Raw genomic sequence first — 144,179 nt, 5'->3', positions numbered from 1 at the left:
CAGTGCCTGGTGACTGAACAGAAAATCATAAGCTGATGATGATTTAGGAGTAAGAGTTTAGAAGGAAGTTAGAATGGTAGGCATCAAATATATTATAGTTGCCTTTCCTGAACACTGGAAGGAAAATCCCACTAGGTAAGAATGAGAACAACCATGATGTCATATGACCAGCAGATTGCTGAATTAGCATTTTTTACTTCTTTTCCCTCCTCTTAAAGGAGGAAGAGCTATGAAGAAAGTGTATCATAAGGGCAATAACTTTCAGCACTAAAGACCTCTTAACATTTAGTGTAATGGGGAATTTATAACATTTTCTGTCTGGGACACTGCTGTAATGCTAGTGGCAATATCACAGTTATATACACTAAGCAGCTGATACATATATATTTAGCTATGCATTCATGCTTTTGCTAAGCCTGTAATCCCATTTCTAAGTATGCTTGCTAGTAGCAAACAGTTAAATCTTTGCTAGGATGAATTACTAGTTATCTGTTACATGTTTTCACTACTTTTGCACAGACATATTCAGGGATTTTGGGATTACTCAGAAAATGGTAGCAAAGGTGATCAATGATACAGAAACCCCAGATCAGAAAATGCATTCCAAAACTACAACTGCATTGATCATAAACCCATGAAATTCTAAGAACCCTCTCCCACAAATTTATTGCTAGCCTTGTACCCAACAGTAGGATTAGCTTCATTCTAACCCTGGATATTAACCTAGCATCCCTTAAATGTTAATTGTGTCATTTGCTTGAGGTCATTCATACATTGGCTGTCAAGATCTGGATTAAAATATGATTTACAGTAAGAGATTTTTTTAAATAAACAAATAAAATTTATATTTCACTCGCTTGGAAACTGAGGTTTCCAACAGCTCTGATTCTGTGCATGTGAAAGGCCCTACAGCAGTGCAGGTCAATATGGAAATACCAGGGTGTTTTCAATGCCCTTTACTTTGATCTGGTTCTCACTGAGTCACTTTATGTACACCCTTCACAGGCAAACAGTGAGTTCACAGTGAGAAAGGACTAAACAGCTTTATGGAGGTCATTTAGAGCATCTCCCTAATCAAGAAGCAACGGCACACTTCATGTTCAAGTTCAGCTGGACTGTGCAGTGCAGAAACACCACAGGCCACGTGAAGAAGAAACACTGAATGCCTGTCTATAAAATGACAGGACTCTGGGATATAGGGAGCAAGTAGAGAACTGGTGCCATTGTTCTGTAACCATCTGTAACATGGTGCCATCTGTTCTTGATAACCTCTATAATCAATGCATAATACAACAATATGACAGTTAGATACAGCAGGTGAATGAGAAAACACAATTTAATTTCAGTTGGATTGCCAAAAATATAAGACCAGTACAGAAAAACACAAGTGATCCCTAACCTGTAAGGAATGACTTCTGTTTTCAACCTCTTTGTGTGCTGACTGAAAAGTTAAATCTGGATGAATGGTCAGAGTCATCTGTTAAAATAGCTCAGCAAGAAAGGAGCTAAGATACTAAAAAACTTGCATTATACAAACAAGACATATTTACAGTGTGCATAATTTAGCCCTATACTACCTAGAATACATACAAACATGTACACATGCATCTACCCACACATTTGTATCATTTTGTGCTTGAACTTTATCTTCGGAAGCTGCACAAAGGAGATAATGAAACATCTTCTCAATCCAGAATGGGGCCCCAGCTGATCTTCAGATTGCTTATGTTCCCGTTTACCAGAAACTTCCTACAAGTACTGATATTAGACATAACATGTACCAAAGCCTCTCCCTAATCTTTGATTTTGTAAGATGTGGATATGTTGTGTGTAAACCAAAGCAAGGCAAAATATTATTGACTGAATTACAGTTCTGCAGCCAGCTGACTGAATTCAAACACAAATTCAGCTCAACTTAAGTCACCACTTCCCCTTCACATTCCTTTGGTCCCCATTAGGGAATGCAAAATCCTTGTAGTATCTTTCAAGTAATTCACTTTCAGGCATAGAGATCAAACATCTGCTTTGAGTTGCAATTACCCAGATTTTAAGTTTAAAGAGCAAATGAAAAGAGTGAATACTAAACAACTGCTAAATCAACTTTCACCAAACTAAATAAAAGATAGCTTCCCATTCATGCATAATCAAGGTCATTTGTCAACATATCATATTAAAGAACATAAAGTCATAAATTATAGCACAGCTAAATATCTTATTAAAAAGAAAAATTTTCTTTACGCTTCAGGTGAGGAATCCCTGTATTTTTTATTACCCTTCAACAGATTCACAGGTAATTTTGACACAGAAAATGGCATACAGTGTAATAGCCTACTCACATAACAGTGTTTTCTGCTGAAGGTATATTGTGCTTACATCTTGGACTAACAGTCACTCTCTGTAAGTTTACTAGTGAATGTCAAGTGCTGTTTAATGTCTAAAGTTTAGAATGTTTAGCAGCGCCTCAGAAAAAAGCTGCTTCTTTCACTATTCGATTTTGCATGCCTTTCCAGAATGGTATATATATTACCTTTATGAAAACTCTATAAAACAGCAGTAAGAAAAGTTTCATTTCTTTTTGTTTGATTTCATAAAACTCTGTTAACCAATTTCTTCATAAAGTTACTTCTCATCTGCTGTCCTCGAAAAAGTCAGCCTACGTGTTTCAAATGTCACCCTTCAATCTCCTATCAAGAATCAGGTGGGTAATGAACAAAATATAACACTGAGATACTTGGCAGCCAATAAAGATGTTGCTTGATAGATTTTTTTAAAAAACAGCAGTGGTGTTTATAACTAAAATCATTATAAGCCCTAACTTAGAAGTTCAATCCCGTATTCCATTACACAAAGCACCTAATACCATCTGTTGAAACCAAAAGCTAGAAATAAGGTCTCATAAAATTCTCTTTGAAAAGAAGTTTCATATTCATCAAGGATGCACATATAGAGTATGATAACTGCAAACTCATATGACATGATAAGATCTTTCAAAGTACATATTCAGAAAGCCATTTTGGACAGAAATAAAACATCTATATTTAAAGGCTGTTTTCTGTAAGAAAAATTACTTATACCTACAATCTTTGCCCACTCCTCCTCCCACAAGTAAAAAGACCACCTGAAATAATTTGTCCAACACTAAAAAAACACAGTAAGTCACATAACAAGTTTCAGTCAAATGCATTTTCAAATGGCTGAGTTATAAACCCGTTGAAATCAAGCTTTATAATGAAATGCTGATAGACCCTTAAGTTTAATGGGTCTTCCAAGTGTTTCTGGAGCAGGCATTATTTGCAGTGTCATAAAGTGACGTTTAAAATGCTACAGAATTTTCTCAAGGCAAATAAGCAGTTGTTCAAGAGGGCAGTACTATTTCAGCCTCACTGATTTATGGACACACTGCATGAAAGACCAATAAGCTTTATGGAAGCTCACAGCAGAAACTCCAGACTTTCGTAGACACAGTACCACCATTGTCTGAAGACACAGTACAACCAATACATATTAATTTCCACGATTTAATATTTCAGCTCCTGCATTTTTGTGTGTTACCAGTAGTGAAATATATACCTTAACTGACAGAGTAGGGCTCTCTTTTACTGGTGTACTTTTCACAGAATATTGCATGCAATAAAATCCAGTGCTCAGCTACTTCATCATACATAGTGATGTGAGTCATCTGATACGAAGGCCTTTTACTCTTATTTCAGCAATGGTTCTTCTTACCTCTTCCAAAATTTGCAGTCACTGTAAATTTTTAAGCAGATTTAAAAGAAGACAACGTATCAAAATATTTCTGCCATATTAACCAACGGTCAAAATCGTCCTTCTGAAAGTTATTTAACTATCAGAAAACCAACCAATAGGTCATCAAACCAATTTCTGTAATTGATTATCATTTTCTGTTTGTTAACACACACACACAAATCAGTAAGTTCATGGCTACAGGACTCAGCCTTAATGATTTAGTAAGATAGTAATTTAGTCCAGCAAAAACTAAAACTAAACAAAGCAACAACAAAAAAAACCAAGCCAAACGCACAACCAAAAAAAAAAAAAGAAAAAACCCACAGAAAACTTCCAAACAAACAAATAAACACTTTTAGCTGTCAGTAGCAAACTTCATTACAGAAAACTGGTAGAAAAAATACATTACTCCTTAGACTTAGTTAGCACTAAAACACCTGATATCTGAGGGAAATTATTTCTGCTTTCTCTTCAGGAACAAAAGCAACCTTATATTTTTAAGATAGCACACCATAATCTCCATACTGGTGCATGTGAGAAATAAACATCAACTGAAAAGTTCAAAGAGAATAAAAAGGGAAATTATGACACCAGTTCAATTACCTGCAAAGCAAATATGACCTCCTTTTAAAATGCTAACTAAAAATCAACTTACCTGTATATTCCTATGATTCTAAGAAACTTAAAAAAGGCCACATGAGAATTGCAAACTATATGCACCAACAAACATAATATTCCTAATACACAGGACTGACTGACAGGAGAAGATGACAACATATATTTTACTCCCATTTGTCCCATTACTGATTGATTCTACCAGAAAACCTGTAGTTTACACACCAGTAGCAGAAGTAAAATGTAGACAGTAGTTACAGATGCAGCAGCTAAATTCAATACAATCAAATAATGATTCACAGATACAGTATGCAAGTTAAAATTCAGATTTCTGTCACATATCTAACACTTCTCACTGAGAAATAGTTGTGCAAAAACACAAGTAAGAACCACAGGAAGAACTTATCCAGCTAAATATTTACCCAGAACTAATCCAGATAAATGCTTTAATGAAATGCTATGCAAAGAAGAGATACATTATGACTATCACAAAACTGGAAATATTTCTTGGTATGGCTGCCATCAAGTTATGTTTTGGCATAAGGAAAGTTCAGCACTTGCAGAGGTACAATGAATCTAAGGTTCCCTGAGTAGCATTTTTATTCATAAGTACATACAGTAAAGCCAAAAACAGTCTTCAGAATAATTACAATTTTACAGTATTGAATCTTCTTTGTATACACTTGATCTTGTCTGCCATAGTGACTTGGTGACCATAAAGCAATATTCACAATTTGGGAATTAAATTCTCCTGCCCTGAACTATCTAGTGCACCTAAAGGTTATACAGAGAAATGTTTATGCTTTCTGTGCAAGGCTAAGATCCAAGATTACAATAAATGTGAGTACAGTTTGCAACAGTAAACTGCCAAGAATTAAGAAGTGAGATAGTGATTCAGTGTTACTTTTTTTCATGACTCTTTTTTTAGTTTATTGATGTGAATCCAGTCAAATTAAAGTAATGAAAGGCCATACTTGGGATTTAAAGGAAGCCCTGTTAATGAGTAGCAATTTTGATGCACTTTACTGTAAAGAATAATTTCAGATTAAATTAATGTAACACTAAAAAAAAAGTCTGTGTTTTTCATTTTGCCTGGGCCCATGTAGCTGGAAAGGCTGGAAGCCTACTCAGATCTTCCATCACAAGTAATACAATTTTTGACTGTAATATAATGGCAAGGAAGAAACCTTTGAGTAGTTTTATGTTTCACTGTGGAATTTTTCTAATTTATTTTCTTCCCAACTTCTCATTACTTTTTTCCCAGTTAGAGCTTTGCTTTCATTAGCTTCACTCCTGAAAAAAATACATTGCCTTTGGATAATTGTGAAGGATAAGAAGGGCAGGAGCAAGGACAGAAGTCCTCTTCCACTGACCTACAGAAGGGGTCACAATAATGTTAAAATTGCAGATCCTTTAAAAGGTGATCAAACAAAGCATCCAGAGCACAGAGACTTGATACCATCATGATATATTATACTGCTACTCTGCCCTTCTCTTCCTATTCTTCATGTCAGCAGGAAATAGAATTCACAAGATTGTATCCCTCTGAACACATCAGTAAGTATAGTCTTGTCCTTTTCAGTCTCCTGCTGGTTCAAATAACAGGAACCAACAGAAAGAATAGTTCAAAGATCTTATGAATTACTGCAACAAATTCAGAATCCTTGGGGTGATTGTTAGGTACTCCACACCAACAAGCTTAACATGGTTGCAGTCTCTTTCAGGTTTTTCACATCCTCAATGGAATTTAAGAACTCTTTTCCCTCTGAGTGAACAAGCAAACACTGAGGGAGAAGGAGTCTAGAATGTGGTACACAAACTTCGGTAGTATGAACTCATCCTTATCTTTGTTGTCTGCTTCTATTTCCCCCTCCCTCCAGCTTGGCACTTTGGGGTTTAAACAAGTGGTAAACAGAAACTGGTCTCCAAACTCAGAGAAAAATATTTTCATCTCCTTTTCTTCTGTAAAATTTTAGCACAAATAAGCATTTCTGTCAGGAAAATGTAAATGCTCTTGGTAGCCCTATTTACCTTTTCTAATCCCTAACTCTTCCTTCAGTTATCTATGACATATACTAAACATGCATGAGTAATCGGCAGTATTTTTTCTATTTCCATTCAGCAGATGCTATGAGGGTAGAATTGCTGCATTATACCTCAAAGAAATTGCCTTAAGAATTAATTGGAAAGATTTTCATCTTGGTTTTATTCAGCAAATGTTGGAGTGTTCTGCCAATTTTCACAGGAGATCAGCACAAACCTCTTTAGCACAGGTGTTTCCAGGACAGGGATTTGTTAAGAAAAGTAACTATTTAAAAGCTTATAACCCTTTTAAAGCCAAAAGTGTCTCAAACATTTTTCAAGATCATGTTGAAAATATCTGTACATCTCTTGCAGGGGGCTTTACCACAAATCTGATGATCTGTAAGTCAATGCAAATAATATATGTTTCTAATTCTAAAAGGACTTTATCTTGCTTATTTTCATTTGTTGGTGTCATACACACTTGACAGTCAGTTAGCATAAACTTTAATCACACCTTTCCTAAACAAATGATGTACTGAGATAGAGCTGGGCTTCTGTGAAGGGGAGCTATCCTGTTAAAAGCATAAGTCTATTAGTCTTATTCTCATTCATTTTAACACACCATTTCCACTGACTTATTCAGTAATTGCCAGTTCTAAGAGTCACTGCAGCACTGCTTAATAACAATGTGTGGTTTTTGACACTTATTTATGGTACACTAAAACCAAAGTCAGACTGGGTGGTAAGAGTTTTAGACCACCTGGGATGTCTTTAAATCTTCAGCACATGTTCAACTGCAGCAAGACCAGAAATAATACCAAATATATAGTCATCACACTATTGGCTGATTCACCATTTAAAATTATATATTCATTTCAAGGAACTATTTTTCCCAAGTGTCCTTTTAAAAAAATAAAAATGGTTTATTATATCTTCGTTGCTTAAGTGACAGAGAAATACTTGGGAAAATAAAAGTGCCTGTTAAAACTTTATTTTAAAGCAAGACATATGTGGAGAGCAAATTGATGGATTTTCCATATTTAATTTTCTTTTCTTCACTCTTTTTGCCTTGCATGAAACAAGAACTGTACATTTCTTGAACATCAGTTGTTCAGTTTTGCAAATGTTTAGTTGTAAGCTTAAAATATGCATCATGCAGTGATTGTTTTAGGGGAAAAATATGTACTTTCTTTCAAAATATTCATTTAATAAGCATTTCCTAAGTATTTGAACGATGTTTCAAATTGGCAATTAGGTGATAGAGTAAACAACACCATTTTTAGTAACCATGTTGCAAATCAATCCCCCTGCTCTTTCATCTGTAGTGTCATTTTAAGGACACGGTTTTCCCCTGTCCATCAAAGCACGCAAACATGCACAGTCTCCTTGACTTCAGGAGTGCTATTCTTCATGGACCTGACGAGAAACACGTACTCAAGTGTTGGATCAGAGTATTGCTGAGCAAGGGCAGCAAAGCAGAACCTAGCCAGAGCCTCTAGTGCTACAAATGTTGCATAGTAGTAATACAGTTTTTTTTCAGGTACAATAGTTTTTGAACTTTTTATAAATAAATTTAATTGCAAAGGGAACTGTGAAATACATCATGTTGCTATTTTAAAAAGTATAATAAAAATAAGAGGAAATTTGTAGTAACCAATGTTAAAAAGCAAAGAAACCAAAATCAGCTTGATACACAAAGGTATCAGAGCAAGACACATCCTTGATGTCAACTGGAATAGATTCAGAATACTGAAAATTTCCTAATCAATGAGGAACCACCGATTTCTACCAATCTCATACTAGTGTTAAATGTTTTTAATTTAATTTATACTGACCCTCAATTACAAGGGGTTTTCTATGCTGCCAGTAACTATGTAACTATGGAAAATTAGTGAAATTTTCACAACCCAAATATATCTGTAAATAAATAGCTGATGGTTACTGTAAACAAACTTTCATACCTTTTAAACTATAGACTAAAAAGTGCTTGAAAAACCTTTCCCTGTGAAATACTGTCAAACAACCACTCATCCCAGAGTCACATTATAGCTGAGACTTTCAAGTTAGGAGAATTTCTTCTGGTGCAAGGTAAAAGAGTGCTTGCTTGTCTTTATTAGAGGACAATAAAAGAAGGACAAGCATATTCCTTAAGACCAGCAGTACAGTAAATCTCTGGGATTTACTTTTGGTTATTTTCTTAATTTGGCTTAATTTAAGAAATACAATCACAGCAGACAATAGTGAAGGCAAACCCAGAATAACTTCAGATGTAATGTACTGTTTAAATTCATACTTTTCATGTGGGATAGTTATAATCATTGCTAGTATCAAGGAAATACAGATGATGTAAATGCATTCTTTGAGAATTGCTCCTAAAAAAATAGAAAAAACAACCGAAAAATCCCACAGACAGTTTTCCCACAACAACCTTATTTTTAATCAAACACATTTTACTCTTCAAGCAGGAAGCCAATTTGATATTACAAATTTTTTTTGCCAAGTGATGGAATGTGCAGTCATGCACCAGCAATTGAATCCTGAAATTCACTTTGTCCATGTTTGACAAGAAATAGCTTTCAGGTTCAAGCATGCACGATATTACAAGGGGAGGCATTTAAAAAAAGGGGAGGCCATGCATTTTATTCCAGAAAACTGAAATACATCTTGCAATGTGGGGCTTTGATGTTATTCATGTGCTAACAATATACCATTTCCTCCAAGTGCTTGATACATCAGAATAAAAAGACATAATTTGCTGACATTGTGCTGAACACTTCCTGTCCAGAATACTGATCAATTGTCATTAAGCTTCCAAAGCAAATACACCCAAATTAGCCCTCAACATAGCCTTTACATTAGGCTTTTAACACTTAAAAATTCCAGTTAAAATAATTTTCCATTTTACAGAATAAAATGATGAAACAAAGACCATAACTGCATTTTCACTTTGCTTCTAAAATGCAGTTCTAGTGCCCCAGGGACTTCTTTCATCTAGTGTAAATGCTGGCATATGATGTGATTGTTAACATAGCTGGCCACCAGATGAAGTAAATTATCTAAACTGCCAAGATTCCTACTTTCATTCCAATTTAAACATCAATTTAACAGAAACTGAAGGGTATTACGAAGGCTTTAGTATGAAACATTTCAGATATGAAAAAGAATAGATGGATTTCTCAAGCCACTAAAACAAACAAATATCCATTTGTAATCCATTGAATCTGAAGATGAGTTCAAAAATGTTCAGCACACAGAAGTCCATCTAATTTACCCCATTCTAGTAAATTAGTACAGTATACCCTATGCACCTTGCAAAAATGAGTCAGTCATCTGCATGAATCCACCAGGGCATTATCCAGAAGCAATTGTTATATCAGGAGGGTAAAAGGGGAGCCTATAGCCAATAGCCTGTTTCCTTTTTCTAAGGGAAAACACTTTGAAGCATATTTGGGCTGTGAAATTGCCCTATTCAAGAAGATTTTTCTCCAGTTTAAACAATTTTATTACAGATTTCTCTCTGAGAGTCTTTTAATCTCCTTTTTTCTCATTTCCTTTCTCCTCCATATAAGACTAATGCTCTTATTCCATTCAATGACATACCTACAAGGCTCTGAGCTCTTCAACAGCAGCTCTCTTTGCACAGCACAATGTAGTTAGTTTTATATAAGGTACGGAGATGTGATCATGGCAAGCTCTAGGCAATCCAGGAGACTCCTGGAAGGATATCTTCTTAGGTCATGGCGTACACAGCCCTAGGAGAAGGGATGCGTTTCTAGATCTGTTGGTCAGCACTGTAAGTGAGCTAACTGGGGACATCAAGACTGGAGACATCCTGGCCTACAGATATGACAGGTGGAATTTGCAGTCCTCAGGCTTGTAGGTCAAGCTTATATGTCCTGAACTTTAGCAAAGCAAACTCCACCTCTTCAGGGAGACAGTCAGTGGGGTACCCTGGGAGACTTGGATAGATAGTCACATCCAGAGGGTAGTAGTCAATGTCTCAGAGTCCCAGTGGACATCAGTGGCAAGCAGTGCCCTCGGGCATCTGTACTGGGACCAGAGTTATTTAAAAGCTTCATTAATGACATAGATGAAGGGATTAAGTGCACTGTCAGCAAATTTGCAGATGACACCAAGCTGAGTGGTGCAGTGATGCTCCTGAAGATGGGATGCCATCCAGAGGGACCTGGAAAATAAATTGGTCCTTGGGAATTTCATGTCATTTAACAAGGCCAAGTGCAAGGTACTGTCCTGTTGGGAAGGGCGTGGTGGTGGTGGTGGTGGTGGATGAGAGGCTGGACATGACCCAGCCATGAGCACTCACAGCCCAGAGAGCCAAACTGTCCTGGGCTGCATCCAAAGCAGTGTGGGCAGCAGGGGAGGGAGGGGATTGTGCCCCTCTGCTCTGCTCTGGTGACACCCCAGCTGGAGTGCTGTGTCAAATTCTGGGGTCCCCCAGCAGAGGAAGGACATTGACCTGTTTGAGTGACTCCAGAGGAGGGCCAAGAAGAAGATTAGACAGATGGAGCACTTCTGCTATGAGGAAAGTCTGAGTGAATTGAGATCATTCAGTCAAGAGAAGAGAAGGTTTCAAGGTGACCTAATTGTGGCCTTCTAGAAGGATATTTACAGGAAAGAAGGGGAGAGATCTTTTGCAAAGGCATATAGTGACAAGACAAGAAAGAATTATTTTAAACCATTTTTTGTTTAAATTACTTTAAATCTACTCCCAGAAGAGGCTCAAATAAGATACCACTAATAAATTCTTGACAATGAGGCTGATGGGAAATGTTCCCAGAGAAATTGTGGCTGTCCCATCCCTGGCGTGTTCAGGGCTAGGCTGGGTGGGGTTTTGAGCAACCTGGTCTAGTGCAAGGTGTCTCTTTCCATGGCAGGGAGTTTGTTACAAGATGGTCTTTACATTCCTTTCAAGCCCAACCATTCTATGATTCTATTCTGTTAGATGGAAAAAATAAAACTAGGTAGCATTAATTCTTGCAACAAGAAAATGTTCAAATCTCAAAGTATGTGAGAGAACTCTGAAATATTCTGGGTCAAATTAAGTTTTTACAGAGAGAAGGGCCCAACTCTTCTAGGACTTACGTGACTAGCTTTAAAACAGAATGATAAGTGCTTAGATGTGATTCCTTGTAGAGTGTTTAGATGTGATTCCTTGTAGATGGCCTACACAGGAGGAGAGAAATAAATTCAATCAGCAAATGTACCCTGTAATTCTAGTAGCTTGTCCTCCAGTACTATGGAGTCCTACAAGCCATGTAAAATTGAGAATAATATGCTTCTAATGAGGTTAATCATAGCGCACACAGTGGGTGTATGTGCAGTTTTGTGTAACACCCAAGTTTATTACCTACCAGCATATATCATCTTTGTCCCCTAGTGGGAAATTATCTTTCTGCATTATTCTTGAACAGAGGAGTTTATCAGTAAGCAAGACTAAGAAATGACCAAAGGGAAGGACAGCCTTTGAAGTAAATCTTATTAAAATTATTAATGTGTTCTGGCATTAACAAGACTGCAATGGATATAATTTACCTGTTTTGGTCAATATATTGCAAAAAGAATAACAATAATATTGCAAAAAACTCTCAAAATTATTAAAGAATATAAGGGGGGTTTCTACAATTAAGGGGAATGACACAGGTGACAAACTTAATGAGAATATGAAATGAGGCCAACCTGTAAAATTGACTAGATCACCAATTAAGCCAAAGTAGTTATTTTCAAGTTAAATGGCAGAGAGGAAAAAAAGCATGACACAATTCACATGAGCAGTGGCTGTATATGGAACAGAGTGCCAAATCAAATAGGTGGTGACAATCACTTTGAAGAGGATTTGACAATTTTGACAAGACAAAATTAGTCAACGTATCAGTAAATGATGTTTGTTTTGTGATTCCATAGTGCTCTCAACCAAGCAGGTACCAAAACATCAACTCTACAACATAAACAAGAAAAAAAAAAGGAAGCCATATCAGAAACAACATATATTTATATGACAAAAACACTACTGATTATTCAGATAATATGACTGTATCACCTGTAGGGACGACTTTGCAAATACTTTAGTGCAGGTCCAAACATATACATCCAAAACATGGATCTGCCAGATCATTTCCATGCAAACACCCACATTTTTCAAAGTGCCTAAGATGAGACAAAGGAGCTCAAAAAGCTAGCAGCATTTACACCTAATAACTAGATCTTAAGGCTATCCTCACGGTTTATTACTAAAATATAAACAAAAGTATTGCCAGTGGAGCTTAGATTAATATTTGTAAAGGCAAGACAGTGTTCAAGTTCCATTCTTGGCATTCATACACAAGTGTTATACAGCCTATAAATAAAGTCAGCTCTTTCACCATCCAGTTTAACTGACCTTTCCCACTTCAGGGGTCCTCATGGAGCTGGTGGAGGTGCTTGCCAAGACACTTTGAGAGGGGAGATCCAGTCAACTGGAAGTTGATGACCTCCATCTACAAGAAGAGTCAGAGCAGAAGATCTGGCCTTTCAGCCTGACCTCAGTGCTGGGGAAGATCCTGGAGCAGACACCTTGAGTGCCATTATGCATCACATACAGGACAACCAGAGGACCAGGATAAGCCAGCAGGGGTTTATGAGAGGGGGGTCATGATTGACCAAATTCATCTCCCTCTGTGTCAAGGTGACTCATTTAGTTGATGACAGAAAGGCAGTGGATGACAGGCTGTAGACTTGTGTATACTTGGGCTTTGCTGATTCCTTCGACTTCACTTCCCACAACATTCTGCAGAAACTGGCTGCTCGTGGCTTGGACAGGTGCACTGCCCACAGGGTGAAACCTGGCTGTGTGGTTTTGCCCAGAGAGTGGAGGTGAGTGGTGCCACATCCCATTGGCAGCTGGTGAATAGCTGTGTCGCCCAGTATTTGGGCTAGTCTTGTTTAATATCTTTATCCATGATTTGGATAAGAGGATGGAGTGCTCCCTCTGTCATTTTGCAGGTGACAGCAGGTTGGGATGGAATGTTGATCTGCTGGAAGGCAGAATGGCTCTTCAGAGGGATCTGGACAGGCTGGATCAATGTCTGAGGGTAAGTGGATGAGGTTCAATATGGCAAAATACCAGATCCTGCGCTTGGGTCACAACAACCCCAGCCAGTGCTCAGAGCAGCTGAAAAGTTGCCTGGTGGAAAATTATCTGGGGCCACGGGTCAACAGTGGCTAAACATGAGCCAGCTGTGCCCAGGTGGCTAGGAAGGCCAGTGGCACCCTGGCATGCATCAGGAGTAGTGTGGCAGCAGGATGAGGGCAATGACAGTCCACCTGTACTCAGCACTGGTGAGGCCACACCTCAAGTTCTCTATTCTGGGTCCCTCAACAGAAAAGACATTCTGGTATTCAAATGAATTCAGAGGGCAACAGAGCAACAGAACTGGGGAAGCTTCTGCTCTCTACAACTGCCTGAAAGGAGGTTGTAGCCAGGTGGGGGTCAGCCACATTTCCCAAACAACAGGTGAAAGGATAAGAGGAAACAACCTCAAGTTTCTACAGGGTAGGTTTAGATTGTATATTAGGAAAAATTTCTTCACTGAAAGGGTTCTCAAGCCCTTTAACAAGCTGTCTAGGGAGTCATCATCTCTGGAGGCAATTTAGAAGACATGTAAATATGCTGCTTAGGGACACAGTTTAGTGTTGGACTTGGCAGTGCTGCGTTATCCATTGGTCTCAATGATTTTGGAGGTCTTTTCCAAATTAAATGATTCTACGATTCTATAAAAGTGTTGGAAGAACAGATCTGTGCCCCGCGCTCATTTCCTAGTGAAAAAAGAGAAGACACAAGAGCAATACTTACCAGCTGAGGACAACAAACAACCTGTAAACAGCAGCAAGCTGTGAAATAAATACTTGTTGGCATAAATATTTGTCTCTGACAAGTGTAAATAGTAAGCCATCATTTTCAACTTGCAGAGTTACAGCATGGTACTTACATGGCATGGGCTTTTTTTAAGACTAGCTACAAAAGTTTGTAAATATATATTTTAAGCAAAATTATGGTGCATAAGTAGTTGTTTGGTTGTATTTATAAAATAACAGCAAAAACCAAGAAAGACACTTCAGTAATAACCTGAGAAAGGAAAGGCAGGGGGAAGTATAGCAAATGAATAGAGAGAAAAGTTTGTGCCTCTCAAAAAAAGAGATGGGATGAAGTTGGGACAAGGCACATAATTAAATGCATCATACTAGACTGTAGTTTCCATCAGAATGGATCTTTGTTGTTCCCCCATCTCTCCTTTCAGAAAACTTATAAGCACTCCAAGGCTTTTATCAATTCTTAATTGATGCATCCACAGGACATTTAGCCCCAGGAAGTGTACAAGGCATACATTGTACTGTCTTCTCATGCACTGTGTTATTTATTTTTACTACTTATTGCAAAAGGCATAAAAAAATCAGATACGGTAATTTGATACTGATGCCATTCTACATGCAAATATTGCAAAGTTCAGACCTTCTTATCAATGTGCTTATTCTTCCTACCACAATTTAAATTAAATAGTATTTTAACCTTACCTTATAAATAGATAAATTTCAACAGAGATGGAATAAAGCATTAAACACAGTCCCCATTCTTGTGCATTTTTATCCTGCTTTTTCTGAATCATAATGCATGTATGCATTACATGTATGCGTATGCATTTACATGTATTTGTGGTTTATCATTACTTTTTTAGTTCTTTCTTAAGGGAAATAGCTCATTGAAAGAGAAGCCAGACAAAACAAGCACATGTCCTGGACATGCAACATCAATACAATCAATGCTTGTAAAGCGTGGAAAGCTAGGTACAAAAAAAATATGCAATATACCCAGGATGCTTTCTCTCTAGCACTCCTTTTCAGCTTCCTGATCTTGGACATTCTGATCAAATCTCAAGCCATTTACAGTAGATCCAAAATGCTGACTTTGTTAATGCACAGACCTCAACAGGACAAGGACTGTTGAGGATGATTGATTGAAATTCATAACATGTTGCAAAATGATTTCTTTGAGATAGCCAGTAGGGAACTCTTGTTTGTTGAACTTATTATTCATTCATGTATTCATGAAACAAAATACAATAAAAGCATAATCCCTCCATAGCGCCTGAATGATCACACTGAAATGAACCCAGAGCTTTGCAGTGCTAAGCAAGGTCTTTACTTTGCAACAGAACAGTTTTATATTGCAATATCATTAACTGAGCCTAGAGTTTACATTATACTTACAAATCAGCAAGGGAAATTTAACCTGCATTGTAATCTAAGGTTATGCTGAAAATCAGATATTAAAAATACACATGCATAACAACAACTGCTTATGGGACTTTTTTATTTCCTCCTTCCTAAATGATTTAGCAATTACTGTGTTGAAATGTAACTAACACTGTGAATCTGCTTGCATTTTGACAACTAAAATATGGGTCAAAACAAACAAAAGAATAACAAATACAGTTTTGTGATTTGAAAGTTCTTAAAGTAAATCAGTAACAGGAAAATTGAGTTGTCAAACCTGTTATTTGAAAAAAATTACTGACACGGCTTGAATCAGAATTTCTTGTATTTCAAATACTGATAAAATAAAGGACTAAAATTTAAAAAGAAAATCACTGCAAAATGATCCAGCATTGAAATTGTTTACATTCACATATATGAATGTGACATTTATAAATTTGCTGTACAGAATCATATGAATTAATGCTTTACTTTCCATTGCTTACTAGACTTTCCTGTTGCTTCTCTTTCTAAACTAAATATTTGCATGTTTATATTCAGTTTGAGCTAGTTTTGTGTTCTATATTCACATCCTATCTTATCTTGAGAAGAAATATATTTACACACTGTAGACATCAGGTTTTGCATTACTAATTTCCATAATTTGTCATTCATTTTCAACCATAGTAGATGCAGAGCCATTTGGAAAGGCACTGTTACTGACCTTGCTGTTGTCAAACTGTTGTGCTAAACTAAGAGGACTTCTGGAAATCATCTTGACAAATTGTTTCCTCTTGCTTCAAAAGGAATCCTCCCTCCTCTCTGCAAAATGCTTATAACTTGTGATAGAAGGATAAGGAGTCCTTGACTTTGAAAGGTCTAGCTCAGCTTTTCATTGAATTCTAACTATTACTTTTGATCAGCTAGACCAAAAAAGTAAAAAAGCCTTGAGTTAACAAACTATATCTGGCTGCATAAATTTAATTTGATTTTGGAGGAGATAGAGAAAATAATTTGGCCCAAACATAACCTTCCAAAGTTAAAGTTAGCCAGATGGGCAGATATTCATCTCAGCTCTCAACATGAAAGTTGAAGGATCCCTGTTTATGGGACACCCAGCTGTTTGTCTTTAAAAAAAACATGTTTCTCTTGCGTTAATCTGTGTTCTTACCCCTTGAATTGGGAAAAGGGCTTTAGTCAGTAAAAGCTGTGTGAGCTTTGCTCAGCTAGCAAAGAATGACAATGGATACCAAACCCCCTGAAAAGCTTTTAGGTGCAGAAGACTACCTCTACCCTTTCCTGTGACCTAAGCATAAAAATTTTCATGATGGCATCCCAGCAAAGGGAAAAGTGTAGTTTTATCTCTGATTTGATGCACTTGCACAGCATTAGCCTGTAACCAAGATTTCAGCCTTTTTGAATAAACAGCACCCTAATACTTGAACAGAGAATATTACTTAAGTTTGACTTTAAAATAATATATCAATGAGATTTAACACCATGCCCAATCTCACTTAATGCTGCAAAGAGTTGTTGGGGTTTTTTACTTGCAAAGATTTAATATTCCCTTTTATTTACAGTTGATGTCTTGACCTGCTGTTACTCCTGGCAAACACTTTGTTGTGTTGATGCACAGAAAGATTAATTTTGATGCCTCAAAGACAACAGTGTTTCCAGATAATGGTGAAAAAACAGGGTTTTAAGGAAACTTTTCTTCAATTGGGAAACAGTGACAATTGTTATCAGCTTGTCATCACTTCACCAACTACTTCTGAAATTAATTCAGAATTCTTTTCTTCTACATGTTATTAATAGTATAAGCTATAACTCAACAGGAAATATAAAAGTATTATAAGCAACTCTACACCAGCTAACAAGACATTCTGCTAACAAGTCACCTAACAATAAGGCTTCCAAGGCATTAGGGACATCTAAAAATGTTATTTCATATGCAATACCATTACATGATGACTCTGACTAGTATCAAATTGGAAATTTTCAGAAAAGTAAATCTGGTTAACAAGCTCATAAATTGCAGAGATTAAATTAAAAGGATATTATTTCAGTGAAATAAAACTTGTAAGATTCCGGCATTTGAATTAAATGGTGAAAAAACAGGAATTAAATCAATTTTCTGAAACACATGTATAACCTCTTAGGAGTTTCTCTTAACAGAAAAGAAGGCTTTTGTATGATGGGATAGGAGAATCTTTCTTCAGCTCAATAGTTTATGTTCTCAGCCATTGTTCTCATGACAAGATCTTTTTCTCATTATCAAAGACATGCAATCTTTCATGCTGGTGCATACCAGGCAAAAGTATACTCATATACCTGACTAGTGTACCTACAAGGCAGAGAGTACTGGTAGGCAGAGAAGGTAGCTCAGTTTGTATAACTGTATTCACCCTGAGAAGAAGGATTAACTGGCTCAACAGTACTGATGAAAAACTATTGATGCAGCTATAAAGTTTTCAGGACTTTGATTAGCTCACTTATTTCTGCTTAACACCACACTGAATTGTGCGTTGTAACATCTCAATCACAAATGTGGAATACATACACACACATACACACACACACACACACACACACACACACACTCAGCAGAGCTCTTCTCCTCCAACCAAAGCTCTTACCCAGAAGGAGCATTCCTTTTGAAGGAATCAAATCTCTTCATTCTCAGGCTGCTCAATCAAGATTTGAAGTACCACTCTCTTAAAAGCTGGATCCTTCCCTCCTGTATTATAAAAGATGTCAGATACCAACCTGGTATAAGGTAGTCAGATGCCAACCTGTCATGTTCTAAACCAAGTAAGACTCCCAAAAATTAATCTTATTGTTAACATCATACTTAAGCTGTTTCATTCAATCCTTGCCTATGTAAAGCTCCATCGTAAATATTATACCTCACACCTTGGGGTTACTGTGCTTGCATTAATCTAGGCAAAGACAGCTTGATCTGATTAACCAGCAATTGCTAATCAAACATATATATTAAATGACTGCTTAATTTTTTATCCTGTTCCATCTTCAGGGGTTACCATATACCATGTCCTATATCAAATGCTGACACCAGCAAATAGGAGATCTCCTATGACAGTTGAGAAGAAGTGGTAAGTCAACATTTCAGGCAGTAATTGCCTCCTTTAGGAGCCCTCCCAAGTGCCATTTTGAAAGATTCCTGTTAGATTCTAATTGTCTTTTTTTTTGTGTACCCATTTATCAACTGATCTCTTACCTTCCTAGTCAGGTAAAATTGGGCTGAACGTCAGAAAGTGAGAAGATCTCTGAGAAGGACTATGCACCCTGTGATGGCAGCTTAGGAAAGCACTTGAAGTGCATCTTTAGCTATGGTGGAGGCTCGATAAATGGCCACCTACAGTCTCTGGGAGTCTATGGATTTCAGAAATCTTGCTCATTCATATTAGGAAAAAAAGATTTTCCCTGTTTAGCTCTCAGTTTTTACTTATTATGAACCCAAACACCAGCTCAATGCTCAATTTAGCCATTACTAAATTTCTTAACTTTTTACAAAACGATTCCAAAAACTATCTTAATCTGACCCTAGAGCAGAGATATTAAAATGTAAGTGTTTCAAAGCAGCAGTCTTTTCTGCTCATGCCCAAGTGTTTTGCACGCTGATTTTAACAGGGTGTGAAAATGCCAGTGATTAGACAAGAGTAAATCCCCATTTTCATGTGAACTTCACATTTTAAGATCAAGGCTTCAGTCAGTGTAGCCATGACAATTTTATTGTAGCACACTAATATCCAAACCGTTACCATGGAACCGAGTTACAAAGACTTGGACAATCAATTCCAATTATAATAGTTAAATGGTCATGACTTGAATCATACAAATGGCAATTTTCACACACATATTTGAATTAAATAATTATATTTATTGGGAACAGAGAGAGTTGTGCTTAGCATTGTAATACCAAGACATGTCATTCAGGATATAACGATATAATTTACCCTGATATTCACACATGCTAGTTTTCTTTTCCCTTTTTTAACCTACATTCAAGTGCCATTCAAAAAGGTAGACTCCTGCTGTCTTTAAAGATCAAAGAAGCCAAGGAAATTACATCCAATCTGATCCTGAGCAATCAAAAATTCATATGTTCGATATTTCAAAAAGCAAACACATCAGCACCAACTGGAATTGGCTTTTACAAGGTAATTTTTTATGTGCAAGTCAAATAATAGTACAATTAAATTTCCCTGTTCCTTGATTTTGGAATAAAGCAGAAGAAAAAGAATGGGTCAGGATAATCCAACGACATTTTAAAATATAGATTTGGTTATTATTTCAGAAAGAACAAGAATAAAAGGTAATTTTAACTTTTTTCTTGATTGGAAGCAAGAAGAAGAAGAAAAGAGTGAAATAGCAGACTAGGCAAAATAAGTCCCCTTGACTTAATCCTTCCTCCTAGCCTTGACAGGAGATACTGAATACTTTATTAGCAGGTAGCTAATATACTGCCAAGTGGTCAGAGAACCAAAAATTGCAGCTATTTCAAGGGTATCATTGTTTTGTGAACTCCGACGGGAAAACAAGAATAGAGAATATCTGCTTCAGCAGAGCAAGTGAAACATTCTCCACTCACAGTCAAAGATATTTTGGAGCCTAAACATTAGCTACACTTATTGCTCATTTGGACAAACAATCAAAGCATGCAGAAATCAAAACAGCGGGTTGTTTATTACGTGCCATCTGCCACCAACATGACATAAACTTGGACAGCGTGATCCATTACTGTTTATGCAACAATAGCATGGAAGTGTTTACTGGCAGCAAGCTTTTATTGAGAAAGTGAGTTTATTTTGCAATGTTCGAAGAAGATTCCAACTTGTTTCCATAATTTCTTGGGCAAATGTTGTGTCAGTTGAGTGCCTGAAGCCCTATTCACCTGGAAAATCTAATGTATGACAGTGACAGAAAAACCTATACAACAGTGTGACCATTATGCCCTTGCAAAGTAAAAAAAAAAAGCCTGCAGTAAGCATTGCCGTCAACATTTTCTTGTTTTAGGCCCTAAGGACCAACAGACTCTTACAGGGAAGCAAATCTGGGTCTTACAGACAGGCAGGGCTCCTGCTGCTGATTATTCACAGTCGGATCCCCAGAAACTTTTACCACATTTCATATTTTTCAATTTGAAAGAATCTACCACTTATATTGAAGCCTCCTTTCTCCCAGAAATTCAATCTATCAATAAAAATAAAACATCAGCACAAAAAACCCACAACCATTAAAACCCCACCAACAACAGAAAAGCAACTCTTAAGGACTGACTTTTACTTCTGACTTTCTCTTAAGTGTTCAGTATATTAATATATGACTATCCACCTGAAAAATCATTATCTACCAATACTGTCCATAACCACAAAATAATACTATTCACTGATGTGAAACTAAGTTGGAAACCACTATAAGTACCCATCTCTGCCACAGCCTCCTTTCTCTTAATTGCATATGTAGTTTGCATCTAGGATAAGCAAATGGCACAAAGGAACCAAGTTTGACAGTTAATTTATTGTCACAGTAATCAATTATTCATTTCTTTTAACTTCTTTTTCCATCTACTTGAACAGTAAAATGAAAACTAGTGCTTTAAAAGTAAATGCTATACTAACAGGAGGGGGGAAAAAAGAAAGGAATAGAGTAGAAATATCACTGGAACAGGAGAGACCTGAAAATTGAGAGATCTAGTTCAGAGACCTACTGATATTGACACACAATCTACAGTATTATGGTGAATTATCTTTATTCCCCTACTCTAAGAGCAAAGAGGACAGCACATCACACGTTTACAGTAATTTTTCTCAAGTCTAAAGAATTTGAACAGAACTTGAAAGAATGTCATTGATGTTTCTGATTTGCAACAAAAAAACCCTCAGCCAATTAAAGACTTATAACATTTCATTCCAAATTACATCATATGAAATTTCACTTCCATATCTGATATCTTCCTACTGTTCTCCTAGGCAACCAGCAATCAGATGAGTGGACACAGTCATAAGCTGCACCAAGGAAAGTTTAGGCTAGAGATCATAAACTAATTCTATACAGAAGGAGTGGTTAGGTTGGAATGGGAGGTGGTGGATTCATTGTCCCTGGAGGTGTTTGAAAAAAGACTGTACATGCCATGGTTTAGTTGATACAAGGGTTTTAGGTCAGCGGTTGGGGTTGATGATCTCCAAGGTCTTTTCCAACCTAATTGATTCTATGACTCCATCATTCCAGAAGAAGCAGCCAGAAGCTGTATCCATCTCTGATGGAGCCAATTCCAGCCTTCTCCAAGCCAAGCCCCTCAGTGACAGTGGCAGCACCTCTGCCAGATTTAAGAAGGGGAATATTTTATGGTGAAGAAGCAATTGCAGCCAGAGAAGAGCAAGAGAGCAACAGCCCTGCAGATACCAAGGTCAGTGAATCATAGAATAATAGAATTATTGAGGTTGAAAATACCTCCAAGATCATCAAATACAATTTTTGACACCATACACCTATATCCACTAAAACATATCATGAAGGGCCATAAAGAGGGAGTAGGTGGTCAAGTACCAGAGCAGAGACTCCCTGCAGCTCGTGGTACAGACCATGGTGAAGCAGCCGTGTCCCTGTAGCCATGGAGGTCCATGGGAAGCAGAGATCTACATGCAGCACAGGGAGAATGAGCTCCACTCCAGAGCAGGTGGATGCCTGACAGAAGGCTGTGATCCTATGGGAAACCCACACTGGAGCAGGCTCCTGCAGGACTTGTGAGCCATGGAGACAGGAGCCCATGTGGGGCCAGTTTGCTGACAAGACTTGTGGCCCTGCATGGATTCCATGCTGAAGCAGCCTATTCCAGAAGCACTGCGCCTTCTGGAAGGGATCTCCACACTGGAGCAGCAGAAGTGTGTGACGAGTTCTCCCCCTGAGGAGGAAAGAGCGGCAGAGACAATGTGCGATGAACTGACACAGCCCATCCCCCTGACCCCCTCCCCTGCTGGGGTGGAGGAGGTAAAGCAACACAAATTAAACTGACCTGAGGAACAAGGGAGGGGAAGCTGGTTGGAGTTTCAGCTTTACTTCTCATTATCCCATTTGAGCTGTTGGGCAATAAATTAATTTCCTCAGGTCCAGTCTCTTTTGGCCATGATAACAATGGATGAGTGATCTCTCCTTGTTCTTATCTCAACCCATAAACCTTTGGTTGTGTTTTCTCTCCCCTGTTCAGCTGAGGAGGAGTGTGATAGAGCAGCTTTGGTGGGCACTTGTCATCCAGCCAAGATCAACCCACCAAAACATACAATTAGGCATATTTAATCCTTTCTAAGTAGCTGTCCTAGTCTTGTATGTTTCAGTAGCAAGTGGACTGATTTGGTATCCATTCTGTAGCTTCAAATGCATATTCACGACCACAAAAACCTGGGAAAGCAAAGATATTCTATGGAGAAGATCCAAACAAAATTAGAAGTAAAATTGCATGACTCGTTTACTCCAGGAGATGCCAAATCCTCCTCAGCAGAGTGATTTCCAAAATCTTAATATGCTATGTTTTCTTACTCTTCACAAGGCTTTTGGCTTTATGAATAAATGTTTTCTATATCCCAAACAGATGCATTTAAGTACAAGCTTTTTCTTATGAAAGCTAAGGAAAACCATTAAAAATTAGCCTAACCAAAGAAAAGTAAGCAACAGAAAAACAAATATTTCTTTTACTACAACAGTTCAGATGCAGTGTTTGGGTCTGATCAAGTTGTTTGGTCAGAGATCTCTTACATTAAGAATAATGAAAATAAGCAATGGTCCACATATGCCATGGGTTCCTTAACTTTTTAAACTCTAAAGCCGTCATCTCTCAAAATTGCTCATTGTTTTTTAACATTAAAACACTAGAGATGTAAGGTGTTCCCTGAATGAAGATGAACTAAAGCCTGCCTTGAAGACCAGCTGCACATACATACATGATCTTGATGACCACTAGGTGGGTTTTTTATTAAAAATGCCTTCAAGAGAAGAAAATCAAGTTTAAGAAGATAGTAACCATACTCACATTATATAAAAAACATGGTTAAAGCTCAACCAAAAACAGGTTCATGTTTATATTTAATAATACTGAAATCACTGTAGGCCCGCTGTCCTATTTTTAGATTTCAAGAGCTTCCTTTAGACTACTTTAACCTTGAGAGGAAATGGGAAAAGAATATTTGGGGATTGGTATTTTGGACAATTGAATTAGTAATAAAGAAATGAACACCTTATATATAGAACTAATATCAATAAATACAAGGTATTTAATTAAGCCTTAAGTGAAATATTTATTAATAAAAAGTTCCGTTTTCCTAAAATAAAGGGTGATTTTTTCTGAAATAGAAGCATGCAAATAACATTTCAGTATACAAATGAACTTTGAATGAAGAGAGCTTAATAAGCTCTCTTCATTCAAAAACCCCAAATTATCAAAAAAAAACCACCAAATCTAGTCTGAGCCAAATTTTCATTGGAATTATTTCTACCTCAGAATGACAAAGACATTAGCAAAATATTTCAGTCAGGCCTTCCAAATCTCACTACTCTAAATTGTTCCAACTTAAACACATTTAAAACACAATAAAACCCATCAACTATAATCTAAATCATGCACCTACCAGTCTTCTTCCCACAAGCCTTGAAGTCTGAAAGTTACCATGGAAACAAATTCTACGTTTCCACAAATTGGAAGAGCCAGTTAAAAACAAAACTAAACTAAACTAAACTAAAAAACAAACAAACAAAAAAAACCCCCTCATTGCTAACTGTGCCTTATTCAACATGTTAAGAAGGCCATGGCTAACTAGCCTTTAAATAGGAATAGTGTGAGTGGCATTTTCATTAATTAATTAATTAATTAATTGGCCAGGGATCCAAAGGGAAAAGGGAAGGGGAAGGGGAAGGGGAAGGGAAAGGGAAAGGGAAAGGGAAAGGGAAAGGGAAAGGGAAAGGGAAAGGGAAAGGGAAAGGGAAAGGGAAAGGGAAAGGGAAAGGGAAAGGGAAAGGGAAAGGGAAAGGAAAAGGAAAAGGAAAAGGAAAAGGAAAAGGAAAAGGAAAAGGAAAAGGAAAAGGAAAAGGAAAAGGAAAAGGAAAAGGAAAAGGAAAAGGAAAAGGAAAAGGAAAAAGAAAAGGAACTAGCTGCAGTGTTTCATTTAAATAAGCATTTTTTACAGTGCATTTACAACATGCCATTGTATCTGTTAATATTGCCACTAAAAGACAAATTATCCTGTGACCTAGGTGGAGGCAGAACTGCTGGCTGAAGCTTTAGATTCAAGCAGTGTATACTCAAAGTGTGGCATACATCAGAGAATTACAGAGGTTTAATCTCTCACAGCTTTGGTTTCCTATCTATAAAATAGGGGTAGCGTAGCTTGTAAGAGCAGATAATGCTTGGGAAAGGGACTGCTTAATGTTTATCTGCATGTCATAAACGTCATACAATTGCCATATTGTGCTGTGCTTATATTCCACAGAGTTTATGTGTGACCTTGGCCAATACAAAGCAGCCGGAACTCCCAAGGTCATCTCTTACATCCATAGAGGTGAACAGATGCATCTCCTAATATCTATTTTATAACAAGGTCCAATACATTTCAGACTATACATGACCTAACAGTATATGAAAAATTCAAACACAAGGCCTGAAAGCCAAACAAGCACAAATGGGGATCAGCTATCCCTGCTTGACCTAAGTCCATGAAATTTCTATAGCTGGATAAATTACTCCTGGAATATTGTTACTGCAGCAGTCCTTTTCTTATCAGTAAGATGCAAAAATAATCAGAAATGGTTCTGATACAACAGTTGTTTGCAGAGTCTCCTGCTTTTGGGAGACATTATTCTTAAAATACCCAACACTGGGGTGCAACATCTTCCTGTTCAGTTTGAAATCTTTTTTCATAGAATCAGAGACTGGTCTGAGTTGGAAGGGACCTTAAAGATCATCATATAGGTTTGAACTGCCCCCTTCCACAGGCAGGGACACTTCCCACTAGACCAGGTTGCTCAAAGCCTGACCTAGTGGAATTTATCCTCTGAGTTCCCACCATTAATTTTAACCCTTTTCAATCACTATATGGATCTTACACATTGTGTCTTCTGAGAATGCCCACAATGTGACAGTCCTGATAATGGCTCACACCACGTGAATTCTTGTCAATTACAAACCAGTTTCTAAACACTTGCAACAATGAAGTACATCAGATAGTTATTGTTCCTAAAGTAACCCAAAGATAAACACACAAAATTTTTCCCCTTTATTTCAGTTGCTGTTTCTAAGAGATCTCTGAAACGTGGCAAGTCATTTACCAGGAATTTTGAACTTGTGCAGTAAAGAGTCACATCAACTGGAAAAGTTTAAGATCAGGAGTTGCCAAGGAGTCAGCAGATCTTTGGAATGCATTACAGTGCTACCCTGTCTGCACCTAAATAAATAAATAAATTAATTAATTAATTAATTAATTAATTAATTAATAAAGTAAGTGGGAAAAAAGCCATCTCATTTCTTCTTCAGTCTTTTTCTTATTATTCTTTAATTCTCACAGTTAAAAAAATTCTTATTAAAAAAATATTTTCTTCAGCCTCCATGCTAAAATAGTAAACCTATAAAAGCAATATCTGTACTTTCTTTACTCAGATATTACGGAGATTGAATTTGTATACTTTAATTGTGTCTTAGACACAGACTAACTTTTCCTAGCTTTCAAAAATAGGTATGGCTAAAATGGGAGGTCTTAAATCCTCAATGTTATTCTTCCATACTGTTTCAGTGCATACTGAAATTATTTCTACAAATCCAAACTCTTTTAAACATATTGTAAAATCCAGGGGTTTTTTTCTCCTTTGCTCCAAAAAACATTCCTCAGAGGAAAACCAAAAAGACATACTACTTTTGCTGTAAAAAATCAAATATAGAAAAATGTATTTTTGGCTTTATAAATACCAAATATAATAGCAAATTTCCTAGGACTGTTGGCACATTATAAACATTCACTTTTCTTATTTAGAAATATGATTCAATGTTTTCAGATGAGAAAAATTAGGTATTTGTGTGGCTTTAAGACATCCTTCTAGTTTCACACTAGCTACTGCCTCTGGTCATTAAAGAAAATTCACAAGAGATCTTATAAGTAAAAGATTTATCATAATAAAAGAAAAATGTATCAGATATTAAAGGAAAGGGGAGAGAAGGGTAACTGAGGATTGTGTGTTTCTCAAAAGATGCAGCACAGAGGATGTTGATCAGGTATTACCATCTAAACCAAAAACTAACTTTATTTCTTTCCCAGCTAAAAGAATACACAGTAATCATAACTATAAAAGAAAAAAAAAAGTAAAACACAAACAAAAAACCAAACACAAACAAACAAAAAACAGAGAAAAAAAAGAAAAAAACAGTCTCTGATTTAATCGTCTTAGTTGTTTAAGTCTTTAAAGCACCTCTGCATTGTTCTTCTCTAGCCCATTTTTCTTTTAAGGGTTTATCACCTGTAAAATTGTAGCCTCCCTCAGGTTAGAAGCTCAACATGTGTTTTTCCCTATGTCTTCTGTCACACAGAAAAGAAATAAAAACATCTTCCAAGATACTCACTTTTTTCAAGTGATTACCCTATAATTTGTGAAGTGTTAGTGTGTAGGAGAATTGATTATGGGACATTGGGAATGGGCTGCAGCCGAGCCTCATCTCTAACGGGGTGCGGCTGTGTAAGACAGGTGACCAACACTGAAGGAAAAGAAGCACTGAATGCTGATGTGTATTGACCAATAAGAAAAGAGAAATAGGGTATAAAAGGTTGTACTGGAGAACAATAAAGTGCTTGAAACCATTCTCAGTGTCAGTGGTGTGCCCTCTGTCATTATTGCATTTTGAAACTGTTTTTTCACACAGCAAAAGAGTGCGCACACATTTGACACACTTTAATGTGACATGCTCTAGCAATTCAAGTCATTCATATAATATTCATGTGCCTATTATCTGCACTGGCAATTGATTTACTTTCCTGAAATCAATATATTCAGAAGTTAAAAATTCTGGTTTTGCAATTTTAGAATAATCACCTAAAGTCAACATAGCTTTAACAAAAAAAAAATCTTTGCCAATTTTGGACTACAGTCCTGATGTTACCTCAAACTGATCTTCATGTGCAGTGTCATCATCAATTTACAGTTTCATAATGTTTCTAGAAAATATGCTTCACCTTTGCTTCATTTACTGCTGATCCTTGAATACTTTCTACAAATAATCCTTCTTTCCTGTATAGGAAGTAGAAAAACACCTTATACCCTAAATAATTCACATTTATCTTTAACCAGGAGTTAAAAAACAGTTTGGTTTCTCATTAATATAATAACTTGGACTAAAAGCATGTTATTTTTTGACCAGTGTTCTCATAATGTCAGAATTGCTCTTCACACAGCCCCTTGAACACTAACGTTGTTTGTAAAGTGTAGATTATTTCTTACGGATTCCACTAATACTTTTCTTATGCTTGCCCCTAGAAATATGTAGTACTCTAGCTCAAAGCATGTTGTGTTTCCCTGTTCCTCAGTTCAAGGCATGTTTTCTTATGTTCCATAATGTGGAAAAATTCTTATGTATTTTTAAGTTTTAGCCAAATTTTTACATCTTGCGTATGTAAAATACTGCACGTCTGTCATAACATTCTCACCTGTTATGAATGAAAAAACATTCAGAGAAATCTAAGGTTTTCATTTTCTGTGACATTTCTGCCACTCTCAAAATTTGGCCATGCAATATACTTTTTTACAGTCTTATGCACAGTCTGAAAACTTCACTCAAGTGAACTTCTTTAGATTTCGATCTTCTGAAATCTGGATTTTTATTTAGCCTAATTTTAAACTAACTTGCAGCCATATCCCTGATTTTTTCTTGACATAAGGAACTTTAAGCAACACATGTGAAATACCACAGACGGTAACATCTTCCAGTCTCTCAGAAACAAGACAACAGTCAAAGAGAGCATTAGCATCAAGCAACATTTTCACAGACCATGACTGACTGAACCATCACATCTCTGAACACAGCTGACAGCTTGCCCTTATTTAAAGAAGCATTAGCAATGCTTTCCAACAATAGGCCCAAGTCTGTTCCATTTCTTTTCCACAGCTATATAAAGAGATAGATCCCATATTCAGCTGGCTGTGCAGACCTTCTTAGCACATCTGAGATTGCCAATCAGGGCAAAGACAAAGATCAGTCAGGGCAGGTTCTTCAGTGTCATACTCCTGGTGTCATGCCATTAATTGCTGCAGAAACCATTCTGTCAATGTTCAGATTGTACCTACGGAGAAAACTGAAGCAGTGTCTCTTCTTCAAATCTACTTTCTGCTATCCTAATACCTACTTTAAAATTATATCCTTGCAGAAAGGCCGTCCACATTTTAATATTTTCTGCATTGGAAAAGCATCCACTGAACTTACATACATACATTTTAACCACTAAAAATATAATACAATTGGAGAAGAAATTGAGCTAAAAATTTCTGTTGGGAAAAATCAGGCCTAAAGTCTAACAAATACAAATACTATCTTGCAGTTATGACAAAACTGACTTTCTTTGCTGCTGTCCACTGAAATGTTTAACCAACTCCAGATTATTACTTTTGCCTTTTTATTAATCTTATGTCCACTGTCATGTTCCCAGACTACTACAAACATTGCATAAAGTCTTGTCTTTATGGTACATGAGCTCTATCTGGTTACCTAGGTGCAACATAAAGTATTTTCTATGAACCAAATACAAAATTAAGCATCTGAAAATGGAAACCTTAGAGAAAAAATACATCTCAGATTTGCTGCCAGAATATATCCTTTATATTTATTCATACACTCCTGTCAAATTTTCAAGCAATTATAGAAAACAATATTTAGTGTAATTTAATTTTAAATCTTATGCTAATTGTCAGTGACCTTTGAACCTTGGAAACAGTGCTACCATCCGCATGGCAAATGTAATTATGGAATCTGATTTCCTATATGTTGTAAGCAATGAAACTGCTTTAATTGACACTGATATATATTTGCAATAACTTTAGTGTAAATTAAAAATCAATGCCAATAGTAGCTCCCTGGATCCTATTTTTATCAGACTGCTTATTTCTTTAGAATTGGAGATATGCAAGAGCAGAATTTTGCTGAATACACAATACCTGTTTTAAATCCCAGTGTAGTTTTCATGCATGCCATTTATGTGAAAAGCTTGTATATCTCGCACTTATGTACACACAAATAAGGACAAATCCTGTCAGATCTAGGCTGCCTTCAGGAGATTTTGCTTCCAGCTGATTTTTGATTGATTGTCAAGCATGTCTCACCATGACTAAGTGGGATATCATTGTATTATCTGGTATCAATGCTGCAGTGTACTGTAGATTTCCAAAACAGGGTTACAAACGAAACTAAAAGTAGAATTATTCACTTCGGTTGTTTTTTTCCAATTTTTATAGAGCATTCTAGATTCTAAGCCCTTCAGTCCTGTTGTGCATTCAAAGATATTCTTGGCAAACATTGCTAACATTTCTCTCCTATTCTATAATTTTTCTTTGTCTCCATACTCTTTGTTTAAATGTTGGAAAGCAAACTATAAATACAAACATATAAAATGTACTTAAAACTTTATACCAAGAAAGGTGTCTTTGTTCAGCATCAATAAAAGACATTCTGCCATCTGGATGCATGCATTCATTAAGAATTCAGGTAAATTTCAGACTAGGCTTTGAAACAGTCACAATAGCTGCTGTGGGGAGTGGAAGGAAGGTGGTCTTTGTGGTTTGAGCCCTCAAAACCAGCACGCTGGATTGAGAAAAGTATTTTTCTACTGTCATAAAAACCACAACAATTTTTCCCAAAAAGTGAAAATGCTAACAGTACATTTTGAAACTATGGTGTTAACCATATAAGCTATGCATTAAATAAAGATGGATTGAGGAACAATGAAGAGAATAACAACACTCAAAGGTCTTGCTCTCAAACACAGCACAGGGCCACATCTGATCTCACAGTGGTTTATCCTGCTGTGACTGCACAGACTTCATTAAGCTCCATCCTTTATATAAACACAAATGAATACATAAATGGAAAGCAAAGATTGCACAGATTTTACAGTGGGGGAAAGCGGGCGGGGGGAGGTGCAGGGTCTGAATCGGGAAGCATCCAGCTACAGCTCCAGTTCTGTTCTCAAAGACTGTTTGTTCACATTGTACTCCTTAGCAAGGAAGCTAATTTACATCATAGCTGCAAAGAAACAAAAACAGTGCAGTATTATCAAATACCAGGGAAATTTTGCCTTTCAAAGAAATAACATTTTCAATATGTAATTGAAACTTAATGTGATGTATATTAGGTCTTTTTATTAGAAACCTTAAAACATACCAGCACCTTGGAATAATGTCAGCTGAAGCAGAGTTGACTCTCTTCTTTCCTGTGTCCTTTCCTAGCACTTCTAGTCAGACGTCAGGATGTGCCTGATGTACCACCAGGATTCACACTCCAGAGAAAGAATCATCACCACTCCTCTCATTCCAGGTTCTTTGCAGCAAACTGCCTTTTGGAAGAAGGAAAAATAGGGAAAGGGCAAAAAAATCAGACAGCTTCAAAAGATACTTAATTCTTTTAGAACGCAGAAAGAAGTACATTTTTGTGATCTGTGAAATGATCCGTTTTAAAAATAAAAAAAATTTAAAAAAAAAAATTCTGTAAGCTAGATTTTGTAAATGCCACAGAGTCCCAACACACACATTGTACCTGTAGTTATATTTTACTTAGAAAACAAACCATCGACCTGTAATTTGCTTCTGATGTAGCCTAAAAGCACTTTATATTATTAAAGCTTATTGATGCCTGTAAGACCCTTTTACCTACAGCTATTTCAAATGTAGTGAAATAATGCAACACTAATCACTAAGACTTTTATTCCGTAATAGATGTTTTTCTCACTAAATCAATTCAAAGGCTAATTGGGGTGGAAGGTGACTATCTCTAGTGGTTATAAATACATTTGCATTGCTATCAATCTTTTACCCGGCTGATGTTTAACGAGGCTGAACCGGAGCCCAGCCCGGCGCGGTGCCGCCGGTGCCAACGCGTAGCCAATGCTGCCATCCAGTGGCACAGCCGGCGCTGGGGGGGACAGGGATAAAGGATGCCGTGATCGGCTCCACCTTTGTCCTGCGGGGCCGAACGTCCGAGAGCCTCTTCCAGCCGGAAGGCAGCGCTGCCCAGGCTCCCTCAGCTCTGCTGGGCTCCCGAAACTCGACCCATCCTCTGCAGCCAGAGGTGAAACTGAGCAGCAGACACCCCACGACAATTTAAAACAGACCAGCCTCGCCTCAAGGAAAAGAAAAACCAGAAAAGGTTATTGATTCCTTCAGTGTGTCTTGGACCAAAGCCTATGTCTATCATATATTTCGTGTCACTAGAAACATCTGTAAGTACATTTCATCCCTTTGCCCAGCGAGAAGATTCTAGCCACTTTTTAAAATCAGCTCCCTCACACACACAATCCAAAACAAAACAAAACAAAACACAACAACAACAAAACCCCTGTACTTTTACCAGGCACATAATTTATGGTATTATTTAAAATAATTAAAATTAAATAATAATAATAATGATAATAATAATGATAATAATAATGATAATAATAATAATATTTCAAAATTATTTAAAATACAAGTTTCAGGTGTCAGAAAAATACAGAAGCTCAGTTTACTTTAAAAAAAAAAAAATCAACCCTGAATATATCTGAAACAGGTGATCCAGCTTTCCTTGGAGAAACTTAAATATTTTTGGGCTGAAGAATGTTGAAAAAAACATTCTTACAGCATTTGCCTAATGAGAAATATGGAGACACGTGACAGAAAGCATCTGGTTTTCTACCAGAGAAGTTATTGGAGGAAAAAGCTGTTTTATTTACTTGGTTTGTCTGTGAAATAGTGAGATTATCCAAGTCAGCTCAGTACTTTTCTCTGTGCATCATTTCTGTGTGGACAGCTTGCAATGAAGTGTATCTCCCCCTCCAAGACAGGAGGTTCTAAATCAAGTATTTTGCATACATCTGCAAATTTTACCCATCACCAGCCAGTCTGCTATGATCATTATCCACAGAAAGATCATACATAGTCAGTGGCAAACATATAATAAGCAAGCAGCCAATACAACATTTATGAAGCTACATTATTACTAGATGCTCTCTAGAGTTTTACAACCAGAAATGTGAAGTAGCCAGTTGCTGTTTGTTAGCAGACTGTCTTAAGTGAAGCCAGCTATTATGATTGCAGAATTTTGCTTTCATGTGCCTAATGCTGTAGTAAACAGTTCATAAACTGTAAGTTATTATATTAAGGCAGCGGGCAAAAGCCTTGTATTCTGTCTGTTATTACTGAGATTTTGTACACATAGTGTCAGAAGACAGTATTTCCTCTGAAATATTAATGCTCCAGCATGGTACTTTACACTGCAAGTAAAGACAAGACAAGCCTTTGTGTCAATGAATACACAGGCTAAAATGAGTACAGAAATAGAAGCAGAAGCCTAAGAGAAAATAGCATCACCAAATGAACAAAATAAAGTAAGAATTAACTACAAACACATATGCATAAGGGTAGTTAGCTTTCTCTAACTACAGTGAGAATTTACACTGCCGTTTAAAAGGAAATAGAGGGCATACTTGTTAGATGATAAAAAATATATTTAAAAAGCTTTCTCAAGACTAAAATCAAGAATACACATTGGGAGAAAAAAAAAAAGGTCCAGAATAAAAGTTCACTCTTGAAAGCCTGTGGCTAAACACTGAGTGAACATTACAAAAAAGATCAAGCTCTCTACAAATGTGGTGCATATGTTGTAGCATTAATATTTTTTCTTTAATGTGTTCAGAGATCACAACTGATGTCACACTGACATTTTTAATTTCTGCCTTGAGGACTTTTAAACAGAGATGCATATAATTAGAAAGCCACTGAACAGACTACATTTTCTCATTTATTAGCTGCTCAGAAATTGAGACCTTCACTGACTACTGGAAGTTCCAAAACATGACAATTTGAGACAAATCTATCTGGTTTCCACAGTGTAAGCAAAAATGAAAAATTAGAAACTATGTGCAGTCAAAATATGCAGATGTCAAAACAAGCATTCCAAGCAGGAAAAGGATAGCAATTGTCCATTTCAGATTATTTTCCTTGACACTGTGAAATATTGCAACACATTCTGAACAGCAATTAAAACTACCAACAATCACCAACAAAACACACACATAAACCAAAAAACAAAACCAACAACAACAAAAAAACACAAAGCCTAGAACCAAAAATAAACATTAAAAAGTATTCAGAACTATATTTCAGGAAAAGTTAATGTGCCACAGAAATCAAGACTACAGTCAAAACCTGTCGTCCTGAAAACTAAAGCCTTCTGATAATGTTTTCATAGTTCTAGTTACTTTCCCATGAAAGTTCTATAAACATAGGTTGTTTATCACATTCCTTCTAAGAAACAGCTTTTGATGGACGTTCTGCATGACCAGTGTGCTTGGTAAGGTGGTAACTTAATTATCCAATTATCCAATCCCTGGTCATTGCTGGGAATCTATAAATACTGGAGTCAGAGAATGAAGGTTGGTTCTTTCCTGTTCTAACACTGAAAAGTGTTCATGTGAATAATTTTCTGTCCTTTAGCGACAAAAACCTTCCAATTTAACTAATGTTGTATCTGTTTCTGAATTTCCTTACCACTGCCATGCCACAGCAATAGAGAGGACATGTGTGAAATCAGGCCCTTGGGCTAAGACCAGTTAAAGTTGTTCAGTGACAACTTACTAAAGTAATTTCCAAAACATTCTAGAAACATAAGCACAATGACAAGCACAGAGAGATGTTCTACACCCAACAAAACTAACATGATTAAAGGGTGGCATTTTATGATCCTGCATTTCTGATTGTCAGCCTCTCAAGTGCTGCAGTAATTGCACAGAATTATCAGGCATTTCCTACATTTATTTCCATTTCACTCATTTCCTACATGTGCTAAGGCACATTTTCAGAACTTAAAAATCCCAAACCAACAAAAACAAAAAGACGAAAAAAACACACAATCAAAAAGAGAAACAACAACAACAAAGAAGCCACCCCATAACATAAAAAAGCCCAAACAAAATAAAAGTTTTTTAAAAACCCCAAACAAACCAAAACTAAGTTTTGGTAAGCTCCCTTTAAGAGCTTATCCAAACATTCTTACATGTTGAGCTCATGTAGAAAGATTAACAGCAAAACTTTCTGTTCATCTGGTGTCTAAAAGAGGTATATGCCAATTCACAAAGCAATCAGGCCACTTAATCAAAGAAAAAAATAAAATTCAGTGAGGTTATTAAACTGATAAATATTGCTTATGACTGAAAAAGTTCCTGAACTATGTAATGCTGAGAGAGTTGATTAGTGGGAGAAATATTAGTATAATCTTTTCTTTTCTCACACTCTTTCTTAGGTATCTGACGGTGAACCCTGACAGTGACAGACTACTCTGCTCAATGCACATTCAGTCTGTTGCAACATGGCTGTTCTTGCTGCGTGACTTTCTAAACCTTACCCATTTTCACTCTTAATATGAATTAAGCATGTTTGGAAATGCTACATTTAAAAAAAAAACGACAAAATTTCATTAGAAATGCAATCACTTGCCTGTGATAAGGCTACTTGTGGTTTCTGATAAGCCATCTTAGTTTAAGTATATTTCATTAAAAGCTTTACCGCTGTTGATCCAGACAACCTTGTATCTCCACAGGACAGACAGACTAGAAGTGATCTGCTGAGTTTTCATGCAAACTGATTTTGCACCTTTAGCTCTGCAGCTTCATTCACAGGCTGTGATGGCTCACTGACACACTGCCCTGACATCACTTGCCAAAGGAAAGGTACAAAGCATGCTGTCAAAGGTGTCCACACATGAACATTTTAATCCTGCTAAAAGGGAATGTTTGAATTTAAATCACTAAAACACTTCAGCAACTACAAAGTTCAGTGCATGAGTATTCTAAAGTTAAAAATTTTGACAACTAATTTTTTATTTTATTTTGATCTAAGAGCAGCATTCATATTTTTAAAAAAGGTTTTCCTTGTATAGTGAGATCATCCACACGGAAACAGATGCAGTTTTTCTGCTGAATCAGATCCTAATTCCTATCACATTTATCCAGCAGAAATGCCTTAGTTTTGTCATACTATGTTACTGTCTATTGAAACAAAATTGTAATCTTTTCAGTACAACAGATTTCCTTAAAAGACTCTCATAGGCAGGTTTGATCTTTATATTACAAATTTCATTTCATTGTAAACTCTTACATTTATATTACTGCTTAACATGAACTCTCACTGGAATGTGACCTGACAATTTATATCTGTATTTATTCATGCTAAGCTTTCTGCTTCACAACTAGTGTAAGTGTAGTATATTCATTGCAGAAATAATACTTCCTGCTATTTCCAACAATGAAGGTCACACCAAGCTTCACATGAAAGGAAATGTAATGTTTCATGTTTTTCAGTTGTGGCACACCTTTTATATTCTTTGTTATAATCATATACAGTGGAGTATTTTTGCAAATTTCTTTTTTTCCCTAACTCCATTTTCTCTCTTTTAGGTCAGGAAAATAGTTTGTGTATGTGACAGAGATAGGGGAAAAATTAACAAACACGTGGATTCAAAACTTACTGAGCTACACAGTTAAAACCAAACAAACCAGGCCAAACCACTGAGGCTCAGGCCTGTCTGTGCCCGAAATTCATTCATGCATTCTTACCCCATTAGTAAAATCTTACATTTTTGGCATATGCAAAGAAAGAATCCCAAAGAGATCTATAAGCTGTTGAGTTTCATGCTCATATTAAACCAGATCAATATGAATAATTCCGCTGCTCTAGTTCCATGATGAAAGATACGGTCGATTTTTAATTCAGTTTTATCTGCACACTAGTGCCTCAGTTCCTAGCTTGTCATCAGTACACACCAACCATAACTACTCTGCTAATTTCTGAATTACACATTTGTACATTACACTTCCAAAGATATTGAAGGCTCAGAACAATAGATATTGCTGTCATGAAAAGACAGCTTCTGAAAATTTGAGTGCATTTTTCTAATATAAAAACATTGGTTATTTTTCCTTTCTGTATTTTGAAATATGCAGGTATAATTTGTGCCCTGTAAGTATGTTTCCAGTGATCTATCCTATAGAAAATGTTCTAATGTACAATTTAAAAAAATAACATCAACAGTTTGTACATAAAAAAATATTTATAGGATAGTTCTTAAATTAAAAAGGTACACTTCTCATAGACTAGGTACATGAGACATCTATTGACCATTACTAAAGTATCTACATTTACAACAGTTTAACATATTTAACACAAGATCAGAGTTGAGGATTTTGTGTGCATATTGTTTGCTTGCAGGGTTTTTTTTAAGCTAAAAAAATTTTACAACAAAATGGAGCATTTTCTGAAGTAGATATTCCTCATGATATCTCTCAATAAAGCATATTTTATTTGAAAAGAATTGTTTCTGTTCCAAAGCACATATAAAAAGAACTTCCAGATGTTCACTTTAAGTGGCAACATCACAGCACAACTGAAATTACTGAAACTGAAAAACTGAAAGTGTTTTAGCACCCATAGCAGGAAATCTGTTGGGGGAAGGGGGAGAAGGGGAAGGAAAAAAAGGGAAAGGGAAGGGGAAGAGGAAGGAAAAAAAGGAAAAGGGAAGAGGAAGGGGAAGGGGAAGGACCATTAAGAACTACTTCAGCTGCAATGTGAGTTTTGTGTCTGCACGAGTTGTAAAAACTGTACTTTTAACCCCCATCCTTCCCATCTTCCCCAGGCTCAGCTTCACTGCCAAATTCTCTACCTCCTTCAGTCTGCAATGCAAGGACAGGGAACAGGTGCTGTGGTCAGTTCACCATACATCTCTGCCACTCTTCCTCCACAGGCGGAGCACTGACCACACTCTTCCCTTGATCCATTGCAGGGATCCCTTCCAAGGGAGACCATCCTCCATTGACTTCTCTAACATGAGCCCCTCCACAGGCTGCAGTTCTTCATGAGCTTCTCCTCAGTGGGTCCCTCACAGGGTCATAAATTCTACCAGAAAACCTGTTACAGTGTGGGCTCCTCTCCTCGTGGGGCCTACTCCAGCACAGGCTTCCCACAGGGTCAAAGCCTCCTTTGGCACCTACCAGCTCCAGTGTGGGATCCACCCCAGGCTGCAAAGAGGATCTCTGCTCCACCGTGGATTTCCATGGACTGCAGAGGAACACCCTGCTCACCATGGTCTACACCAGGTGCTGCTCTGCTCTGTCATATGGAGCACCTCCTCCCCCTCCTTCTCCTCTGACCTTGCTGGCTGCAGAGATGTTTCTACCACATATTATCACTCTGTTCTTCCCTGGCTGCAACTGCTCCTGCACAAAAACTTCTTCTCCCTGTTCAATTTGTTGTCTCAGGGGTGCTACAGCTGCCACTGAGTGGCCCAGCCTCGGCCAGCAGTGTCCTGAAGCTGGCTGGCACTGGCTCTGCTGGACATGGGGGAAGCTTCTGGCAGCTTCTCACAGAAACCACCCCCACAGCCCCCTGCTACTGAAACTTTGCAGTACAACCCAAATACAGCTGTAATGTTGCTTTTTGGATTCAGCCTCAGCCTTGAACTTCCAGCAGGTGGAGATAACTTCCATCAGTGGGACATGGACACAGTCCCCTCATAGTTTTCTGGAAAAAAAAATCCCATTTACTTTTAAAATGGTAATACCTTTGAAATATGTCAACCTTCTAAGCCTAATTCCCTGGAAACTTCAAATCTGGGTAGACTTGCCCACAAGTTACTTTGAGTGAAAGCAGGGCTGCAGCCTAAGCTTGGTGGTGACGAGAGCAGGATCATCATCTGTTGCTGCTCCAGATACATCAGTGGAAAAGACTCAACTTCTCCTGTCCCTAAGGATGAGACAACCGAGCAAGCAGGACACCTTTTGATGTTTAGCATCTACAAAGGATGAAAATAATTTCCAGGCAGGCATGAAAGACAGACCAAAGCAAAAATATTTTCCCAAAACCTTCTTCTTCAGTATCTCCTCCAGCAAGTCATGGTTGCCAAAAGAACCTTATTAAAGCAAATACATCAAGCAATCTCCTCAGTGGTAGCCATAATTTTTGTACAGTTCTGGTACCACTTACTGTTTCAGTAGCTGGTACCAACCTGTCCCAGCTGTCTCCTGTTGGCTTGGCCACCCACACTTTCTCAGCACACAGACACTGCCCTTGCTTCCCAGGCTGTTGGGCTGAACAGTATTGCTGAATAACAGCACAGCCCAGCTAACTGGTAACCTGCATCACTTCCCCTGCACACAGACTCAAAATTATTCTGGCACAAGAAATTCACCTTACATAAGCCTTGGCATTGAAGGAGAGGAGGAGGGCAGGAAATGTTCAGAGGTTCAATTCTTCCTCTTTTTTCTTTCTTCTTAAGGGTGTTCACTACTCAACACAAACCTAGCACAATCTTTTAGTAAGTCTAAGCTTTAGGTTTCAAATGACCATTAAACCTCTTCAAGACCCATGTTGGTCTTTCACCAGCATAATGGTCAGTTCTCCTATCCTGGTGGCTCCAAAGTCTGGCAACTAGCTTGAACTGCTTTTGCAGATTTCAGGTATTCTTCTCCTACAACCCTAATTTCAAGAGAGATAATCCCCAGCTGATCAAGAGGTGCAAGAAAACATTCATCTGCAAGAGGAGACCAACAGCTGCATTTTTGCAGGCTTGACATTTGTCCTGGTGTGACTTTATGATACTGGTATCCCCAGTCACCTGGTTTATGTTATATATTAAATTCTGCACCTTTCAGACTGGCTCTGAGCGCGAAGGGGGGTGAAGAAGAAGCACACAGTTTGTGTTGAGGAAAAACATCACTCCCACACATCCTGCTCCTGGACTGTGGTGTCTGCAGCACAGACAGGCAGCAGGACAGAGCTTCTCTTTGGCTTTTAGTTAGTTTTAGCTAGCTGAGGCAGACGAGTTCCCTGGACCTTTTTTTCTTTTTTCTTTTTTTCCTTGGATCTGTTGTAACCTGCTCTGGACTGAAAAAAGCCCAGACATACCTTGTGAGCTCATGCCTGGGGCCCACTGGGGCCTGGGCCTCGGTGCTTTGCGGTGCCAGAGGGACTGATAAGAACCTAAGCGGACTGAGCTACACCACATGAAAAGGACTTTTCTTCCTAGATTTGCCATCCCATCGAACACTGAGAGGTTTTACTGTTTAATATTATTCAATTTCTGTTTCATTAAGGACTTTTGGATTGGGTTCTTTTTCCCTTTGAACTGAAAAATGACAAGAGGGAGGCAGTTTACTCCTATTCTGTCTCTGTTGTTTATTCTTTTCTTATCAGCATTACAAAGTACAAGGAGCTATGTGCACTATGATAGAAAGGGGTAAAATGGCCAACAAAAATCCTTTTCAAGGTCTTTTATATGTCCATTTACTCAATTAACAGATGCCAACAAAATTATTTTTCTTAGTGACCCAATGACCTAACACTTGTGTACTGCACTGTGGCATTCTTTATCCAATCACTTACTACTCAAAAACCTCTAGAAGAAGAACATGAAGAAAGAAGAAGGACAAGAGACAACACCCTAAATCTTCCATCTTGTCTCCTGTTTTCTAAACTAACTTTTTCACCCAGTGATTTAAGAAACTTTCTAATCTACACCCTTACACTTTCAGCTTTTTCCATCTAACTTTAAGATTTTTCTCATGTATCACCATGAAAACATGCTCATGAATTTCATGTTATAGGAAATTCAGTGTTTTTCTGGATCTTAAAACTAAGTATTAGAAACAAGAGCACACACTCTGTATCTCAGACTCCAACAAATTTCTGTTAAATAAACAGGTTTTTCCTCTTCTCTCCAAGGAAATCTCTTTTTCCTGAACCAGCTGGGGGGAGGGGTCGTTTCAATTTTGCTTTCCTGGGGGAACCCAATTTGGAAGTTCTCTCCCAAATTTGCCCTAAACTAGGACAGCTTTGAAGGAAAACTGCCCCCAGAGAAGCCCAGATCTGGGAGGGGCAGCTGCTGCTAACAAGCCTCATGCCCCCTTCCCTTTCACACAGTGCAGCCAGGCCCAACCTGACCTCCAGCAGGCTGCTTCTGCTCCCTCTGCTCCTTCACCAAGTCATGGCACACCTTCCCAAAAGTAGCTGGACACCTTGCACAGAATAGCTGGGGCTCCATGCCATTATGATACAAACAATGAGATATGCTCCTGTCCAAATTAAGGTGCAAATGAAACCATATGCCAAAGTCAGTAATGGGGACTTTTTTTAACTGTAATTGTGACATAGAAAAAAGAAATAGAAAAAAGAAGTGGGACAGAGAAGACAAAGGGAGAGATCAAGCAGAAAATAGTCACCATCCACAGTTACAGCAGTATCCCACTGGTACTTCTCCACCCTGGGCCTCTCAGTGGGGGCATCCTGGAGTAAGTCTTCGGGGGGAACCACCTTTATACAGTCCAAGTTCTGGGTATCCACAGGTTGGTCGCAGGTGTTCCTTTAACTTGGGGTGGCATGTGCATGACTAGTTGCTTCCTTTCCCACAGTCTGTAAGAATGGGAATCTTTTGTCTGGATGTGTTAACTAAGTTGAGTTAAGCAAATCTCACCTCCATTAGGCTTGCAATTAGTATATTCCTGTTGTAAATTTCTCCTGTCTGTGCTTATCTCAAGTTCCTGCTTGGGTGATCCATTACCAAGTTCATTCTGTGACCTTGACTGTTTTCAGACAGGCAGCTGTGTTATTTAGGTCCTCACACCCCGCTGTAGTCAGGCACAGCAGCTCTTAGGGCCTCTGGGGTTGCCCTGCATCCTTTTGGGCACCAAAAATTTAACATGGTTGTCCATTGTAGTAAAATTGTCTGCTCTGGCTATGCACAGACCACAACTCCCAGGTATCTCTCCCTGACAGTGCAAGCAAAAGGCTGGGACTCTAGCACCCATTAGACTGGACTGAGACCCCAGTAGGCACCCAGCCAGCAGACTGCCAGACATCTGGAAATAAACCAAACAGTAAGCTCTTTCCAGTTGTCATTTTTTGTCTGAATCACCGTCCTTGAATCCGAGAGCTTTCCAAGTTTGTAAAGTTATATTGAGTCAAACCAAAGTAGGTGCATGAGCTCAGCTGAGGTTAAAAGGTGGAAACACACTCCCTACCAAAACCTAGCCGAAAACAACATTACTGCTAGAAACACTGACCAAGAGCTGTGGACATCATTTGTACTAAGCCAGGTGTTGAAAACTAGCCTTGTAAATATGGTTTTCTGCAGAGGACCAGCAGATTGTGCACCCTCCGGTTTTCTCAGGCTCTGGGCTCCAATATGGAGTGCACAAACCCAAGAAGTGAGCAAGAATATCCAACTGTGGTGTGGGGAGGAATCAGCAGAACTTTCATTTCTGTTTATTTGATAGCAAAGGCAAATAGACAAACAAATCCCACCAACAAGAATAAGGAATAAGTTAAACTTTACTAACCTTTAACATACAAACTGACACCAGTGATTCCACTTACCTCATGTATCTGATGCCAAGGTCTCCTTAGTGAAGAGAAGGTAGCGACAGCACAGAGAACCTCAAACAGTGCCCTCCCACATTCGCTCACTTTCAGCATATTGCCACATACTGCAGCTCATATGCAGCTCAAGTGCATTTACAGCATCTATGCTCACCTCTGAAGTAAACTACCCTTCCAAATGGAGACGGAGCTCACGGAGCTTCCTACAAAGAAACTGCAGGTGGAAGACAATCCTGATACACCAAGCAAGCAAGAACATGGCAAAGCTAACAAGTTTCCTGTTCATTGTAGCAGGAGCTTTTTCAATAATGAGCTACACAGAACTGATGCTTAACTGGGCAGCAGAATTTACAGCTACTGAAAGACTCTGTACTGGTCTTTGATACAGAGGGCTCATTTCACCTGCAACATGTGGGTATTCCTAAGACTACAAGTTTACCTTGTCTTTTCCAGAAAGGGTAGTTTTCTGTACCTATTTTATAAAATGGCACAGCACAACCAGATTATAGAATACAATTTCTTCATTTAAGAAAATAAATATAGAAATAAATTAATTTGTCCCGCATGTAAGAAACGGTTTAAATTTAGCTTTACCTCAGCAAATTTAAATTGTTACATCCAGTTGTGATTTTAGGCCATGCAGGAAGATTTATCAATCAAATCAGAGTAATTTATGTATACTTACTACCTACCTAATTCTTGGGAGTTCTAAACAACTTTGTCTTCAGTTCCTCTTGTTCATAGAAAGAGGGCATTAATGTGGAAAACAAGCCTCTAGCAGGGGTCCTCAGGACAACCCTATATGGCAGAATACAGACAGTATACATTCTCAGCTGATGAAACAAATTGACCCCTCAAAAATTAATTCAAATTGAAGTGGATACCCAAGTTCAGAACCTGCGTTTCCACAAAACCAAAAAAGAGGGAAGGGACTACTATTGAAATCTCAAGATTTCTATGTCTGAAGCAGTAAAGAGTTCTTGCAACTTTGTTTAGGAGCACCACAACAAACTCACTAGCCAGTGCAAGAAATGACAATAAAGAAAATACTAAATTAATGTGTGATGAATGTAAGACTTATTTAGAAACCCATGCCCCAACTGACAGCTGGTCAAACCAAGTGGGAGTTTACCTAGTCACCCACAGACAACTGCCTCCAAACCCACACAAATATTTTGCAGCTATGTTGTCTCAAACTGAACCACAGAAAGGCAACTGTTCATCTTTTATGGGTCTTCATGGCCTAACAACGGCCAGTCAATGCCAGCACTTCCTCCATCTGAAATATGGTATAATACCACATTCCTAGCATTAATATGGAATTCTGTTGCAAAAGCCCTTTAGGATCACTGAGCCAAATCACTCTCAGGACTTCTAAGCCCATCACTAAACCAGGTACTGAAGCACCACATCTACATGTTTTCAATAACTTAAGAGATGGTGACTCCACCATTTCCCTGGGCAGCCTGTTCCAATTCTTGAGAACCCCTTTGAAGAAGAAATCTTTCCCTAATATCCAATCTAAACCTCTCCTGGTGCCATATCAAGCCATCTCCTCTTGTCCTGTCACTTGTTTCTTCAGAGAAGACATTGACTCCCACCTGGCTACACCCTCAAATGCCCCCAAGCCTTGTTTTCCAGGCAAAATACTCCCAGCTCCCTCAGCCACTCCACACAGGACTTGTGCTCAAGACCCTTCCCCAGCTCTATTGCCCTTCTCTGGACATGCCCCAGCACTTCAATGTCTTTCCTGAACTGAGGCCCAGAAATGGACACAGCGCTTGAGGTGTGGCCTCACAAGTGCCCTGAATAAGGAGACCATCTGCTGGGACTATCCCTTCTCCTACTGGCCGCACCATTTTTGATGCGGGCCAGGATACCTACCTCTGGGTAAAGCTGGCTTGTGTTCAGCTGCTGTCAGCCAGTGCCCTCAGGCCCTTTTCTGATGAGCACCTTTCCAGCCACTCTTCCCCCAGCATGTAGCTCTGCCTAGGGTTATTGCAAAGGCAGGACTCAGCACTCAGACTTGAGGTTTTTAATTAATCTCAGCCCATTCATCCAGCCTGTCTAGGTCTCTGCAGGACCTCCTACCCTCCAGAACATTGACATTCCTGCCCAATGTAGTGCTATCTGTAAACTTACTAAGGCTGCACTCAATGCCCTGGTCCACCTCACAGATAACACCAGCTGCCAGCAGGATGTAACCCCATTCACCTAAAGTCTCTAGGCCCAAGCACACAGTCAGCTTTTTACCCAGTGACAAGCGCACCATTCCAACCCATGAACAGCCAGTTTCTCCAGCAGAATGCTGGGGGAAATGGCATCAAAGCCATGCCTAAAGCCCAGGCAGACAACATCCAGTTTTTCCTTCATCCACTAATGTTACTTTGTCAAAGAAGGAGACCATTTGGGTTTAGCAGGACTTGCCTTTTGTAAACCTGTGTGGGCCCAATCCCCTGCTCATTGTGTATGTGACTGCCACATGATGGCAATTAAAATTATTTGCTCTATGACCCTCCCCAACACTGAAGTCAGGTTAACAGGCCTGTTGGTTCCCTGGATCTTCCTTCCAGCCTTCTTGTAGATGAGTACCATGTTTATTTGTATTTGGTCTGGCTGGGATGGGTTCTTTTCCCCACAGCAGCCCTCACCTTGCTGTGCTGTGTGTCAGTGACTGGTGAGGTGCTGGTAACAGAGTGGCGCTTTGGCTACCTCTGAGCAGCACTGTCTCCCCAAGACCCACCACCAGCAGGCTGGGGCTCGGAGAACCTGGAGGGGACATGAACAGGACAACTGACCCAAACTGACCAAAAGAATATTCCATACTACACAAAGTCTGCTCTACTATAAAGCTGAAAGGCCAAGGTATCCTCTAGAGTCCAAGGTGGCAGGTGTTCTGATCCACCTCCTCACTTCTCTGCGAATCAAAAGCTCTATCATTTTGTGATCTCTGTGCCAAAGACAGCCTCCAGCCACATCACAGCAGCCTTTCTTTGTACACAAGTCCACTGGAGTACCTGGACCCAAACACCACTGAAAGCCAAAAGCCTGCTCTTCCTGGGTAGTATCTGTTTTCTTTTCATAGTGCCAAATAACATCTTCATAATCAACTGTGACCAAGAGAGCCACCAATCTTCACTCATCAGACTATCTTTAGTTGCAAACAACAGAGCTAGGAATGGACCTTTATCAAAAGCTACCTTCTACGTACTTCAGGACCTTGACAAGCTTTTGGAGTGCTCCCATGCAAACTTTCTGAAGCACAGCAAGGACAAATTCAAGATCCTGCCGTTGGCCCAGGGTAACCCCCACTCTAAGTACAGACTGGTGGATAAAGGGTTTGACACCAGAGAAGAACTTGCCGATACTGATGAATGAAGAATTAGACATGACAGAGCAGTGTGCACTCACAGTCCAGAAAGCCAACCGCATCCTGGGCTGCATCCAAAGCACCATGGGCAGCAGGGCCAGGGAGGGATTTCTGCCCCTCTGCTCTGCTGAGATCCCACTGCAGTGCTATGTCCAGCTCTGGGGTCCCCAGCAGGAGAAACACTTGCAACCTGTTAGAGAAGGTCCAGAGAAGGCAACAAAAATGGTGAGAGGATGAGAACACCCCTCCTATGAGGAAAGAATGAATATTGGGATTTTTCAGCCTGGAGAAAAGATGATTCTGGCAATACATTATTCTGGACTTTCAATACTTGCAGTGTACAACATAGAGACTTTTTACCATGGTCTGTGAAAGAATAAGAAATTACAGATTAAACTGAAAGAGAGTAGATTTAGACCAGATGTAAGGAAGACCTTTTTGCCACAGGGGTGGTAAGACAGAGAACTGGAGCAAGTTGCCTCAAAAAGTTGTGGATACCCCATCCTTGGAAACACACAAGGCTGGATGGGGTATTGAGCAACGTGATCCAGTGAAACATTTCCACATTCACATTAAGAGGGGGAAGCAGTGTTTTGTGTTTGGACTCTTCTAATCCAAAATATGTTCTTGTCATGTATTTCCTAGACCTCCTTAGGCCTTTTTTTAGGTGGCAGAGACAGCATAAACTTTAATCCATTAGTAAATTTCAAATGTGTGCATTGAACTCCATTGGTGTTATCAGGTCTATTAAAGCACATAACAGTAACATCTGTTAAGTAAGCAAACACAACTGTAAGTCAAGGTAGTATTATAGGAATCATGCTTTCAAATTCCTTGCCATCCAAAGACATTACAATTGTCCAGCACATGCTAAAACATTATTTCATCAAATACTGTAGGAAAGGGGGAAAAAGACAGATTTTAAAAAACTATCTTTATTTTTTTTTCTTACATTTAAACAGGGATGTATTTCAGTTTCAGACATCCAGCCATTATTTACTTTGTTACTGTAGACAGGAAGAAAAAGTATATAAATGCAAATTATACTGGCATACCTACATTAGTGCCGATTGCTTTACTAGCAGAAAACCTTCTTCTGCAATAAAATCAAGCACTTAAAAATACTGCTGAAAAGCAAGTGCTTTGCCAGCCATTTCAACAAATAAACAGCTTTTATATATTCAACCACTGTAAGTCCGCAATAGTCACACTGTCTTTTTATGGAGTTCAGATCGTACAAACACTGTAGAGATCAAAAACCTTCAATAAAACTCATCAGGTGTGTGAGAAATACACATACCACATGTACAAGCAACAGATTTGGTCAAGTACTACAAAGAAGGATGTGTTTTCATAAAATAATGGTCAAATGACCTACTTCTCAGCTCAAACTAAAAGAAAGAAGCAACCTCATGAGTCTGAAATAATCAGTAACATGCTCTGGCAGAGTGGAAACTTATGACCTGTTACACAGTGTGTTTTTGTAAGCCAAGTCCAGGTTTTCTAAAACAAAAATTTAAAAGCATGAACAGTAATAATGACAAATTATACAAAAGTATACACATGAGCACGTAATTCAAACAATAAAATACACTTTTGGCTCTTAGTGAAAAATAAATTACAAAATAAAATTAAAATCCTTGTAAATGTAATGATTAATTCAAAGGTGTACCTTTGCTTTTATATACATTTTAAATGCTAACACGAAACAGATTAAAAATAAATAAGTATGCAAAAAAACATTTGTGGACAGAAAAAAGACAACTACTTAGGCTCTAGAAGAATTATAGAAAAATAGAGATAATCTGTGTTCTGGTCAATAAATCTGTCTAGTCACTTTCATCTTCCACAGGCCTTCTTCAATAACTGGCAGTTAAACATGACAAAGCCACAACTCTGTCATTATGGCTTTAAAAGAAGCATATATTTCCTGAAGAAGAAAAAAATATAAAATGGGCTGTCTTGCCTACAGGACTGTTGGTTTGTCCATATTGCAAGCACTTCACTGGACTGTAGAGAAGCATCTGACACATCCTTGCCCTCTTGACACTAGTGACCTTACAATGCCAGATAAGAAAATTCCAGGAAAAAAACGGCAGGAAATTTGGGATGCTCTGGGCTAGTATGCAGTGAAGGCAGAAGTCTAACTCACTTCTATTTCATTTGTTCTCTAAATTAAAGAACAAAATAATGCATCTCTAACTTTACATGGCACGTCCATTTTTTCAAGTTAAAGATACTGTCAATCAACAACTACCTTAGTGAACATACAGGCTTTAATATTTACTCTGCTTCAACCAGATTCAATATTTGCTCTGTAGAACTCTTTTGAAGGTAATTTGATCTTGTTAAAATTACCAGATGTACAACTTAAATTATACAAACATTTGTATTCTTTGTACAAACACTTATAATCTCTACTGTACTGCAATTTTCTACGTAGGCAAAACAAAAGCAGGTTTTCAAACCGAGAGGATACTGGAAATACTTTCTATTAGTAGCACCAGCATTTTGACAACTGTCAACAGTTAAATCAGCATCCCCAGTTTCTCTAGACAGTGACAATCTGACTAGAGTAACAATTTGACTAGCCAGTAATACTAAGGCAAAAGAAGAAAAACAATGCAAGTATCATAAAATAAATCTTAAGATTTTATTATTTCGCAATATGGTTGTGTACCTGTATTTTTCTTCTTCATTTTTGAAGAAAACTGCTTTAGATACACTGCTACAAACTCAAATAACTGATCTATGACATCCGTCTTCATCTAAGACACTGCTACTACTTCCTAGGAAAGAAGGAACACTTCTCAAGTTCAGTTTTGCTCAAGATACTGTTCATTTTCTATCATTTCATTGGTCCATATATTGATGGTCAAAGTAGCATTCTTATTTGATAATATCGTAAAGCTTTCAGAACAGATGAATTTAAGAAACAGAAGATGGATGCAGAAGAACCAAATCAAAGTACAGAGACATGATATTGTTTCTTAGAGAGTCCTGGGAAAATGTGTTTATTGTGTAGGTTTTTGCTTTGGGTTTTGTTGTTGGGTTTGTTTTAAGATCACAACACAACAGTTGAACAAACAAACATTTTCCCGTGTTCTGTTTGGCTCTAGTCATTTGTTGCGCTGGATGGTTTTCCTTTTCCTCCGCTTGAATAAGCAGCAGCACCTGCAAGTGTGACACGAATTACACATGATATAAAAAGAAACCACAAAACTAAACTATTTACTGTATGTCTCATTTGAAGTGTGTACCTCAGGTATAGCCAGCACCATAAGGAATACATTAAGCTCTATTACAGGAAATTGATTTATTAGAGAAAAAAACTGAAGTAGAGATACTTTTGACATGTTTCGCCTTTTTTTTGGAAAAAAGTATCAAACTAAAAAAGGTATAATGCAAGTAGCTATTAAGTTTAGAGTATTGATGAGTGTATCAAAAGCACAGGTATTATAGGCTGACTTAAAAATACATTTGGTAAGAATAAAGAATATTCCATGATCTGAGTACTTGTTCATATTATCGGCAATATGCCAAATAGAAGCTTGTGCTTATGACTGTGTCACCTAAACTGTGTACTTAAGACACTATTGTTGCTAAAATAGAAAACAATTCCAGCTTCCTCTGTCAACCTTTTCCAGAACTTGGAAAACCTTTCCCCCCAAGGCTATTCCACAAGACATTTTAGAAGAAAATGTTAATGAACAATATAATTAATGTTCTGATCCAGTGCTGTGATAATACCACTACAGTGAAAAATCACAGCTTAAATACAAAGAACACTATATATATAATATATAGATATTCTCTCTTCTGCTTTATTGCACACTAAATGAATGAAACTAAAACTGACAAACACTGTGAATTTCATTTAGCAAATAGAGACAATCTGGAAGTACCTGAAAGAACACTACAAAATGAAAAAGAGTGGAGGGAGTTAGATATAGATAATATACAGAAGGACTACAGAAGTCCAGAAAGTATTTTTGAAAAATAAACTGAAGAGGGAAGCAACAAATAACACACACACAACAAAAAATCATTAAAATTTTACTGTTAGGCTTATTTTAAGTCTAACATGCCTAACTCCCTGAACACCTGCTTTAAAAATAAAGCTTCATACTAAAGCATTTACAATGTGTGTGATCAAAACTGAACATGGAAGCTGTCTACTCTAACAGAGTTTATCCCATGAAGTTCAGTGGTTTGGTTATTGAGTTCTCACTTGCAGCACTATACACTGAAGAATCTTAAACTATGAATTACAGCAGCAGTGAAAATATAAATGTACTGCATCAATAACCTTGATCAGTAAATCCTTAAGTTCACCAAGCATTTTACATCACTAAAATTCAAAAGAATCCAGATGACTTAGTTTGGAATATGGGAAATGGGGAAAGCGTTTAAAAATCAGGGAGAGTAAGGGTCTAAAAATAAGGTTCTACAGGGGGTGAGAACAACATCCAAAGTAAGGGGAGACAGCAGTTACCTTCTCAAAATATCCAAGGCACCCTGTTGCTCAGTCACTGAAAAAGTAGCAGTGGGCAGAGGCAGACCAGAACTGCTCTGAGAGTTACATAACTTTCAGTAGAAAAAAACATTGGTTATTGCTGAAGAGGAAGCCCAAAATTAAAATGCAGTAGGGGAAACTACATAGATAAGTATTTTTACAGCTAGCAGAAATATCATGCTGTATTTATTAAAGTACTTCTTAAAGAAGAGATATAATTGGTTTTAAAGGGTAGTAGCCACTGACTGTAACTGTAATTGCCCCATAACTACTAACTAAGCCTTTTCTTAGCGTCTGCCTATTACCACTAACATCCATTATCACTTAAGCTCTGAATTTACTTGTGGATCCATGAACTCCCAATTCAGTTTAATTATTTTTTTTCACTCCAAGTATTTTATATATGTATATGCCATGTATCAAAGCAAAGCAGTGCTCCTCCCTTTCAACATGTATTATCCTATGATCCAGTAGATGAGGAAATTCTACTCTCAACTGTGATGGTAAATCACTTTTATACTTGTTCAAGATTAGCGTGCTTTAGGAAAAAACCCACAGAAACCCATGATTTATAACACTAGCATATACAGAACCCATGTTACGTAAGTAACTGTAGGAAGATGGAAATACAGCAGACAGCTAATTTATATTCTAGAACAGCTATCTACAATTTAACTATTCACTCTTCTGCTTATATGGATCACAACCCAAGTAGATCAGACTTCTTAGATGTTTAGGACGAGCTGCATCCCCTTTGCTATTTAAGGACACTTTAGATTTTCTTTGTTCTTTATTAGAAAATTTTAACTCATCCTTGCTGCAAATATCATACTTTTTTTCATTCCTTCTGCATAGCCTATTTAGTTTGCTACTTCTCTGTCAATCAGAGAAAAGTGCACTGTCCATGCAATGGAGAATTCAAGGGTTCTATTTTTAACCAACATAATGCACTGGTTTTTTAATCCTCTAGTCTTCTGGAGTTTGCATAATCCTACTATAATGAGTATAACTTCTATTAACAATTCTTTTGTTTGGGGTTTTTCAATTATAAAAATCACTCAACTGTATTTCAATTCAAGGAGAAATCACTAAATGAGGAAAACTTTTATTTGATGGGGAAAAAGAAAGATCTTTAGATATAACGTATCTAAAAAGGACTAAAGGAATGCAAATTCCATGATGAATTGCAAATCATAAGACTGTTTTGGAAATCTGAACTCAAGTACACTGAAACAACTATGTATTTTTAAATCTAGAAGTGTTAGACTTCAAATTGGCTTCCAAGGCCAAATACATGTAATTTTAAAATATATGCACCTTTAAATGGGATTATGAGAGATCACACAGTATCAGCTGACAATGAATTTCATGAAAGAAACATAACCCTGAGTAAGAGATTCATAGTGCATAATCTCTCAGTGAGTGTTATTCGTAACAGAAATTTAGACTTGTTCTTAAGCAAACTGTCACTAGAGGGTGTTCTTGTCACTTATACATAATACAGATACTACACTGCTTAGGTGCATTATTAAGGATTATTAAACCAAAAATTTATTATACTATACAATATGCATGCAAAATACAGAAAAGGTAAGTTTTAAAAATTTCTGCTTCTAGAATTTTGTTTTTTTTTTAAATAAGGCCTTTAATGACTGCTAACTTTTATCTGCAGTTTATGTAACATTTTAGAGTAGGGCAGTATAATAGCAATCTATAAAATGCAAAATCATTGCATTTTTCCTGTACAATGTAAAGTGATACCTTTGAGGTAATATCTGAGGTAATATCAGCATTATGTTTTTGAACACTTCTTGTCCTTCTTAAGACATTATCATACCTTTTTTCCTGTTAAATACTTTCATTTAAACAGTGCCTTCGGCCAAAATTCAAAAGCAACTTAATTTGTCATTTGTGATGAGATAGTTGTGTTTTTATATTTACCATAAAGCATGTGCCAGGCACTTTACTGTAGTATTAATAACAAGTGTTTAAAGTGGCAAAAAATGCAAGATGCAAAAAGAATGATCACTTCCTGTTTGCCCTTCTCTGCCTTCCCACAGAAGAGCTTTTTGGTTATCCAAATCACACATGCTTCATAGAAGCAACTGTTCTGATGGCTAGCAAAGAGTAAAGACAAGTTAATTGCTCAGTGATAAATGAAAGAGCACCTGTAGAAGATTGTAGATAGATCTGTAGATCCCCACGTGTCAGGGCAGCACAGTGATAAGGTTAGTTTTCTCCTTGCTTTACAACATCAGTAAGTAACAAATGAAATAGGGAGAAAGCTTTTCTAAAATCCCAAACAATCAAAAATAACCACACCAACAACCCCCTTCGCCATAACACTCACAAATAAAAATACGAACCCAGCAAAATTCCCAAAACACAACACCCACTGCTAGGTCATGCCAGCTGCACAACCACCATGAAAATGACACAGCATAAGATTTAGAAGATATACTGCATGTGAGTACATAAATATTTATCGAAAAATGAAATGTTTGGTTAAATGTTGGTTAGAAGTCCCAAAACAATAAAATCCTTACTGAATTAAAAAAACCCAAACTTATCCTTTCTTATTTACAGGATTGCACTGAAATGGTAGCAGAAGTTCTAATATTCAGCTAAATGACTGTTGTCTTCCCAGTTAAAATCATACATAATGGGGGCAATCCTACATAAGGGGCACCCTTTCTTAAATCTTTTAGATGAGGATATAGGCATGCTAAGCTTCTAAAACTAAGAAGACATCTAGAAAAAAATGAAGCATTTCTAAATAAGATTCAAGTTTGTCTTTTCAGAGGATGAGGAAATGTTACAAATGGAAGATATGAGCAAGACAGGTTATCTTTGTTCATACTTTTAGGAGGAGAAAAGATTATGAAAGAGGCACAAAGTGAGAGTCTTTTGAGAAAACAATGTCTCCTTAAAACAAAAAATATCCATGTCACAGACATGAAAAATACTAATAATTCCATTCCCTTAACCTATTCCACAGTGTAAGATCTATAAACAAATGTTTAATTGCCTCACAACCCCTTTTGATATTAGGTTTGTAACTGCCATGTTAAAATGTAAAATTATCTAAATCTTCTAAAGTGCTCTTTCTGAAAAAATATATGTACCTATGCATTGATGTTTGATAGCAAAGCTGGAGAGGGGGTGAGGTTGAGTGGGTGGGCATGTATGTTAAAATATAAAACAATTTCAAAATATAAAAAACTACTGCCAAAAAACCTTTAGTCACCGAGGAAACTTCAGCATAAACACATAGTGATGAAACACTAAATTGAGTGTTACATACCTGAAAAAAATAAAATCAATCTAAAGAGTAGGATACTGAGACTAGTTATTTTGTCTGTAACAAAACCAGTTAAGAGCAGGCCAAAAAGGTCAAGTGTAGCATATTTGTCCATTATGTATTCATTTAAAAGAAGTGAACTTCTACACTTCTCAAGCAGCTGAGTATCTTGGCTCCTGAGAATTCTCTTAACTTTCTGCAGATAACTAAGTAAAGTAGGGAATTAAAAATAGGTTTAATTAACTAATTAAACACTACTAAGCACTACTCAAAGGGCAAGAAATTTAATTGTTTTCTGTGTGTACATGAGTTGAGCATAAGGAAGATTATCACTGTGCTTATTCAAAGAAAAGGGACAGGAAATTTATCTGTCGGCAGCCTACCAATATCCTAGCCCCTCTGTTTTGTTTTTTTTTTGTTTCAAATATATATATATATATATAAGAGAACTATATTCTTGACAGTAAAATAATACTGTACTCCACAAAAATGGCAGCAAAGAATTTAGTTTTTCTCTGTGCTCACAGGAAGCCAGTGTAAAAATGTGGTCCTACAGATACCTCCATTCAAAATTATTAATTACACTCGCAAATAAAGCTTACCTACCAAAACAAAAACCTGTGGAACAATTGCTTTAAAAAAAAATTCACTTTGAGAATTTTCCTTTTTCCCTGAAGTTAGGAAAATGGGTCCTAGAAAAATTGTTGATAATGAATTGCTCTCCTACTAATGTATCCTTCATACCTGTCTGCCTCTATTTTATGGTAAACTAGATCCATACCCTGGTAAAATCCTATTTCAAGCACAATTATGAAATAAAACATACTGGAATTCTTACCACCTTTAGCTCTCAAGAATATTTTCCTGTACTATTTTGCAAGTCTAAGTTTACTACACAGATATATAAACATTAATTGTCTATCCCATGTTAACAGGTCTTAATATTTTTCCTTTTCATTACACCGTAACATTGAGGAACCCTGAAGTTACATTTTAGTGATTAGTTCAAAAGTTGTCACAGAGTAACACTCTGGTAAACACTCTGTTTACAGAGATAACTGGAAAAGTTCAAACATTTGCTAGCAATTATTACTTATTCATGTGAGTTATTTTCTAGATGTTAATACACTATCTGAATGCTACAATATTTGAAAAGAATGCTTTCCCCTTTCAAAAAGAATAGAAAGTAAGAAAAAAAATTCTAGTACCCATTAAAAAGGTTGACATAAAGTACATCACAAACTACACAACTTAAAAGCAAGCAGGATTTGAAGCAGGCAGAACAGCTCCTGAAGGTGGCTCTTTGTAAAGACATTTAATTGCTTCACAGAATTAAAATGCATTTTTGTCATTTGTAAATCAACATTTTATTTTTAAGTTTTCTGAAATTAGTTTTAAACCACATAATAAGAACAAAGCTCCTGGGGCTATTTCTGCCTGCCTGTGCTGTATAACTCACCACATGTTCAACACTTTCTGGCAGCTATACAGAAAGAGAGTAAGGAAAAAAAGAGAATCAGAATACAATATAAAGGAAGAATTTTATGTTTTCTACACATGGCCTTTGGTAGTCAGAACACTACCTTAAAATAAATATTTCAAAATGAGTTGAAATATAAAAAATGCACACACTTCTCTAGCCAGCATAGCAAGACATGTCATTGAAGGCTTAGTCTAAAAAAGCACAAGCTATAGGAACTCTACTATTTGAAAACTTAAAGAGAAAATTAAGTATAGCACTGTAGTTTTGCTCCTCACCAAAGGAGTATTCAATTCAGACAATATTTTCTGAAAAACTATATGAGAAAAATATTGAAGCAGCTGAGCACAAAAGATCCAAAGAGTATAAAAAGAAGGACATACTTTGTTTCATCCATTACTTCTACTTCTGCAGGAGCTGTGATGGGTGCATTTGAACGACCTGCAGTTGGGTCATCTGTGTTCAGCTCTCCATTTGTTGAGCTTACTACCTGAAATCACAAGAAAGACCTGAAATTATACTAGTGACAGACATACACTTGTTAATTCCTAAGATTACAGTACAGCTTTAAAAAACAGTAATTTTTTTTATTTCCATAGTTATTTTTATTTCAGTAACAGTATCTTCTCCAGGTTTTATTCTGACAGACCTGTGCTCTTGTAATTTTCCTTTCATACCTATTAGCGGAACTGACCTCCACATGATGCACTCAGAGTGGATGAAGGAAAGCAACCCTCTGGATGCCATTTGCTCATCTCCCCCACATCTCCTCAGAGACATAAGGGAAGGCACTAAGCACTTTTCCCATAGCAGTTCAGTCAGACTAGCCCTTTCTCTGCTCCTTCAGGGTATTTATGCTCCTTAGTTTCTCTCTTTGTATTCAGAGTGAATATGAAGGCCTGATTCAGCTGTATCTCAAAGAACACTCACCAGAAAAGGGGGAAAAAACTAAGGGTGTCTTCTAAACCTAAGAGTATAGATGGTGTCTGATTTTTAGGACACAAAAATATCTGCTGCCAAAACAATTCATAAAAAATTAGATTAATCTTCATTCCTATTACTTTACAATCAAATTTCTATATAAGTTTTTCAAGTGACCATGAAAGCTGTGGCTCTCTGGGAATATTTGTTTGGACTTTAAACCAAGTGGAACCCAATATTCTCTCTCTCAGTTCCTGTCAGCTTTCCTGCATGACAAATGGAGCCATTGAGAGGCCCCTCTTTATTCACCCCACAGAATACAAAAAGGAAGATGATTAACTGGCTGTAGACAAGCGCCTACCTGATCAGAGCTGCTGACAGTGCTAATTGACCCATTAAAGAGTTGACTAACACCATGGAGCAGATTACTAAGTACCAAGCTAGTAGCAACTGCTTGGCAAGGCAGCAAGCATAAAAATATAATTCTGGACAAACAGTATAAAAATTTGCAGAAAACAGCTGTAAACAATTAATCAGATATAGAGACTAAGAGTAGTCCATAATTCAAGATTATTACTGTTGTCTGATGGTCAGAGATTAAGGTAGATGAAAGGAGAGGGAAGGAAAATCCCCACCATAATATTATTTCCCTCACTCTTCTAAGCTCTCCTCTTATTATAGCAGATATGTCTCATCTATTTATAACCAAAGCTAAGAGCCTAGCCTACTGAGGTTTGTTTTGTGGTTCCTATTGTAAGTAAATACAGTGCTTCAGAAGTTTGCTGCACTCAAGGCATTTTCCATGCCCTTTGCCAACACCCAGCTGAGTTTTCTCCTTTTTCAAATTTCACTAAAATATGAACCACTGCCAAAAAACCCCTGCAGGCTCATAACAAACTAACAATTGCAGGAATCTAACTACTTAAATTTTAATCAATATAACTAGAGGAATCATGGGAGACTGGACTTTATTCCTGCAATGATAAGTAAGTCAGTGGAGTTTCAACTAGCCGTCTTAAACTTGGTTTCATATCACTGGGCATGACAGAAGCACTTCACATAAGTAGGAATTGTACTTTAACGAACCTTAAGATGGTGGGGCAGGTGTCCTGAACCAAACATTCTGGATTACTAGTTATTGTTTTCACAATAACAGAGTTTTACAGAGCCACAGAATATTCTGAGTTGCCATCACTGCACATATTTACTAAGGAAGAAGATAGAATATTATCCCAACCACCTCACCAGGTATCTTGTGGTGGTCATGTCATTGCTTCTTGTAAAATACTCAGAGTGGAAAAGTATTAAATCAGAAGTACTTGCTAACTAAGACAGGAGTCATAAAAATGTAAGGGTAAAAAAAACTTTGCTCAACTTGACACCAAATGAGTTTTGTTCCAAATGAAACATAGAAGCACAGAATGGTTACAGCTGGAAAGCATCACTGGTAGGGTCATGCCCACATGCCCCTGCACCTAACAATATAACTAACCACAACTGCAGCCTGTACTAATCTATATACAGCAGTACAGCCCAATTAATACTACAGTCAAACTTGCCTGCAGCCCCAATAATGCAGGATTTCTGCTCCATAATCTAGATTTAAAAACAACTTTTCTAAAAAGAGCCTCAGATCTATGTTCAAGATTGAGTAAGAGTGGTTGATCAAGACCAGAAGCTTTTGTCTTCAGTTTACCTGAGGTCAATACACTACTATCTGATAACAAAACAAAGCTTATTGCAGCTTATTCTTCAAACTGACTTCAATCTCAGTTTTCTTGACAGTGGTTTCTATTAGCTGGATAAATTTATTTTTAAAACAGCTTTTTTCCTAAGCTGGTTTATTACTTTGATTGTTTATTTTAAATTTTTATTAAAATTTAAAAATTCTTTAAGAGAATTTGAAATACTTCATTGAAAACTTCACACCACATAGCAAAAGACTGTCCTGCCTTGCTCTGGTCAGTAACAGATAATCTCTGCCTCTTTGACAGATACCAAGGAGAAAGAGACTGTAGTCCTACACAGCCATACACATTCACCAAATACACAAGTACTATGAAGTGCAATGGTCTGTTGCATGACTTAGTTTAGGTGGAAGGAACATGAAGTTCTTCTTTCTGGAAAGAGTTAAAACCACTGAAAGCAGAAGTGAACCAAACTGTATACAGTATAAATCCAAAAAACGGCATCAGTCCTGCTTCTCCAGAACCACAACTACACTGAGTTTCACTCAAATCTACTACTGCCAAAAGCAGCTCTAGGAGCTCATTACTAAGATGAAGGAAATGAAACTAACAAAGACTGATACAAAGAGTACAAGAGATAGGCAGGAGTGCTTCCACTGTCGGTAAGGCTTCAGCTGTATGAATTTAACTTCATCAGTTAAACTACATCAGTAAAGGAGTCTTTAATAAGGCAAATCATTACATTTTTCTCTCCAATTATATGCCAATCAGCTCAAAAATCTGCTGATTTTTGATATCTCCCAATACAGGGAGGAAGATATGGGAACATAACAGAATTGAACAAGAATAAGTCACCCAGAGGACCCAGTGTACGCACTGAAGGAGTGGTACACCAGATTCTGAAGCCAGAATGTATCACAAATGAGGCACAATGAAAACTCATCACATTAGATCCACATAAAAAGCTAAAACTTCAGGAGAGAGAAGCTACATGACACTAAGTTTGAGAGAAACTTTCAAGAGTTTCTTTAAGAAAGAAACTTTCAGAGAAACTTTCAATTTAATTTCTCTACATGTGACTCAATTTGGAATGGACTTCACTTAATGAAATCAATAGCCTGATGAAAAAATGGGAGGCACAATTAATCTCTTAGAAGACTTGAATACAGCGATAGTGAAAAAATTAGGATATTTAAGTTATGGTTTTGCACCTAAAAATTCTGTTACAAAATGTAGATGAACATTCTTCCCTGAACAGTAACATAATTACATTTCAAAAAACAAATATTTTTAAAGTTTCAAATTAGAAATATCACAATATTGAAGATTAACTTAAGCTACTCACCTATTTTCAAGTGGGAGAATAACCACTAAACTGAAAACCTAAAACTACTTTAAGAATTTTTATAACTTTATCCTGCTTTAAATTTAGTTCCTTCAAATGTAATCAGTTCTTTAAAAGTTTAATATGAAGAACACCTATATAAAGGAGCATATGCATCACTGGTTATTTCTTGATACTTTCTATGCCATGAGGTAAAGAAACAAAAATTCCACCGACTAGCCATTAATGACACGTGAATTGTGGAACAGATTGATTTCTTAGGTACATGGTCCTCTGGAAGCTTGAAAAAGGCCACTTAAAACAAGATACAGTTAAGCCTAAATGCCAGTTCCCTAAAAGGTAACAGTAAATCTTCAGCCTCTACACTTGTTTTGCATCAGTACAAAAACTGACCTTTCACTTGCTATGTTCAAAAACGAGTTAGAAAATCTGCCATAAAAAAACAGATTTTGCTAATTTTCATTACTATACTAACAACAAGGAATGCAAAAATTTAAAACAGACACAGAAAAAAACCCTTTCATTCCATTAAGAATCTCAGTAACTGAATTCTCCACTCAAAATATAAAGCCAGTCTACATCTCTAAGTGATTCATTAGTGATACAATTCTTTATTTTACCTTCAAAAAGTTTTCAGCTAAGACAAAAGAATAAAAGTCATCACAATACCTTTTTAGTTTACAAAAGCTTAGCAAAATTGATTTGTTTCATCTTACACTTTATCATCTTGACTTCTTGAAGGAGAGGAATCTTGCAACTCAAAACTACTTACATCAAATATAAAAATCTTTCAAGCAGTTCCTAAGTACTTTATTGGGAACTCTTAACCCAATCTTTCAATCTAACCTCCTTTTAAAAAAATTTCCCAGTGGGAAAAAAGAAAGAGAAAAGATAAGAGGAAGAAGATCAGTTAGTAAGTGATGAAAAAAGAAGTAATGGAACAGATGAATACAGTCTTTATGAGTGCAGAAGCAGATTACAGCTCATGCAGAGAAAGAAATAATTCAGTGCTGTACAGCTGACATTTTGAGAAGTGAGGCAAACTTAAAAAAACAAAGGCACAAAAGTTCTGGAATGAATTGCTGGGAGGTATGAGTTGATCATTAATAAGTCTGCATGAACTAGAAAAATGTACTGTGGTAGGTGGAAGAAGGGATGTCTTCCCTTTACAGCTCAATTTCCTGACACTATCTGAACGTTACTGATTCTATAAAATAAAATTAGATGTGTCTAAACACACCAGGATCTTTTGAACACAGGCCTTGGGTCTGGGATAAATTAAATTAATACAAAAAATAGAACAGTATCTGTTAATGAACAAACCAGTTTGAACCTCAATGGTTCACGCTAAGAGCATACAAGCGTATGCTAACAAACATCTACACCAACATTCAGTCCACTCCATGTTAGTATGCCACAGAAAAAAATCAGCAAATTTTAACAATCACCTAAAAAAGAACCTCAGAGATTACATCAGCAATATTATTACAGATGACTAATAGAACTGACCTAAAATCATTCCACTGTCACTTTAAAATAAATCTGACAGGTTTTCATATCTTGCAGAAAAATTTATAAAACTGATCTCAAAGATGAGCAATGACTTGCTAACATCACAGAAAAAAAATAAATACACTTTAATTTCATACCTAAGACTCAACTTTTCCTTTGAACAATTTTCTGTGGGACTTTTAGCATTTGTCTCCTTGAAAGCAATTAGGAATCCTACAAAAGTAGCTAGCTAATCAACCAACTTAACAAATAGCATGATTCAGTTAGTATTCCTGCAACAAAGGGGTATTTGACAACAGCCAGGGGGTATATCACAGCATAATTGGAGATCCTGTGTGATTTTGTAAGTGCCCTTAACAAGGAAGCATGACCACTCCACAACAAAAAGCAATCCAATATGAAAACACCCTGCTGCACAACGCTTGATCTTCAAAGACACAGACCATGGCTGCAGTTTTGCACAGTGCTTTTATTCATATGGCAATTGCTAAGCCTCGACAGATGTAAATGATCTGAACTCGGATCAGATTAGTTTGTATCCTGTGAGGAAAGATGATAGAAAAACACTATATTAACAGTAAGGAATACTAGTGTTTCCTGTGTTATTTTCCTAGAAAATGTTCTTCACATCTCCAAAGGGTATTTAGCATATTTTGCAATGGAAGAAAATATCTTGTAATTGTTACACTTTACCTGACAAAGAATAAAAGGTTTCCTAAGTGCCACAATTGCCAACAGGGTCATGATGACACTTTGAAAGTTCTGCTAACTGTAATTTAACAAATTTAATGTGTATTTTTCCAACCTAAATTATGGGAAAATAAAGGTTTTTTAAGTATTTGTTAATGGGAAGAACAAAATAACTTCTAATTTTTTTTGATACACTGTAATAGTTATCACCTACTAGATGTTGTTATGTTACACATGACAGGTATTTCTAAAGCAACAAAATTTAGAGACTGTTATCACCCTGGCAGGACTGAAGCCTTGTTTTCTGTACCCTCAACTTTTCCTTCTTTCTTCAGGCCTTGACAATTTTTTTCCAAATCAGAAAATTCAGAAGAAACATATGTAACTTATGTCATAATCAAAAATGCAGCAGACAATTTTCCACACACAACCCCCACCCCGATAAGGCTTCCCAAAGCTAAATCTTTTTCATTTTGGATTCAAAGATCAAAATTTCATGTAGACTTCATAGCTGGCATTTTGAATCTTTCAGTATTAATTCCTTACACATTACTCTAACTACTTCACACCTAAATATATTCAAAGAGCTAAAATTTCAAAAATTTATTTTAAGAATTTAAAACAAACCAGGAAAAGAGCTCTTTGAAGATGAAATAAACTAATAATATAAGAAAAACTGTTGGTTTCTACACGTATTTTCACTGAGATGTGTGAGGTGCTGCCTGGGAACATTTTTCTAGTCAATAACTTTGAATAAAGGAGTGAAGTGTAAGCAAACAACACTAAACAACATTTTAATTTTATGTTTACTTAAGGAACAAAAAACAAGGCCTGATCAACACTGAATGGTGGATTTTACTTGCTAATACAATTAACACATTTAAAGTCTAAACTTCAGTTGCTTGCATTGAGGTCAGTAAATATTCTGTAAAAAAGACGGTTCAACTGTTTTAAGACTTTTACTAAGAAACATGCAAGAAAAATTCCATCAACAAAAAGTTCCACAATTTCAGCACCTGTTTTGACAACTGAACAGTGAAATAATAAATAATAGCAGCATTCTGGAAACATGAATCATGTGATACATTACAGGAAAGTAGTATTATGCAATAAAAAACAACTGATTGAGGTCATGAAAGAAGCAGAAAATACCTGTACAGAGCCACCATGTCTGTCAGATGCGAGGTGAGCCCTCAAATGATGTGGATTGGTTTGCTGTGAGTCCCAAGCTGCCCTATGTTCTGTTGACTTTCATTTTCAAATGTATTATGATTTATGCAAAAGAAGAAAAAAATTTAAAAATAAACAATTTGTACATTAATTGTCGTGTATTATTTTTAAAAAACATAGAAGCACTACACACTTAATCCCTATATAGATTGCACTTCCACATTCACCATATCAACATACTTACACATGCCTTCATATAAATTTTCATACAGAGCTGAAGTAGCTAAACCTCAAAATTCTTAGTAAGAAAAAGAACACTCACACAACTCTTCAATTTTGCTTAGGTAAACTTACACAGCTCTGAATTCCTAACATTGTTACCACCTAAGTTATTAGAGTGGTTTAAAAAAAGTCAAAATATTATACATACATGTTAGAACTGAAAGACAGGATACAGCGTATGGAGGAGAGACAGCCAATAAAGAAGGGTGAGTATGCAGAAAATTGACTACTGATTCACTACATTATATCATAGCTTCAACCTAGCAAGCCTTTAGGAGATATTTATGTATCTCTATACACATAGACTTCAACAAAGATCTACTTAAATCAAACTGAAAACAAACAAACAACAAAAAAACTAGAATCAATTTTAATTTCAAGTTCTAATAAGAAAAGCACAAATCATTAGACAAAAGATGCTGATAATCTCACATGAGCAGTTTACCTGATTTTTGGATTGTTGCATTCTGTCTCTGTGCTGATATGTTTCTCTGTTTGAAGACATTGCAGGGTCTGAATGCATTGAACCCACTGGAGTAGGCTACAAATATAAATAATATGTAGCAACTGGTAAAAAAAATAAATTTCCAAGTCTCACCAAAAGTTTGTAATTACTGGTTTGTAATACAAAGTAATGTTGAAAAATTACAGTTTCAAATAACACAAAATTATGAATGAAGAGATGAAAAAGATGAAAGCAGAAGCTTTACTAAATATTTACTAATACCAAGAAGAAAAAAAAGTAAACCATATCTTACTGAATGTACTGAATGTACAGAATGTACAGTACAGAATGTACTGAAGTAGCAATTCTAAGTATTATCATACATTTATTTTCTAAAAGACTTTAGGCTGATACTTTCTGCAGTTAGCAGTTACAACATTCTGATGAAACCTGATGAAAGGCTTAAAGTAATTTTTAATGCTAACTGAAAAAGATAATTTGCAATAAAATAAATGCTACAATTCTTTCAGAGTCACACAGGGAACAGCAGAGTGAAGTGCATAATCTGAAACGGGTCAAATAGATAAATATTAGCCCTCCCTTCCCTACATAATAAAAAGAAATCAAAAACTTTGAGAAGCTGAAGGAAAGTCTATCCTCTACCATTTCTTAAATTACATAAACAGAGTGTTTCCTGAAACCTTAGATGCACTGTGACAAAATATGTAATGAACTATGCAATATTTCATCACAATAACTGATAAATATCTGGAGTATACCTCATATGCAGAGAAGTTATAGTTCTGCATTTCAAAAATACTGGGAACAATAAAAAAAAAATGCAGTAATGACAATTACTTGCAGAATTTTAAGTTCCTTCAACTCAATAAACAACCTGAATTTCTACCACCTCCTTTTGAATTGAGCAGAGATGTACTTCAGTATTAAGAGCACATTTGGAAAGAGACTGAATACGAAGCACTCAAGCCAAAAGATTATGTTAGAACATGCATCTGCAGATGAGCTTGTAATAGCAGCTCTTCACAACTCTATTAGCAAGACAATATGCACTTATCTTATGAAGCCCAAAATTGATCACGGAAAAACCCACGATATTACTAACAGCTGTAAGAACTGTACTCACCAACTGTTTGCCAATCCAGTCATATTCATAATCAAACATATAGCCTTTCCGATCAAGTAAGTCTGTGAAGAGCTTTCTTAAGTAGTCGTAGTCTGGCTTTTCAAAAAAATCTAACCTTCTTACGTAACGTAGGTAAGTAGCCATTTCCTCTAGATAAAGAAGAACACATATATTTGCCATTATCTGTTTTACTGGAACTCAAAAAAATCCCCACCACCTTATTTCATTTAAAGCAACTTGTACCTCTCACCATAAAACCTGAACAGTTGCTCACCATGAATCTGTGAATTACCAGAAAGAAAAGTTACTTAATAATGTTCTTTGAGATGCTACCATATTCTGAGATACACTGTTATATTCCTAACATGTCCTGGCAAGCGACACCCCACTAATTTTTCCTCCACATTACCTGTTGAGATCTTCTATTCAATGTTCCAATTCTAAAGCACAGTGTGTAAAAACGTGTGGAGAGAAATGCCTCTACTTTCTTCTTTCTTTCCAGTCAATTTTACAGAGACAAGACTAAGGAAAGGTCAAGAAAGGGGTATAAAACATAAAGCATCAGCCTCGCCACTAGGCCTACTGTGGACAGGATTTATTTTCATTTGTCATGAGCTACTCTCAGCAAATCCACTTTGCCTATCAATGACATTTTGATTACTTTTCAAGGTGCTCACTTGTATTTTGGAAAAATCATGTTCATACATGACATGTCATACATGTCCCCATGTTGCAAGGGACATGTTACTACAACTACAACTTCTAAAAAACGTCTTATTTCCTTTCTGTCCAATTTTCCAACACCTCATTGATTCTCCTTGTACTTAGAGAGAGCTAGAAGTGAAACCTGAATCTCACAAGTTATTTTAAATATTAGTTCAAGCTGTATCTAATGCAGCTTGTTTTTAATAGGGGTATGATACCACATTTCAGCTGAGAAGGCTTGCAAAATTTTCAGTGTGACAAGTGCAGACACGCTGATCACTGTAAGCACACACAATGTGCTAAAAAACAGCTTTTTAAATGTTTCCTTTAGAAGAATCTGTATTTGAAGAAAAACAGCATTAGCTTACTGTTTTTTCAAAGGATAACTCTTCTATCTGGGCCCAGTATTATTTACTTCACCCGTCAATGACTTGGGTGAAGGGGCAGAGGCCTGCTCAGCAATTTCACTGACAACACAAAGCTGGGAGGAGTGGCCCATACCCCAGAGGGCTCTGCAGCCCTTCAGAAGGACCTCAACAGCCTGGAGAGATGGGCAGAGAGGAACCTTCTGAAATTCAGCAAAGACAAAAGCAGGGTCCTGCTCCTGGGGAGGAACAGCCCCAGGCACCAGCACAGACTGGGGATGATGTGCTGAAAGCAGCTCTGTGGAGGAGCTGGGGACCCTGTTAGACAAGTTCTCCATGAGCCAGCAGTGTGTCCTGGGGGCCAAGAAGGCTGATGTAATCCTAGGCTGCATTACAAAGAGCAGGTTGAGGGAGGTGATCCCGCCCCCTACTCAGTAGCTGTGTCCAGTTCTCAGTTCCTCAGTACAAGAGAGACATGGAGCTCCTGGACTGGGTCCAGCAAAGGGCTACTAAGTTGATCAAGACTGGAGCATCTCTCTTATAAGGAAAGGCTGAAGGAGCTGGGCCCGTTCAGCCTTGAAAAGTGGCAACTGAGAGGGGACCTGATGAATACATATAAATATGTAATGGGTGGTTGTCAATAGGATGGACCAGGCTCTGTTCACTGGTGCCCAGCACTAGCAGGAGAGGCAATGGACAGAAACCGATGCACAAGAAGTTCCACCCGAATAAAAGGAAGAGCTCCTTTACTGTGCAGGTGACTGAGCACTGGAAGAGATTGCCTGAACAAGCTGTGGAGTCTCCCTCACTGTAGGTATCAAGAACAACCTGGACACAATCCTGTGCCATGTGCTCTGGGATGGCCCTGCTTGAGCAGGGAGATTGGACCACATAACCCACTGTGGTCCCTTCCAACCTGACCCATTCTGAAATTCTGTCATCTATTACACATATTGTAACTTAAAACCCAGAAATCATGCCATTATCTATGCCAGTTTCATTTTATAAATTAAGACACAACATTTTTATTAATAGCAGACATTACCTGGGAAGTTTTCACACAATACTTCTATAGGAGTTGCTCGTTTAGTGTCTCCAATTTTCTGGTAACGTTCTTTTAATGTATCTGCCTATGACAGAAGAACAAACAAGCTTCTGAAGTTATACAGCTTGCAGACACACGTTCAAAAAAATCCCAAACATGTCAATAAAAGTTGATGACCTGAAAATAGGACAGAGGAAGATATCAAAACCTACTACCTTTAAACCTTGCCATGGAAGACTTCCTCTGAGAAAATACATAAACATATGACCCAAAGCTTCCAAGTCATCTCTTCTACTTTGCTCTGAAACAAAATACAAATATTATTAAAAACTTCCATCTGTGTATTTTTACATTATATTTAAAAGACTAGCTGCCAGATTACATAAAAATAATTATGAGGTACAAAGTACTTGAAACCAAACTGAGCATGTGGGGGCATTCTTGTGTACTACGGACTGCTTAACATCACAGCTAAACCCAGAAAAAAAGCAGATACAGACTTCAGGTATATTCATCTCAACGTTTTAAGCAAATTATCTTGCTGAAAGAAATCATTCTCATTCTAAAATATATTTGACCTTAAAACTGCATTTTAATTCCAACATATTTTTAATCTATTATTTGTGAATTTAAAACAATTTAAGAAAGGTTCAATAGAACAAGTTTTTCCTCAACAAAATCATGGAGAAGACAGCATTTTCCTCAGGGACGCATCATGGAATTTCTGAGTAAGCCAAAGGTAGATTGAAGAAGGCTCAGAAGTACTATTATTTGGACAGAAATCAGAAGATACATACAGCCTACTATCAGGACTAGCTGACATATGAGCTTTCACAGAACACAATGCTCAATGCACAATTTTTCATCTGCAGTAAAGCAGTGGCAGTCCTTCAAAAAATTCACAGAAGGTTAAAGAAAAAGGAAAGTAAGAAGGAAAACACAGAGTTTTCAAAGTACATTTCACATAGTTTTAAAATTAAATCAGTCATTTTTGAGAAAATTGAAGGTAATGGAGAATAGTGAGTCTTTGAATTACTAGTGGAAAACAGATCATTTCCATCTGACTTAATTCTGAATTGCTGTTGAAAGAAGTTATATATTGTATTACATATTGCAGTAAGAGGCAGCATTTAATTCTAAATTTGACTTTCTGCCTGACACAAGGACGAACAACAAAATACTAACAGTTTCTACTCAGTATTTCACAGAACAAGGCTACTAGGCTTTGATAACAAGAGGAATGGAGAATGAAGGTAAATGAAAAAAATGTTTGATTTTTCAAACACAGCAAAGTCAACAAATCCAACCTGGCTCTGATCTGATCAACACATAATATTGCCATAAATATATCGGATCTGAAGAACAATTTTTAATTTTCATGAAAATAGAACAATGTACTTACTGCTCTGTTTTTCAGTCCTATCTTCTCATTTGAACACTGAATAAACACATATTATCAAACACGTAAGAAAATACCAAAAAAAGGATAGCGGTAACATGTAGGCTACATCTAGCCCCTCACATCATCACTAATCTGCCAGCTATATAAGCCTCTTTCAGTCATTTCTGCTTCACTCATTTCCGTGTTTCCAAGTCCCTTGCCATCACTCTTCTTGTTTGTGTTCACTTCTCCATGCTTGTTCTCCACTGCTGCCACTTGTCTCAGTGAGGGCCCTCCAGACAATAAGGTCCTATTTGAATTTCTCTGCCAACCCTACAACTTCCCACCTGCTGACCACAGGCTATATTGATACAATCTCATAGGTTTGGAAGAAAACAGGAGTAAGCTGCAGGGTTCTATGCCTGACAGGTTTCAGTATGTGAAAGCACTGTTACGTCCCAGATGGTGCTGGCAGAAATCCTGTGCTCTTTATGTGGTTGGGTGAGCACACAGAAAATCACTACTTCAGGGGCACTTCTCCTGACAAACACCTTGCACAATGCAAGACAGTGGCAAAGCATACTATAATGGTACAAGTGTGCAACACATGGTCCATCTATGGGCAACACCAGGGTACGGCCCACAAAAATGCACTGGAAAGCTCCATTTGGTCTTAGCTAAGGGACAATAATTCCACTCTTTCAATTAATTTCTGCAAGTTATGCCAATGCAAAATTAACATTTTCTCCTTTAAAAAAAACAACCAAAGCAATAGCATCTTATTGAGGCAATTGCTCCTTTGCGGAATCTATCTATGACATTTTTAATCTTCATTATTTCAAATTAAAGTGTTTTGTGGTGCTATTTTGCTGAGTTTTTGTTTTTGAGTTTTTTGGTTGTTTTTTGAGTTTTTTTATGAGATATGGACTGTTGGCTATATTTCTGTAGCACAACAGAAACTTCCCTGGGAACAAGGGTAGAACATTTAAATTCACAATGCCCTCAAAAAGAAGCTATGGGAAAGGATTTCGTGTTTAATTTGGGTGACAGGAATTGTTGTTTAGAATCCATTCAAGAATTCACTCAAGATCAGTCTGAAGTAATTAAAAAGCAGTTGTCAAATACCCTTTCCTATGGAAATCTTCAAGATGAGCTTGAGAAACATGAAACCCAAAGACTGTATTACTATTATTCAAAAAAGGACCTCCAAAAACTGGAAAAAAATAGCAGTGGACCAGCTGGAAGACAAAAGGATTTCAAGCACCAGCTGGAAGAAGGGCCACTGATGTATACGGATCATATTGTATCACATTTTAATGAGATTGAGAGGATATGTTCCCTAAAAGATAATACAATCATAACAAATACACAACAAAGCTTTAGGGCACATGGTTTCTTTTCTCTCAAAGAGATTATCTGAAGCAGCTCAATTCATAAGAAACTAGTATTTTTTATTTAGCTCATAAACTACAGACAATTATGTCTATTCAAACAGGCTGTTTTAAATAAAAAATAGAGCTTCATTCAGCAGGCTATCCCCAGAAATTTTCTTTTTTTAGCATAAACAATTAAGTAACCATAACACAGTTTAAACAACCGAAGCATCCAGCTCCCTAAAGGAAGTTTAGGGAGTACCTAGCTCGAACCATCAGTTCCTAAAGTTTAGCACAAATAAGTTTGGAACCCATAGTCTTTAGTCTTACTAAAAATTACTGGATTTCATTTAATAATATGAGGGAAGAGAGCCTTTTTTCCTGAACAAAACCATGAATCCTCAAGTTAATGGTTCTGGTTCATAAAAACTAAGTTGCACGCCAATTTTATCATAAGCACACACTGTATGCCATACTGTTGTCTTAAGAAAAATACAGACTGAAAGTAAAAAACCCCTTATTTTCACTTATACCTTTAATTAAGGGGGCAAAGACTTATTTGTTGTTTTTATTAGGGTAAACTAATATAAAATAGAGGCACTGTTTCATGTAACTGTGCATTTAGAAGGTTAACTTACACCGGGAAAAGGATTTGTCTAAGCTAAAATTCTGCCCTGAAGTCCAGTGATAATTCATTATTATGAGAAGGAACACACCAAACTTCCCAGAGGGGAGCCCAGATCTGGGACAGACTTCATCCTGCACCACTGGCCCAGTGGCAAGTAAAAGTTGCTGTGTTTCCTGTACAGCCATCACCACAAACAAAAAAACTACTACAAATGCAGAAAGCTGGGGTTTTTTTAGCTACTGGAAAAACTTCAGGATTTAGGTTAATAAAATTTCAAGACCAAATGCTTATTGTTCTTGCCATAAGCAGTTAATTAAAATTAGTCCAGTGTAGAATTATTTGTGAATGGTTTAGGTTACAAAGGAATCTGGCCCCTCCAAAACTGATTCTAAACCTAGAACTTATGAGAGCTCTGACAAGAGAGTACATGTACTAAAAGGTAAGAATGGGGTTCTCCCAGTTTAAGTACTTGTTTAAAGAAATTGGCTTCATTTGGCCTTTCTATTCATTTTAAGAGCAGACTTGCTTAATTCCCAGTAGAGTTCCAAGTAGTCTTTGATAACTAACCTCTGCCTGTGCAATAATTAAGCACTATCATGAAAAGACCAATACAATCAAGGATATGGGTAGTTCTCCAGAGACCATTAGGGATGGCTGGATTAGAGTAAGTCCTGACTCATGTGACTATACTTTCTGTAGCCAAACAACTTAGACAACATTTTAACACACTGTTCTTCTGAATTTAGGGAGATCCCAAAATAATTACCAATTTACACATCCATCAAACACAGAAAATTGCAGGACTTCTACAGACGCAGACTTTTGTCTTCATTAACGTCCCAGTCAGAGTCTACACTCTATGGAATCTCACTTTCTCTTCCTGAAAATTAAGTGAACTGGAGAAGAAGCACCAAGTATTTTTATCCCTAAAAGAAATTATCTCACAGAAAGGTAGGGCTCCAGCTACATGCTAGTAAGGGGTGCAGAGTATTTTTATTTCCTTCAGATAGCTCTCTGAGTAAAGCCACATTATTCTTCACATAGACAAAATTCCATTTACAAATTTCCAGCTTGATACAAAACTACCAGAAATCCTTGATCAAATGTCTCTTCTGCAACAAATGATTATAGGCTACAGGATGTTCAGAAACTACGTATTTCCTATATGCACCTTAAAAGAGTGGGCTTTGGTGATTTTCAGAAAGTTCTGATTATACATTTTAAGTCTTTCTAGTACCAATGTGTTTATGATAATTTTAAATACTTATGAATCCTAAAACATACTTTTGATACAAGGACCCCGTTCCTTACTCATGCACACCAACAGATGAAGTTACAGTTCAATAAAGACGTACTCAGAAGTAACTTAAAAGAGAATGCGAACCTGACAGTCTCCCTCTTTACTGAAAACACTTATTTTTTTACAAGGGTCAGTTGTCAGACCATTCAAGCAGCTCAGGAAATTATCTACAGACTGAAAATACCACCCTAAAATATTGTCTTATTACCACTATTTTCAGAGAAAACTGTATCCTATATGTCACTGTCTCTGTAAACACAGAGCTTGACAACCTTCAGTGTTCCGTATGTCTCACTGTATAGATTTAAATACTAATTTTTTTGAGGCATATCACAGAACATAAAAAAACTGTTGGAATGGAATGGTTCAGGGTCTTTAGGAAGGAGAGGCAAGGGAGATCAGGAGGCAATGTCACCCTCCATGGCAATAACCAGCTGAGTGCATGGAGTTTTGTCTGGGGATGGAGGAGGAGCTGAATGAAAGCTATTGGGAAGAATTAATGGGAAGGCAGGGTTAGGCAGCCACAGGCCCTCCAACCAGGAAGACTGAGCAGCTGAGTCCCTGTGGTGCTGCATCCTTCCAGGCCACACTGTGATCTGAAAAAAGCTCATTAGGTCTCAGTTTGACAAACAGCACCTGGGCTCAGCTCTTGAGTTTATCAGAAACACTCTACTCCCAGGAACTCCTGCTGCCTAACAAGCTCATGTTTTCTTTATGAGCAGCCTTGGAAACTATTTTTCTTCCTTGTGTAGCACAACATCCCTGTTCTCACACTTTCAAAGAAAGTGCACCAACCCATGCTGTGGCTAGGATGAAACATTATTATGACTAAAGCCCACTCTCTTGCAACCCTATAAACAGTGGTCTAAAATGAGAATCTTTGAATTATTCTGGACTGCAGCAGCTGTGACCAGCAGCCTCTCTCTGAGTGGGGCCTCTCAGAGCCCACAAACTGTCAAGTTTGCTGTACTCAGAAGGCTGCTGAACAAAAATGAATCATGGGCCAATACTCCCATTCCTCAAGGCTCAACTCCACACAAAGGAGAATTACACAATGCAAAAGCACTCAGAGTGAGTAACTGGCTCCCTTTAAAGGGAATTTTTCATAGGTACCTTGCACTGACTCTGTGCATAAAAATACACACATACTACAGCAAATTTAGGGAGAAATGCTGCTCTCTTAGATCTTCAAGTGTCTTGGATATCCAAGTAAGTTAGGCCTGTAAGTTAACTAGTAAGTTATAAATTAGGTTAAATGCTGTTAAGTGTTATTCCTATCTTGAATTGTTAAGTTTAAGGTATAAGATAAGGTGCCAGTTAAGGTTAAATACTTTTGAGTGCTGTTAAGCTTTTAGGTTGTATTCTTTTTTATACTTGCCTTCACTGTCCTTTTGTCACTCGTCACATGCACCTAAACACACACCCCTAGAAAATTCTCAGTTCATTTCTGTTTTGACTGACTGAATTTTCTTGGGGTTTGGGGTTTTTCTCCTTTACCCTTGGTGTAACTGACAAGTAAGTAGCAGAGGGAATCTTGCAAAGAACTTTGTTTTTTACTGATACCCTTGCTGATGATTTTTTAAGTGATCTCAAACACTTGTTTGTAACAGTTGTCTACCAATATATAGGAACCACCTCATGTTCACAAGCTCTGGTCTTCATGGGGGACTTCAACCACTCTGTGACAAGACAGCAAGGCATCAGCAATCCAGTAAGTTATCACTGATGATAACTTCCTTCTCCAAGTGACGCCAAGAGAAGCTAAAAAGTAGATACGCTATGCTGGAGCTTGTTCTCATCAGCAAGGAGAGGCTGGTGGGGAACACGAAGCTCAAGGACAGCCTTGGCTGTGGTGATCATGAAATGCTGAATTTTGAGATCCTAAAGGATAAGTAGTGAGAAGGGAGCAAAGCAAGCTCAGTACCCTGAATTTCAGCAGATGTAACTTGGCCTCTTCTTGACAGAGGACCATGAGATAAAGTTCTGCAGGAAAGCAGGGCCCTAAGAAAATTTGTTAATATTCAGGCATGAATTTCTCCAAGCCAGAAGCAATGCCTTCAAACAAAGTCAAGCAAAAACCATCAGGCATGCGTGGATGAACAGTGAGCTCCTGTATGAGTCCAAAGAAAAAAAAGGAAGCATACAGAGAGGGGAAGCAAGGACAGGTAGGGTGGGAGGTATACAGAAAAATAGTCTAAGCAGCCAGAGATCAGCTTAAGAAAGCTAAAGCCCTGATAGGATTAAATGTGGCCGGGGATGTCAAGGACAACAAGAGCTTCTTTAAGTAAGTTGGTGACAAAAGTAAAACTACAAAAAATGTGGGACCTCTCCAGCAGGAAACAGACCTGGGATATGGAGAAAGCTGAGGCAAAAAAATAACTTTCTTGCCTCCGTCTTCTCTGGCATGTATTCCAGTCATATCACTCATGTCACAGAAGACAAAGGCAGAAACTCGCAGAAAGAAGAACTACCCACTGTAGATCAGGTTGGAGCTCATCTAAGGAACCTGAAGGTGCACAAGTCCATGAGACCTGCTGAGGTGCATCTATGAGTCCTTAGGGAACACCTCAGGTGAAGACACTACCCCTTACATCCTCTACATCAGAGAAGTAATCTTTACAGCCCTGTAAAGATAACCCTCATTATTACAAAGGGAAGAAAAAGAAAGCATGAGGAACTACAGTGCCCAGCAAGATCACAACGTAAGATCCTCCTGGTAACTATACTGAGAGACATGGAAAATAAGGAGATGACTGATGATGGTCAACATGGCTTCAGTAAGCACAGATCATGCCTGACAAATTTGGTAGCCTCCAACACAGCTACAGTGTTGATGCATAAAGGAAGAACAACCAACATCATCTACCTGGCTATGTGCAAAGCATTTGACACTGTAACACAGGATATCCTTGTCTCTGAACTGGAGACACTGATTTGACAGATGAAACGTGGAAAAGGAATTGACTGAGTAGTCACACTGTAAGTTGTGGTCAACAACTCCATATCTAAGTGGAGACCAGCTCCTTAGGGGTCCTACTGGGACCAGAGCTGGGTAACACCTTTGCTGCTGTCATGGACAGTGGGATCAAGAGCACCCTCAGCAAGTCTGCCAATGACATCTGGCTGCACGATGCTGTCGACATGCTGGAGGGAAGATATGCCACAGTGGGACCTGGAGAGGCTTGGGAGGTGAGCCTGTGTGAATATGAAGTTCAACAATGAAAAGTGCAAGGACCTGCACTTGGGTTAGGGCAATCCCAAGCACGAATACAAGCTGGGCAGAGAATGGAGAGCAGCCCTGTGAGGACCTGCTCATGCTGATAGATGAGAGGCTGGACATGATCCAGCCATATGCACTCACAGCCCAGAAAGCCAAACATATCCTGGACTGCAACCAAAGCAGTGTGGCCAGTAGAGTGAGGGAGGGGATTCTGCCCCTCTGCTCTGCTCTGGTGAGAATCAACCTGGAGTGCAGCATCCAGCTCTAGGGTCCCCAAGATAAGAAGGACATGGACCCGATCAAGCAAGTCCATGAAGATATTCAGGCAGTGCCCCTCTTATGAAGACAGTCTCAGAGCTGGTGCTGTCTAGCCTGGAGAAGAGAAGGCTTCAGGGAGACATTATAGCACCTTCCAGTACCCAAAGGGAGCCTGCAAGAAAGCTATGGACCAACTTTTTACAAGGAGTAGTGACAGGACAGAACTAGTGGTTTCATACTGTAAGACAGTAAGTTTAGATTAAATATTCAAAAGAAATTCTTCAGTGTGAGAGTGGCAAGACACTGAAACACATTGCCCAGAGAAGCTGTGGATGCCTCATCCCTGGAACTGTCCAAGGGGAAGCTGGATGGGGCTTTGGGCAACCTGGTGTTCCAGCCTATGGCAACGGGGTTGGAACTGATCCTCTTTAAAGTCCTTTCCCACTCAAACCATACTATGATTAAATGCCACTGGACAAAAATGAACATATTCAGTGTTAATATCAGATGTGTAATCAAAATTCAGTTTGTTTTTCCAGTAATTACCAGTTCAATATTTTGGTCTATTTTTCTTAAAAGGTTTTGGGGCAATCTTATTTAAGGAGGAGTAAAAAATTTATTTTATTTCAAAAGTGGTTGTGCCACTGTTGAAAATTTTATAATAATCAGATGTTTATCCTGCCTGGTGGAAATGAGAGCCCAGTGTCAAAAATCTAACCACCACCTTAAACTGACATCAACCTTTACGCTTGAAAAATACAGTGAATGCTTCTTTTATCTGAAGAACCTGAGTTCCAAAAGTTAGATTTAGAAAGCTCAAACTTGATGCTTGAGGTGCTGGAGTATGTCCACTAGAGAGTAACAAAGCTGGTGAAAGGTCTGGAGCACAGATCCTATAAGGAGCAGCTGATGGAGCTGAGGGTGTTCAGAAAAGGAGGTTCAGGGGACAACTTTTCACTCTCTACAACCCTGAAAGGAGGATGTAGCCAGGTGGGGGTTGGCCTCTTCTCCCAAAGAGCAAGGAATAGGACAACAGGAAAAAGCCGCATGTTGTGCCACAGGCAAGTTTAGATTGGATACTGGGAACATTTGCTTCACCAAAAGGGTTCTCAAGCATTGGAACAGGCTGCCCAGGGAAGTGATTGAGTCACCATTTCCAGAGGTATGTTAAAAGCCTGACAGATATGGTGCTTAAGGACATAATTTAGTGGTGAATTTGGCAGTGCTGTTACCAGTTGGACTCAATGACCTTAAGGACATTTTCCAACCTAAGTGATTCGACATTGACAAAGCACCTTATTCCTGTCTGAGAAGTGTGAATGGTTTCTCATTTGCTGTATTAACAGTTATACTTACAATTAAACTGTCAGTATTGTGCAACATTTTTATGACCAATTCAAAGAGTAACCTAATTAGTGATTACTATGCAGTTATAAGCAACTGGCTTACATAAATTCAAAGGGGTCTAACTGTTTTCACTAGAAAAATCTCTCTGCAGCTGGAATAAACAAAGATCTGAATGCTCACACCTTTTTCAAGGTGAATTTATTCATTCAATAATAACAACTTTCATATTTATATACATCCTGTAATTTCTTTAGCTTGCTGGCATAACCTTTAATGACTGTGACAAAGCCTTATTAACAGTGCAAGCACTAAAAAAAAAAAAATATCAAGAAATCAGCATAATCTCTAAGCTACTTTATTGTTTTATGGTGCATCATAAAGAGATCAGAAAAGCAAGGAAGCACTGAAAACGCATGTTATTGCAACCTATTTACTTTTCTGTATTTAATAAGCACATCTATTTCCTGGACATTTCACTCTGCCATGGTATACTTATAAATGTGAAGGTGTTATGCGACAAAAAGATATCCCTCATCTTTCTTATAAGGATAACTAACAAAGAGGACAATTCCCAAGACATGATCATGACGATTAGAGATTCAAAAAAGATAATTCCCATAAACATTATTTCCATAAGGACAAACTACATTTTGCACAATACACAAAAATTGAAGTTCTTAATGACTATAGACTGAGAAAAACTGTAACTTGAAAGCAAGATGCTTTATGACAAATCACAGCTGCTTCTGTACCTAAAAAGCACACATACCTTTTCCTAAATGTGTATTTATACTCATGTATCTAGCTGTTCCTGTAAGGCTCTTGTGTTCTCGATATGGTATGTGCTTCTTTGTTTCTGGATCTATGTACTCCTTTGCCAAACCAAAGTCTATAATGTGAATAATTTGCTGGGTTTTGTTTCCAGGTCGTCCTATTAAGAAGTTCTCAGGTTTTACATCTCTGTATATCAAGTTCTTTGAATGCACATACTCCATGCGAGAAATCTTCAATGAAAGAAAAAAAAAATAGACAAGGAAGTTTAGTTTAAGCTTCAGGTTGCCACGTGAAAATGTGTTTGAAACCAAATAGCTTATATGGGGCTTCATGGGTAAAAGAAATCACCCCCCTAGTATCTTAAGACCAAAGTGAGACTGTTCGTAACAAAGTATCTCCCAGTTAAAGTCAATGAAAACTGTACACTTTTCCAAAGCAGATATACACCAACTGATGTATTAGAAACTTTCACACTGGACATTAGTCATGAATCTTGTACATAACAGAAGTTTTTGTCTCTCAAAACAGCCAGCACAAATATGTTTTGTGTACATTAAAAGTAAAACCACAAATTGTGTCACCACGCAAAGTTCGATGTAAATCTATTGCATATTCAATATATAAATGAGAGAAGCACTGAAAGCTCATCACTATGCATATAAAGTCCATTCTAGCTGGACTGCTTTGTATCAAAATTTCCATATTCAGAAAGGAACAGGAAGTATTAAATAAAGCTGATCTTTGGACTTGTGAGGACTTGAGCATTTACAAAAATCATTCCGTCATTCTGGCTATAAATAAGTTCAATGTGTCTGCATGTCCGTAGTTGCAGGCCTGTTATACAATTACAGTCATGTTTTAAACAGCTATTTTTAACTATTAAAGGTAAAAATATCACTATTTAGGGAAGTGGAAATCTGGTAAACATGCACAGCCTTAATTGTCCTTCTTTCCTCTTCCACTCACCCTCAAGTCAGAACCAAATGAAAAAATCTTCAAAAAAGAGAATAATTCTTCATTGAATAATTTGTACTATAATTTCTGTAAGGATTTGGGGAATTTTTCATTTGTTTGTTTACTTTCTTATAAGAATGCCCAGGAAAAAAAATATTTATGCTACTTAGGAGTCCCATAATACAATGGCTTGTGTGGGATAAAATTAGTTTTATTTCTTCAAGGTTTTTCTTTTTTGAAAGAGTATGTCAAACTAAAATTCATGACTTTAGGTTGTGATGAAAACTCAGAAGACACAAGTAATTACATTCATGATCTGACTTGAAAAACTGGAACAAAGTAAATTAAAGTAATGTAAGAGTACTCCTGCTTAAACTTCAGCATAAGCATTTTAAATACCACCAACACCAATTTAAAACATGAGAAGTGCAAATCTCCTAAGTGAAGTAAGCATTTAATCCACTGAAGACTGATTTAGTTACTCTAGTGAACACTCAAATTAACATCTATTCTACTTACCAACTGTATGGCTATCATAAGAACGGTTTTAAGAGAAAATGTCCTACCACACAAGTCAAATAAATCTTCCAGACTAGGTCCAAGTAGTTCTAGCACCATAGCATTATATTTGCCACATGGGCCAAAATAATAAACCTGAGGTATTCCATCTGTAAAATGAAAATACAAAGTAATGATAAAGGGTTAAAAAAGATTAATAAATATAGCAATAAAATTCTTACTCAATTTCATCTTAAGTTAAAAGTACATTTTTCACATAAAAGCAAAAATAAACCTCATAAAGACTACAGGTAAAAGACAACAAAAATATTGAAGATAGTCATAAAATACTTAATTAAAATGGTATTATTACATATTTGACTTATGAGAGATATTGAGACTTTTATAAAAATGTAAAATTACAATCTTAAGTTTAGCAACCATAAACTGAAACAAGGTTTTAATATGCTATGAAGAAAGGTTTAAATAAGCTCTTGTGCAAAAAAAAATACACTTAAACTTTTTTAATTAAAGCCATTCCTACCTTTAGGAATAAAACCATCTTATTATCTAGAGATATCATTTTAAAAAAATCAAAAAGAGATTAATGAAGCCAAGAGTTAAATGATACATTAAGTCTGGACTTTATAGTTTTAAGTGAACACCTACCTTAGAGCAACAGGCAATCCAGAAGTTTGAAAATATAAATAGCTAAAGCCTTGCGATCCAATTTTACTTCCACCTTTTTGTACAATATGCATTGTGTGTCTATTTAATTAAAAATAACTTGGTATCATTGCTTTTACTCATTTTGTACTTTTTCACACACACAGGACATCTTCATTCAGCAGAATTTTGTTTACTTAAGGAAGCTAGTTATTCCAGATTTTTGGTTTTTTGTTCTTCGGTACATATCCTCTGGTTTTATTCCAAATATTAAATACTCTGAAAATGTATTATTTCCCTGTGAGCTTTTCCTACTGTGTCCAACATTACAATACTGCACTATCCAGAAGTACCAAACCTATTTTCACAACACTTTAATGAAACACTGGATTTCAACTTCATTCTCTGTAGGTCAAAAGTAACCCTAACTCTGAGTGTTTTCTGAAGTACATAAAGCCTTAACTTTTTCATACTTTACTACAGTGACATACTGAGGGCACAAATTTTTAATTGTATTTGCTACAGCTTTGGGTAAAAAACAAATATTGAAAAACACTGTTTTAGCAAAACTAACCTAAACAAATGCAAAGTTTTTAAGAGGCTTTTCACTAATCTCTTTTCTTACAAGCCAGAGTATTTAAAGATAGACCCCTAAAAATCCAGTTTAACTGTTCAGTTTTCAAAACACTTGAGCTACAATTTGGTTTTCAATACATATCACTCACACTCCTCTCTATACCTAAATGTACCTAAATGTACCTAAAATGCCTAGTCATACCTACTTCAGAAAGGCTTCACAGGAGTAGCTTATTGCTACTAATGAAGAAGAATTGACCATATTACATCCTCTATCAAAATATGGTATGAGACAGTGCTCTTCAACTTAAAAATACCATCTTGAGTTATCAGATAGATACCTAAATACTTGATTTTCTGATTAGATGAGAATTAGATGAGAAAATGACCCAAAACTGTGTTTAACATGCCATAATTTCTGCAGTGCATATGGAGCATTCTGTCTAAAATTACCCATGTTAGTAAGAGAATTTGATATTAACAGTTCAAAGTACTAGAAGATAGGGACTTTGGTTCTTAATCAAAGCCCGCTTAGTGCTTTTGTTTAAAAGCAATAAGCAAATATCATTCTGCTACTTATATTCTTTCTTCATGTCTCTAAACCTCCAGAAGTCAGAAAGTAACATATTATTGATAGTAACATATATAATGAGGCTTTTTCTCCCACTACAGAGAAATAAAGGCAAGCACTCTTGGATAAGCCTTTAAGAGACCCTGGTTTCTTTAAAAACAAAGAAACTCTGATTTTTAGAAATTTAAGGAAGCCCTATTTTGTTGACAAGATATTTCACTACTTATTACCCATTAAGAGGAGGTATTTTATTTCCATTTTTCGTTACTCTGGCTCAAACCACTGAAGAACAAAAGAAGAAAATACACTAAGCTTTTAAGATGTATCCTAGTTGTCTTGCTGTGAATTTAAAGAAGTCATTGGTCTTTGGTTTCTTGATTAATAACTATTTTTATTACCATTCAATCCTTTCTAGTAGCTTGACAGATCTTCTCCCCATTCTCAAATATCCTTTTTAAAAAGTAGTACCCCTCCCCAATTACAAGCAGAACTCAATGTTTGTCACCCAAATGTTGCTAAAACTTGTATATAACTGCCTCCTCTTCCATCAAAGAGGAAACTTAATTGTGGCCAAAAAAGCAGATTCACATACTCCCACTAAGTTACTTTACATTTAAACATCTTTCCTTTCAAGGTTAAAACTCTGAAAAGAGAATAATTTTTTAGATATGATTCCTATTTGCCTATCCCTAGATATTTATACTTGTTGACAAGTAAAAAACTTTCATCTGAATGGGCTCAATTGACTAAAGCAATCTACAATACTAAGGTGGCTGCCCTGACATAAAATTGCAGATCCATTTTAAGCCAGTATGATTTTAATCCTATTTACTCTTGACAAAAATCAAAGAAGTCTTGACTTCAAAATTAACTATTTGAACATTGTTTGGACTCCAATTTCTTCTAAAATAGTTAACTTTCATTAGCCACCTAAAACATTACTGCTGTACACCTCTGGTGTCCAAGTCCAAACACTCCAAAAGTACTTGACTATCCAGAGTGAAGGAAGAGGGGGGTAAGGAGAGCCCTCCTAAGCCAGTTATGTGAATTTATGGATTATACTGTTTAATTTTCACTCAAATACTTTAGTCCATCATGTTAATGTACATGATGTCCAGCAAGCTTTTAAAGCTGGCAGATCTGATTTCCTCTACAATGATGAAAGGATAAAAATATTAGAATAAAGAAAACATGACTAGTAGACTAAACTGTATCTGCCAAACCTCTTCAGAATAAATAAAATAGTAAGTTATTTCTGCTTTGGGACCATTATCCATCTTAGTCATTCTCTTTTTCAAGAACCTCATCACTAAATCTGATTGAAGCTTGAGACTGCATGTTGTTCACTCCAATTATCTAGAGCAATATACGTGACTAGCACAAACATATATTTGTATCTTAAGGAACAAATTCCATCTATTTGCTCTGCCACAATATGTCACAGCTTCAATTATTGTATGTGTGTTTCCTCATTCAGGAAAGAAAAATTAACTTGATAAACAGGCAGCAGAGACAGCCAAAGGAATATGTAACCCACAGGTCAATGGCAATACCACTTGCATTTAACCTCATCTATCACTGACTTAATTTTGAGCTGTATCTTGGCAAAATCTCTCTATACAATACTATCTAAATTTGTAAAGCTATTAAGTTAGTAAGTAGCTTTCCAGTGTTTTCCAGTTTCTTGTAATATCAATTTCCTTCTAGAGCTTTCTCTAAACCAGTCAAGAAACAGACTGATGGTATCAGCATTATATCCTACTGCTTAGAGTCTGTTAAATCAGATACATAAATGCCAGTAAAATACTAAAGACTGCTCTTGCAGATCATGGTGGTGCATGTTCAGTTTCCTATACCCCACTGCCTTTTATCTGCAGTCTTAATTTTCCTATGTGGCAATTCATTGGACACAAGCCGAACACTTTAAACTAGTTGGAAGATTTGCAGTAACAGTTGTCTTTCACTGCACATTCATGCTGGTACTCTTGTCAAGGATACCAATCAACAAACTGCCACAAATACAAGTATTCCCTGTTAGTCTATGGAATCTGAATCCTCTCTAAGGAAGCAATTATAAAACTTAGAGTAGTGTGTTCTGGCCTGAGCCAAAGCAGCATACACAGAAGGTCACACAATCTGTGGAAACATAGCACCTTAAAATACTACTGAAATCATGATCAGCCACAAATTATAAAACTCTAAATGTAGAATAAAACACTGTGTCACCACAACACTTAGACTACATCTCTTACTTAGAAATAAAAGAATATGTTTGCAAAAAGAAGAAACAGTAATAAAATAATGAGATCTATTTCAAAGGAACAATCTTCCTTAGTTATTTACATTACTAAAGCAGAATTAGAGACGCATTTTATTGTAATCATTATTAAATCAAATAGCTGTAATTGTGGAAGGAAGCTTGATAATAAAGCTTACAGAACAAAGTGAATGTTAGATAAATGGCTATCTATTGTATGCCTCACAAGGCCCACAATCTCTCAAATCTGTATGTCACAATACAAAAACAATATACATTTTTGCATTCAACCAGGCTTCTTATGGCCAGTAATTACTGTTTCTCAAAAACATTATCACGTAACTCTATTATGCATCTGCCATTCCTTCCAGATATCTCGCCCTTATTCTAGGGGGAAAAATTACTTTAAATTCAGAAAATCGTGTATGTGTCCTTAAGCTACATGCTAGAAAAGGATTGGCATAAAACAAGAAAAACTTCCAGCAACATACTTATAATTTTTGTTGGACTACACTTAAAAAATAAATTAGGTATTATCTTCACTGTTTATTCACATAAACATAAATATTAGCATATTCACATTAAGAATGGAGCAGTTCAACCTTCTTATTAAAGGAAGCATATCAGCAGCAAAAACTCAAAACTGTGGAGACTGAGTCCCCAAACAACACACACCACAACTGCAACAGTCATCACCACACAGATTAACAGCGTCTATGAACAGATTCCTCTTCAGTCAAGAGATTCGATATTTGATTCAGTTTAACACTACATTCTTAAATTAAGCTTAGAGCTTTATTTTGGTTGGTTGGGTTTTTTAACTTAATTGTGATTACCAGCCACTTCAACTAACTGCTTGTTGTTTATTCTCCAGCATAATAATGCCAGTCAAATTAGAAGAGAAGTAATAAAGCAGGACAGCGTGACTAAAGAAAATTAAAGATACAGCCATCAGTTTAAGAGCAAATTCTCAGCTAACTACCTAGAAGTATAGTTCAAGGCAATATTCATATGAAGTTACTAATAAAACTCACTTTGTATTTATACTGAATGATGGCTACCAAGATGTATGGAAAAGATATGAATTGAGACAACTCCAACATACCTGTAAGAACTGATATTATTTAGATATGTAAACTATGACTACCCTGAACTTACTTGCTAACTCTGTAGCTTACAGCTAGACATTCTGTCTTCAATATACATTGTCCTTGATCATAAGAAACATAACACCCTTGTTTTAGAAATTAAAGACTACTCTAAAATCTGAAGCTCCACTAAAGTATTGCTGATTTAATGAAGTAGTGGGAACATTCAATAATATAGCTGCACAAGTCACATTTGAGTATTCTCATAAAATCTTCTTTTCAAACTCACTTCAAACCTTTGTAGCTTTCATAATGTTTATCCTGTAATAGCAGCAAGACATCAATCCCAAAGTATTTTGAAAAATACAGAATGAGGTAAGTTATTTTAAATTGTTTCTAGAAGATCGATATATAAAAATAATCACCTGACACAATAATCTAGCTATAGTGCTTTGTTTCTAGCACCACACTCAAGGAGACTTGTTATTGAGACACTTCCTCATAGTATGATGGAATATGAATCTAGTAAAGTACGTTACAGTCTACCCACTGAGAAAGAAATTAAGAAATTATTATACTGAAATTTTTGTCTTGGGAAGAATTATAGCAGATGCTGATACACCGCAATGAAATCATGTTGGGCTGCCTTTTCTCGCAGAGGCTAAAGTGGAAGGCAAAGTGGCTATGGCCCAGAGGATGAACTAGAGAGGGTATCACTAGCAATCTGAGATCCCACTGCCTTCTCCTGGTGTTTCACAGTGACAGTGAAAATCGCCTGTAATTATCTTAAATACAAAAGATAGTTGGTCTTTCACTGGTGAAATCTGCTTCATGGATTCCACACCCTGAATAGAGTTGTACAAAAAAAAATTAATAGCTGTCACTGAACACTCATATCTCACACACCCCAGATAAAGCTGGCCTGAATTGAAATCAAATGAAGAAACATTTTCTCATCTGAAGTAATTTTGTCTTTACCTAGAGGAAAAAACATTAAACATGGAAGTACCGAATCTCATTCTTGGCCTTCAGCTCATCAAATACATTTCCAACACAAAATAGCAAACTATAAACAGCACTGTCTAACCTACTAGCCCACATTAAACTATAGGTATATAGGTCTATAAGGTACCTCATAACAAAGAGGTGTTCTTGCCTTAAGGTACTCTGCCCCCTCAAAAAAGAAATTCAAAGTATTTCAAACTCACTTTGCTATGTTCCCAAACCAAAATGTAATTATCAATCTGGCAAATCCTGACATGCTCTAAATGCTAAAAATAAATATTCTACTGAGTTTGACTAGAAAATGGTGAGCAGACTCCATTTACTGTACGGTAATGTTTCTGTATCTTCCAAATCCACATTATGTCCACACTGAAATCTTCCTGAATCGCTGATCCAACAGTAACTGTGTCAATACAGCTGTCCAAGTACTATGATTCCCTTGTGTCAAAGGCAGGCTCAGGTTCCCATGCTCTCAAAACCGAAAACTGTATTTTTAGATAGCAATACAGAGCACATCACATGAATGTTGGTACCAATCACAATGATTCAGGTACAGAATGCAATACTTAGCACTCATTTCACAATGGCCGTGACCTTCTTAAATACAACACCTTTTTCCATTGCAGACAAATATATCCTATACATTGGCTGGTCAATAGTAGTCACCTTGTAAGAAAAGTGTTTGGCTTCCAGTTTTTCACATGGAAGTGTTAACTAGATTTCAGCTAAAATAACAGATGTACAAAAGTTAAGAAAAATAAAACCCAATTCACAATACTGAGCATCTGCCTTATTGGAAATATTAATACAGCAGTTTCACTAGTATGATAATCCACTGCTGAACCTGTTTTTAGATCTGTGACCTCAAAAATTACCTCACATGAAAAAAATAAACTCTAATAATAGATACCCCTCCCTGCTATAAACAAGAACTGTTTTAAGTAAGCCTGTTCCACTAACAACAGCATTACAAACAGGGGTTCTACCAAGCCACTTCAAGCAGCAGAAGCTGCTTGCCATTCTTCTGGTCCACTTGTCAGGTAAGTAAGAACAAAAGAGTTCACATTCACTTGCAAAGGCTCCCAGTCATTATAATGACCCCATTTACTAAGAGAGGTTAGAAAAATTAGACAAGGAAAGCTGAATATGTTTTACACTCTTCAACACATAACACATGACTTCTCTCATTTACAGACTCCATTCCGCAAAAGATAACTGAATCATACTTTAAATACCTATCTGTCACTTAAATTACAGCATAGTGCATGAAATACACCTACACCTTATCTTCTAATCATGCAAAGAAAGGCTGATAGCATGAAAGATGAATTCAAAAATCAATAAAAAATTCAAAGCCGTTTTCTACTAATTCCAAAAGCCTCAGTGCAATTTCAGGTAATAATTCAGCAATCATTTTATTTGGAGTACTACACTTATGATCGTATTGCAGTTCTTCTTATACTTGCATATTAGGAAAATACACATTAAACAAAGATATTCTAGATTCCATCCATATGCTCCTCATTCAATTGACTAGAAACTTCTGCATACTGACTAATGATCTCAAACTTCTGGACAAAAATATGCTCATAGTTACTTAATGACAAAATTATCACAGAAAAGTGAAAACAATTTCATAAAAATCTTTATTTAGATATAAAACATAAATGAAATAATAATGAGACTAAAATAACCCACATCTTCGAACTAATTTTAAAACTTGCTTTTAATAAGTTAGAGGTCCATTTCCTTAAAAAACTGAAAACATTTCAAAAAGCCCAAAAGCACTGAAAGTATTTTCTCTTTCAGAAAGATTCTTCACATTTTTTTCCTGACTTACACCTACATGTTGCTGCACATTCATAGACATTTCAAAGAGCGTATTTAAGAGTAAAGTTACAGTTAGGCATTCTTTATGAGCAGATCGTCTCCAAAGGAATATGGTTTTGAAATGTTAATTCTTATTCAGGCAAGACAAAACCACTTTTTCTTAAATACAAAGAATTAATACTCTCAGTTCCAAAGTCTTGTGCATAAAAACATCTATCATATTTCATGCCTATTTTTTCTTTGTTCTCTCCGTGAGCAGAACTATAAAAGAACCTCTGATCTTTTGTTCTGTTAAGAATGTCTTCCATCTTCATGGCATTCAAGACACAAAACAGCATGACTTAGCACAGAGATTAATAATACAAATATATATTTTTAAAAAAAACCAAGCTATAAGGTCATTAGAAAAGCAAGAAAAAGGGATATTATAAAGATAAATAAATAGACTTCGTAGACAAATACTGGCTGCAGATAAGGAAATACCATGAAAACATACAATTTCAAAATGCTACTCTTTTCATCAAGGATGCCTACAAGAATCAGAGGAAGTACAAAGATGCTCTGTTAAAAAGGGTTTGAAAGTGAAATAATCTGAAATTGCAATAACGTTTTCTTTACCTGCTTTCAGGACATATTGCCAGAAAATAACCTAACTTTGTTTTAGACGTATTCATTCATATGCTAATGCCTCTCCCTCCTCCTCCTGCCATCTCCAAGTTAAGTGGGATTTCACAGGACCTACAGGAATTTTATCCCTTAAGCTGCAGGTTATTTCACACTAAGTGTAAGTTTATGCTACAAATTCTGTGGATTTTGTTGTCCATATTTGTGAAAATCAAGGGGTTTTATAGAAAATAATGGCTCTGCTGACAAGATTGGGAAGAAGTACTGGAAGGACAACTCCCTTTTCACCAATTGCTTCTGAAACCATAGTTTAGTAGTCACTTCCTATAAACACACAAGTGTACATGTACACGTGAGGGGAACAAGGGCAACTGCAATTTAGTACAATTAAATGCAAAATACATAGCCCACACATTTATAAAGCTATCGGCCAAATTACTACAAGTTCATGCGAATACACAAAAACAGCTAAAGAAAAGACTACTTCATCCTAAGAAAACCTGCAATTGTGGATTTTTAGAAACTTTAAAGATGGAAAGCTTCAGACAGCTGTAACTCCTAGCACAGTGCATAATTGTGTATGAGAGAAACCTCCTATCTTCACAATTACTGTATTTCAAATGTCTTCCAGCAATGGCAGCTATTTTTGTATCTCCTGTGACAGAACTTTCTGCAACTTGCATACTGATGATCAGTTCCTTCAATCTATTCTCTCTCTGATCAAAGTACAACCACTGCCCATAAAGCAACACTGTCCATATGGATAGAGCTGGTGTAAGTTTTTTTCTACTATCTCCTGTTCTACATGGGAGGTTTACATACTTGTTTTCTGAATTTATCACTTGGTAGATCAACTTTCCAACACTATGCTTTCAACTGTTCATGAGACAAAATTACTTAAATCTATGCTTGACAGTATGTCATGAAAAATCAGTAAACTACAACCAATTACCACAGATTACATCAGAACACAAACTACAAAATGCTGCAACTATTTTTCTAGAAATCACAGGCTGCGTAACTTCCTCAGCTTGAGGGCCCAACTCCTAAAAATACAGAAAAAGAGATTGCTGCCAGAAGATAAGGAATCAACAATCATTTTTAACTTCTATGTAGACAGGAACAAGAAAATTACTTTCTTCATAATGAGCCTTTGCCACAAAAACCATTAAAATAAGCCTCAAGTAGACTGCCTGACAAAGGCTCACAAAGGAGCTTTCAAGGCTCTGTGCTGGGAGAGGCTTTCGCTTTTGAATAAAAGCAGGTTACTGCAAAAACAAAGGAGGTCTATAACGAAGTTCTTCATAAATATTGATGATGCTTAGTAAGTCACCAGCTCTATCTTTGCTTTTTCACCCTAAAGGTCATCTCATCTTCATGAATAAAAACAGGGAGGTGATTCTCCCTTTCAGTACTTTAACAAGGCATCAGAATAAGAGATAAAAGTTGTTGCAACCAGAAAATAGGGTTAAGAAGATGGAATGATATCTGAAGCAAAGCAGAGTAACTTTGACTTGACTATGTTCTTACACTAAACACAGTTCCCAGTCTTACTCAGTAAATAAAAAAGTAAACATAGTTACATTCACTAAAACATTTTCCCAGGAAATACTCCTATAAGTATTATATATATAATACTATATAAGGGTTCCTACCTCTGAGAAGCACTGCCTAATTTCTGAAGTCTGAACTAGAAATTATAGCTTTATTCTTACCTCCTCTAGACAACTCCTTTGCAATTCAAGATGGTTACACCTCTATATTCACAGACAGGTAATGTAGCTAACGTGCAGTTTGTCGTGTCCCATGAGTTAATCACTTAAGATCTCAGCTTTCTACTCATCAGCTACTGCACAATGCTAGTGTATGGTAAGCTGACAATTTATAACTACTTAAAAAAAAAAACCACCCATACATCATACTCTTTCTCCAAACAACAAGCATATAGACTCAAGATTTTGACTATCTATCTAGAACCGTAATTTCCATCTATGAAAAAAAATTGAAATGTTGTGTTTTGTCAAAAGTAATCTCTAAAATTCCTAGCTGCAAAGCATTCATAGTACAGCAGGCAAAAAAGAGTCTGTATTAATTGAACATATTAGAAACTTTGCTTCACCAGATATAGTCCTTAAAAGTCTAGCATAAAATTTTGCAAGCTACTTGAGAAACACTATCCAGTCAGTGCAGCAATGAGAATATAATCCTTAATTTTAAGGAAAAAGGTGAAAATAGTAATTAAGAAGTATTAACATTCATCATAACACACACATATTCAAGGTAACAAAATCAAAGTGGTATGGGTATGTTCACTGTGTATTTCTTTTTGGAGATAACTTTTCATAGTAAGTAGAATTTTATTCTAGTTTAAGCAGAACTAAAATCACTGTTGCAAATTCCAGGCTCCTTTGTTAAAAAGCCCCTGAACACACATGTAGAAAACCACTGCTAGTAGTCTGCTCATAAAATAAACTTCTACATTAGTAAAAAATAGGAAAACTAGCTAATTACATGACCTACTCTAGGAATAATTTCAATGAAAAGATGTCAAAAGATTTCTGTTTCCTAAGTTATAGCTGATTTAGAAAAATCTGTACTCACTAAGGTAAGACACTTCACATCTTCCTAGCTGATTATATGCAGTTTTGTGAAAGGCACAAAAATATGTGAAAAGTTTTAGGTATTGCTCACCTATAAAAACAAAATCTGACAACTGGATCATTCATGCGACCACCGTAAAAGTACTTCTGGGCATAAAAGCACCAAGGGGAGTGAAATCAGAAATTCAAATATTAAACTGCATTTAAACTTTTCCTAGAGGTATTTAAGAGGTTTAAAACTACTAAGCAGCAATACATACTGTATCAATAAAAGTTAAGTGAAGTAAAACTGAATCTATTAAGTAAAGTAAAACTGAAGCTATTCAAATATCACATCAGCTTTAACTCAAAATACATGATTAGTAGATTAGCAGTTTGGAGATCTACAGTATTTTTTCAAAGAGTTGTATCGGGAATAGTCTAAGGTTACTTAGTTTAAGGTATACCTGGATGCAGACAAATGCTGTGATAGGCAGGATTTATTAAACAGTGAGGACTTCATAGATACACTTTACAGAGTAGGAAAAAAAAAAGTTAGAATACTGGAATTTATACATTAATCCACTAACTCCTGGGGCTTTTTTCTGCCTTAAATATTTAGGAACACTTTATTAAATAGATTTGTACCTCTAAACCCAAAAACTTCAGCCAAGAATTGACCCTGGATTACATCATAGTAAAATGCATTACACTGCTTTTTACCTCCAGATCCTAGCTGCTTGTAGAATCTGTATTCCAAATGTAGCTGTGGTGCTCTCGACTTCATTGGCTCCTGATTTAAAAACAAAAACAACATTTAAAACAAAGCCTAAAAACTAATACACTAACCTATTACCAGCCAAACTAGCCCTACTGCTTCCAAGCCACACAGAGTTTGAATGTTTCTTCTGAAATGACTGGCAATTAAGAAACAAAGAAAACTAAACTTTCTCAGGTGAGACTAGTGCTTATAGGGATATTTACATCTTGTATTGCTCCACTGGACCAGAATTCAACAGGCAAAGCAAATAAAAGACACACAATGGAATAGCTAAAAATTAGTTCATTTCTCCAAAGCATGTGGAAGGAATGTCCAACATTTCTCAGAAAGTGGCATTAATATGCAGCTTAACAGATTGAAAAGAACTTCCAAATACCTAATACTCAATAGATATATCTTTTTAAGGGTGAAGTCTCATCCTAGAATCTTAACAAAAAATACCAAATCCTTCCACCAAATAGTAACAGCTTAGCAGAAATCAAGTATCACCATTTCAAACTATAAATCCAAAACTAGCAAAAAAAAGCCCCAGAATAAGTTCATAGTTTATGCACATTAAGGAAATCTTATTTCTGTGTTCAACATGCCAGTGTGTCAGGGTCTCACAGGATGAAATGAAGTGACATGAGATTAAGTAGAGGAACACATGTGCAGCCTAAATGGAAACCCAAACTTCTTGAATATCACCCTTTGAAAAGATTCTTTAGCACAAGATTCTTGAAGTAATTTCTTTTAGAAGATACTCCTTGTTTCTTATGATATGTAACATGATCTTAAGATTAAGCTCCACCAGGGGAGGTTTAGGTTGGACATTAGGAGGAATTTCTTCACAGAAAGGGTGTTAAGACATTGGAATGGACTGCTCAGGGAGGTGGTGGAGTCACCATCCCTGGAGGTGTTTAAGGAAAGACTGGCCACAGCACTGAGTGACATACTGTCACGGTGGTCTTCTGTCAGAGGTTGTGCTCAATGCTCTTTGAAGTCTATTCCAGCCTAATTGCTTCTGTGATCTTCCAATGCATCAGTGACACTGTTACTACCAGAACTGCAGCATATAGTAAGTAACTGTTAATACAGTTATCAGCAATACTGCTGAACATCAATTTTCAGGAAAATCTTGGGCAAAGCGCTCATCTTTTTCCTCACACCATCATTTTCAGAAGCTACAAGTTTATAAACCTGTGTTGTTTCTCAGTCTCACATTCAGGGCATAAAAACTATGAGCCAATGTGCAAAAATGAGAAATTTAGTCTTCTTCCTCAACCCATCTTCCCCCAAAACTTAGTTTCTTCCAATTGCTGTCAAAGCTCCTGACAATGTACATTTATGCATTTGATCTTACCAGGATGCCAATGGTGGAAGCCTAAAAGTAAAGAGGGACTAATGTAACAGTTTCTGCAAAAAACAAGTAGAATTTACTGTATGTTTTTTATACTCCAGAGCAACAAACATAACTGAATATTGTATTCTTTGCAAAGAAGTGAGCAAGAATTTTCTAAAATAAGCAAGTGTTTATTATTCAAAAAATCAATTACTTAGTAAGACTAACTGGGCCACCAAAGGTCTAGCTAGAGTTTATGAGAAGGACACGTTAAATTTATGGTCAATTATTCAAGAGAGATATTCCCTAAATAAGACTTTACTATAAACATGAATCAAAGCAAATCAGCACAACTGTCAGCCTTTAGTACTCAGCTTTCTGAGTACTACCTTTTCTAGGGTATGAGGAAACCCACTATAAAACATTTGAAATATTTTAACTTTTTAGGAAACAACACAAATTTAGCGATTAGTTTGCTTGTATACAAGTCTGTTAGTTACAAAATACACCACACACTCTCCATAATGCCTAATTAAAACTTATGATTCTCCCAGCTAAGAAAAAAATATTTTAGTCCACAAAACTCTGCATGTCTGCTGCTTATAATAACACAAGACACTGACTTATAGGAAGTTTAATCTTGTTCAATTATACAGTTTTGTCTCAATTGATGGTACATTAACAACTTAACCCCTCATGGTTGTAACATTGTCCCATTAAAAGGACAAAACCAGCTTGTATGTATTAAATTTACAGGAATAGATTTTTTAAAAAAATCTAGGTAAAAGAAATAACTTCTGACACACACACCCTCTTTTTCATGAATGCTGCTTGTCCCAGCCATCAGCAGAAAACAGTCCCGATAAATATCCAGAAGGCAATGTTCTTAAACAGACAAACACATCTGCTGAACACAGAGCCAAAGACTGAAGCTTAATCTTGTTGAGCAGAGAGACAATTAAACACTTTTATCCTCTCCAGTAAAAGTGAAAAAAGCATGTGCTTGTAGTTCATTTAAAGAATGACAGCCTTTAAGAATTGCCTTATTTTTGTAAGAAGGCTTAGATATTTTCCTGTCATTCCAAATATGCAAAGGGAACACATCATCTTGTTCAACCAAAGTTGTAAAAGGGCAAGCACAATAACAGTTTCACGTACAATTATTTTATTTCTGTACATCCCACTCTGCAGTATGCAATAACTGTACATAAAAAGATAAATCAAGATAAAAGAATGTTAAATGTAATCTTTCACCATAACTTAAGAGTGAAGAATACACTACTGTATCTACAAGTCTAAAAAGAAAATTAAGTAATAAAAAAAGAAATGGCAATTCATAGTTCTTTGGTTTCACTAGTGTTTTGATACATTTCACCATCTGAAAATAAGCCTAAGAATATATAATTGTTCAAACATCATGTTAATCCCAGAGTGCACTGAAGCCAACTTCTCCTCTTACCAAAATAAACTAGTGTATTTTCCTTACTTAATTAAGCCCAGGTCTTCACAGAGGCATCCTATAAGAATTGTTCTGGAATCGGCAAAGTTCAGTATACAACCCTCCCTACACTGCTTCTATATTCACATCTAATTATTTCAAAGCTTTATTATTAAAACAGACAAATTATTTTCCATGCAAAAGATCATTTCTCTTTAAATGAGGAACATGGGTCTTTTGCTGCCATCAAAGACCTAGTGTGCAGCTTACTGAGCCGCAGTCACCTGAGCAACAGAAACAACTACTCTTTAGTTTATCAGAGAGGTTTTTACCCCCCTTTTTTCTTCTATGGCATGCTTATACATTCAAACAATAAAGACACCTGAAATGTGAAATCTGTCTCAAGTTCATTATGAATTCTTTTCACAATTATTTTTGTCCCAAATATATGGAATAAAATACTATTTGATTTTCTTACAGTTACTTCCTGTCAAAGGGGCTTTGAAAAAGCAGTTTACTTGAACTGTAAGGTTAGAAATGTTCAAGAAGTCTAATAACCCAAAGCACAATATAAACATTCAGCTATTACCTACTTTTCATGGTTTCAGTAATTCAGTGAGAATTAATCTCAGTTTATGTTCTGTGTCCACTTTACTGATTTGTAAGCAATGGCAAACAAAAGCCATTTTCAGGAAAAAAATTATTTAAGAGGTAGCAGGCTCTTTTTACAGGAAAAGACCAAGTCCATTAAACAGACTTACACTTGATTTGGATTTACTATATATTCTAGAAGGATTCTGGAAAGGTGTGTCTCTAGACCACCTTTAATGATTTATTCCTTAAAAACAAAAAACAGAGAAAAACCATTACAACCTTGAAATGAAACGCAACCTTCTTTCCATACATATCCCTAACTTATAATTTTAGCAATTTAAATCTTAAGAGTGGACTAGTGAAATCAGTGAATTAAAGCTTACAGTTTAAAAGGCAGTCAAGACTACTTTGTAACTTCCTATCTTTCACCCAAAAAAAGAAAAATTGATGTATTTCCAAAAGCAGTCCTGTGGAGTAATACACGTAAGTATGTTTTGTCTCAAATATTCTGACTGTTATGACAGGAAAAGTGTGATCAAAACAAAAGGGTCCCATTGAGATGAAGTCGCACTGTTCTGAGCCAGACTCCTCCTCCTGCTTAGTCCCTCCCCCCAGACCGATTTCCCAGAGAAAGGCTCGAAGGGCTGCCTGTGGATGTGCAAACAAAATAGCATGAAAAGTCTCATTCACATAAGAGGCTGCACCAGGTCAACTACAAAAGGAAGCACATTGGGCCCCTCGCCCACTTTTTTCTTATCTTTCCAGCTCTGGACCATCCATGCAGCAGGACCAACTGCAGGAATCAACAGATGCTGAACATCTTCTTTCTCTTTTTTCCCACCTGGGCAAAGCACGACTGTCATATTTTTCCTCCCACTGTACAAAATGAAGGGCTTGTTGGCCAACACCTTTTGAGTCTAATAGTGGGGGTTGCCAGTTATAGCAACTGTACAATAAAGCACAAGAGCTCCCCAGCCATGTGGTCTGGCAGCTTCATTAGACTGGTAAGAATTTACAACAAACATCACACTCCTACCAATGGCTTGTAACAAACTGGAATCACAGAAAGGACTCTTATGAGACTGGGAGGGACTGAACAGCTCTTGAGCTATTTTTAGCTCGGATGGGCTCAGATATCTCCTTCTCTGACTGGGGTACAGGATGGGTCAGGAACAGGGAGAAGCAGGACATGACAGCCCAGGAAATGCCAAGCATGGATCCCTTTCCCATTATGGGAATATACTCATCTTCATACGTGGAGCACTGAGTGTCATGCTGATGGAAACCCAAAGGGATAAAAAGATTAATGACTCCTTACTAAAATACCTAGATAGAGAGCAAAAAGAGAGAGGTATTTCTACAAAATTTGTTTGACTTTTTACAACAATGTTCATACAGAGAGCAAGATGAGACAGACTTTTTTTTTTTACTGAAATGTTTAGATAAAAGAGAGACAAATTACTACAAAATTTGGTTGCAAAACATTTGCAAGAACATTTGGAAGTCTTGGTTGAGTCCTTATAAAAACATCCATGAGATTTCTCTGACCACTTACAGAGATGTCTGAATAGAGAGAGAAAAATGAAAGAGCAAAATTGGAATCCTTGCTGAATATAGAAAGAGACCCCACCCAATTACCACATCTTGAGCTCTGCAAGGCTACAGAGCACGAGAAAATACTGAGAGGTATGTTGGGTACCATGGTAGGGATGAGAAGCTGTCCCTGGGACTACAAGGACTTACACGAGTGCTCAGACAAGGAACAAATATGTGAAATGAAGAGGCAAGATTAGACTGCCAGAATTTTAGAAACAGAGTGATGTTTTCTTTTTAGAAAGAGTGTGATTCACCTAGTAAAGGAATCAAAAGTAGTGAGGGATGAGGATGAGGAGAAGGAGAGAACCACAAGAGTGTTGGGCAAGGAGACAAAGGCAGCTGTGGAAGAGGCTGAAGCCAGAGAAGTGGCTATAGTAAAGACAGAAGTGTAGGCAGAGGTTGCTGTAGAGAAGAAGCTGCAGAAGAGGAGGCCAAGGGATACTGAGAATCTGAAGTTTTCATACAGTGAAATGATCCCTATGAGTCCTGGTCCCTCGTCCAGTGGGCTGCCTATTGGTCAAGGAGTTTAGGTTTCCAGGAGAAGGAGAGCAGGCCTCAGGAGATGGAGCTGCTTGCTACTGAGAGCAATCAGGAAAAAAAGGCAGGAGGCAGAGGGGCTGTTTGCTGTTATATTAGCAGGCCTCAGGCACAGCTTCAAGATGTGTATGAGTGCATCTTTCATGAAGAATTGCAAGATGTAGAATCTGGATTCTGAATCACTAGTTAAAACTGAAACCAGAGATGATGGACAGGGTCAGCAAACTGCTACAAAACAGTGCCAATGGTAACCGAAATATCTAAGTTATTGCAAGGTAAGTTAAATGGAGAAGGAAGTCACCTCAAATATGGAGGTTTGGACTAATCCAATTGGAAGCTGTTAGTCCAGGCACAGGCAACAGCACAGTTTTAAAGCAGTGGTTCAGGTATTTACCCAAGCCAAATTCAACCCAGTGAGACAATGGCAGTCACTTTACTGCTCCAGTACAGGAATGGGCCATGGGAAATGGAATCAATTTTATCTTTCACAAAAGGAAAGACAGAGATTAAATTAAACTTAAGCACCATCCAGGACAATCAGTTTTAGCAGATTTTTTCACTACTGGAGCAGTTCTTTAAGAAGCCTTTCAGCAGCTATTTGCGTATAGCTACCAATGCCCATGCTAAAGAGCATTGTGTTCACACCAGTATATAGTACCTCCTTTTCAACCACCAGGCATTTTTCCTTTTTCTTTTCCTACAAGAACTATGACAAAGCAATTACTGATGTTAACATCAGGCATTTTGACTGCATGTTGCTGTTGTTTTATAACCTGTACCAACCCAAGATGTTTCAGCAAGGTGTCCTTTTACCTTCATCCGGTTAAACAAGAACTATTGTAGTAAGACTCCAACTTAGCTTGGGAGTTAAAACAAGAATTTGTAAGAATATGGAGGCCTCACAGCCAAAGGCTTTGCCTTGCCAAGCCCTGCTCCACACAGGAAGGAATTAAGATTCTTTCTGTTGCCTGTAAATTTGTCTGCTGTGATGTTTACTACTTGTAATAATCGACTTGAAGACCACTCCTGAAACAGGGCTCATACTTGCTATTAGAACTTTGAATAGACATACTTGTACTTGCTAGAATTTTAATAGGACCAACACCCCATACATTTTTCAGTGTAGTACCTGATGGCAGGAATTAGCCTGCCACAGAGCCACAAATAATTATCCTAAATCCTACTAAGACTCATAATTGAAGAATTGAATACAGCCCTTTTGGGCTTTGCTTGGAGGAAAATCTTACTCCTAACACTAGAATACCATGCCAGACGGAAATGCAGCATCTGAATTCCTTCCCTGTGTCCTATCAATGTTCAATTTGACAACACGTTGGAGATGGATGCACCATCAGCACACCTGTTATTGAACAAACATTACGTGGCATGCTCAGCCTCACCAAAGGGGAGTGCTCTGTCACCATCCATAATGCTACAACTTAACTGAACATGCCTGAGCAAAGATGAAGGAAGCTGCTGACCAGATTGCTGAACAATTCCAAGCACTGCAACCAAAGAACTGGTTCGATGAATCAAGCCTTGGACATCAGATTTCTTCCATTTTTAAATCATGGGGTGGGGAAAATGTTTTACACAAATGGGGATTGTAATATTGGTGGGATTTATGGTTTTAATGATGAGCACAGACTTTATTTGCAACTATAATTAGCTGCATACTGTCTTCTGTTTCCTCCCTCTTCTAGCCAACTGTCCGATACACAAAGATCACCACAGCCAAAGATGAACCATACACCCAACCAATAGTAAGGAATGTTTGAGCCTCTGGGTGGTGTGGCAGACCTAGCATAAGCATGTTTTGTCTCAAACATTCTGACTGTTCTGGTAGGAATGCAGTGATTGGAAGAGAGGGTCTCACTGAGGTGGGGCAGCACAGTGCTGAGCCAACTCCCTGTCCCACCTGGACACTTCTACTCACTTCCCCACTCTGCACTCACTCCCTGAAGGAGGGATCCAAGGGCTGGCTATGCATCCAAGAACAAAACAGCACCAAAAATCTTATTCACATAAGAGGCTGCACCAGGTTAACTATGAAAGGAAGCAGATTGGGCTCCCCTGCTCTCTCTTTCCTCTTTCACTGTGTCACAATTCCGCATCCAGACCACCCACATTATGAGACCAAGGAAGGATCGAAGGACTGGTGATATTCCTTGTTCTCTTCCTTTTCTGCTTTTATTTCTCTATCCCTCACTCTGTGAGGCTATCATTTATGTTTATTACCATTTATATCATGTATATAATTTTCTATTCTATACTCTGTACTGAAGTGTATTTGTGGGAGTGATGAGCTGTGGAAATGTTGTGGTTTGTGAGCCAGCACCTTTGAGCAGTGTGTTGATGGAGTTGAGAGTTTATTAAAGTGTACTGTGAAAATTACAGGCTTGCTACGCAGCACTTGTGAAAGTCTTCAAATGTAAGGGCTGGTGAACCAACACCTTTTAAGCATAAACAGTGGAGTGGTTGTTGGACACAAGGTCACATAAAAAAGCACAAGAGCTCCCTAAAGCATGTCCAGTGTCTTTGCTGAATCCTGATGAGAATTTATAATGAATGTCATGGCACCTACTGATGGTTCATGACATGCTCAAGCAGAAATTCCTTCAGCTAGTCTTTTGGTAGTGGTTAACCATCTGCAGAGAAGGTAAGTTTGAACAGCGAAGAAATATGTTAAAGGGAAAGGGAAAAAGAATGCAGGACAAAGAAAAGCTGAATAGTGAATAGGAGGTTTAAGTCAAGTACAGGGTCATGTAAAATAAGTAGTAAATCTAACAATAAGAAGAGGTGAGCAGGAAAGGTAGAGCCTTTACACACCAAATAGTTATTGCAAAAGAATCACGTAATCACAAGAAATCAGTTTGACCAGTAGAAACATACAAACACCACTACACGGCATCAAACCGGTAAAAGACCAGCTCTTAAGAGTTTCATTACAGTTCTTTAAAAAGTCCATTCTGACCTCTCACACTGGAGTATGTCCCCAGGCAGAACAGGAAATAATGAACTAAGGAAAATTAAGAGGAAGATTCTGGAACTGCAGCTGTTTTACCAAAATAAATATACATTTACATATAAACATTATACTTTAAAATGCATATGTTGTACTACCCTCAGACCTCACACACAAAAATTGTTTAAGTTATTTTTTTACACAAGTTCTCAAGTTGCCCTAAGCACTATAACAGGAACATGCTTATATAATTTCATCCACAAGGAAAATATTAATCCAAAACAATTTAAAAGTTTGAGTCAAAAGAGCACTTGTAGGAAACACTTACTTTTAGCATCAGAAGCACTTCCGCAAGCTGCTGTATAAACACAGCCATTCACTGCACTTGAGAGAAACCCACACAGTCCTCTTGCACTAGAGTATATGGTTAACACAAAACATTTGGCATAGAAGATGTCTTGCTGCTCACAAGACAACAGTAGGTCAACAATGCTACCATGAGGAATGCAAATACAGTTTTAGGATGCTGCAGGACAGATTACAACAACCACACCTGCCATGGGTAATTGCTTAAACTATAACATAAACTTAATTCAAGTAACGCCATTCAGGAAGGCTAAACTTCAACTACAACAGGTGCAAAACAGAGAGGAAGTTAAGACTGCCTCATTTACAATAACAAAACAAGGACTAAGAATAGACCTAATGACTGCTCTAAGAGCACAAAAGTAAAAGTGCCAGAGAAAACAAAAGCTTACATTTAAAAAGGAAAAGGATGATATGCCACTGTAGCTATAACAGCTAGAAAAAAGCCCTGGCACTGTCTCAAACAGAAGAACAGAAAAAATACAAAATCCAAATAAATCCTAGTTTGATGCAACTGCTTTTAGCAGACTTTATCTTGTGACTTCCAGTCTGGAAAGAAGTATCTGAAATAAGTACTGAAATAAAAGAGGGAGAAGCATATTAAAAGAATCCACTAGCTCTACCTGCTAATAAATGTATTTTTATTTTACTTTGATGATGCAAGCGCCAGCATTGATTTTCATTATGATTCCTTCATCTGTTTTTCTTTGCAAAGATACTACAGCTTTTCATGCCACTCATATCAGAGGACAAATGGAAATTAAGAGTTCTTTCATCACTTGCTGTAATTTATAGATACACTAAACAATATTGGTTCTTTAGTGACTTCAAACTAAGTTACTCAATAAAGTTACTTCAAGCTTTTTACTCAGCTGGGAACAAACAGCTCTATGATTGAGATATTTGGAAACCAAACAAATAAATGCTGCCAACAAGCAGTATCATCTGTTGAATCAGTATCTGACGATCTGTTGAAGCAGTATCATCAGCTGAAATGGGTTGAAGTGGTAGCCAAGCTTAGGAAGTTGCATGTGTAATAAAAACACTTTTTCCAAAAGCAAACAGATAAAAAAGTTCTCTTTCTCTACATGATCAAATAACTAGTACTTAAAAAAACCCCACTATCTTGCAATATATTTCTAAACGTGCTTTGTAGCAGACAGCCTTTAACTAGAAGAAATCTCAGACTATTTTCAACTTTCACCAGACATACAGAGTAAGTTCAAGATACGTTAAAACAAAATGAGTGTAAATCTGATTTAACACACAATAACCCTCTTTTTGGGTTATTGTTTGGGTATTGGGTACAGTTCCTCTAATTGGAACTGTATCCCATGTTGCCCTCTCAAGCCATAATCTGCATGTTTTAAAAAATTTACTACTCCCAAAATAAGTATTTTTCAAAGCAAGGAGAGTGATACCAGTATTTTTCAGGAGTTTATTATATTTGTAATGCTTTTCAGATTTCTTATCTAAAGCCATGCATTTTTGTTCCCACAGTTTACCTTTCACTTTATGAAACAATGCTATGCTATGTAAAAAGTTTTGTGCTACTGCAGCAACAAGAAATTAACTGGAGTCCTAAAAGTTCTTCAATGATAAAAAGTAACCAAGCTAATTTCATCATGAAGGACTTAACTTCTGAAAACAGTAATTTACCAATAAATTAAAAAACTCCAGAGGCAAATTATGATGTCACCAAAGTAGCTGTGATGAGTGAGAAAAAGCCAAACAATGATGTATTAACACAATATCCAAAATTATCATGTTTGCAAGAGAAGTAAACATATTACACAGCATTGTAAATAAAACATGTCTACCAAAGTCATGTGTAAATACCAGCAGTTAGAGATGAAAACTATTTGGGGGCAAGAGTTTGGACATTGAAACACATGCAATCTCAAGAATTTCTGGAGTTTCCCTCTAGTCACCTGATACTAAGATTCACAGTAAATTTGTTGTTCCTCTACTTGTTGGACAACAAAGGAATCTACTAACGATGACTGCTGCAGAGTACATCATTGATGCAGCATTAAACCATGACTGACTTTGGAAACATAGACTTAGCCTTGAAAACAGTGACAACAACTAGAAATCAGTTTTACTCAATATGGCCAAACTATACAATTATATCTATCACTAATTGCTTTTATCTAATTCAATGAAATCATACAAAAATATTAAAGGTTTCAATTAAAGAAATCAAACCATTAACTTCTGAAAGGAAAACTCCGATTAAGTTTCTCATCCCAAATCCTTTAAAAAAATATTAACTTACCAGCTTAATTGCCACATAGTCATTTGTGTATAAATTTTTTCCTTGAAAAAAGAATAAAAAAAGAATGTGAGACGACGGCTTTTCTGTTCCAGTAAATGCCATTTAAACATCAAGAAAGTCTTCAAAACATTTTTTATCTAAGGTGCTAGGTGTTCTGGCAGAGACTTAGGAAATGTGGGTTTATTAGTCCAGTACTTTATTCTAAAAACAATTTTTCCTTGAATGGTGTAAGAGATGGAAATTTCACAGAGAGTTTCATATATATCACCAAGTTTGTGATATTTTTATGTACTAAAAAAGTTTGAAAATCGGTAAATCACAATAACCAGAATGTGATATTCTACATTTTCATAATTATTGCTGAAAACTATTTGAAATTTACTTTTAAATTACCATACAATTTTGAAACATCAGCCATTAATTAAAACTAGAATTGACTAGTTAATTAATTAAATGAGGACTATTTTTTTTCCTCAATTATGAAATTTTATAACCTAAAAGTTAGGACAAGACAACAACATTCCTGATAGGCTTATAGCACTTGGAAATGCATCTGCTGCTTTAAAAGGGATTCTGTAACTGGGTATGAGCTTTTTCAATAAGCATCACACTGAACTGTATGCAATGACTAAAATGTTAAACAAGTTTTAGAGGTGAAAAATTAAAAAATAGCAAATACAGGATAAATTGTCATTTCCAACGCTTTTTGCTTCCTTACAATCTTCAAATGCATTTAGTGTATATTATTCTTAATGATAATCCTCCTTTTTTCTCTGTAGTATTACTCAGGTCTGAATTTCCTATGTTTAGCTCAGTTTTGTTAAAGAAATCAAATGGGGAAAAGGCATAGACCAAATTTAAAAAGTTCCCTGTGAAGACAGTTGCACAGAATCATAGAATATTCTGATTTGGAAGGGACCCACAAAGATCACTGAGTCCAACTCTTAAGTGAATGTCCCACAGAGGAACTGAACCCATGACGATGCTTTGACCGAGTGAGTTACACCAGCAGTCAAAGACTGAAGTGCTAATGATCCTTCTAAAAAATAGAGTACTCTTGTAAAGCCGAAACAAGATTAAGAGTTTGCATCTCTTAGTGGACCAACTCCACAAAAAAAATCAAATTACCTGAGGACTTCACAACAACAAACACATAATGAATATGAGCAGCATGCCATAATCTGACCCACAAAAGGAAGTGTACTCTAAGACCTATGTAGGGACTGGAGTGGATACCCAAGAATCCTAAGTATTTCTTATCCAATGATGATGTGAGTTACATTTTTGATAAAAACTGTACTTTGTTTAAAGTTCTTTCTGTGTCTTTGCAAGTTATTACAACCTATAAAACACTAGCAGAAACTCTTGCAGGAGCCCTGCTCATTCCATTTCTTAGATATATACATCACCTACTCTGAGTAACAAATCCAGTTACAGTGAAGTAACTGGATATTGAGTTCCAAAAGCTGTAATGACATGCTTATTCTGAAGTAGCATCAGAAGGAGCACTAATTCTCCAGGTGGCCAGTCAGGACAATTGTCTCTTTAAAATACAGCTGACACATATATATGACAGCACCGTTGATCTGTCCATAAATACACAACAGGTATTGAGTGATGCATCACTTGCAACAGCAACAAATTCTCTCTTACTACCTAATCTGTTCATCTAAACTATATCAGTTTAATTTAACTATTACAAAGAGCCTTAAAATTAACACCTCAATGTCCAAACCAATTTAGTCCTTTGCCAGCTAATGGTTGAACATCACAGATAGTAATTTTCTACAGACAGCCAATTTCCCATTTGATCCACAAGCCACTACTGAAGTCTGACCACCACTTTCTTCTCAGGTGAAAGTACAGCTCCTGATACATAACTGAATTTTTATCTTCTGGGCACAACTTCATCACTCTAACTTTATTCCTCCATTAAGTCCCTCAGGTCTAACCTTAGGACACATGTTGGAAACATATTCCCATCTGCAGAAGTGTATATAAAAAACAAAGTGCTTGTGTACATCTTTGTAGAAAGAGTGCACTCTAAGAATTTGATACTGTAGCAAAGCAAATAAAAAAAAACAGAATCTATAATAGCAATATTAACTCTTGCTGTCAGTAATTTACATTTAAAACATCTTACCTCATAAAAAAACAACAAATATGGATTTGAAATATGTAGAATATAAGCAAAACCCACAGATATTAAAATGAGAAAGGCTGCACTTGTCCTGGTGACTGCTGCAGGACAATACACTGCCCCATAATCTTCCTCCTATTTCTTTTACTTAATTGTTCTAGTTTATGTCAGTACTATGAAACTGTAAGTCTTAAGTAATTTAATATTGTATTTAAAATAAAATACATTATTTCACTGTAACAGCTGCAAGTAAATGAGATAATCAGATATTGATTTTTAATCAGCTCTGTACTTCTTCATCAGAATAACAGAGAAAAAATTAATTTTACTAGTTTGCAGCTGCCTTTATGTAAAATTAATTTTGCTGGTTTGATTTAGTTCACTGAAAGTTTTGAAACAAAAATTCAGAATTGAAGGCAGCATGCAAAAATTTGGGTAGTGAGGAAGAACAGTATTTCAGCTTGATTTGTGGACTGCAAAGGTATGTATGCAACATTGTAAATGTCAAAATGTATTAATTTTGTTTAATTATTAATAGAAACAACAAGAGTACCTATTACGCTGCAAAATTAAGTGTCCTAAGTCAGAGCTGCAGCAACGTTGTCTTTAATATTTTCTTTAACTCCCTCTACAGTATTAATTTGGTAATCTTGTTTACATCCTGCCAGCCCCCAGAATGGACTATATTAACACATACTAACTATATTGTACGCAAGCACTATATCACAAATATTGTCTAAAGGGCAATGAGTATTAGTTCTACCACGGCAAAGATCAACATAAACAACACCTATATAGCCCACCATCCTCTCAAATATCTAACTTTGGAACCCACCTCTACTTAATGCACAAAGCAGTTTAATCAAGCCTTCTAACAATACAAGACTGAATTCTTGCCATTAAGTGTCAAGTTGTATTTATTAACACATACCTGAACTTACACATCTTGAAAACCCTGGCTAATCATGTCACTCCTGGAAATACAAGTCCCCAAAATTAAACAAATAGTCCTCCAAAAACACACACCCATCAGTGTCTATTTTAATAAATGCTAACATTTCCAGCTTTGCTGCTCAAATTCTTCAAAACTCTACAGGTCCTTCTCAGTCTGTGCCTTCTCCACCATCTGATTTTCAGTCATCTGTTCAGCAGACAACTACAGCAACGGAATTATCCCAGATTTTATCTACAGATGGTTTCTCACTGCCCTGTTTAACAGCAACTCAATGTTTAGCCTCACTACATTAGAAAAGAAACCAAGGAACTTCCCTGCTCCCTGTTATTAGAAATGCTGTAGTACCTGGTTACTAGATCTACAGATCTCTACAGCTCTGCCAGACCTACAGGACAGGGATGTGTGTCATACATTTAGCCCTAAATATACCTCAATAAAGCGCCTCAGGAAGTCAGAAAAGACTGCTACAATAACCATGATGTAACTTCCAGCATCTTGGAAGAGAAAAACTGACAGAATTTAGGAGAGTACTGCACACAGTTAGAAAACATTTTAGTCCCAGCAAGTATTCTGCTATACAGATTCTGCATGGCATCAAGCTTGAACTGGCTAGGGTAAAGCCACAAAAGATGAACCCAATATGCCTTGCACATCTGAAGTTTAAGGCAGTTTGACGAGCTGCACAGCATTTATAGAGAATTTTTCTTGCCTAGACTGCATAAAAATGGCCTTGAATAATGTAAATTGAAACAAAGAAATGAGGATCTTACCTAATCGTAGTTCTCCAAAATTACCACATCCAATTTTTTTACCAACTCTGAAATTAGGGCCAACCATTAACACTCCAGAATTTGAAGAACCAGTTCCACGTGAATTATGGCCTGATCTCCCACTAGGCCGTGTCATTCTTTCATCTGGTTTGTCTTTTTTTTTATTTTCCATGTCAAGTTTATGGTACTCCACTTTGATTTATTCCTCTTTTTAAAAATCAGTATAAGCAAATTCCAGTTGGACAACGTGAGAATGAAAACATCATGAGTGAAGTGGCCAGACGGTTACTGTCAGTAAGCAGACAACAGCAGCATGTTCTTCCTGTTTGCAGAGCCCTGGTGGTATCTGTAGTTAATGTATTTCCAGAATGCACAACACCAGCAATATTTCCTAGTCTTTAGAGGAATTCTGTTAAAAGAAAAAAAAAGTTATTCAAGACACTAAGATTCTTCTCATAAAATTACCTTTCCCTTCAACTAGTCACACGATTAAGATATAACTAATTACATTTGCTTTAGAGATCTATGAAAAGCACTACTTTCAGGTTAATTCTCTCTATTTCTAGTATGTAACAGCAAGAAATACTGGTGTGGCTAAAGTATGCTAAAATTTTCACACTTCAAGAAATAGTTATTTTTTCAGAAAAGCAACAAAAAAGCCTTATAAAACTTCTTCCTGAATAAACACACTTAAAACTGACACTTGGATACACTCACTTCACTTTATGCCAGTTGCTCAAAAGAAAGCATTTTATTTATTTTCCCTCAAATAGTATCTGTTGTTTTAACAAAATGCTCAAGCTGCACAGTTATTGAAGTGTCATGGGGTTACTTTACCTTTAAGGAAGTTAAAGTTGCTGGGGACTGAAAGGAGTATCTTCTCCTGACCAATTATTGGTCATTACTGGGGATTGACAGCAATTTTAGCCATTAGAAAGGGAGATCAACTTGTGAACCCTACCTTAAGATGTAAAGTCAGGGCACTTAAGTTCTCTTTGTTTCCTGGCTGTGAAAGGTAACAGAGCTCCGGCCTCTCGCTCTCTGCCCGGCCATGCGGCCGGGCGGGGGCTGGGCTGGGCCCAGCGGCTCCCGGCCGGGAGATGGGGCCTGCGGGGGGCTTGTCCCGGGCTCTGGCCGGGCCAGGCCGGTTCCTGGCTCGGCTGCAGTGACGGAGTTCACCGGGGACTGCCGAGTAAAGAAGGAGAAAAATTCTGGACCTGCAGCGGGCCAAAACAGCAACTACTCTCTCCAGAGCAGCCATGGGGAACTTTCCATCACAGACGGCTCCAGCTCCTGCACCGGCCGAGGCCACAGAACTATCTACAAAAGCCTGGACAAGATTTTAACTCTTTCATTACCCAGACGAGACTTGCAGATTAATCTTTTTATCCAGAGAGAGAAAAGGAAAGTGATCAACATGAAAAGAGACTTTATAAACTACCAGTGACAAGAAAGAAAAGAAGCTTCAGGAAAGGTAGAGAATTAAGAAGATGCTTTAATTAAGCTGAAATATCTTTCTGTTAAAACTATGGAGATGGACAATGAAGTCCTGAAAAGAACTCCTTTAATTCATGACGGAGTATGGGGAGGAATAGAGTGTTCAAAGTGTAAAATTTGAGTAAAAAGTAGAGTAATTGTGACATAGTGAAGTGCTGGAAACAGTAAAGCGAAAATTGGAAGCCTTGGGGGGGCAATGAGAAAAACTGTTTTCTAGTGAAGGTCACAGAAAACAGATGAAGAAAACTTTTGCTTTTGAATAACTCATCCTTAAAATGCCATCCCTAAACTCATGACCCATAACACACCTCAGAGTGATGTGGAATGGGAGGGGTGGGCTCTGATAACAGCAGCTCTGGGCAGCTGATATCAGGGAAAAGGAAAACTATAACAAAAATAGTTTTCTTGTGAGAAACTCCATAAATTAACAGAAAGAAACTTCTGTTTCTCTACAAAGACTGATGAAAAGACTGGAGAAGGAATTGGGACTGTTTAAACCATCAAAGTTCTAAAGTTTTTGTCTCTGTTGTCATGTGAACAAAGGAATGGTGGGTAGTAAGAGATGAAAAGGTTTTTCTGGAAGTTTATTCTGGTGTTCTTATTATTGTAGTTTGTTAATAAACTTTCTTTATTCCTTTTAAGTTTTGCGCCTGTTTTGCTCTTGTTCTAATCCATATCTCACGGCAAGAAATAAGCAATTTTTTTTGTTAATTACTGGTTTAAGACCACGACATGAAGTTATAGAAATATATGGTATTTTCTGAATTGTAATTTCTGAGATGCACAAATTATAAACTCATGGCAAGGACACTTGAATTCTTTCAGTAACTCCTAGAATTTAAAAATAAACTGTATTTACTTATTCCCCCCACTATACTTCTGTCATAAATCTGTTTCCCTCTTCCCCTTCCTCCTTGTCTAGCATCATTGCCTAGACACTAATTCCTACACTGGATTTCAGCAAAAACAATGTTATCTTACTACTGTAATAAAGAACCACAAGAAAGCTTTGATTTTATATCTCAGCTGTAAGAACACCCAATATGGTTTTCTATTTGATGACAGTGGTGTAAAACCCCATAATTCAGAAGGTTCTACACTGGCAAAATTTCACAATGATTTAAGTACCTGTCCAAAATTATTTTCCTGCATTTGCTTCAATGTTGGGAATACACTGCAGTAATGGAGAACATCCTCTGGAAAAAAATATTTCATGTGCTACAGCCTATTTTAAAAGTAGTCACCAGGACCTTATTTTTAACACTTTGAGCTGAAGACACTTCCATTTTGTAAACCAATTTGTCACAAAGTAAAACTATTACTCACATCACAGCTTACCACAAAATAACAAAAATCAAAGAGGTAGTAGTGAAAATATACCAAATAATATGAACAGTCACATGAATAGTTGTATCTGCTAAATCAAACATAGTTATAGCATGGCTATTACTCAATGACATTTAAAAATCACTAATCAACAGCTGACTTATTACCTGAACAATGAAGTACATGGAAATTTGTTTGGCAAAGAAATACAACCACATTTCTGTGGAATGGGGAATGAAAGGTTTGTTCTGAGAGCAATCAAAAAACACAAATGCAGATTACAACCCGAGATGACTTGCTTAATGCCAGGGAAAAGGACTTCAGCAGTGAGTAAAGAAAGCTGTGGTGTTTTATAGTATAGACAGAAGCATTTAAGAAAAAAAAGACAGGCACATTGCTACATAATCTTGCAGGTTTTCAAGCACCACAACCAGATACCCTAAAGTTACCTTCTAAATCACAGATCTCAAAGGAACTGATTTAATGGGAAACAACAGATAATCTTCCCTCACCCACTATGCTACAAAAGCTAGGGAAGAAATAAGAAAGCTAGACATTAAGTGAGTTGAAGCAGAACTTCAAAGTCACCATTCAGTTTTTAGAATGAAGGTCAGCACATTTGATGCAACAGAATGCGACTAAATATTTAGGTACCAAAGAAAGAAGACTTATGTTCCACATCTTACTGGCCTCTTCAGAAAGAAAAAAATAAACAATTCTAGAATTTTTAGTGTTCCAAATACACTATGAACAACATCAGTTTTGCTTTCCAGAAATGTGCCTATTAAATGGACAAATCTATTGCACAATAATTTATGTACTCCCCTTTCCTCCTGTTGAACGGACAGATACTCCAGTTACATTTTAGGTAAGCTTTCTTACATAAACTGAAATTAGTAACTTTTTATAAGATACCTGCTGAACAAACAACACAACAGAAAGCCTCACACTTTTTCCACACTACATATCAAATAGAAGACATGCAATTACTCCTGTCACAGTTTCTCCAGGACACAGGTGTTCTCTTGCATTTTCCTAATAAAATAATCTGCAACTAATTCAAAGTAAAGACAGTGCTTTTGACCTTCTTCATTTCGAAGTTCCTGTACAATATTATATGATATATTTACCTTAAATATACAAAAGTTTTTCATGGTTATATTTATTTGTATTGCACTTACCTATGACAGTGTTATAATGCTGATGGCAATATCTTTTCTTCACCATAATGGTCACATTCTAGAGAAAAAGTATCAAAAGTCAAAGACATATTTATGTAGCATTTGCAATTACCTAGCATATAAAATCTCTGATGCAGAACAAAAGTGCAGTTTTTGGAACTGCATTAGTTTTCTTAGACTGTTAAGGAAGATGCAGCAGATTTGTCTCACAGACTCAACATAATTTTTAAGACTCAAAAATCAGACATCATTCAAAGGTGTGCATCATCAGAAGTGTAAAAGGAATACACACAGTGTAAGCATTCTAAATTATTTGGGAAATCATTTTCTTGCTATATAACAATTACAGGCAATCTGTCTGAAAAAAAAGCCATCCTCATTTCACAGCTCGTTGTTCTGTTTAATTTTCATTTTTTCATTTCTGCCTACATAAACGAGCACACAAACAATAAACTGCAGCCAAACATCAGGGACTATTGTTAGGATTTAAATAATTGTTAAAAAGAATGTATTACTAAATATCAGGATAATGGCAAACACACCATTAAAGCCAAGTTGACAAAGCAGTCTCGTAGCAGTGAAATGACTATGTTCAAGTATGGAGAAGACAAAAGAAGCTACCAAAAAAAAGAAGTCAAAATGGTATTACATAGAAGAAAAAGTAATTAGATCCCAATTATAAACTAAATCCATAATCTATATAGGCTGAAGATAAAAGTTAAAACAAGATTGGCAGAAAGCAAGTAAAGCAATTGACATGCCCAACTAATAGCTACCAGAGATTTGATTTTTTTGGTGTAATCTGATAGGATTTCTCCAAGTGCTGTAGAGAGACTGCATGAAAAGTAAGGAGAGGCAAAGTGAAGACAGCTAAGAAAAATGACAACAAGGTTTCAATTGACCGGCAAGTCACACACCTAACACCTGCAGGAGTATCCCTAGATTAGAGGCATAAATATACACAGCTCCCTAAATCTCTGCTTGAAAATGTCCCAATTAACTCTACTGAAGACTATATGCCACATAAGAACCCTACTAAGTAAAACAACAACTCTCTAGGATACTACATAAGGCAGAATAAAAGAACAGCTCATTTAAGCATCTTCTTTATTCATGTATTTCTCAAATGCCTGATCCTGCAGCAGCAGCAGGAACATCATTGTAGTTATATGCGAGCTTACATGTTCCAAAGTGTTGTCATGACAATGTTCATACTCGAGTGTGCAAGTCACCTCTAAAAAAAAAAACAACTTGCTATCTATCTCATTCCTTTTTCATGTTCCAGATTTACTCCTAAACAAACTAATTAAGAGAACATTAAAGTAGCTAAATAGAACATTCCACTGCCCAGGAATGACAAACTTAAGTGAAACATGTAGCCATAACTGCTCCCTTAGGTAACATAAGCATTACCCTTCACATTGTAATTACAAGATCATACATTACTGCTAGTATCAGTATACTAACACTTTATTTATAAGAAAAGCATACAGTAGTAAAAGAGCTACAGAGGAAAATAAAAAATTAATACCACTTTAAACTAGACTGGGGGAAGGTAAAGGACACAAACAAGTTGACAGTGATAAGAAATTGGGATGGTATGCCAAAACTCAAGGAACTGAGTGCTAGTGAGATCCTTAAACTGGTCCATGGGGCATCAGCTACAACAGATCACACCCAGAATGTTTCTACACCAACACACACAGCATGAGAATCATCACTGGAATAAGTGAAACCTGTCAGGATAAGCCCCTTGACCTGAGTGCCATGTTGGATGGTAACAAGCTCTCCAGGAGGGACAGGCAGGGCAGGAGAGCTGGAAGGGCGGGAATGTAGCCTGAAATCAGCAATGGCAGCCTGACAGTCTCTGAGTAAGGATTAAGGGACAAAAAAATAACATGGATGTCATCATAGGAGTCTACTATAGGCCACCTAGCCATGATTCCAGAGAATGACTCTTTGATGAACTAAGGGAGACCTTTAAAACAACTGCCCTTGTCCTTACAGGAACATCAACTTGTCAGATGCTAACTGGGAGCATCATACAGCTGGCACAAACAAGTCCAGAACAGCCCTAAATCTGGACAGCTTCTTGTCCTCGTTTAGGGCAAATCTGGGAGAGAACCTCCAAATGGGGTCCCCCCAGAAAAGCAAATCCAAGCAGCCCCTCCCTCCAACTGGTTTAGGAAAAAGCAATTTCCTTGGAGAGAAGTGGAAAAAACTGTTTATTTAACAGAAATTGAATGATATTAAACAATAAAATCTTTAGCTGTTCGATGAAATGGCAAATCCAGGAAAAAGTCCTTTTCATGTGCTGTAGCTCAGTCTGCTTAGGTTCTTATCAGTCCCTCTGGCACCGCAAAGTGCCGAGGCCCAGGCCCCAGTGGGCCCCAGGCATGAGCTCACAAGGTATGTCTGGGCTTTTTTCAGTCCAGAGCAGGTTACAACAGATCCAAGGAAAAAAAGAAAAAAGAAAAAAAGGTCCAGGGAACTCCTCTGCCTCAGCTAGCTAAAACTAACTAAAAGCCAAAGAGAAGCTCTGTCCTGCTGTCTGTCCGTGCTGCAGACACCACAGTCCAGGAGCAGGATGTGTGGGAGTGATGTTTTTCCTCAACACAAACTGCGTGCTTCTTCTTCACACCCTTCGCTCTCAGAGCCAGTCTAAAAGGTGCAGAACTTAATATATAACATAAACCAGGTGACTGGGGATACCAGTATCATAAAGTCACCCCAAGACAACTTATGATAAAGCTACTAATGGAGCCAGCTATGAAAGGTGCCCTCCTTGATGTGTTGCTTATTAACAGGGAGGATCATGTAAACAAAGTGGTGACTGGTGGTCACCTTGGCCACAGTGACCACACAGCAATTGAGTTTAAAATCTTGGTTTTCAGGAGGAAAACTGACAGCAAAATTTCAGTCCCAGGCATGACAAGAGCTGACTTCAAGCTGTTAAGGGACCAGTAATGTGCCCTGAGAAAATGCGTTTGAGGGTGCTGGGGTTCATCGGGTCTGGTCATTTTTTTAAGCACCATGTCCCAGGGGCACAGGAACAAGCAGTTCCAAAATGTCAGCAGTCAAGCAGAGGAGGCAGAATGCCAGCTTGGCTGAGCAGTAATCTTCTCCTGGAAATAAGGTAAAAAAGTGAGGTGTATGCCCACTGGAAGCAAGGTCTGGTGAATGAAAGAACTACAGAGATGCTACAACCAGTGATTGGACCCAAGGGAATGGCCTGAAGTTGTGTCAGGAGAGGTTTAGGTTGGATATTAGGGAAAGTTTTTCATCCAGATGGTGTTTGGGCACTGGAACAGGCTCCCCAGGGAAGTGGTCACAGCACCAGCCTGTCAGAGCACAAGAAGTGTTTGAGCAATGCTCTTGGGCATATGGTGTGACTTTTGGGGTGTCCTGTGCAGGGCCAGGAGTTGAACTTCAATGATTCTTCTGGGCCTTTTTCAACACAGAATATTCTATTGTTTTATGAAAGATGGTAAAGAAATAGTTCTGGTTTCAGCACAAGGCATTTAAAATTCACTCAGCCTTCTGGCATTTTCATACCTCTGCAGTTTCTGACCTCTGAAGTGTCTGTTCACATACTTCTAATCCCAAGGGCTCATGATTCCTGGCAATTATAGTAATTTAGCAACAGAGCTTCTTCCCACATCTTCTAGAAGAGTGCAGAGAAAGTTCCTAGTACCTCTCCCACAGACTTCCAAGAGACGTGTAGTTTTTATGGGATACTTCACCTGCTAGTCTTCAACTAAGATGGAGAACTCTTTACTTTCCAATAATCATTTCAATGTTACAAATACATTTATACTGCACAAAAATTAATACAAGATTCCATCCAACAAAATTCCTGTAGAGATACTAGAAAAGTAGAGTAGAAAACATGGAATTCATCCTACGAATCTCAAGCAAGAACTTCATTGTGATATTGTAATACAAAATTTAAACATCTAATCAACTACTTCTGCTATTTTCATATGCCTCAGGGAAAGATTAAGCTGTTCTTTCTAGATTAGCTATTACTGCATCATTTTCATTCATTTTTATATACGTGTCTCATTGAAACAGAGGAAATCTACGAAATTCTAAATCCACAGCAAACAGGCTCATAATTGAAGATCCCTTGAAAGATTAGGACAGCAGTTCCTAACTGTGAAAGTTTTCAGACAGAATTTGAATTGGAAAAGATCTCCAAAATTACATGTGATTTTGTTGGATCCACTGTTTATTTAAATGAAAAATAAACATTTTATGATTCAAGAGTGGATTTCATTATTTTCACTTTAGTCCAATAAGAGAAAATCAGGCTTTCACAAGACTTTCATGTGACCCAAAGAAGTTGAGCTGCTATTCCAATTATTTGTATTACAAATAAATGACTATAGCTTTATTTTTTGTATAATGTTTTCCTAAGCAAATTCTAAAATAAAAAGTTGTAAATGATTCATTGCGTAACTCAATTAAATGTAACCAAATTATTACTTCATCATTTTTCAGATTTCTGAAGCAGAAAAAATATGCAAAATCATTAGCACTTTAGTCAAAACTAAAGACAAAATGAGTGTGCTGAAATATTCAGTATATAAAACTTCCACAGATGGTACGTGCTCCTGATACCGTCTTTGAAAAACAAAGAACATTTCCAAACAAATATCTCCTGACACAATTTCCCTCTCCAGCTATCAATAACCTGTATCAAAATTGCTCATTACTGAACCATTTTACAAGTCTTAGATTGTATTCTTTATATGTGACCTGAATGTAATGAAAACTTACTCATCAATAACTCATTTTGCTCTCAACAATATAATCCACTATATACACTTGGGGAATTCCAAGACAAACAGCATCTGATTTTATAGCTTTTTTTCAAAATTTCAACATAAAAACAAAATACAAAATCTGCTCCTCATCTTTTCAGAAGTCAGCTAATTCATCAAAGACTATTTTATTCTCCCATTCCTTAGTTACTTCAGTTAGGTAAGCAATTACCTTGGAACCACTGTAAAAAGAATATGCAAATCCTCTGAAAAAACATCTTTTTCCCTAAAAAAATACCAATATTTTGTAGCAGATGTGAACTAATCCAAGAAATAAGGATGGTCTTTTTCAGCTTCACATGGGAGGACTGCTGTCTCCACAATCATAAAATAAGCATACAGGATATACGAGAAGCGACAATGCACCTAAATAACATCTTCAGCAGGATGAACATTCAAGCCATCAAAAACCACAACCACATCCCTTCCCTGCCAGTTTGCCTTTCAAAATACTGAATTACAGATCCCACATTTGCTATATTTTTTTCTCAGAGAAAAAGAATACATAATATACTAGTAAATTTGAAATCCTTTCTAGCGTTTCATCAGCAAAGAGGGAAAACACTCAAAGCAACTGCTACTTCTTGGTCACATAAGATTTTTCACACTTCACAAGACATGGGTGTTTATTTAAGAAGGCAAATATAATAACCTAATTTCAAAGGCAAATGAAATCTGTAACAGATTATGCAGGAGCTCAGCTGTGCAGTTTATTTCTCAGTGTGCATGGCCTCAAAACACTTTTATTTTGATTCATGCTCTTCAGCACTCCAAACCAACTAACACAAGTTACACATATCACAAGTGCACACAAATTTTGCTTGCATTACCAGAACTTCCAACAATAAAACGTTTGTATCTCATATACTTTCTACATTACCATTACTTTTTTACTTAATAGTCTCAGCTTTTCACAGGTTCTTATTTTCACTTTCTGAAACTCAGACAATAGTACTGTTCTCGCAGCATTCAGTCTTTTTTCCACATCTGCCTTCTGTAATACCAAGCAATTCTAGACTCAGCTAAGTTTTCCAAAACCAAGAACAGAACTTCTTAATTTTGGTGTACAAATTAGACTACCAGCATTCCTAAAAAATGTGATTGTTTTAAAATATCTATTTGCTTACTCTTACAGATATGTATGATATTCCTTATAAAAAAAGGGTTTAGGTAACTGAATATGTCTACATACATACAGTCTCAATCTACAAACACATATGAATGAGATGCCCTCAAAGAAGCAGCCTAATTGAAAGTGTCACGGTAAAACCAAGTATCTTTCTTATGAATGAAAATTTACATAACTAGGCCTTCTAAAAAGTCTTGGTTTCATCTCTAGCAGTTAATATATTAAATAAAAAAATTACATTTTTCTCTTACTATATCAACTGCCACATACTATTTTCAACAAAAATAATTAATTCGAGATTCTAGAATAAGCATTTCAATTGTCATGTATATAGGCATTTCCCTAGGGAAAGTTCATCAACAAGCCACATATGGCCACATACAATCTCCTCTAACACACAAAATCTAACAGAGGAACACCTTTATTAACACATTTAATCAACCACTCGTCTGTACAAGAAACAAAAGCCTACCTTATCTTTATTGAAGCTTGCTTAAGAAGTCTATTCTAGTTAAACTAGCGTAATTTTTCTTGTACCAAGATTTAAAGTCACATGAACAAATCTAAGGGCTGCCAATATCCAAAATTTAGTATCTGTTCTGTACACTTAATTTTGTCAGTTGAAAGTCTACTACCTAATGAAAAATGCATCCTTCTGCACCACCAACTGCCAATTCTGGTCAACATGCTGTCACATCAGAAGACATGTACAGTACTGGGAGTCACCCTAACTCAGTATAATTTTTCCACAAATTACAGATTGGACTAACTATGTAGCAATTAAGATCTCCAAGCAATCTCTTCATCTCTTTTAATTCTAAACAAACACTAGCTGAGATGGCTATCTCTGGTCACTGCATAAACATTTTTAAATTCTCATTGATCTGGAAGGCAAGTTTGGCCCTAATCTACGAATTACACTTCATCATAGGCTTTCACCACAAAATCCTACCAACTTCACCTTGGGATTCCATGCAAGTGCATCCAGTTACCTGGTTAAAACTTCGGTGCACACATCCTTCTTGCCTTTCATATAATCACCATTTCTGAGTAAAAGCTGAAAGTCAGTTTTCAGAAAGGAGAGCCATAACACAACGAATAATTTTTAAAAGTCTAAAAATGACACTATTAAAGCTGATTTACTAAAAAGAGCACAGAAAGGACAAAACTGATGGCTAAGCAATACTTCAATTATTTAACCATAGAGACTTAAATGGGCTATATTGTCCACAGCTGACACAAAGCTAATGCTGAGCCAGCTAAAGGTACATAACAGAGGCTTCAATTTTCTACATGAATAATTGTACCACTGCACACAACTGTTATAGCAGAACAACAGAAAGGTATGGATTAGTCAAAGGCTAGGCCAGAGAAACTCTGAAGTTAACACATCTAAAAGTTAGAAAACAAAGCAAGGAGTATTTCATTTCATCTACCACCATAGCTACATCTGAAGACAGAATTAAGCACCATGGTGAAGCACCCCAGTGCTACATAGAAAAAGAATCCAAAACATTTCTTTGAGTCCAAAAGACACTAATTCTGTCTTCAGGTGAAATTTTGCATAGGCTAAAATACATAATGTGCTCTAGCATTCCATAGTGATTGTGAAGATCAGTTTTCAAAAACAAAAGTATTTTTAACTCTCTGACACAATTCCTTCTGTCACTTCACTACATGGTCAGATTCTACTTCAAGAACTTAACACAGGAGCCACATTCAAATTTAATAACTCCACATGTGAGGAAAGGGATAACTCATAGTACACGAAAATATCTCCAGACTGAGTTTTGCAGTTATGAATCTGTCAAGGCTTTCTAACAATAACAAATAACAAACAATTACATGGCAATCAAATGATTCTGCTGTCTTAATAGTCTCCATAAACTAGACAGGTACCTTCTACAGCAATTCCAAGTGTTTTACTACAACATACACTTGCAAATCTCCTCTCACTTGCATGGCTTTCTCTGCAATGTAAAAACATCTTTATTAAATTGAAACTACAGTTCTATAGTCTTCAAAAAGGCTATAAAGCTTTTTTTTTGTGTTATAAGTTTAGTAAGGAATAAAAGGAGATAAAGTCTCAGACACCACACCAAATAGAATCATGCTTGACACCTTGATATTGAATGCATAAGATGCATTAGTGACAAATATTTAAGGAAAAACACTAGCCACACTTAAGGTCTTGGATTCATCATTAGTGATATAATACAAATCATTTGAACTAACACCTTCCTATGGAACTCAGAGGAAAAAAAAAAGTCTCCCAGAGTTTTACACAAATTCAAACAACACTGAATATCAAATCATCTGATGTAAATTGAAAGCTCTGAGAACTGAACGTGATGCTGTTGACATCTGTTTTGTCAAGGTCCAATTGCAGTTACTTAACTACACTGATTTAAAATCAGAATAAAATTCTCAAGCACAAATGAGAAAACTTAAGTATGTTGATGTGTGTAGTAAACTCTTAATGTACCACTTAGGAAGATTAAGATAGAATCATTCCTCAAAAGCATCAACGTTAGCTAAGCTTAGCTTTCCACAGCTTAATGCTCAACACCCACACAGCCACAGTGCAGTAATTTCACCTCGCAGGATATCTTCCACATTTCCACAGCATTCCCAGGCCACCCTCTTATACATCTTCAACTCTCTTTCTTCACAAAACCCGTTCTTTCTTCCCACACTGAAATGTTTTGTCCTTCCTCAGTGAAGAGAAATGTTCTATTGCTTGCCTAGTACTACAAGTTGCAAGCTGAACAGCTTTCAAGCTACTACCAACAAAACATAGAACATCCTTCCTTCACCATGGTAATGGTCAATAAATATCTACTGTCTAAATTGTTTTTTATGAAGCTTACAGGAACTTACCTAACTTATCTTCATAGGCATAATGATTTAAGCTTGGTTAAAACTGCCCTAAAAATTCTACATTTCTACAGGCAGCAGATTAGAGACCTGCAAATCAAAAATACTTCATTTCCTTAAAGAACGGACTTTTTTTTCAAGAGAAAATCTAAATTACAATCAACAGAATTTACTTAAAGGTCTCACAATGTTTTACACAAACAATAGTGAATACTGTTGGAAAAATTAAAAGCAAACACAAGAGCATTTCTATAAAGACATTGCTCTCTCAGTCTGACAAAAGCTATATAGAAAATTCAGTTATTTTGTCTTCCTCTTATTTGCTGAAAAAATTCTGCCCTGCATCTTTACATCTTTTACATCTTTACAACCATAAATTCTAGTTTCATCATTTTTATTTCTCCAGATTTAGAGATGCCTCAACCTACCATCAGCAAATGTTACAAAGAACCTTTAATAACATGACAGACTGAGCAACCTGCTCCTTAAACATTGCAAGAAGTGAGTGCCAACTGAGGTGAATTTCCACAGAAAGTAAAAAATACTCTATATAGAACTTCTCCATTTCCAGAAGAAAGTATCTGCAAGGTGCAACTAAGAAAATACTAGTAGCTAAGGTTAAAGTGAAATATGTCTCCCATGACCCTTAAAGCAATCATGTCCCTGACTTCAGCCTCTACAGTATTCTATATACTTCATCTTCCCAAGATTACTGTACAATTACTGAAGATTTAAGAAAGATGTACTTTTATGGGCATTATCTACATTTACACTGACATCAAAAATGTCAATAGTGCATGAAAACAAATATGTTCTTCATTACTAACTAGCAGAACTCCTCTATAGCAATGCTGAATGCATTTAAAGATTGCTTTATATCATTACATTAAAAAGTCGTTGAAACATGCTAACAGTCATGTTAACTACTTCATTTAACTTCAATAAAAAGACATAAAATGAAAACTGCTTACTGCCTTAAACAGAGAAAGATACTCACAGGATTCTTCTATGCATAACAATTTTTTAAATAGTACTTTCTTCTAGGCTGCAGACATGTGTCCTCTCCTGGACTAAATCACACCTTCCAGCATCACTTGGGAAGGGAACTTGCCGAGAAGCCGATGATTTTAAAGCATTTTCTACAAAAATGCAGCCAATGCAGCTTTAAAAATTAAACAGATCCAACATTAACTAGGTAATTAGCACCTCAAGCTCAAAGACAAACTGAACCAAGAAGAACAGTTTTAGGCTGCAATAGAACCTAAGTCTGAAATTTGCAAAACGCAAATGCAAAAGACAAAATGCAATCAACTTTGATGGGTTAATACAATGGCTCTTCTATTGCATGTGGCACACTACCTGCTGCTCCTGTTGCTCACCAGCCTCAGCACTCCCAGGCCTCAGTGAAGCCATTACTCACTCAAGAGTGCCAGAAAGTTCACAATCTCAATAACTCACTACTGAACAGAAGCTGAATGAACTCAGTGGAGGATACAAGAGACAGGATGGAGAGCAAGAGCGGAGCTACCAAACTGCAAGGCCAGAAATGGAGCAGCAGAATGCCCCAAATTAGAGAGAAGGGCCTTTCCAACAGCTGGCAGCACATTCACAATGACTGGTATTTCACACCCCATCAAGTGCACACACCCCAGTGGCCTCCACATACAAAATGCCACACAAACACCTTCTTCAACTCTGCTTCTGCTGGAAACTGTTCCATCTATATTCTGTTATTGCACGGGGTTTATTGAATAAAGAGCACAGCAATTCACAAATTACTCAATGAATATTTAGAGAGAATACAAGAAGTTGTGACAAACCACATACTTCAAACTGAAATCTAGGCTCTGCTTGTCATAAAACATCTGTATTTTTGGCCTACTGGAAAGGACATCAACCTCCACTGTTATAGTCCACATCCTGTCTTAATCAAAAATAACATTATTGAAACACATGGTTGATTAAGAGTATGAATTACCACCCAGGGAGTCTGGAGGAAAATAAAAGTATTTCTAGGAAAATTACATTAAATTTACTTAACTTAGTAACTTAATAACATTAAATTACTAAGTTAACTAAAACTGTTACTACAAAGTCTTGGTATGTTAAAAGCTAAGCTGGCTAGTAAGAAGATCCTAAAGCATAGGAAATAGGATCCTACAGAGATCCTAAAGCGTAGGAAAAAACGGCTGTAGTTATATTAATGATGTTACACACAAAGTCAAATTAAGTAATAAACTTACTTGAATATGCAAATCTTACTTGTGTGTGTGCCATGGGCTTCTTTGACCTACAGTTATTCGGGCAAAGACAGTACTGATTGATCAGTATATCTCCTCCCACTCCTAAATCCACAGCACAAGGCAGAATACCAGACACAAATGGTAAGATAACTGTTCTAACTTTTCATAACTACAGAATATACTCATTTTGTACTAAATACCCTTCTTTGAACAGCCAAATGGGGATTTTAACCTATCTTAAATTAAAAAGGCTTCCCACAGAAAGTCAGAAACACCAGATAAAGGAGGTGGTGAAGAGAGGGAAGTGTAGATATTACAACTGTTCTCTGTAAGAGATAGGGAACATGCAGTTCAATACACATCCTAGAAGAATGCACTGGTAAACACATCTGTTATATCCTAAAATTGCTATGTATTTAATATTATGTATTTACCACAAATATTTCTTTTTCTAACATATATGTATATTTAATATATAAATATTCTCTGCCCCTTCTGTTAGAAAGAAACCTTTTCATAGATTCAAGGTAATGAATATATCATCTATAGAACACTAGAAGTAAATATAACAGGTGAGCTAAATCTCACCAAAATAAATTATTCCATACTTTACTACTTCCTCTTCAGAACTTCCTCAGAAAGTATTGCTTTCAGAAAACTCCCTAAGTAAGCAAAATCCAAACTAATTCCACAGCATGGATCATTGTGTGATGTCTCCTCTTCCACATCCTCCCTATGTCAAAGAGGAGACATTAAATTATAATGTCTAAGACCACAGGGAAGGACAGACGTTCCAGTCACTGTCTTTATCAGCAATCATCACCCTTTTAACTTCCTTCTCACTAGTTTGCTTTTATTTAAGCAACTATTTAGCTTAAATACACACATTTTTCTTCACCCAGCTCTTTCAGCTGTAGCTTACAAACCTCTAGAACTCCAGTGACAATGTCTAGGAGACTACTCAGAATTATACTCAGAAAAACAAGCACAGCAGCATCATGCTTGATCTCATTGCACTGGTGCTGCAGTAGCACTGAGGAAGCATTAAAAGGCCTGCATAGCATAAAAAAATAAGGATTGTCAGAAAATATACAAGAATTACTTCAAAATTACTTTTTAACCTTTTATTTGATCAGGGAAATCAATTATATAGAAATCTCAAAATATTTTTGAAAGAGTGTTAAAGGCTCAATGTACGTTGGAGACATACCATTCCATTTACGTTATTAAATGACACCAAATACTATTGTCAGTTTTAGATCATTTAAACACAGACCATGACCAAAAAGGATTGTCCCACTCTTCCCTTAAGCATTGTCAGGTATTTTGTTGACACAACCTCAGGTGAGGTATTAAGGGTTGACTGAAAACTCTTGACATTAACCTTCAGTTGAATCAGTGAGCTTAAACTAAGAAAGAGTATGTCAGACTCCCTTACAATTTTGTTATTCCTGTGGTTAGTGTACATTTTTAATTACATTATTACTTTTATGTACCACATCCCCCAAAAAAATCACTTAAAAGTAAAAAGAAAAGCCTGAGGAGCAAGATGTAACTGGATACTTTGTTTACAACAGACTGAAAAAAATGTTCAGTTGGAGAAAAGTTAGATAAAGACAGTTAATACAGCTGATCACTACTCTGTTCTTTATTGTAATTAGAAGATATTGAAGAAAAGTAACCACTGCCAGTTCCCTATTCCTCATGTTCCATTTATTGTTGTCTCAAAGGCATAACTAAACCAAATCACTCTTAAACGTCAGAAGACTTCCTAATCTTTTTTAAACCTATTTTCAAAGACAAGAGTGAAAATGTTAGAAATACATGTAACTTTAATACTTCTAATCACAGACTTCAGCACAGTAACTAGTGAACCAAGAACAACTCTATTTCCATAGGACAAACTTTGTGCATACAATGGGGACACTAAGATTTGATATAATGCATGATCTTTAATAATGCAATGAATTTAACTATGACACTATTGAAAACTGAAAAATTGCAACAGGATGTAAATTCAGTCTTCTTAATTGTACGTAAATAGATTGGACAAGGGAAAAACTCTTTTGTAGGCTCAGTTACTTCTTTTAGGGGAAGAACTTCAGAAGAGCTAAGACATGGCCTGTCACAAGTTAATTCTCTCAACTAATCTTAAATATATTTATCTTGATCACACATAAGAAAAAAGAGCTCTACAGAAAATGTGATGTATCAGAACTAATATTCCAGATTCTGAAATTCATTTACATGTTATAAGCCAATACATCTATTTGATGCAGAGTGAGAGAAAAAGATTAATTTCATTAGCTGAAAGTCATTCTCTCAGCTGATGTAAATAGTCTGCCGTTTGCCAGGTAATTTCTCCATTTCAGGCTAGCACAACAAAATACCACTTTTTCCACTGCAAATACTCTTTAACTGTAGAAACGTCTCAATTAAAAAGAAATTGACTACAGGATACTGAGGTCGAGAGAAGACATCTCCTAACATAATAGCTAGCAGATAAACTTCTATCTCATCTTTTCCCTTTAAAGCAAAATTGCATTACTCCCATCTTGGATTTTAACATCCCAATGCAGCTCAGGATAAAATGCACTCACTAGATAAATGAGTTCAGAAGAGGTGTGAGTCTAAAGAGCAGGTAAAGTGTTTGTTCTTACAAGCAGTCATAACCCAGGCAGCAAGGCTTAATATGCTTAACAGTGTGATTCACTTATAATCATGCTTAAGGACATGCACAGTATCTATTTCTAACTATGTATGCACTTACAAATGATCTTAACTACAAAATTCAGCTAGAAAAAAAATCTTAAATCATATTCCAATTTCTTTTTACATATTGCATGTCACTTCAACACTCATTAAGGGTGTCCCAGTAAAATGAACAAGAATGTCTGAAAATAAGGTCTGTACGAGTTCCATGGTGAATCACTGAAATACCACTTTTAGATATTTTAATTAATCAACTTAAAACTACTACATTCAAAGCGTGACTATAAACAAGTTCATAAAAAGCAAAATAAAAGGTAACAAAAAAAGAGGACCGGCAGCTCAATTTGCCTCTAATCTGCTAATCTGGTAACCCAGCACAATCGCACTCCATCAACCTGCTTCTACAGACCAGGAAAACAAATTTAGTTTTTCCTACAAACGCAGCTTAGTGCTCGGTCGGACCAACCACCGCCAGCAGCACCGACACGGGCCGCCAGACAGGGAACCCCACGGCCGCTAGCAACTCCTGCAGGAGAGGGCACTCGGAGGTCTCACAGCGACGGCTTTTGCCGCCCGGGAGCGCAGCCACAGGGAGGCGACGGGCCCCTATAGCCCCGCCGCCCGGCTCCCCACAGCCGCCCGGGGCACGGCCCCGCACAGGCGCCGGCTCTCTCTGCCCCGGCCCGGGCGGCCGCCTCGGTGGCCGCCGCGCTCGCAAGGGGCTCCGCGGCCCCCACACGCCCCGCGGCCGCCAGGGAAAGGGGGAGGGAGGCAATTCAAGGCCTCGGCCTACGGGGGTGCTGAGACCGCTGCAACCGCCGCCGCTCCGAGAAGCGGCCAGGGACAGCAACCTACCGGGGAAGCCAGGGGAGCAGGGTACAGGCTCGGCGTTCGATCCTTCACCTCTGGGCACCGCTTCTCGACCCGCCCCGCCCCGCCCCGCCCCTGGCGCGGGGCTCCGAAGCGGGGCTGGCCGGGGCGGCGCTCCGAGGCGGAGGGGAAGCGGCGGCGGCCCGAGCGCCCGCCCCTTCCCACCGCGACACAGGCGCCCAGGAGGGCGGGCCGCACCGCGCGGCCCTCGCGCGGGTGATTGACAGGGCGCGCAGGCCACTCGGGAGGCAGGAAGCGAACGTCAAGTTGGGGGAGGGGGCGGGGCTTGCTGGTGGGCAGAGCCTGCAGCCAATGACGGCGGGGCGGGGCGGGGCGGGGCAGTGCGGGGGCGGAGCCGCAGCCGCGGCAGCGCCCGGAGGAGGCCGGTGGGAGGTGGATGAGCCCCGCGCTCTGTTGCTCCCCTCATAACTCAGAGCTCGGACTCCGATGAGCCCGCGGTGCGCCTGCCCCGGCTCGGCGGCGCGCCTTCCTCGCCTCAAGCCTCTCCTTATAGGGACAAAGGTACCTGTTTAATACGTGAAGGGCTGGCCTCCTTGGATTGCCCTGTGCCCAGCGGCGGCTGAGTCAGTGTCGGACCGCGGGCGCCTGGAAGCGCAGCTCTCTTCTGTCGTTTGCTGGGTGACAGTCCCCAGATGCCAGCAGCCTTCGTCGCCGGGCGGATCGCGGCTGGCAGTTTCACAGAAATGCTATGCCCGCCTTGTGCCCCCCGTGGTTGGCAGTGCTGGGCACTGTCGCCACACGTAGGTGAGGTTACCCTGCTCGTCAGACTCGGGCATCCTGCATTCCCTGTATCCGTGCAGGGGAAAATTAGAATCCCGCTCTCACTTGAACATCTGCAAGTGCTGCCACGTAATTATTAAAAGAAAAAAAAAATTATAAATGCTATATAATAGACTTCGTGCCAACACTCGTGCAAAAGAAAAGACCTTTATGCTCTTCTCTAGTTCTCCAGTCAGGAGAGTAGCATTTTAAAAACATCGAAATTTGAGTATCATTTAGGCCACTGGGGGTCTAAGGCTTTAAGTAGAATTATTACCTTTCTTATATTTGAATACATAAAAACAGCTTTAAAAGCTTAATAATTTGTTTTATAGTCATTAGAAATACGGAAGAGAGAGGATGCAAAGAATAACTATTGGAGGTTCTGACAGATCTTGCTTGTTCAAATAATTTTTTACATAAAGTTGGCACATTCCAGAACATTCTAGAAGTCCTTGTAGAAAAAATAATTAGAAGCAATATCGATTCAAGAAATTCTCAGAAGTCATTTGCTCAAGCTCTATTTCCTTGTCTCAGTAGACACTGCATTACTTTTGCCAAGAATTCTCCATAGGCAATCTATGCTGTTAGTCTATTAAGAAGGATCTCGGTGACATTTAACTGTGATTTTGCAATTTAAGCCCATTGATAATTGCTCTGTTCTCATGCTAAGTATTTCACAGTGTGCTGATATATAGGGCAGGTCTCAGGAACGTCGCTGTCACTGTCGTTCATTCACAGAAGTGTGTTAACTCCTCACTTACCCTGTGGAGCACAGATTCACCTTCAGAACTTCTCACTTCCAGCAATTAATCTTGACTTTTCTAGCATCATACATGATGCAGTCTTAGGACAGTACAGAGAGCTGTTGTTCTGCTCTGACTGTTTCCCCTCAGTAAAAGATGCCTTAATCAAAGAGGAGTGAGTATAACACTTAGTTCCAATTAGTTTTGCGGGATCCTGATGGACACAAGCATTCCACTCTCACAAGCAACTAAGCAGAGACAAAAACAAGTCTTGTATTACTGTGATGCCAAGTTCATCTTGTAGAAATGTCCTGAAATTTTCCATCAGCTTTAATCAGAAACGGACACATATTCATAAGTACTGGTATTGGTTTTCCCAACTTTTCTAAATACACTCTCAAAAATGCAACAAGTGCAGATTTTTCTGTGTGTGTGTCAAAGCTGTAGGATGTTTTACCAGTTATGATTTGTCATTAAAAAAAAAAAAAAATAGGTGTTAGTTCAACTCAACAAATTACTCAGTAACCTGTAATTTTAAGATTTAGGTGATGAATATCAGGCAAAAGAGAAAGATGTCTTCCAGAATTTACAGAAGGGTACATCAGTTTGGGTTAGTTAGAGTTACAGTCGGGCTTCAGTGGTGAAGGAAGTGGATGATATCTTAATTTTCAAGAGTATACCATGTGGAGTACATAAAATAGAAAATCGTGCTGTGGATTAAGCTTTATAATGTTCTCGTGGTTTAATCCCAGCCAGCCACCAAGCTCTGTCCAGCCACTCACTCCCTACCCCACCAGTAAGATCAGGGAGTGAACTGGAAGATTTAAAGCTGGAAAAGTTGTGGGTTGAGATAAAGACAGTTTAATAGGGAATGGAAAAGCCACACACAAGCAAAGCAAAAAAGGAATTAATTCACTGTTTTCCACATGCAGACAGGTGTTCAGCCATCTCCAGGCATCATCACACATACCAATGACTGGGTAAGACAAACACCATCACTCCAAACATCCTCCCTTCTTACTTCTTCAGCCAGATTTATATGCTAAGCATGACACCAAATGGTAGGGAATATCCCTGTGGTCAGTTGGGGTCAGCTGTGTCCCATCCCATCGCTGGCCCTACGGCCTACTAAGGGTGAGAGTCAGGAAACCACGCGGCTACAAACAACAGAGAAGGCTTTGACTTCTTGTAAGCATTGCTCTGCATTAACTATACACATATTAAATACACGTGTTTTCACACATGGTCTTTCTAGCACAAATGTGAAACACAGCTTCATAGTAGCTACTGTGAAGAAAATTTACTGTATCCCAGAAAAAAACTACCATGTGAACATCCCAAAAGGCAGTATAACTTGCTGTGTATACATATGAATGCTGTTCTAAGTGAAGAAAAAAGTACTTCCAGTGTTTAATCCTAGACTGAGCATTATTGCCCTCTGACATCCTTTGACAATTCCTGCACATGCAGTGTAGTAATAGAATTTGCCAGGTACTACACCTCTTAACTTTCCAAAAAGTTTTATCTTTTTAAAAGTACTTTATTATAAAGGTGTCATGATATTTCATTTCCTGTAATATTTCAGCTTTCATTTTAATATTCACCATTTGGCAGTATTTCAGCAGCTGTTTCCAATAGTCTACGCCATATTATTTACGCTGTATTTTTCTAATGAACTTATTCCCCCTTGCCATGCTGAACTATTTAATTACTATATACTAATAAATTAAACTCTTGCTAGAAACCCGCAGGCATAACATCTGGCTTTTAAGGATTATAGTTCCGCTTTCCCTTCACATCTTAAAAGCTCTTCCAGCTTCTTAAGATCTTTGTTCATTTCACACATGTGGAAGAAATAAATGTGATTCCTCCTTCCACTCTATGTTTTAAACCCATATCAATTTCTAAATATTGGTCTTTTTTCCACTGGCATAGGATTTGAGCCAATCAAGCTCATTTAGAATGATTGTTCTCACTGTGGTATCTCAAACACTGTCCCTTAAAATTTATTCCATTCAGGATCCTGTAACTTAATCCATATGCCTAGGAATATCTCAACACCTAAAAATAGAGCTGAACAGGCAGTAATACAAGTTGCTGCAGTAAATTAATTCTTCTTTATGGACCATCTAAATTCTGTTTAATTACCCTTTAGTGTAAGTTTTTTGTTCTGGACTAAAAGTTACCAGTGTGTGATAAAAAAATTACTGCAACATGGTAAAGTACATAGTCGCAAGCCTCCACTTTGCCAGCTTTTAGGTGTGTGTGGAGAGGCAGTGGAGGGAGTCTGTTGCTGGCTGCTGCAAATGTGTGCCTGCAGAGAAAACAAACAACCCTGCATACCTTTCATTTGTTCTAAAGTTCATGCAGTTTGGCAGCAATGCTAATGTGAAGGAGAAAGCCTCACCTGTCTGGACTTAGGAGTAGGCATTGCAGACTGGAGTCCACTTGTAGGTTCCAAAATTTTAGGACCACAAGGAGCATTTTATAGTAATTTTATGAATGTATGAGAGAGCACAGCAGATTAACAGATTAGCAGATTTGTTAATTCCATATGAAAGAAATATGAGGCTTGTGCAGTTCATGGTGCTGTCATTGGTAAGGATGGTTACATGAGCAGTTAGAGAATTCCTGTAATACATCAATCTCATACATCATAAAACAATAAAAAATTGATAGGATGTCATTGCCTTAAATAAAAAGCAGTAACTTACTTCAGCTGTTTATGTCATCTGACCCATGTACAAATGTTATACTATCTCTTCACAATCCTGAAGTTGTTGGTTCAGCTAAGTGCTCAGCAGTTTGCCAGTCACCAAGGAAGAACACCCCTACACGAGGGAGAAGTGGGGAAAAGTTCTGTGATCAGGCTAATCCCCTCCATACTAATGAGCTTTTAAAAGTGGAAGTCAGAATTGCACCAAAAACAAAACAAAACAAAACAAAACAAAACAAAACAACACAAAACAAAACAAAACAACAAAAAAAAGGGACATGAGAACATGTAGAACTTTGTTGGTGTTATGCCTCAGCTGCATCAAAATCTATTTCCATACAACTGGTGAATTATCCCATTAAATTGTATAATGAAAAAAGTGTGAGTCAGGTCAAGTGGAAGGACTGAAAAGGCCACATACGTAAGAACCACATGATAAGGTACAGAAAATCAGGCACTTTGGCAAAATGCTGGAATTCTGGAGTTCAAGATAGTGATCAGTGATCTGACTGTTGATCTAACACTGCTTCATGTACAAGAGAGGATTTTGTTTCTTTTAAGCATTTAATCATAGACCTGCTTAACTTATTGTTATCAGTTTGTCATTTATCTGAGAGATTGAACAGAACACATGTATTTTTTCCTATAAATAAGAGTGATCATCAAAGTTCAAAATCTAGGGACAAGAAAACATGGAGATTGAAAGTTTTTGGTAAAAAATCAAACAGGCATTTGAAAAGGTTTTCTATCTCATAAGTACTTTCAAAGCTGAGCTTCTCGGTAAACGTTGAAAATAAAACTAGACCCTTGTGTCAGAATATTTAGAAATAAATCTATAGATTTTATTTTAAAGCCACTTCTTTGGTTTCATTCTATGATTACATCTGTTAACTATTATAATTTAAAGCTAATACAGGCTTTTTTAAAACATTGAGGGTTTTTTTTATTAATACAGAGTATTTTTAAGAGTAATTTTTCTTTCTCAGCAATATAAGCTTATATTCTCTTTATTCCATTTTCTGTTTTTAATATGTTTTAGAAGTGCCTCCATAATTCTGGAAAATTAATTTAAAAAACCAAATCCAAAACCCAGAATACTGCTGTGATGTGATTTTTTTTCAGTCTTTTTCAGGCTCTGAAATCTTCGTGATTATTTTCCTCTTTTACTCTAACAGTAAGGAACTGCAAATAAACTATGTATTTCAATCTATTCTGCAATATTTCATAAGAGTAGTTAGTAAGGTTCAAGGTTTTTAAAATGCTACATTTGCTAATATATCACAAACTGCACTAGAAACTGCACTGGATTTTTATCCAGCTGCCAAAAGGTTCAAGATTTGACTTTGCCAATATTTGTAGTTCTTCTCAATCCTTTCCCCTATAGAGCAGCAACAAATAGTCCTTTGAATCTAGATTTTTACCCTTGTTACACCCAAGACTCTGCCCTCAAATCTATTCTCTAGGTTACTAATTGTTTGAATGCTACTTTAGAAAATCAATAGTACATTAGTCAAATTAAGGTTTGGCTTTCTAACTGTCTGCCCAATCAATAGTATTCTGCTTATTGACACTAAAATTTTTTCTTGAAATAGAGTAATTGATCAGATACAGAGGTACAAGGCAAAATTATGGATCTGCTACCTAGACCAAGTGGCTTTTGTGTGGTAGAAGCTAGAGAATTCTCTGAAGATTTGTATCATATTATGAACTGTACTGGCTCTTATGAAAATTAATGGGAATGTGTGTTTCTCATTACAATGTTAAAGAGAAGCAACTCATATCCATCATTACTCAAATCATGCTTTCCTGTTGGAAGTAACCAGTTTTTCAGTAGTAAAATGCATGTTCAGGTTTGTATTGCTTTTGCTTGGTTTTACAGATATAAATATTGTAGTGAATTGATCACGATATTTTACATTTTCTTTGAAAATTGAGATCAATGGACTTTATTTTACAGATGGAAAATCAAAGAAGGATTGAACCTAAAAACTTGCTGTTAAATCACATTCAAAAGGAGTTTCTCTTGGCTTTATGTTACTCTCTGTGCTGCTGATTTCTAGGAGTTTATTCCACTAATTTTGACCCTAAAAAGCCCTATGTATCTTTTTAAGATACAAGTATCCAATTTCTGAAAATTGGATTCACCTGGATTTGGAGGACAAAATAAGATTTCCTGCTCAATCCAGAAACAGAAACTATTTATACCATCAGACAGAACATAAGGGATGAAATAGCTTGGCTTTATTAAAATCACTGCCTGTTTATTAATTCAATGAAAATATTTTTTAAGGGCTGCTTATGTGCTCCATGTTGCTGCTATTATATAATTTTCTCTGGAAACTTTCCAAGGATGTGCTGAAAATATAGGTATTTCCATAGAACTCCTCTATTTTATTCATGAAGAATAATAGTATATTCAGCAAAATGCTAAGCTCAGGGGATGATGATCACTATTACAAGATCAAGGACATTTCTATGAACAGCTTTTCTGTGAAAATCCTTGCATTTGTAGTCTGCAAATTCTGGCAGCTGTTGCTGTGCTGGAAAAAAAATGATCGTGTGGGGAAAGGTAGAAAGATAATATAAATACGTTATGAGCTTTCTTATTTTTACTAATAGTTACTATATGTAAGTTATTAGACATGTTTGGGGGTTGTTTTGTTTTGTTTTCTTTGAGTTTTGGGGGGTTTGCTTGTCTAGGGAAGGGGGGCCGGATTAGTTTTGTTTGTTTGTTTGTTTGTTTGTTTGTTGGGGGGGGGGGGGCGGGGAGTAGTGCTGGTGTTTCCAATAATGGAGTTATTACTTTAATCAATTAAACTAGAGAGATATTTTTTGTCAATCCAAAATCATGCAAGCGAATTTCTAGTTCTAAGAACTGTATTTTATCCTTGTTTAAAGTCTGTCTCTAAAGTCTGCAAAGGTAAAATGTATTCCGATTTATCTCTTGTATGAGCAATTGAGACAATGGAATATGGTGTCTTGAAGCAACTAGTGGATCCCTGAATAGACTGGCTTATATATTTATTTTTTAGTTTTTCCCTCCATTTTTCTTCCTTCTGAAGACAGAGATATATTACTGCCCAGAGGTATCATCACATGCTTCCCATTTCCATCTGAAAAACAAAGTGGACTTTTACAAAACTTCACAAAGCTTTCCCCTATGAAAATTACTTTGATAAGGTACCCTGTAACAACTTTGTATTCATGGAAACCCCGTCTGAAGAAACTCTAACAGTAAGATAACACCAGTCTGATTTAAAGGTATACTGGGGGATTTCCACCTGAACCAGCAAGACTGGAAGCCAGCAGGATCTTTTGAAATCAGCCCTTGGCCTTTATATGAGAATAAATGCAAAGAGCATTCCACAGGATCTTTGTTGTTTGTCCAAAGGATTTGAACCAGCACTGCCCAAGGATTAGTAAGAACACAGCAGTCACATATGAGACTTCCTCCACGTATTTTCCAGCTGCTTTCAGGTCAGGGAGTTCCTTTGCTTTTTCTGTTTAATAGCCCTCAATAGATCTCTTTTGCAATGTTAGTCCAGCTCTGTTTTTACTCATGTAAAGTCTATGCACTGACAACATCCTGTAGTGGGGACACTCACAGAAAACGTAGCTGTCTGAAAAATTTTACTTGTTTTGGGCCTGGCTCATCTCTGCCTTGACTCTTATTAGAAGCCCTGCTTAATTTATGCCACCAGTGATTTTGCAACCTCTGACATAACCCTTACTAAACTGCTCGTTTTGTGGGGAGGGGGGGTTCTTCGATTTGTTTGGGGTGTTTTTCTCAGACTGAAAGATCCCACTTCATTCTTTTGTTGCTTGTCAGGGAGTTTAAAGAAACTGTTACATGCATTGGTCATGCTTGCTATCCTCCTGTGAATCTTCTACAATTCCAGTACCTCTTTTCCAAGATCAGGGGGATGGGGATCAGGATGATCCTCCTTGGTTCTTTCCATGTTATTTTCAAACTATTTTTAATTTCCAATTTTCTTTTGTTTTGGCCTCTATAGAGCATCAAATTGAAGTTTTGCACATAAACTGGGGTCCATCTTCTACATAGTTACGATCAGCCGACCTTTGTATTTATGAAACTTTATTTATTTATGTATTTATGTGTTGTTTTGCCTCAGTTCCATCACTTCACACTTGTCTGTCGAAATTCACCTGGCATTTCAGCTACTAGGTGATTTGGTCTTTTAAGATGCAGGAATTTTTACTGTAAAGTCATTTAAAAACCAGATCGGTGCACTTTTCTAAGATACATTTAAAGTACAGGTCAAGCTTAGATTTGTAGTTATCTTTTGTTTCGAAAAAATAGTGACATTATGGGATGAAAAGGCAAACTACAAGACATTTATCTTAAGAAAAATGAAAAATCCAGCACACTAAGTGTAGTATAGAAAGCCATTGTAGCACCGAAGATTTATCTCTGTGCATCTGACTCAAAAAAACCCAACAACTCTTTTCAAAGAGTAAGCAATTTACTCTTTTTCAAAACACTGCAGTTAAGTTATGTTTTTTCCCATTTAAATTGTCATTAAGTTCATATCTTTGGTTTCTTGTGTGGGAAAAAAATCCTTGTAGTTTCAGATAAAACCCACACTGCATAAAGGCATTTAATCCCCTTTCCACTGCATACCTAAAGGTCCAAAAGAATGTGAATGTCCACTTCATGACAATATAAGCTATCTAGCAGGATATGGCTCTTAGAGATTGTTGACACAGTTGAATTTGAGGAATAATGAAGATAAGTGTTAAGAAGAAGAAAATACAGGAAGTTATTTTCTGGTGGGAGTACAGTAGGAGAGTTGACGAACGAAATACTTTAATGTGTCTGGGCCAACATACTTTTGTTGTGGGAGAAGTCTTTTGTTCTTAGTGTAGTTAAAGGCTCAGGCATTGTGCAGCATATGCATTTTACTTCCCATCACAGTATGAAATGCAAGCAGGAAAAGAAAAAATGGAAGGGTCTGAGTTAGCAAGGTATTGCTCAGGTTAACAAAATCTAAACAAGAAGCTGTAGTACTGCTTGTGGTATAGACTACATTGTATATTGATAAATATGTACTTTACACTTATTCTGATAGCTTTAAGTCTGCTATAATTATTCTTCAAATTCTGTAAACTTACGTATATTCTGCACTAATTATACTTGTGTTGAGTAAATTCTCATTTATTTCACTAGTTTGCTTTTTTTTTTTTTTCTCTGATAAGGCTAACAAAAGTAGAACCTTGAGAATTTGAAGAAATTATAAAAACTTCTCTTATTCCTGTGATGCCATTAAAATGCGATCCATTTTTAGACAGCCCAATGTAAAAATTCTGATAGCAACTAGTGTCTTAGTTATTTAGATCACTATGACAAAACAAACCTACAAGCAAAAAAAGGACACAAAACCCCAACCAACCAACCAAATTAAAAAACCCGAAACAGCTAAGCAATTATAGGAAGGGGAACTACATTTTGTGTCCACACACAATGTTGCCAAAATTAATTAGTGGTACTTACCCAGTGTATTTTTAACATTCAGCCAAAAAATTCTTTTATCCTCTATCTGAACAGTACTACTATTCAAAGGAATCATTTCCCCCTCTCCTCAACTTTATAGCCTTCTTGGAAAAATATACCAGCACTTTATCCTTTATCCTACTACTAGGGATAAAGTAGTCTAACACTGCTTTTTCATTTCTAATAAATTTGTTCCTGAATTTTGTGACTTATACTCATGTAATTTCTTAAAATCATAAATTAATTAAATCTTAAAAACACCAGTTTTAAATCGGCAATGCACATATTGTAGGCAGGTAACAATTAGACCCAACTAAATTAAAAAATAATGTTCTGAGATCACAATTTCAAACTCCCTGTCTCAAGACTACTACATTAATTCAAGCCAATAGTTTTCTAATCTTTTCCCAGAAGATTTCCAATGGCCATATAATTGGGCAAATAGGCCAAAACTCAGCTTTGCTTTTAGTAGTAAGTCAATCTATAAATTCTATACTTCCGAAAACCAGGGGCGAAAATACAGAAGATGGGTCTTCTTTATGAGGATAATATTTATATTATTATGTTGCTTGCCAGCTTTATCAGAGAACAATAGAACTATAAGTTTAGATAAAGTATATAATCAATACTTGAGGGTGAATTTTTGTGGCAAAAAAAGAGAAAGCTGGAACTGAATGAGTTAATACTGATGTCGTTTCAGCTGAAAGAAATTAAGCAATTCAAGTCCTAATCTAAAGCCTTTTTTAAAGTCAATAGAAAAAATGTGGAAGGTTGAAATGCTATCAAGCATTCAGGCTGATAATTTAATCCATCTTTCACTTGATTTTATTTATGTAAAATTATTTTTCTCCAATAACATATGTAATTATTTTGTCACGGAACAAAAATACAGAATAATCATCAGGTATCATTTTCTTTCCTACTTAAACCAGTTTTGAGATCTGGAGAGGACATACATTTCTCTACCATGTAGAATTACTGTGAGCCAATTGTAAAGTTATATGCATTCTCACTTTTGAGAAGAAGTCATGCAAAAAATTTAAGTCCCGAACACTCCCAAGCATATGAATAGCTTTTCTTCCACATGAATTATTCTGTTGACCTCACTAGGACTGCTTACATTTTTAAGGCATGGCAGGGTAAGGATTATAATTTTTATGATGTTAAAATAACACTTATTAAGATATGACCAAGGCAGGAATTTCTTAATGTTAAGAAATCATAAAAATATGTTGATTATCCCCAGAATACAATACAGTACAAACCCAATGCAAATAAACCAGATTTAAATATGTAGGTATTCAGTAAAATTAAATATCTTTAAACTACAGCTTTTTCTGTTTTATTATCATGTCATAAGTCAACATTTGTCAGTGTATCTCTTGTCATTAAAACATTCTCCTTTCTAACACATTTCATAATTCCATAATCCTTGATTCTGGTCTTGCCTAATGCCTCCGGTGGAGTCCACCACCCATCTGTGCAAATAGGCATTGTGCCCCTGACTTCAGACCCAAAAATTCCTAATTGGAGCCCTGGTTACATGCAATTAAAAGGTGACTTATTATATTCAAGAGATCCATTCTTAATTTGCAGATTATTTATCCATATTAAAACAGATAAAGCAAAAATACCTGGTGTTTGTACTCTGTAATGCTGCATGTTCTTCTTGGCAATACACAGTAAGACATAGTAAGAAACACAGTAAGAAAGTTTTCATTACATTTTTTGGATTAATAAAGTAGGAAAAAATAATTTCTCTTTTAAAAAAAATATTCCTTGTACCATTCCTGTGTTTTCAATAGGTTGTTTTAAATATAAAATTGCTGATAAAAAAATGTAAGGGAAAATCTGGAAAGGGATCTGCTTCTATGGCTTAGTAGTCATTCATTTAAGTAATGCAAGTAAAGCTTTCAATCACTTTAGAGCATACTTTTAGATGTTATTTTAATTTACATTACTGTATCATTCACATACAATTTTACTATTAAAAGACAAGCACCAGAACATACTAGAAATACTCTCTGAATTAGCAACTAATGAAAGATGATAGAATTTTAAACAAATACATAAAGTTCTTGGATTTATTTTTTTTTTTTCAGAGGCCTTGTTCATTTCACATAGAGAGATTTTTGGGGCTTGATATATTAACGTACAGCAGAATGTATTAGCTTGCAAATTAATGCAGAGTATTTATTCACCCCAGAGGTGGAATGATATGGAAATCATCTTCTTACAACTCTGTCTATTACTGAAAATGTATGTCTTGAGACCAGTGTCCTTTTCAATCTATTCCATAATTGCCTCATTCTAATTTTTTCAAGGTTATTTAGAGGAAGCAAAAGAAAAAATACAGGCACTGCTAAATTTTGCTTATCTGGGGCTGTGAGTACTATTGATTTTTGCACACCACTTTTATAACCTTACAGCATTTAGACTGAAGGCAGGGGCAAAAATAAAATCCTTGCTATCAGTAAAGTCTGTACATATGTATTGTATGACTGTATTTGTATATAGGTGTGTATATATATATATGCACCTAGATATGTGTACTGGCAGCTCACACCTTAGTAGTGAAGAAGAGAGCAAGAAACACTCTTTTCCTTTAATATATGTCTATATTTTGTACTAAGAAACCTTGATCCTTCTTTGAAGCATCTAGTAATTAGTACTAGGGGAAACAACCTCAACCAATTATAGTTAATGTACAGTAGTCCTACAGTAGCTCTGAATCTGTGCATTCTCCTGCCACACTAGATGCATTCAACACTGTGAAAAATCTAAATAGTTAATATTCATGGCCATTTTATTATAGTAATAATGGTGATGGTCACGCTTTATACTTCCATATGTCATGTACTTCCAATAATGGCATATGCTTTCTAACAATTGTGAAAGAAAGAGACCTCACACAAAACATAATTGAGTCATCATCTCTGTATACACAGACAGAGATGGCAAAATTTAAATAAATTTTGTTATGCCTACAGAAACATTCTCTTGATTTAGACTAGGCATTTCATCTAACCCTTTTACCTGCATTTTATTTTTCACATCAAAAATATATTTAGCAGTAGCCATATGCAGTATGGTTCAGCATCACTTTATGCATTAGAGAGAAAAAAAATCAGAATGGCTTGTGTGGTGTGAATTTATTAATTCAGTTTTTTGCAATTAATAATGCTGCCTTTATTGGGCATGTAATGAAGTTCATTTATTCATTTAAATTAATTTAAACCTAGTTATCCCTAAAATATATCCCTTTTTCACCTCGCTGAGTGCTATTACTCATCCAGAAAACATGTCAGATCAGCTGAAGCCTGGCCACTGGATTCAGAAACTGCTGATGGTATTGCAATGCCTATTAATATGTATTTAGAGAAGAAACTTATCGTTCTGATAGTGGAGGACAGGACCCACCACCAAAACCATTTTAACAATACCAAGCTAAACAATAAACTACTACTAACTACAATTACTGCAAACTGATTGCACACCATAATTATGAAAGCTGCAGTTATGAAAGTTGCAGTTTTGGTTGCTTGTTTTTTTATTATTATACAAAAGACATAAAATTCTTACTATTCCGGAATAAAAAAAAAAAGCCGAAATATTTGTTTACATTCTCTTGTGGGTATAACACACTAAAACGTAGTTGACAAGTCCAGAAGTTGATAACATCATGCTTGTAACAACTAATCTTTCACTAGAAGTCTGTTTCAGCCAGATTTTAACTATATGGGAAATAACACATGTGGCAGATCTTGAGAGACAAGACACTTATTTTACAGTTCTGTAGAGATCATTGAAAACAAAGAGTTACATGTTTATATTTCATCATTTCAGCTTCCTAGTTCTTAAAGACTAAATGGATGATGAAATTCTAATAACTAGCATTAAATAATATTAACAACTATGTAAAAAAGTAACACTGCTGTGTTTACCACTAAGAATTGTAATAGAAATCCTAAGCACAACTGAAAAGTTTTTCACAGGAACACTTCTGAGCATAACTTCCTGATGAATCAAAGTCAAAAGCTATACATTGCACATTTACTTAAGAAGAATTTGTATCTGCTAGTTCATTTTTCCTTCATGAAAATTCAAAGGCAATCTTTTTTTTTTTTTTTTTTTTTTTTTAACTAGACTAGGAAAAATACATTGTGTCCACATTGTGTCCTGTCTGCTGTTCATTTTGATAACTATTTAAAATATGGGTAGCACCTCTGTCTTTCTCTGGTAAGCTTTCCAGTGTCATGAAAAGAACATGGGCTTGCATTCAGTGTACAAGCTAATTTGCATTTATAAAAAGCCAATTGTGTAGTGCAGGATATAATCTGTCTTTTTCTATGTTCCATTTTTACATACTGTACAAAATTTCTGAAGTGATTTAGCTTGTGAAAAAAACACAGATGTTTCACCACGGCATATTCTATTACACTTTCAGTCTTGTTTTAATCTGCACCAATGAAGTAAAGAGCCTGAGACATGACAAAAATGGGTAACTGGGTCAAGCTTCTGATTTCTGTGTCCTTACAGACTGACTTCATGGAACACAAAATTTTTGAAATCCAGAAGCAAGATGAGAAAAAAAAAAAAAACAACTTCTCTCTTTGGATATCTCCTAGAGAATTTCAATGGAGCAAAAGCCTTTGATTTAGCCTTTCTGTTCAGGGAGTATGTAAATTTCTGGGGATGGTGGGAAAATTAATGTCCCCATAAAGGATTTATATATTTGGGGTAGTCAAGCAGAAATATAAAAAATCTCAATGGATGATGTGGATGGACAGTTATAGCCTCTTCAGGAGGCAGAGGGCAGGGCAGGCAGGGTGGAGGGATTGGACTGTACAGTGTTTGCATTAAAGGAAAAGCAAACAAAAATGCTTTTGTGGGAGTTTACTATAGATCAGCCAGCCAGGATGATGCCACCAATGTATCATTCTAAATGGAATTAATGGAAATCTCCAGAGCAGTTACTTTGGTCCTTATCGGTGACTTCAAATTCCCAGAGGTTAACTGGGTGTGTCATACAGCAGGCACAAAGGGGTCCAGGAAATTCCTGATGTATGTTGAGGAAAGTGCTTAGGTACAGATACTAAAGGAGAAGAGCAGGAGGAGTAGAGTGATCTCTTTTCTCTGATATCTGGTGATAGGACAAAAGGGAATAGTAAGGGAAATACAAGAAATATCAGGGGAAGTTAAGGCTGGATATCAGAAAAAAGTTCTTCTGTGAGAGGGTGGTTAAGCCCTGGAACAAACAACCCAGGGAAGTGGCCCCCACGCCTGCTGGTGTTCAAGAAGGAGACATCTTTAGGTTGCCCTGTAGGATATGGACTCAGTGATCCTTATGGATCCCTTTCAACTCTGGGATTCCAATTCTATGATTCTGTATCCTATCTCTGTCTCATTAGTACTGTTCACTCTAACAGTAACTTACATAAACTTTGTGAGGGAGAGAAATAAGTTTATTCATTTATAATAGACAGTTGTTAATTTTATAAAATTATAAATAATTATATTTGTTTCTATATGTTTATATTATTTATAATAGAAAGTGACAGTTGTAATTTTTTACACAATTTTGAGAATTTAGGAATTTAAGAAACAGTTCACTTCCAATCTGCATATCAATTAGAAGAGAAAAAAAAAATAACAGAAACTATAAATATAAAACAGCAAACACTATCTAGAAGCAAATGAACTTCACAGCACATGATAATTAGTTCCAAAAGTACCTTTGCACATATGTTCTGGATAGGACATCACAATGGAATGTGAAGGAGTAAACTAATGTATTTATTATTCCAAGGCATCCATGGGCAAGGTATACAATCCTTCTATTAAGGTTATCCATCTCCAGAATGGGATTAAAAAACCTGTCTCTAGCTCACTGTCAATCTGGTCCACCTAAGACCAGATGCTAACTAATACTGGCAGAGTTACCAGTTACAGAAATAGTTTGTGTGAGCAAATCTATAGAAATTCAAGTATAGATTACTGCTTGCTAGACTTAGACAACTTTTTCCTTGTATCACTTTCTATCACCTATACATGCCTTAAGGATCAGCTTTAGCACACTTACAGTATTCAGGTCTTTGGAACTACAATATGCATACCTGTTATTTTTTGTTAGGTAGTCGCTATACATATTCTTCATGTTCTGTTATTCAAAGAAAACCAAAAAGACTGCTTTCTGATTTAATTCTCTGTGAGAAGTTATACTGGCTAACACAGATACTTGAATGTGACTTGCATCACTAGATTTTAGTATCACAATCACAAAGATGTATTTGACATTCATTTTCTTTTTTTTTCTATATTCCTGAGTGTCCCAGAATAATAGTGAATTTTCCAAGAATATTAGGTTGTGCGTCTGTACAGATTTAATCTTAAAAATCACATATCTGTGGAAAGAAATGTGTTAGAAAAGTGACAGGGCACCAGCAGTTCTTGATTAATGTCATTCCCTCAGGGCAGAACAGCACTTGGTGCTTTTTATCATGATTAGTTCATTAGCACTACATAACTACTTTGTTGATGCCTACACTGAGACTTCCACTTGCTTTCTTATAACTGCATTTACGTTTTCAGTTGTGATAGAGGAATTGGGAAAGAAAATTATTGCACTTCTTTTCCTTTTTCTTTTCTTCACTTAATGTCCAAGGGATGCTTACAAGCTGTTCCAAACACCTCTGCAGCCCCCAAGTAATTCCCAAGTCCATTTTACCTTTTGTTTTCAGTTGGATGTGCTCCTGCTTATTTATTATTCTTTCTGCATGAACAATCCTCAAGTGTAAAAGGAGTTCCAAGACAGGTTAAATAACAACTAAATAAATGATCCTAAGCCAGAGATGCAACAAGTAAAAATCTTTCAGTGTCAATAGAACATTTAAAATTCTTATTTAAGAGAATGAAGTAAAGAAGGCAGAATTAATAACTTTGTAAAATAATGTGTAAGAAATGACATGGCAAAAAAAATTGACATGTCATGTCCATGGGAAGTGAAGCTGTGATTGAAAAAAATAACCATGCAATGAAAATAATTTAATAATGAAGAACTGTTAAAACTTAATAGGTTCTAAACAAGAAGATAAACATAAAAATTGTTGATTAAAGCATTTAATAATTGCACTCATAAATTATTAACTCAATAATTAGTTTAACCATTGTCTATGTGAAAAAATTTGTAACCAATGCCAACTTAAGCATTGTACCTAACATTCACTATTTGATAAGATTTTTTGAGCTAACTTATAATACATATTCACCTGAATGTAATTGTGTTGTTTCCTTAGACATGTGGGATAAGTGAGTATAGTAATGATGCAAAATATACTGGACAGGCTCTATCTTCTTCACAGAAGTTTGAGTACAAATTGACAAATGAATATTTTAACTGCTACAGTTCTAATTCTGTTGCTAAAAGAGAAGCATAGTAACACTAATTTGTTGAAGGTGCATTAAAAGATCAAATAAGAAGATGGAAAAACACATTAATAAAATGTAATAGAAACTGACTGTAGTTGAAACAGGCCGTTTTATGACTTGTTCTCAGTGGATTGGTTTGTTTTTACAGTTGTATCTTGGGGGTTTTTAAGTCTATATCATTTCAGATTAAAACAGTCTCTCAAATTATTAGAAAGAAGTGTGCTGAATAGCAATAATATATAAAATCTTTTTAATATCAGAATTGACTTTATATTGTTTTGTTTAGATGCCTTCCCAAGACCAGTACATTTATTAAAGTGTGAGAGTCATTAGGTTGTTCATTCTGTTTGGAGTTTTCCTTAGTTTGGAGTCAATAAATGCATTTAGAAAAGGGCAAAACAAATTTCAAGGAAGCATGTTTTACTCTTTCATCACTTTTGTCAAGCTCTAGGTGATAGTCAAAATATTCCCTAACCCCTCCACCTCCTAAAGAAGGCTTCCTTTCTCTGCTGATTCTGAATTGTTTGTAGCCACTTGTTGCAGAATTCCAGAAACACACGTTATACCACCATTTTTCCATGATTGCTAACACTAATTTTTGGGCTTCACAAGATTTTCCGTTGATGTAGGTGCATTTTAGTTCAGCTATCAATCCTGCCACCTTTTTAGGAGAAGAAAACCTAATTCATGTGTGACTGTTCTCAGGTGCTTCCATGATTTCCAGCACTTCAAAACCCACCCCTGCACAATCCAAATCTAGTAGTGCCCACTTGCACACCATGCTTCAATATTTTGGATCATCAGGCCTGCTGCTGACAAATGGGTGCACCTGTCTTAAAGGTAGAAAAGGATCTTCACCGAGGAGTTAACAGGCCTCATTAAAGGAGTTTTAAACTAGATTTGAAGAGGAAAGGGGATAAAAACAGGCTCACTAGAAATAAGCCTGGGAGCACTGTGATGATCAAAACCCACAAAATTCTGCCAGGGAGCAGTCTGATCAGTCTCAGATTCAAATACTGATCTGTTATTCTCTTGATCTGCTTCCTTTTTCTTCCTTCATCATTCCCTGCCACTGGAACAATAGAGAAGAATTTTACATGTGCTCCTGATCCCTTAACCAGTTATTGTCAAGGTGCTGAATTCCCTTTTTGATTGCCCTTAGACTTCTTATTGCAATTTCATCACTGCCTGCTTGAAAAAGTATTAATAATCTGACAGCTGTACCAGAGTAGAAAGTTTCCTCCTAACACAGGCTCTGAGGGGCAGCAGACTTTCTTTAACAAGTGAATCCAGTGTGCATATTGGGTTTTTCGTTCCTCTCAGAAGAAACTGTCCTATGACAATGACACATCTTTTTTTCTTTTTCTGTGAAGACTGGAAGCAGTCTTGACACAGGGAGTAGGCTGACTTGACCTCAGCAACACCTCTGACCTAGATGAACTCAGAGCCTTGTACCTGTTACACCAGGGCACCTGGGAGAGTGGAGTAGTAATGGAGGGGATGCTCCGCTGTGCAAGGCAGGAAATTATCACCATTTCCCCCCTATCTCTTAAGTCATGATGTTCTGCAGATTAAAGATAGGATTGGATAGGGAATCCCCTGTATCGTGTGCCCTGCCTGCCTGACAGATTTGTCCCTGGGAAGGTAGAAGCTTTTTCAAATAGTCTGTCTCTCACTCAGACTCTCTGATGCTTCTTAATCTACTCATCTCCTCCCACTCCTTGGTTCTGTCACTAAGTGGAGGTGTTCCTCTACCTGAGCACACCTCCCACAGATGTGCTCACTGCCAGTTTTCTTGCTTAGGGCACATCCTGAAAAAAAAAAAACAAACAAAGAAAACAATCTTTGGTGGTTCTAGAATAAATAGAGAAAGACTTGATGTCTGCAAAGTAAATGCAGATGATAAGACCAAGAAGGTAGTATTGCCTTTTTAATGTCTTTTTCTCTCCTTCTTTTATTGTATTAAAAAAAAAAAAAAAAAAAAAAAAAGCTGAAAAGGATTTATAGTGATGCGGCTCTTGACACAGTTGATACCTGTAACACCAAGATAAAAGTCAGACTAGAGCCAGGAGAGACTGTCAAAGGATAAAGTTCCATGAGGTAGGTGACCTGATTTAAAGGCTTGCTGTTACCAAAGGGACAGATTCCACCTGCTTTGCCCTGTACAGACATAAACACCCATAAACCAGCGTTGCTGGTCACATGCTCTCAGTCTTTTGTGCTGGCTCTGGCATCTGTCTGACCCTGCGCTGAACTAGTCCAGCTTGCTAATAGGCAAAAAGCAAATCCATGAACAGTTACAAGAAGTGATTACTTATTCAACAGTGGTTCACAAGAATAATATTTTAATTAATCACACCAGGAGAAATCAATTTTCAAATAAAAAGCTGTACAGGAAAACTGTATATTTTTGTTATTGTCTGGTATCCTGTTCCCTCACTAGCCAAACTCACTTTTCAGAGGTCTGTCTCCAGGTTTTGTGTAAATAGTGTCTATAAAAAGTTCCTGCAACCTGGCTTGCAGAGGGTGATAGAGATTTAAGAACCCAGATGGTAGAGATAGAGTTGCTGTGCCACGTGCAGTATTATGTGCGCGAAGATGACACAACGAAAGGAGAAGCCAGAACTGAACTGGGGCAGATTCAACTCAGATATAAGAAAGTGTCTTTTTGGGAAGTGTTTCAGAACCAGAATAAAATTCTTGCAAAAGGAAAACAGGTTCTCCCTCTCCTGGTATTCTCAAATACTGACTCAGCAACTTTACAGAAAACATGTTACTAAAACTCACGGATTTTATGCCTACACAAAGATTTTGCTAGGCCATCTACTAAAAAAATACTGTAAACCTAAAATAAGGGGGGTTTGCCTCACATTCAAGACAAACGTGTTTAACTTGGGATGCCAAGTGGAGGAACAACTACTTCGTGATATTGCTGCTTAATTGATTATTACTTCATAGGGAAGACAATAACAAATTAGCTAAGGAGGATAAAGCTGCATTTCACTATGACTGGGTTCAATTTCTCCTGCTCTGACGCTCATCACACTGCGGTGGGGGGGGGGGGGGGGGGAAGTAAAAAAAACTTCCTCACTTTAATGGAAGGCACGTCTTTGAAAGAGCTGGCATTCCTCCACTGGCAATTCCGAGTGCTTGTGAAAATAACATTTCATACTTTTATTTGTGAGGTTTTCGACTACAGCTTCCCACCCCGTGTAACATTCCGTGCCACAGCACTGCCGCTGGCACTCTGGCCTTCGGGCGGTGACAGAGCGGTACTGGGGCCGAGAAGTGGCGGTGCCGGGGCGGTGCGGTGCGGTGCGGTGCCGGGGCGGTGGCGGTGCCGGGGCGGTGGCGGGGCGGGGCGGTGCGGTGCTGGGGCGGGGCGGTGCCGGGGCGGGGCGG

General features: G+C 37.0%; 1 protein-coding gene across 5 annotated transcripts; it reads right to left on the bottom strand.

The window, feature by feature from the left end:
* Positions 1–48,286: 48,286 nt before the first annotated feature.
* On the bottom strand, positions 48,287–123,734 carry CSNK1G3 (casein kinase 1 gamma 3). Of its 5 annotated transcripts, XM_058826910.1 has the most exons (16): positions 123,581–123,732; positions 108,939–108,996; positions 104,935–105,343; positions 101,070–101,110; positions 89,917–89,986; positions 78,019–78,167; positions 76,541–76,775; positions 66,480–66,565; positions 66,265–66,349; positions 64,150–64,298; positions 63,006–63,101; positions 62,261–62,356; positions 55,336–55,442; positions 54,932–54,955; positions 50,151–50,242; positions 48,287–48,829 (listed from the first exon to the last, which is right to left on the bottom strand). In XM_058826910.1, exons 3-15 carry the CDS (start codon positions 105,104–105,106, stop codon positions 50,185–50,187), a joined length of 1,368 nt encoding a protein of 455 aa, XP_058682893.1. In that variant the 5' UTR covers positions 105,107–105,343; positions 108,939–108,996; positions 123,581–123,732; the 3' UTR covers positions 48,287–48,829; positions 50,151–50,184. The 5 variants fall into 5 exon arrangements, with proteins under 5 accessions (XP_058682893.1, XP_058682896.1, XP_058682895.1 ...); XM_058826913.1 differs by lacking the exon at positions 54,932–54,955; XM_058826912.1 differs by lacking the exon at positions 50,151–50,242 and having other exon boundaries at positions 123,581–123,731.
* Between the last annotated feature and the right edge of the window lie 20,445 nt (positions 123,735–144,179).

Source organism: Poecile atricapillus, chromosome Z (genome assembly GCF_030490865.1).
Source record: "Poecile atricapillus isolate bPoeAtr1 chromosome Z, bPoeAtr1.hap1, whole genome shotgun sequence".
Classification (NCBI taxonomy): domain Eukaryota; kingdom Metazoa; phylum Chordata; class Aves; order Passeriformes; family Paridae; genus Poecile; species Poecile atricapillus.
This window is presented reverse-complemented; position numbering and strand designations above follow the sequence as displayed.

What these genes read in the sequence shown, in the direction of transcription:
- CSNK1G3 (XM_058826910.1), bottom strand. Translation starts at nt 105,106, where the DNA reads ATGGAAAATAAAAAAAAAGACAAACCAGATGAAAGAATGACACGGCCT. An exon ending in ACTGGATTGGCAAACAGTTG is followed by an intron (nt 63,102 to 64,149) that starts GTGAGTACAGTT and finishes TTATATTTGTAG; the next exon opens with CCTACTCCAGTGGGTTCAAT. An exon ending in TGCAACAATCCAAAAATCAG is followed by an intron (nt 62,357 to 63,005) that starts GTAAACTGCTCA and finishes TGAAAATGAAAG; the next exon opens with TCAACAGAACATAGGGCAGC.